This window comes from Phyllobates terribilis, unplaced genomic scaffold, assembly GCF_046119375.1.
Source record: "Phyllobates terribilis strain yellow unplaced genomic scaffold, ASM4611937v1 Scaffold_2__4_contigs__length_985480577, whole genome shotgun sequence".
NCBI classification, from domain to species: domain Eukaryota; kingdom Metazoa; phylum Chordata; class Amphibia; order Anura; family Dendrobatidae; genus Phyllobates; species Phyllobates terribilis.
The window spans coordinates 131211983-131356161 of record NW_027362762.1 but is presented as its reverse complement, the minus strand read 5'-3'; the positions used below and the strand labels follow the sequence as shown (position 1 = coordinate 131356161).

At 44.7% G+C, this 144179-nt stretch overlaps 1 protein-coding gene across 2 annotated transcripts; it reads left to right on the top strand.

Annotated features, from left to right (window-relative positions):
* The first annotated feature begins 61573 nt into the window (after nucleotides 1-61573).
* On the top strand, nucleotides 61574-127063 carry FAM124A (family with sequence similarity 124 member A). 2 transcript variants are annotated; one of them, XM_073662652.1, is made up of 4 exons: nucleotides 61574-61916; nucleotides 80004-80035; nucleotides 115445-116181; nucleotides 126238-127063. In XM_073662652.1, the coding sequence occupies exons 1-4, from the start codon at nucleotides 61639-61641 to the stop codon at nucleotides 126991-126993; spliced, it is 1803 nt and encodes a 600-aa protein (XP_073518753.1). In that variant the 5' UTR covers nucleotides 61574-61638; the 3' UTR covers nucleotides 126994-127063. The 2 variants fall into 2 exon arrangements, with proteins under 2 accessions (XP_073518753.1, XP_073518751.1); XM_073662650.1 differs by having other exon boundaries at nucleotides 61577-61916; nucleotides 126235-127063.
* The last annotated feature ends 17116 nt before the right edge of the window (nucleotides 127064-144179 follow it).

Sequence of the window (144179 nt, the reverse complement as noted above, 5' to 3'; positions counted from 1 at the left end):
AGATGCTGCGGGGCCGCTGTCTGCCTGTCAGGGGCCGCTGTCTGCCTGTCAGAGTCAGATGCGTGGCTGGCAGGGACCGCTGTCTGCCTGTCAGGAGCCAGTGCGTGGCTGGCAGGGGCTGTTGTCTGCCTGTCAGGGGGCACTTTCTGCCTGTCGGGGGCCGGTGCGTGGCTGGCATTGGCCGCTGTCTGTCTGTCAGGGGCCCAGTACGTGGCTTGCAGGGGCCGCTGTCTGCCTGTCAGGGGACAGTGCGTGGCTGGCAGAGCGGCGTGGCAGAGAGGCGCATGTGGTTTTCCGGTGGCTGCGACCATCTTCCTGAAGCTGTGATCTACAGAAATATGGCCACCCGAGCTCACAGTCTGCTCATGCGCCAGCCATTTTCCTGTAGATTACAGCTTCAGGAAGGTGGCCGCGGCCACCGCAAAGCCGCACACGCCGCTCTGCCTCATCACCTCACCGCAGACAGGCAGATACCAGAGAATCTCACCTCTTCTTCTTCTACTGCCACCACCGCCGGGTTCTGAAGGGATTGGAGGTGTCCCGGGTGTGTCAGAAGTGACAGACAGTCGCCCTGCAGTTGGTTGCAGGAGATCTCTACGTTTGGCATTGAAGACACCTTTTTAGAGGCTGTCTCTGTAGGACCCAGTGGCTACCTTCCTCTGGCTAATTAACACTCTGGCCTGAGTGTATAAATACCTGCTGTCTGCTGAGGGGAGGTGCCAGCGATACTCACATTACCCTTTGTGAAGGCTCTGAGCAGGTGCATAACTTCATCCTGTCTGGAGCTATGAGGACGGGTGTTCATCTCTCTGAAGTCGACTAAAAGCTAAGCTATCTTCCCTTGTTTGTTCCCCCTTGTTGTCTTTAGTGGTCAGTGGGGATCGACTAGCGCTCATCCCCCTCCCTTAACTAGCCAGGGCCCAACGCCAGGGAAAGACAGGGCGAGGTTCGCGTGCGGCGATTGGTGAAGAGCCAATACAGGGATGTTAGTGGAGACAGGTTTATATTAGATCAGCTTAGGAGGTCTCCCCTTTCCCTAGAGTCTGGGCTCCCTTTCCCTCTTTCCTTTGTGTTGCACTAAGTCTTTCCCACACCTTGGGTGACAGGAGGGCCCTGCAATCCCGCTTCACCACTACCGCAACTATCTGATAAGTTAGGTTCAGACCATAAGAAGCACCCTCCATTTTCCCCCAAAATTTGGGGAGAAAAAAGTGCGTCTTATGGTCCGAAAAATATGGTATTCATCAGGTCACAGTTGTTACTGATCATAAAAATGTAGCTTATATTGTATCTGCTAAATATTTAACCCCTAGGCAGGCTAGGTGGTCCTTATTTTTTTCTAGAATCAATTTTTCCATGATGTTCAGGCCGGGGTCTAAGAATGTTAGGGCTAACGCTTTGTCACGCAGCCTTGATTCAGTTTCTCCTCCAGAACATCCCTCCTCCATTCTTCCTCAGGGTATAGTAATTTCTATGGTGTCCTCGGAATTGGAGGCTGAGATTCGCGAAGTCCAGTCGTTGGCTCCTTCCGCTACTCCTGGATCTAAATTATTTGTGCTCGTGTATCTAAGATTACGTCTGTTGCAGTAGTGTAGCTACTGGGGGACAAAGGGTGCGGCCGCCCAGGGCCCCGAGCTTTGAGGGGCCCATCTGGAGCTACGCTATATTTAACTGTATCAGCCAGCACAGATACAGTTAAACTCTGGGGCAGAGCAGGGAGACACGATCTCCCTGCACTGCTGCTGGGGGCCCCCCTCCACAAGTTCAAGAGTATCGGCATCTGCCGATACAGTTTAAGTTGATGGAGAAGGGAGCTTCAGCTGACGCTTCCACCCCCATCACTCATCCTCTACGCTGGGATGCGCGATGTTTAGAACTCAAGCTGCGGATATAGGATCAGCGGGGAACGAGGAAAAGAGGTCAATATTGTATTTTGTTATTTTTTTAGAACATTCTGGTGGCCATTAAACTGTATTGAGGACTATGAGGGGGAATTACACTATATGGGGGTGCATTATACTATATTGGGGGTGCATTATACTATATGGGAGTGCATTATACCATATGGGGGTGCATTATACTATATGGGGGTGCATTATACTGAATGGGCTATGGGGTACATTATACTGAATGGGCTATAAGGGTGCATTATACCATATGGGGGTACATTTTACTGTATGGGGGTGCATTATACTATATGGAGGTGCATTATGCTATATGGGGTGCATTATATTGAATGGGCTATGGGGTGCATTATACCACATGGGGGTGCATTATACTATATGGGGGTGCATTATACTATATAGGGGTGCATTATGCTATATAGGGTGCATTCTACTGAATGGGTTATGGGGGTGCATTATACTATATGGAGGTGCATTATACCATATGGGGGTACATTATACTGAATGGGCTATGGGAGTGCATTATACTATATAGGCGTGCATTATACTATATCAGGTGAATTATACTATATGGGGTGCATTATGCTATTTGGAGCTGCATTATACTGTATTGGATATGGGGCGCATTATACTTTATGGGGGTGCATTATACTGAATGGGCTATGGGGGTGCATTATACCATATGGGGGTGCATTATACCATATGAAAATGCATTATACTATATGGATGGAGGTGCATTATACTGAATGGGCTATGGGGGGTGTATTATACTATATGGGGGTGCATTATACTATATGGGGTGCATTATACTATATGGGATACATTATACTTTATTGGGTATGGGGTGCATTATACTTTATGAGGGTGAATTATACTGAATAGGGGTGCATTATACTATATATTATACTATATGGGGTGCATTATGCTATTTGGAGCTGCATTATACAGTATTGAATATGGGGTGCATTATACTTTATGGGGGTGCATTATACTGAATGGGCTATGGGGGTGCATTATACTTTATGGGGCTGCATTATACCATATGGGGGTGCATTATACCATATGAAGATGCATTATACTATATGGAGGTGCATTATACTGAATGGGCTATGGGGGTGCATTATACTATATGGGGTGCATTATACTATATGGGGTACATTATACTTTATTGGGTATGGGGTGCATTATACTTTATGGGGTGCATTATACTGAATTAGCTATGGGGGTACATTATACTATATGGGGGTGCATTATACTGAATGGGCTATGGGTGCATTATACTATATGGGATACATTATACTGTATGGGGGTGCATTATACTGTATGGGCTATGGGATACATTATACTATATTGTGATGCATTATACTGTATGAACTATAGGATCCATTATACTGTATGGGCTATGGGATGCATTATACTGTATGGACTATGGGATTCATTATACTGTATGGGCTATGGGATGCATTATACTGTATGGACTATGGGGGTGCATTACACTATATGGGGATGCATTATACTGTATGGACTATGGGGGTGCATTACACTATATGGGGGAGCATTATACTGCATGGACTATAGGAGGCCATTATACTATATGGGGGTCCATTATACTGTATGGGCTATGGGGTGCATTATACTATATGGGGGTGCATTATACTGTATGGGCGTGCATTGTACTGTATGGTCTACTGGGGTGCATTATACTGTATGGGCTATGGGGTGCATTATACTGTATGGTCTATGGGGGTGCATTATACTGTATGGGCTATGGGGATGCATTATGCTGTATGGACTATAGGGTGCATTATGCTGTATGGAGGACTATGGGGGCATTTAAACTATATGCAAGCAATTATCCAGTGTGAAGGTTTGTGTGAGGTACATCATGCTGTGTGGGGGCCATTATACAGTTTGGAGAGGTATGTGGCAATCACATTGTATGTAGGCCCATTATACTGCATGGTAGGCTATGTGGGGGTCACACTTGGGGGATCATACTGTGTTGGGGGTCACAATACTTTTCCGGGGTAGTTGAGGGGTGGGGTACAATAGGGCTATTATACTTTACAGATGCAATGAAAGGGGAATATAGGGCTCCAGTAGGTGGAAAATTAGAGGGTGCACAGTACCACACAGCAGGTGCAGTAATAGGTGTCCCTATTACTGCAGCAGCGGCTCAGCATTGGGGTATCAGTAGGATGAGGAGGTTGTGGAGGTTGGGGATAAATGGAGACGGTTCCTGAAATGTGAGAAGACTAATGTGACTTTGTTGTAATTTCTGCAGACGAGTCCTGGCCGCAAGAAGTTGCCATGTCTGTCTTGGCCAGATGGAAAAGACGGGAAAAGTGAACAACTCCATCAGAAGGAACATCATCTGTAAGTTACCATCTATAACTGTACTGTGATCTCTTATATGTTCTGCAACTCTGGTATCTACCACTATATGTCACCATATGGCGGTTATATCAGTGTTGGGCTTTGTATAGAGATTTCTTTTAGTAACATCGTGGTCATCTGCTGAGGTTCTCCTACATCCACTATTAGGCCATGGCCTCACTATCAGTATTTGGTCAGTATTCGGTCAGTATTTTTTCTCAGGAGTGGGAGCCAAAACCAGGTGAGGAACAATCAGAGAAAAGGTATAATGGAAACAAGTGCACAAATTCTGCATTTATCACCCACTCCTGGATTTGGCTCCCACTTCTGAGAAAAAATACTGACCGAATACTGACCAAATACTGATAGTGGGGCCGTGGCCTTTGAGTGCGCCACCATAGCTGTAATCAGGGTTATCTGGTTAGGGGCCCACACAGAAGTTCCGCCACCCCTGAACCAAACCCCTAGCTATGCCTCTGGTCTGTTGCAAGAGTTTCACGACTCCATCTTGAGTGGTCACCCCAGGGTCACTGCTACGCAGAAAGCTGTATGTACACTCTTTTGGTGGCCATCCATGTTTAACAACATTAAAGGTTTTGCATCCACTTGTGAGGTTTGCACACGCGCTAAAGTTTGTCATAACCAGCCGGCCGGGGAATTGGCTACATTGCCTATTCATGAAAGACTCATTTGTCCATGGATTTCATTACTGATTGGCCTCTGTCTAGTGGTAAAACCGTTATTTGGGTGGTGGTTGACCGATTCAGTAAACAAGCTCAATTTGTTCTGCTATCGGGGTCACCTAATGCGTAGACACTTTCCAAGTTATTTAGCAATCATGTGGTGAGATTGCATGGCATTCCTTTGAACATTGTATCCAATAGAGGGGTGCATTTTTTTCCAAATTCTGGAGAGAAATTTGTAAGAAATTGGGGATTGACCTATCGTTTTCCTCTGCTTACCATCCTGAAACCAACGGTCAAACAAAGAGGACAAATCAGTTGTTGGAGCAAATTCTAACATGTTTCGTTGTGGCTCAGCAGCAGGACTGGTCCTCATTCTCACCTCTTGCTGGGTTCGCCTTTAACAGTTTGCTTAACCAGTCTACTAGAACCTCGCCGTTTTTTTTGTCATTATGGTTTTCGTCCTCATTTTGGTGAGTTCTCAATGATGAGTTCTGGTTGTCCTGAAATAGAGGTTACTTACCATACAAAAACTTGGGGATGTCTGGAGGGAGATTCAGAAGAATATTGGGGTGGCTCAGCGTCACCAGAAACAGAAGATTTCTGATAATGTATGGGTATCTTACAAAAATATTAAATTGAAAGTGCCATCAGCGAAGTTGGGTCCTAAGTTTATTGGTGCATATAAGATTTTGCATGTAGTTAACCCGGTGGCTTTCAGATTAAAATTCCCTCCATCTTTTCGCATTCCAAATGTATTCCATAAATCACTGCTAAAAGAGTTTGTCCTTCCTTCAGCCTCCGCCGATTTCTGTCAATGACAGTTTGGAGTTTGAAGTGCAAGAGATTGTTAAGTATCGGAAAGTCCGTAATTCCCTCCACTACCTCATTCATTGGAGAGGCTACAGACAGGAGGATAGATTTTGGGTCCCTGCTCGAGCTGTAAACGCCGATCGTCTGGTCAGGGCCTTTCATCGCAGATTTCCTGGGAAACCTGGGAGTCCGGTGGCCTCCCTAGAAGAGGGGGTACTGTCATAATTCCTCCGCTCAGTGAGTGATTGCTATGCTGTCCTATGGAATCTGAGTCATGCCGAGTTGTCAGTGTTTTGATTGAAAGCTCGGCTGTCCAATCTTATGATGGACATGCCGAGCTGTCGATGGTTTGATTGACAGCTTGGCTGTCCAATCTGAGACCGGGAGTGAGACTTTCTCCAGGTGTTCTGAAGATTGCCCAAGCTATTTAACTGAGCTGTCTGCCCCTGATCCCTCCCAGACGTAGTTTGTGCTTCCTGGGGAGTGGCTCACATTTTTATTGCGAATCCATTAAAAACAAGTAAATCCGGATACCATATTAAAAACCTTTTCTGGAACACACAGGTACACTGATTGTATTCAATGGTGGTGTGCACATGTCACGTTTTTCCCACGGACCGTGTTTCCGTGTGAAAAATCTGCAGATATGTCCTTTTTTTCCGGCAGCATGGAGTAAATGCTCGCTACACACTGATGACATCCGTGTGACATCTGTGTGACACGTCCCGGAATGAAAAGCTCCGCTGGCAGGGAAAAAAAAAGCAGTAAAGTTACTGCTATTCCCAGGCGCCAGATGATGACTACAACTATCATCATTCTCAACTGGGCGCACTGCGGTTGTAGTCAGCACCTGCCGTCTGGGAATAGCGATAACTACAACTGACTACAACTATTATCATCCTCCCGCCGTCTCACTGCGATCAGTGAGACCAGGCGACGCTGATGATAGGTGTAGTCAGCGCAATAAATAAATAAAATGGTGTGTGGTCTCCCCTATATTTTAAAACCAGCACAGATAAAGCAGATAGCTGTGGGCTTCTATTATCAGGCTGGGACATTACATGATTATTGACCCATCCCTAAACAAAAAATAGAAGCTTGCAGCCGCCCCAGAATTGGCACATCACATTAGATGAGCCAATTCTGTAGCTTTACCTGGCTCATCCCAATTGCCCTGGTGCAGTGGCAGTTGGGGTAATATATGGGTTTGATAACAGCTGTGATTTGTCAACAATCACAGCTGCCATCAAGCCCCCTGGTGAGTAATGGAGAGGTGTTAGTCAGACCCACCCATTACTAACTCCGTAGTGAAAAGAAATAAACACACACACAGATACAGTGCCTACAAGTAGTATTCAACCCCCTGCAGATTTAGCTGGTTTGATAAGATGCAAATAAGTTAGAGCCTTCAAACTGCAAACGAGAGTAGGTTTTATGAACAGAAGCATAAATCTTACAAACCAAAAAGTTATGTTGCTCAGTTGAATTTTAGTAAATTTTAAACATAAAAGTGTGGGTCAATTATTATACAACCCCTATGTTTAATATTTTGTGGAATAACCCTTGTTTGCAATTACAGCTAATAGTCGTCTTTTATAAGACCTGATCAGGCCGGCACAGGTCTGTGGAGTTATCTTGGCTCACTCCTCCATGCAGATCTTCTCCAAGTTATCTAGGTTCTTTCGGTGTCTCATGTGGACTTTATTCTTGAGCTCCTTCCACAAGTTTTCAATTGGGTTAAGGTCAGGAGACTGACTAGGCCACTCCAACACCTTGACTTTTTCCCTATTGAACCAGGCCTTGGTTTTCTTGGCTGTGTGCTTTGGGTCGTTGTCTTGTTGGAAGATGAAATTACGACCCATCTTAAGATCCTTGATGGAGGAGCGGAGGTTCTTGGCCAAAATCTCCAGGTAGGCCGTGCTATCCATCTTCCCATGGATGCGGACCAGATGGCCAGGCCCCTTGGCAGAGAAACAGCCCCACAGCATGATGCTGCCACCACCATGCTTGACTGTAGGGATGGTATTCTTGGGGTCGTATGCAGTGCCATCCAGTCTCCAAACGTCACGTGTGTGGTTGGCACCAAAGATCTCGATCTTGGTCTCATCAGACCATAGAACCTTGAACCAGTCTGTCTCAGAGTCCTCCAAGTGATCATGAGCAAACTGTAGACGAGCCTTGACATGACGCTTTGAAAGTAAAGGTACCTTACGGGCTCGTCTGGAACGGAGACCATTGCGGTGGAGTACGTTACTTATGGTATTGACTGAAACCAATGTCCCCACTGCCATGAGATCTTCCCGGAGCTCCTTCCTTGTTGTCCTTGGGTTAGCCTTGACTCTTCGGACAAGCCTGGCCTCGGCGCGAGAGGACACTTTCAAAGGCTGTCCTGGCCGTGGAAGGCTAACAGTAGTTCCATAAGCCTTCCACTTACGGATGATGCTCCCAACAGTGGAGACAGGTAGGCCCAACTCCTTGGAAAGGGTTTTGTACCCCTTGCCAGCCTTGTGACCCTCCACGATCTTGTCTCTGATGGCCTTGGAATGCTCTAATGTCTTTCCCATGTTGACCATGTCTGAGTGCTGTTCACAAGTTTGGGGAGGGTCTTAAATAGTCAGAAAAGGCTGGCAAAAGATATCTTTAATCCACACATGTGAAGCTCATTATTCTTGGTGCCTGATCTACTTCTTAATACTTTAGGGGGACCAAACAGAATTCTTGTGGTTTGAGGGGTTGAATAATAAATGACACTCTGAATTAACTTTTTAAGTTTTAAAAAAAAAAACAAAAAAAAAAACAAAAACAAAATTTGCTGCAGTGCATTTCCCACTTCCAGGCTGATCTACAGTACAAATGTCACAATGCCAAGTTAATTCCGCATGTGTCAACCAGCTAAATCTGCAGGGGGTTGAATACTACTTGTAGGCACTGTAAGTCCTTTAATTGTAAAAAACAGTTCTCACGCTGAGAGCGGTGACGTCAGTAAGGTTAAAGTAATTCAAAGCTGGCGGATCACACAGAGGTTACCGCGAGAATCGGCTGCAATCTGTTGTAACCTTAATGATGTCACCGCTCGTCCCTGCAGCCGGGTTCTCATGTTACTCTCAGTGTGTTCCAGCGGCTATGGTGAGCGGTCACGTTACTGATGTCACAGGTCACCACAGCCTCCAGATGTAGCAGAGTTGAGGATCGCAGTGGGACCTCATTATTATGGATTTACGGCTGACCCTTGTGGATTAATTTTATTTTTTGTTATAAATGGGTAAAAGAGGGTAATTGCCAGGAAGTGCTTTTTCTCTATGTGTGTTTATTTCTTTTCATTAAGGGGTTAGTAATGGGAGTGTCTGATAGAGACCTCTCAATTACTAACCCCTGGGCTTGAGGTCAGCAGACATTACACAGCTGATATCAACCCCAAACCCATTACCCGAGGGTAATTGGTAAGAGCCGAGGCTAAGCACCAGAACTGGTGCAGCTAACGGGTGCACCATTTCTGGGGGTGGCTGAGGGCTAGTATTATTAGTCTGGGAAGAGGCCAATATCCATGTCCCCTTCCCAGCCTATTAATCTCAGCCCACAGCTGTCTGCTTAGCCTTTGCTGGTTGTTAAAATTAGGGGGGATTCCACATCATTTTTTTTAGGGGCCCCCCTTTCCAGTAAAGGCTACGCAGACAGCTGTGAGACGTTACTAATAGGTTGAGAAGGGGCCAAGGATATTGGCCCCTTCCCAGAATAATAACCCCAGCTCACAGTGGTCTGCATTCCTTTAGCTGGTTATTAAAAATGAAGGGTGACCCCACACCATTTTTTAAATGTATTTATTTATTTTTGTGCTAAATACAAGTACAGAAAACTACACACACACTGCACTGATTATATATCACACTGACATATTTCTGTCTATCTATCCATCCTCTATCTTTGCACATCTAACACCTAAACATCTGTCATTTCTATTCTGCATTCTATTCCAGTACGTGTCACACTGATGGTGAACACGGACGGCACATGGATGTTGTACACGGACATGGACCACGGATCCCACTGGTACTGTTTTTTCAAGTACCAGAAACATCAGGATATGTAAAGGAGACCTAAGTCATAGGATGAGGAAAGAATTGTGAGACTCGTGTTTTAAATATCAAACTACCAATCACAGGGGTCATGACATAATAACCTATCAGGAATTGATACACATGAGAACTCGCCGAAAATAACTAACACACAAAAAAATAATACAAAACAGATATCAAATAAACATGTAAAATAACCATTAAAAAAAGAATAAATCATTTTTAGAATTCATGCCATGAGGATATTTGGTAATTAGTTTAAGAATCCAAAAGGCTTCACGTAAAGCTAGGTGCTTTTGCCAATTTCCCCCCTGAGAGGGCTCGGCACTTTTTCAATTGCAAAAAAAAGCAAAAGTGAGAAATATCACTTCTATGTTCAGTGACAAAATCCTGCAGTGTCTTTCATATATAAAAACGTTTCCCCTGCAGTGAAGATCTGTTTTCAAAGGTAGAATATTGTCAAATACAATATTACAGAATTAAGACACCCTCCAAATAATGATTAGAAATAATAGATCCTCATTAGCCTTCTCTTTCCTTTAACCCCACCACGGCATATGACGTATATTTACGTCATATGTCATCATGTTCCTGACTTTGATGCAGGCTCTGACGCTGAGCCCGCATCTTTCCCCGCACATGACAGCTAATTTAATCAGATGTCATGTGACTTTAACAGCCGGAGTTAATATGCGCCGGCTAGACCCCCGTGCCTGTCATTCCGATACTCCTGTGAACGACTGGTTCGTGGCCGGCGTTCATAGGAGATCGTGATTTTCTGCTATGTGTAGCACAGGCGATCGGACGATCACAGATTCAAGTTTCTTAAGGGGACTATTGAATAAAATAAAAAGTGAAAAATATTTTTTTTAAAAAATAACTCAGCTCAGGGCACAAAAAATAAAGCATCACCCAGCCCCAGAGGCCGAAAAATGGAAATGCAAAATGGCGACAAAGGTAAAAACTTTTTTCCTTTAGCTCCTGGTACCTGCTTCCATTTAATCTCCTAACTTCTGAAAGAGGAGCTACTATCAGTAGATGAACAATTGCTTAACCCCTTCTCAAACGATGAAGTATATTTACATCATAGGCTGTCTCCCTGCCTTTGATGTGTCCTCACACACTGAGCCCGCATCTTTCCCCTCACTTCATGGTTGATTTATTCTGCCATCAAGTACCTCTAACAGCAGCGGGTGAATCCAAGATCCACGCGCAGCTGTTAACCAGGTAAATGCCGCTTCCGATCACTGACAGCGGCATTTAACAAGCACAGACAGGAAGCGCGCCATTGATCCTGCCCATTGGCGCGCCCGTCACGTGATTGCAGGGCACCGATGGGTTGTCATGACAGTCGGGGGTCTGCTGAAGACCCCTGTACCTGTCATGATCCTCTTGTGAATGCCAGCCTGTGGCCGGTGTTCATAGGAGATAGTGATTTTTGCTATTCATTGCACAGGCAGTTGGACGATAGCAGCTTCAAGTCTCCTAAGGGGACTATTAAATACAGTAAAAAATTTAAAAAAAGTTTTAAAAAAATTAAACAATAAAAAAAACACAAGTTCAAATCACACCCCTTTGCTCCATTCAAAATAACATGAGAAAATGCCAAATATATGTATCAGAAATGTCCAATCTGTCAAAGTATAAATTAAATGAATCTGATCAGTAAATGGGGTAATGAAATGAAAAAAAATATCAAAATGCCAGAATTATGTTTTCTTAATTGTCACAACATTGCAATAAAACGCAATAAAAGGCGATCAAAACATTGCATCTACCCCAAAATGTCAGCTCAGGGTGCAAAAAGAAGCCCTCACACATCCCCAAATTCCGAAAAATGAGAACGTCTCGGACAATGGCGGCAAAACCAAAAATTATTTTTTAACAAATTTCTGATTTTCTTTTCACCACTTAAATAAAAATAAACTATACATGTTTGGTATCTGCGTACTCGTACTGACGTGGGGAATCATATTGGCAGGTCATTGTTACCATATAGTTAACATGGTAAATAACAGTTGCACTATTTTTGCAATTTCACCGCACTTCAAATTTTCTTTCCCATTTTCCAGTACACTGTATGGTAAAATCAATGGTGCCATTCAAAAGGACAACTCGTTCTGAAAAAAACAAGCCCCATACTGATATATTGATGGAAAAATAAAAAAGTTATGGCTCTTGGAAGAAGGGGAGGAAAAAACTAAAAATGGTGAAGGGGTTAAACATATCACATATTTAGTAGCACTAATAAAAAAACACTGTGCTTTCCCATACAGGGGTTATTTATGTTTTAATAAATAATGCTAAACATAGTGCTGAAAAGCCATCGTGGACCTGTAATCTCAAGATACAGACTGACCGCTTCACCATTCATCCCGGAGAACGTGTCTTTTTCTAATTCTTTTTAATCCCTATTAAATTCAATCTGATAATTTAATTGATAGGATTTGGATTAGTGCACAGTACATCACTGTAGATATCCTTACACCTCGCTACATCTTTTACATCATAAACACCACAAAACATTTATTTATGAATTGATTGTACTCATTCCTAAAGAGTTGTTCTACTTACTGCCATAAGAAGGCAAGTCACTATGAGAACGAGAAGAGAAAGTATTCCAATTGTGAGGTAAGGCATGATAAAAGAGTATAATTATAAAAAGAGAAAAGAATCCACTACGTCTGGGTGAAAGGTTACTGCAACCAACATAGAAGTAAGATTCTTTACTGTTAGAGCAGTGAGACTAGGAAATTCTTGGGAGGCTGTCCAGGTTATTTCATTGAAAAAGTTCAAAAATGGTCTTGATGCCTTTATTAAGTGTACTAATATTGTAAGGTATAAAGAATGGAACAGATTGGTAGAAATGTGTTGTTGATCCAGAGATTTCTTCTGAAGTAGAGAAGAATTTTTCCATTCTTAGAAAAAAATGGTCCTTTGTCTTCCCCTGAATCAGAACAGTGAGATAATGGGTTGTAGACCTTTCTGCCAGAGGTTCCCTTGGTGGGACTGTGTTCTCATGCAATAATTGATGTGTAATATAACAGGGCACCGACATTGGAGTGGACTTTCATATGATTGGCAACACTTGTTGGTCCAACTTCTAAACGCATTGAGAATAAACCACTTGGTCAATCCTGTAAAACGTCTTCTGGATTCTTGAATTACATCAGCAGCGCAGAATACTACTGCTATCCTCCCACTACTTGCTTTATATAGCAGGATCTCCCAATCAGACTGCAGCAGCTGTCAATTCTTGTGGGTTTAACAGCCACAAAAGGTGAGCAGTTTCCCCTTTACCTATGCAAATGTGTCCATCAGATAAGATCCTGTGTTCCCTTGTTTCTCTTTGCCTCCACTACATTACATACACATATACACAGATTTAGTGGGAAAAAAACTTCATGGGAGGCTTCTTTAATGCCTCAGTATGGAACAGTATAGTCTGATGCGCTATTATATATAGCAGGAAAGTAGTAACCCAGATGTATTCCAGCTTGGAAGAGTAAAAAAGGACATGGTCTTTTGACCTCTATCTGGTGAATCTGAGCCAATGGAACTTCTTAACACAGATTCCAAGTGTACACGTATGCGGCAAACAGTGTATAAAGAGTGAAAGTCTGAAATTGTCAGCAGAACAATGAGGAATTAAGAGTGGAGTTACCAAGAGTCGCTAGAAGTTAGAGGAGTTGTCCACTACTTTAACCCTATACCATGTGTGTTAACAGCTCTAGAAAAGCACTTTTTGCTATGCTGCTATTACCTAAGATGCTTCTATCTTGCTATGGGACATGGGATTCACTGTTTGCATACAATGTGCTTGATGGGAGACAAGTCCAGAGACGCTGCAGGGCATGGTAGCACATTTAGGCCATGCAGGCTGCTCACAGTAGCACGAGCAACACGAAACCTGGCATTGTCATGTTGTAAAACTGCTCCTCAGACACTTTGGAGAAATGTCCGTAACACAAGTTCCATGACGAAATTAATGTAACATTGAGCTGTTAGTACACCTGAAATGAAGACTAGAGGGGTTCACTATTGTAGATTATACCACCCTATACCATAATCCTGGAATAAGGAACGGTGCAGTCCATGTACAATCTGTTTTTTTACAGCATCAGTTATTAATCATTTACAGCACCATTTACAGTTTCCTATGTTACAGAATTGGAATGGATTCATACAAATCGGATTCAATGTTGTGGCTCAGTGCGGCATCTGATTTTTTTTCATGAGCCCATAGACATGAATGGGTGAGTCTCATCCAATTTATGGAAGAAACTAGTGCGTGCTGAGATTTTTTTCACACGCAGATTTGGTCAGTGAAAAAAAATCACTCATCTGCATTGCTCCATTGAATAATGACGCGCCCCCTGGGCCGTGGGGTACTCGGTGCCGGGCCGGTCGTTGCTAGGGGAGATGTCACAGTGGCGCTGACACGGTCCGTGACCCAGGGCGGTCAATAAAAGGGGTTTTAAAGAAAAGGATTATAGTTTTTCTGTTGAATGTTTGTGACGCCACGTGTGGTATGCGGCTATATGGAGCCGCCGATGCGGAGCAGGTCCTCTGGAGCTGATGTTAATGCAGCAGAGTTGGTTCAGCTCTCCACAGGTAGAGCTAAGCTCCAGGGTGGTGCGGTGATGGTAGATGATGAAGTAACTGTGGTTGTGCAATGTGGTGCAGGGGATGATGGCGCAGCAATGATTCACAGAGACAGTGGGGTACAGTCTTCAGGGTTTTTACTCACGATTCTCACGTTGCTCCTGGTTACAACTGTAGTTCATAACCACCCACGTCGTCCGGTGTTTACTCAGCAAGCCCTCAGGCAATTCCAGAGTACTTAGCGGGACCCCGTTCTGTGTGTTCCTTCTGGCCGTCTCCCTGCTCTGGCTCTCACCCTACTGCCCTGCACCTCGCAAACAGTGTCCCAAGCCGGTAACCGCAGATCTTGGGGGGCAACCTGAAGTTCCCTGGATCTTGTGTGGCTACCTTTTTGGCGATTAATTGCGGCTGTGGCAACTACACCCTGAAAATATAGAAGCCTCCGGTTTCTAGTTGAATATTGCAATTCTCACTAGTTAGGAGCCGGTCTCCTTCCACTCCTGGTAGATTCGGGCGTACGGGTGGCCTCCAGCACGGCCCATACCCCCAGGATCCTCTCTTTCCTTCTGGAGCCTTCCTTCTTGCTCCTCTCCTCTTCAGTCTGACCTCCTGGGCCTCTCTCACTCAGGCCCGCTCCTCCCTGAGCAGAGCTCATGCAGAGCTACCGCTCCCACTCCTTCTCCTCAGCCAAAAAACCTTCACTTCCAAGATGGTTCCCCCTTTTATATCCTCCTTCTGACTATGCTCCCCTAAACTACGTCCTCCACCCACACCCACTACATAGTTCCACCCTCCAGCTAGGGACCAGGGACTGTGCTCTCCCTTAGGAGCAATCTCGCCCTGCCCCTACTGAAGTGGAATGTGTTGGATGCAGGTGTTTGGGTCCCGGGCAGTACTCCATCCTTACCTGAGAGAGAGATACCACACCTCTGGGTGAGATGCAGTACCTCTGTGGTGACTGAACCCTCAGGGGCGCCACAATAACATTGGTCCGAGTGCTGTCCGTTTTTTTTTAGCACTCAGACCGAAAATACAGTCATGCTTTTGACGCGCCCCCTGGGCCATGAGGTACTCGGTGCCGGGCCAGTCGTTGCTAGGGGAGATGTCACAGTGGCGGTGACCTGGTCCGTGACCCAGGGCGGTCAATCAAAAGGGGAATATTTACAGGGGATTTAAAGTTCTTGTATAGAGTTTGTGACGCCACCTGTGGTATGAGGCTATATGGAGCCGCCGCTGTGGTGCAGAACCTCTGGAGCCGATGTTAGTGCAGCAGAGTTGGTTCAGCTCTCCACAGGCAGAGCTTAGGTCCAGGGCAGTGTAGATGTTAAAGATGTTGCAGTGTAGTGCAGGGGGTGATAGCGCAGCAATAATTTCACAGAGATAGTGGGGTGCAGTCTTCAGGGTTTACTCACAGTTGATAAGTTCCTCAGGTTACACTTTCCGGATTGCGACCTCCCATGTCACGCTGCTGTTATGATCTGCTACAAGCACTAAGGAAAGACAGGAGATCTGTCCCTACAATAGAACTAAACTGGATCCCTACGATGCAACGGGGAACCTGATCCTGCAATCAGACCCGCTAAAGTCCTCAGCTAGTCTGTACGAAGACCTATAGATGCAAGGGAGGGATCCCTACAAGAACTAGGGACTGGGATAAAGTTGGACACCTCCTAGCAGAAATTGTAGCAGTAAAAGACAAACACACAACATAGAACATAGAGGTCTGAAGACCTAGCAAAACTAACAGAGAAAGGTAACAGAGCACCAAGCTAGCTCAAGAGTAGAAATTACAATGAAGTCCAGCAAGGCCAGGAGGGCGGAGCTGGACCAAACAGGCAAAAAAAGCCACGTGACCAGCAAACTAGAAAAAAAACAACAGGAGAGTTCTAACAGTACACCCTCTTCTAAGAGGATCCTCTGGATCCCCTAGGCCCAGGCTTATCAGGAAACCTCTTGTGAAACGCTCTGACAAGTCTGGAAGCAGAAACATCATCCGCCCTCACCCATGAGTTATCCTCGGGTCCGAAACCCTTCCAATAGACGAGATACTGCAAACTCCCTCCATACCGTCTGAATTTAGGATGCGGGAAATTTCATATTCCCCGTCCTCCACCACCGGAGGAACAGTGGCAGATGCGTCACCAACCGACACATCAGCTCTTTTCAACAGAGAAACATGAAACACCGGATTAATCTTCCAGGAGGTAGGAACCTCCAACCTAACAGCAGATTGGTTAACTATCTGAAGCACCTTAAAGGGCCCTACAAACTTGGGACCCAATTTTTTAGAAGGAATCCTCAATCGCAGATTCTTAGAGGGCAACCAAACCATGACACCAATAGCAAACGAAACCTCTTGCCGTTTCCTATCAAAGTACCTCTTAGATTTTTTGTTAGCCTCCTGAAGATTATCACGCACATCCGTCCAAACTCTCTCCAAATCACCGGAAAAACTCTCCTCCTCAGGCACAGCCGATACCAATTTGGAGAATGAGCCAAAAGACGGATGTCTCCCAGAACAACAAAAAAAAGGCGAACACTCAGCAGAAGAGGATGTATGGTTGTTAAGAGCAAATTCAGCAAGTGGCAGAAACTCAGACCACCCCTCTTGATTGTCTGCCACAAAGCAACGCAAGAGGATAGGGCACAGCTACAGGAGGATTTAGATAAATTGGGGAGTTGGGCCAAAAAATGGCAAATGGGGTTCAATGCCGATAAATGTAAGGTCATGCACATGGGAAAGAAAAACAGCAGTCACCCATACATATTAAATGGGAAACCGTTGGGGAAATCTGACATGGAGAAGGACCTGGGCGTCTTGGTTAATAGCAAATTAAATTGGAGTGCCCAGTGTCAGGCAGCAGCTGCGAAGGCAAATAGAGTCATGGCATGCATCAGAAGAGGAATAGGGGCATATGATAAGAACATTGTTCTTCCTCTGTATAAAGCGCTGGTAAGGCCGCACTTAGAATATTGTGCACAGTTCTGGGCTCCGGTGCTCAGGAAAGACATATTGGAGCTAGAGAGGGTACAAAGGAGGGCGACTAAGGTAATAAAGGGAATGGAGGGACTAGAATACCCAGACAGGTTGTCAAAATTAGGCCTATTTACGTTGGAAAAGAGAAGGCTTAGGGGAGACCTCATAAACATGTATAAATACATCAGGGGGCAGTACAGAGATCTCTCCCATGACCTGTTTATACCAAGGATGGTGACAAAGACGAGGGGGCACACTATGCGTCTGGAGGAAAGGAGGTTCCTGCACCAGCATAGAAGGGGATTCTTTACGGTCAGAGCCGTGAGACTCTGGAACTCTCTGGAAGAGGAAGTGGTGATGTCCAACTCACTTAATGAGTTCAAGAGAGGCCTGGACGCCTTTCTTGAGAACAATAAAATTACATCTTATGCTTAGTTAATTAATCCAGGGATTTAATCTGACTGCCAGATTGGTGTCGGGAAGTGAATTTTTCCTCAATGATGTAAATTGGCCTATACCGCATGTTTGTTTTTTTTGCCTTCCCCTGGATCAACGCTGCGGAATAGCTGCAGTGCACAAGAAATAAGCTGAACTAGATGGACGCTTGTCTTTTTTCGGCCTTATAAACTATGTAACTATGTAACTATGTAACTGCTCAACATCCTGGTTCTTTCTTTCTGTCTGGCCATTAGACTCAGGATGATATCCGGATGAAAACGACAAATGAACTCCCAACCTGTCACAAAAGGCACGCCAAAAACGAGCCACGAACTGAGGTCCCCTATCAGAAACAATGTCAGTAGGAACGCCATGTAGTCTGACAATTTCCTTGACAAAGGCCTTAGCGAGTGTCTTAGCGCAAGGCAGTTTTATGAAGGGAACCAAGTGACACATCTTGCTAAAATGGTCCACGACCACCCAGATGACCATGAAACCTTCAGAGGGGGGAAGGTCAGTAATAAAGTCCATAGCCAGATGTGTCCAAGGTGCACTAGGAACCTCCAGAGGGCAAAGCAACCCCGCAGCAGGAGCATGCGAAGACTTAGATCTAGCACACACAGTACATTGACGCACCCACTTAATGACTTCCTTCTGCCATCCAGGCCACCAAAAACTGCGACCCACAAGTCTCTTGGTCTCAGAAATTCCTGGATGACCAGCCAACCGAGACTCATGACACTCAACAAACAAATCTCTCCTAAAGGTCCTAGGCACAAACAACCTCCCATGGGGAGTGTTAGATGGGGCATTCTCCTGAGCTTTAAGAATCTCATCCTCCAAAACGGAGTCCAAAGCAGCAATCACAACACCTTCTTGTAAAATGCTCTCCTCCTCCTCAGCACTGACCATGGGAGAAAAGCTGCGAGACAAAGCATCCGCTTTAACATTCTTGGTACCTGGGATGTAAGTAACGGAAAAATTAAACCGCGAGAAAAAAAAGTGCCCACCTAGCCTGACGGGCATTCAAGCGCTTGGCAGCATCAAGATAGATCAGATTTTTATGATCAGTGAAAACCTGAATGGGAAATTCAGCACCTTCCAAGAGATGACGCCAGTGTTCAAATGCGAGTTTAATAGCCAGCAATTCCCGATTACCAATATCGTAATTAATTTCAGTCTCAGAAAATTTTTTTGAAAAAAAGGCACAGGGATGTACTCCATCCTTTCTTTCCTGAGACAACACTGCACCGACCCCCACAGAAGAAGCATCAACCTCAACCAAAAACGGCTTAGTCACATCAGGCTGCATAAGGATGGGAGCAGAGGTGAACCTCTCCTTTAGAAACACAAAAGCTTCAATGGCCTCAGAAGTCCACTGAACCGCATTAGCACCTTTCCTGGTGAGATCGGTCAGCGGTTTGACAATAATAGAATTTTTTTTTATGAATTTTCTGTAATAATTGGCGAAACCCAAAAACCTCTGTATCGATTTCAAACCAATAGGCCTAGGCCATTCCTGCACAGCTTGAACTTTAACCGGGTCCATCTCAAAACCTTCACTGGAGATAATGTAACCCAAAAAACTAATTCTCTGTACAGCGAACTCACATTTCTCCAGCTTAGCAAAAAGCAAATTGTCCATTAATAACTGTAAAACCTCACGTATGCTCCGCCAATGAGACTCCAGATCAGGCGAATAAATCAGAATGTCATCCAAATACACAACTACATTTTTGCCGATCAAAGGTCTAAGGATGTCATTAATAAGATTCTGAAAAAATGCTGGAGCATTGGTAAGACCAAAAGGCATAACCAGATTCTCAAAATGACCCACAGGAGTGTTAAAAGCAGTCTTCCATTCATCACCCTCCTTCATGCGCAACAAATTGTATGCCCCCCGGAGATCAATTTTAGAGAACCACTTGGCCCCCACTAACTGGTTAAACAAATCAGGAATCAATGGCAGTGGGTAAGGATTGCGTACAGTAATTTTATTAATCTCACGAAAGTCCAGACAAGGACGTAAACCGCCATCTTTTTTTTTTACAAAAAAAAATCCAACAGCCACAGGAGACTTGGAAGGCCTAATGTGACCGGCGGCCAAGCTTGTCTGTATGTATTCCTCCAAAGCCTTTCTCTCAGGAATAGTAAGATTAAATAAACGACTTTTAGGAAGAGTCGCTCCAGGGACAAATTCAATGGTACAATCATAGTCTCTATGGGGAGGCAAAATTTGTGACTCCTCCTCAGAAAAAACTCTCCAAAAATCCTGAATAGGTACAGGTAATTCCCCTTTTTCCACCCTAACAGTACGTCCGTTACAACACTTGTCATAACATTTAGGTCTCCAGGACTTAATTTCATTGGTAGACCAATCCAGTACAGAATTGTGCAATTTTAACCAGGGCAACCCCAAAATTACTGAAGAAGGCAAATTATTTAATACTACCAAATCAAAATTCTCTTGATGAATACCATTAATAGTGAGGGGAAATTCACAGACCTTGTGAGTAACACTCTTCAAGGGAGAGCCATCAACAGAAACCACAGCAATAGGGGATGACAAAGGTTTAGGTTTTAATTTAAGTTTTTCCAAGAATCCCCCATCAATCACATTCAGAGTAGAACCACAATCCACAAATACCCGAAATTCAATTAATTCTTCCTGAGCAGCGGTAGTAGCAGATAGGAATACTCCCTTAAAATTGAAACAGGCTATACGTGCATGACTGACCATTTTTTTTTCTTTGTTCATACGAAGCACACAGTTCTTAATGAAATGACCAGAATTTCCGCAATAGAAGCACAAACCTCCGGAAAGCCTGTGGTCTTTTTCCTGAGAGCGGGGTGCCATCGCCCCAATCTCCATCGGCTCTCCTTTGTCAGCACAGACCCTCTCAAGACTCGGAGCTGACATGGCAGAGGATTTACTCTCATTAACCCTTGCACGCAGTCTCCTGTCCACCCGTATAGCTAATTGCATTGCCTCCTGCAAGTTTCCAGGTGTGGGATAAGCAATCAGCAAATCCTTAACCCTTTCACCTAGCCCTGCAAGAAACAAACTTTTGAAAGCTGAATCGTTCCACACCACCTGGACAGACCACCGACGGAAGTGAGAACAATATTTTTCCACATTACCTGATCCCTGCCTCAGATGTCTCAATTCAGACTCAGCAGATGAGACACGATCAGGATCATCGTACAACAAACCCAAAGCAGAAAAAAAACTATCCACTGATCTAAAGCACGGATCACTAGGTTGGAGAGAAAAGGCCCATCCCTGAGGATCTTTGCGCAAAAGTGACATTATGAACCCTATGCGCTGTGATTCATAAAATAAACAATAAACAAGCATTTTTAAAAGAAAAAAAATCTTGTTGTTCACCAAAAAATAGATCAGGCAGACGTACCTTTGGCTCCACAAAATGTGCTCCAGAACAGCTACTCATGTGTTGTTGGAGCTCGGCCACCTCCAGAGAGAGTCCCTGCAAGCGTTGAGCCAAATCTTGAACCGAGACGATAATGGAAACTGGAGGTCTTTCCTTAGAGAAATTTTTTTTGGGGCTGGACTTACTGTTATGATCTGCTACAAGCACTAAGGAAAGACAGGAGATCTGTCCCTACAATAGAACTAAACTGGATCCCTACGATGTAACGGGGAACCTGATCCTGCGATCAGACCCGCTAAAGTCCTCAGCTAGTCTGTACGAAGACCTATAGATGCAAGGGAGGGATCCCTACAAGAACTAAGGACTGGGATAAAGTTGGACACCTCCTAGCAGAAATTGTAGCAGTAAAAGACAAACACACAACATAGAACATAGAGGTCTGAAGACCTAGCAAAACTAACAGAGAAAGGTAACAGAGCACCAAGCTAGCTCAAGAGTAGAAATTACAATGAAGTCCAGCAAGGCCAGGAGGGCGGAGCTGGACCAAACAGGCAAAAAAGGCCACGTGACCAGCAAACTAGAAAAAAACCAACAGGAGAGTTCTAGCAGCTGCGTTTACCAGGCAGGGGTTCAGCAAACTCCCAGGTGTTTCAAGAGTGCCTGACAAGACCCCGTTCTATATGCCCTTCTCAGCCGCCTTCCTGCGCTGGCCCTCACCCTTCTTGCCCTGCGCCTCGCCAAACAATGTCCCAAGCCGGTTTACTCGGATCTTTCTGGGCAACCTGGAGTTCCCTGGATCCTATGTGGTTATCTTTTTGGCGACTTGAGTGCGGATGTGGCAACTGCACCCTGAAAGTACAGAAGCCTCTGGTTTCCAGTTGAACTTTGTAATTCTCACTAGTTAGGGGCCGGTCCCCTTTGTGGCTCAATCCCTCCACCGCCTGGCAGATTCGGGCATACGGGTGGCCTCCAGCACTGCCTGTAACCCTGGGATCCCTTCTTCGTTCCTGGAGCCCTTCTCCTGCTCCTCTACTCCTCAGTCTGTCCTGGGCCTCTCTCTAGGCCCTCCTCCTGAGCAGAGCTCCTGCAGAGCTCCCACTCCCTCTACTTCTCCTCACAGACTCCACACACTGACTGCTCACTCTAGAATGTTCCACCTTCTTTTTATACCACTTCTTTCAATGATCCCCTGATTTACTTCCTCCACCCACACCCACTACATGGTTCCCTCTACATTGGTTCCCCCCACTCCAGCCAGGGACAGGGCTCAGCAGAGAAGCGACGCATCTTGCCCCTCCTGCTGGTCTGGAGTAGTGTAGTGTTGGATGCAGGTGTTAGGGTCCCGGGCAGCACTCTATCCTTACCTGAGAGTGAGATACCACACCTCTGTGTGAAATGCAGTATCTCTGTGGCGACTGAACCCGCAGGGGCGCCACATACCCCCTTGGTAAAACACAGCACGTCCGCGGGCTGGAACAGAGTAAAACACAAAATATTTTAAAGACATGCAATTTTAGAATGCATTCACATAGAAGATCATAAACAAACTTTTCTTCCCTTTATGGGAGGCACACTTTCTTAAACGTTACTGGTTTCTATTAGCATATCAAACATTATAAAAGCATTTTCAATAACATTCTTCTTCACATATAAAACATTTTTCACATAAAACATTCTCAACAGGTTACAGCGTGATCTGTAACCAGGTGTCCATTCCACTAAACAAGGTGCAATCTGTGCAGCATGAGGGGCCCGTCCGAAAACCCTCAACGTAGGCACTGGGCGTGGCTGCAGGGCATAGGTGATCTAGGTGTTGGACCACGTCTTCGGCCACGCCAAACGGGTTTTTGTTCTGAGGTCTGTCTGGTTGTATAAAACGAATAAGGGGCACCTTAAGAAGCGCAACTATTTACAATGGAAAGTTTTTAGCTGCTCACCATCCACGAGCTAAATGTCTCTATTAGTGTTGAGCCACCCACGTAGTGTTCGGGTTCGGTTCGGTTCGTCGAACACCGGGATGTTCGAGGAACTGTTCGTCGAACTGTTCGTCGAACACCTTAGAACACGGTCGAACACCGTTAAAACCAATGGCAGGCAAACAAAAACACATAGGAACACATAGAAAACACCTTCAAAGGTGTCCAAAAGCTGACAAACTGCTCAGAAGACGCTTTCTTTAAAAAAGCCGGCCGGCAATTCAGCAGCGGCATACACCGGTACCCGACAATTTAGACATGAAGGAATAGAGCATCACACATAGATTAGATAGATAGAACATGTCAGTCACATATATATGAAGTACAGTGACAGTGTTGCTTACTGTACTTGTCATTTAGTGTAAAGGATTTATTAAAAAATATAATAGTGTTTTCGTGCACCGTCTCTTTAAAAAAGCCGGCCGGCAATTCAGCATCTGTACCCGACAATTTAGAATAGAAGGAATAGAGAATCACACATAGATTAGATAGATAGAAACATGTCAGTCACATATATATGAAGTACTGTGACAGTGTTGCTTACTGTACTTGTCATTTACTGCAAAGGATTTATTAAAAAAAATAATAGTGTTTTCATGCACCGTCTCTTTAAAAAAGCCGGCTGGCAATTCAGCATCTGTACCCGACAATTTAGAATAGAAGGAATAGAGAATCACACATAGATTAGATAGATAGAAACATGTCAGCCACATATATACGAAGTACAGTGACAGTGTTGCTTACTGTACTTGTCATTTAGTGTAAAGGATTTATTAAAAAATATAATAGTGTTTTCGTGCACCGTCTCTTTAAAAAAGCCGGTCGGCAATTCAGCAGCGGTACCCGACAATTTATAACAGACAGAATAGAGCTTCACACATAGATTAGATAGATAGAAACATGTCAGTCACATATATATGAAGTACTGTGACAGTGTTGCTTACTGTACTTGTCATTTACTGCAAAGGATTTATTAAAAAAAATAATAGTGTTTTCATGCACCATCTCTTTAAAAAAAGCCGGCCGGCAATTCAGCATCTGTACCCGACAATTTATAACAGACAGAATAGAGCTTCACACATAGATTAGATAGATAGAAACATGTCAGTCACATATATAATAAGTACAGTGACAGTGTTGGTTACTGTACTTGTCATTTAGTATTAAAATAAAGGATTTATTATTAAAAAAAATTGGCGTGGTGTTCCCCGTAATTTTAGTCTCTAGCGGAGGTTAAGCAGACAGCTGGGGCAGATGTTTGAAGCCTGGGAAGGGGGTAATATCCACGGAGCTTCCCAGGCTACTAATATCATCCCCCAGCTGAATACCTAGCCTTTACTAGCTATTAAAATGGAGGACCCCCCCCAAAAAAATGACGTGGGGTCCCCCCTAATTTAATAGCTAGCAAAGGCTAGGCAGACAGCTGGGGGCTGATATTAATAGCCCAGGAAGGGAGCCATGAATATTGGCCCCCTCCCAGGCTAGAAACACCAGCCGTCAGCCGCCCCAGAAATGGCGCATCCATAGGATGCGCCAATTCTGGCACTTAGCCTCGCTCTTCCACGCTGCCCTGTAGCGGTGGCAGTGGGTAATAGGGCTGGGGTTGATGTCAGCTTATAATGCCAGCTGACATCAAGCCCAGGTTAGTAATGGAGAGGCGTCTATAAGACACCCCCATTACTAACCCCATAGTCAAAGTTAAAAGAAAACACAAACACCCAGAATAAAGTCCTTTAATTGAAATAAAGACACATTCCTTTATTGTTCTAAATTAAACCATACTTACCGTCACGCCCATTCCAGCTGAAGCCAACGATCTCCTGTAATAAAAGAAAAATAATAAAGCAACCTCATCCTTACCTTTCCATGGTTCCCAGGACAGCTTCAGCTCTGCTACATCGAGATGACAGGCTGGACCGCAGCAGAACGCTGCCATCCAGCCTGTCATCCCGCAGACACTGAGAAGCGCAGGCATGCTTGCGCTCCTCAGTGTCTGACTGTGACGGCATCCAGATGAGCCGACAATGAACTCGGCTCACCTCATGTACGTCACTGACAGCGTGGGAAAATTCTCCTGCACTCCGCGCTTCAGCGTGAGAATTTTCCCACGCTGTCAGTGACGTGCATGAGGTGAGCCGAGTTCATTGGACATGACCTCGGCTCATCTGGATGCCGTCACAGCCAGACACTGAGTAGCGCAAGCAAGCCTGCGCTTCTCAGTGTCTGCGGGATGACAGGCTGGATGGCAGCGTTCTGCTGCGGTCCAGCCTGTCATCTCGATGTAGCAGAGCTGAAGCTGTCGTGGGATCCATGGGAAGGTAAGGATAAGGTTGGTTTATTATTTTTCTTTTATTGCAGGAGATCGTTGGCTTCAGCTGGAATGGGCGTGATGGTAAGTATGGTTTAATTTAGAACAATAAAGAATTGTGTGTTTATTTCAATTAAAGGACTTTTTTCTGGGTGTTTGTGTTTTTTTTAAATACTTTACTAGAAATTCATGGTGGTCATGTCTAATATTGGCGTGACCCCATGAATTTCGGGCTTAGGGCCAGCTGATAATGCCAAGCTGGCCTTAACCCCTTTATTACCCAGTGAGCCACCGCACCAGGGCCCTGGATGAGTTGGGTACAGCGCCAGAAGATGGTGCTTCTATGAACGCGCCATTTTCCGGGGCGGCTGCGGACTGCAATTTGCAGCGGGTGGGGCCCAGAAAGCTTGGGCCTCCCTGCGCTGCAGATTCCAGCCCCCAGCTGCCTAGTTGTACCTGGCTGGACACAAAAATAGGGCGAAGCTCCACGCATTTTTTTTTTAAATTCATGAAATTCATGGAATAATTAAGAAAAAAAGGGCTTCCCTATATTGTTGTGTCCGGCTAGGTACAAATAGGCAGCTGGTGGTTGGGAGCAGCCCGTTCCTGCCTGCTGTACCTGACTGGACACAAATATAGGGCGAAGCCCCACATCAATTTTTTTTTCATTATTTCATGAATTTCCTGAAATAATTAAAAAAAAATTGACGTGGGGCTTCGCACTATATTTGTGTCCAGCCAGGTACAGCAGGCAGGGACGGGCTGCCCCCAACCACCAGCTGCCTATTTGTACCTGGTTGGACACAACAATATAGGGAAGCCCTTTTTTTCTTAATTATTCCATGAATTTCATGAAATAATTAAAAAAAAAAATGCGTGGGGCTTCGCCCTATTTTTGTGCCCAGCCAGGTACAACTAGGCAGCTGGGAGCTGGAATCCGCAGCGCAGGGAGGCCCAAGCTTTCTGGGCCCCACCCCCTGCAAATTGCAGTCCGCAGCCGCCCCAGAAAATGGCGCGTTCATAGAAGCGCCATCTTCTGGCGCTGTACTCAACTCATCCAGGGCCCTGGTGCGGTGGCTCACTGGGTAATAAAGGGGTTAAGGCCAGCTTGGCATTATCAGCTGGCCCTAAGCCCGAAATTCATGGGGTCACGCCAATATTAGACATGACCACCATGAATTTCTAGTAAAGTATTTAAAAAAACACAACACCCAGAATAAAGTCCTTTAATTGAAATAAACACACAATTCTTTATTGTTCTAAATTAAACCATACTTACCGTCACGCCCATTCCAGCTGAAGCCAATGTCTTCTGCAATAAAAGTAAAATAATTAAGCAACCTCATCCTTACCTTTCCATGGTTCCCACGACAGCTTCAGCTCTGCTACATCGAGATGACAGGCTGGACCGCAGCAGAACGCGTCCATCCAGCCTGTCATCCCGCGGACACTCAGAAGCGCAGGCATGCTTGCGCTCCTCAGTGTCTCGCTGTGACGGCATAAAGATGAGACGAGTTCATGTTCAATGAACTCGGCTCACCTCATGCACGTCACTGACAGCGTGGGAAAATTCTCCTGCACTCAGCGCTTCAGCGTGAAAATTCTCCCACGCTGTCAGTGACGTACATGAGGTCAGCTGAGTTCATTGGACATGAATGAGCTCACCTCATGCACGTCACTGACAGCGTGGGAAAATTCTCACGCTGAAGCGCTGAGTGCAGGAGAATTTTCCCACGCTGTCAGTGACGTGCATGAGGTGAGCTCATTCATGTCCAATGATCTCAGCTCACCTCATGCACGTCACTGACAGCGTGGGAAAATTCTCCTGCACTCAGCGCTACAGCGTGAGAATTCTCCCACGCTGTCAGTGACGTGCATGAGGTGAGCTCATTCATGTCCAATGAACTCAGCTGACCTCATGCACGTCACTGACAGCGTGGGAGAATTCTCACGCTGAAGTGCTGAGTGCAGGAGAATTCTCCCACGCTGTCAGTGACGTGCATGAGGTGCGCCGAGTTCATTGGACATGAACTCGTCTCATCTTTATGCCGTCACAGCCAGACACTGCAGAGCGCAAGCATGCCTGCGCTTCTCAGTGTCTGCGGGATGACAGGCTGGATGGCAGCGTTCTGCTGCGGTCCAGCCTGTTATCTCGATGTAGCAGAGCTGAAGCTGTCGTGGGAACCATGGAAAGGTAAGGATGAGGTTGCTTTATTATTTTTCTTTTATTGCAGGAGATCGTTGGCTTCAGCTGGAATGGGCGTGACGGTAAGTATGGTTTCATTTAGAACAATAAAGGAATGTGTCTTTATTTCAATTAAAGGACTTTATTCTGGGTGTTTGTGTTTTCTTTTAACTTTGACTATGGGGTTAGTAATGGGGGTGTCTTATAGACGCCTCTCCATTACTAACCTGGGCTTGATGTCAGCTGGCATTATAAGCTGACATCAACCCCAACCCTATTACCCCCTGCCACCGCACCAGGGCAGCGTGGAAGAGCGAGGCTAAGTGCCAGAATTGGCGCATCCTATGGATGCGCCATTTCTGGGGCGGCTGACGGCTGGTGTTTCTAGCCTGGGAGGGGGCCAATATTCATGGCTCCCTTCCTGGGCTATTAATATCAGCCCCCAGCTGTCTGCCTAGCCTTTGCTAGCTATTAAATTAGGGGGGACCCCACGTCATTTTATTTGGGGGGGTCCTCCATTTTAATAGCTAGTAAAGGCTAGGTATTCAGCTGGGGGCTGATATTAGTAGCCTGAGAAGCTCCGTGGGTATTACTCCCTTCCCAGGCTTCAAACATCTGCCCCAGCTGTCTGCTTAACCTCCGCTAGAGACTAAAGTTACGGGGAACCCCACGCCAATTTTTTTTAATAATAAATCCTTTATTTTAATACTAAATGACAAGTACAGTAACCAACACTGTCACTGTACTTATTATATATGTGACTGACATGTTTCTATCTATCTAATCTATGTGTGAAGCTCTGTTCTGTCTGTTATAAATTGTCGGGTACAGATGCTGAATTGCCGGCCGGCTTTTTTAAAGAGACGGTGCATGAAAACACTATTATTTTTTTTAATAAATCCTTTGCAGTAAATGACAAGTACAGTAAGCAACACTGTCACAGTACTTCATATATATGTGACTGACATGTTACTATCTACCTAATCTATGTGTGATTCTCTATTCTTTCTGTTATAAATTGTCGGGTACAGATGCTGAATTGCCGGCCGGCTTTTTTAAAGAGACGGTGCATGAAAACACTATTATTTTTTTTAATAAATCCTTTGCAGTAAATGACAAGTACAGTAAGCAACACTGTCACAGTACTTCATATATATGTGACTGACATGTTTCTATCTATCTAATCTTTGTGTGAAGCTCTATTCTGTCTGTTATAAATTGTCGGGTACCGCTGCTGAATTGCCGGCCGGCTTTTTTAAAGAGACGGTGCACGAAAACACTATTATATTTTTTAATAAATCCTTTACACTAAATGACAAGTACAGTAAGCAACACTGTCACTGTACTTCGTATATATGTGGCTGACATGTTTCTATCTATCTAATCTATGTTTGATTCTCTATTCCTTCTATTCTAAATTGTCGGGTACAGATGCTGAATTGCCAGCCGGCTTTTTTAAAGAGACGGTGCATGAAAACACTATTATTTTTTTTGATAAATCCTTTACACTAAATGACAAGTACAGTAAGCAACACTGTCGCTGTGCTTCTTATATGTGTGACTGACATGTTTCTATCTATCTAATCTATGTGTGAAGCTCTATTCTTTCGGTTCTAAATTGTCGGGTACCGGTGTATGCCGCTGCTGAATTGCCGGCTTTTCATGTTTCACTGTGAGCACTGTTCCCATCGATTTGGGCAATCACTGTAATGCCACAACCACCATGGCTGTGGCATTACAGTGAGTGGCAGACAATCCCTGCATGATTGGTGCTCTAAATAGCGCCAGACATGCAGGACACGCTTTTGGTGCACGAACAGTTATCGAACATAACCTCGAACAGCCGAATTTTTTGCAAATCGTTCGGGTTCGTCGAACAACTCGAACACCACCCAAAACAGCTCGAATTTGAGATTGGCGAACAGTTCTAGTCGAACACCGCTCATCTCTAGTCTCTATACCCTTACCGGGTAACTGGATAAACACACTCCTTCAACTTTTGTTAACTTTTCAAACTCACAATGCTTTTTCTGTACCCTCTCGGGTAACTATATACAGTACTTTTTAAATAAGCAGTTCAATAGTGATACTCCCTCCGGGGAAGCACCTGTCCACAATAGGCTGGCCCAGCCGGGTCAGCTCTAGATGGCGAGGGTACACTCTCCTCCACCACCCTGTGGACGTTCAGGGCATACCAGCCCCTCTCACCTCTATGCCTGGTGTAGGTGACGTGATCACCAGGGTATAGATTCCGATCCGGATGTCCTTCCTTTAGGTGGGACTCCACATCCCTCCTGTTAACAAAGAGATCCGTCTCGACCTGTGGATCCCGGATGAAACCCCATCCTCCATCCAGGTTGAACTTCACCACGGGACTGTGTGCGGCTTCCTTGTTTTTGCGGGCCCGGGCCTTCTCCTCCATATTCCAGGCCTCTATCCTCTCCCAGCGCTCCCGCCGGATGCGCCGCTCTTTCTCCAACTGTTCGAGCTCCCTTTTACAGTGCTCCACCCGGCGTGCAGCTTCTGCTCTAGTCTCCCGGGGAAATCCCATGAGGACTCCCCCAGGGTTCTCCCACAGGAACTAGTCCTCTTCACTCCTGGAGATGACTGAGGGCTCAGGAGCGGGTAACAGTGGGAGGCTATGGTCCTCCACCTCTGCGGACCAGTTCCAGGGCAGGCGCCCGTGCACCCACTCAGGTGCCGGGGGAGGTGGTTCCTGCAAGGGGCCTAGGAGCACGCCGGCGTCACTGGTGCCCAAGGTTAACGGTTCCGGGCCCATGAGTAGGTCTAGGGCATGCGCGCTCAGAGACGGAGGATACTGAAGGGGGGCTAGGAGCGGACCTGCGTCGGTAGCGCCCGGGGTTGACGGTTCCGGCAGGGGGCCCAGGAGCAGGTCAGCGCTTTCAGCGCCCGGGACAGGGAGACTCCTCTTACCTGCTCCCGCGGCCGCTCCTGTGCTGCACTCTGCCTCCTGGCGCTGGTCCGGCTCCGTCAAGGCTGGGGCGCTGCCTGTTAATTGCAGCGCTGGCTGCTGCCTGTTCGCCATTCTCTCCATCAGCTCTTTTTTCCAGCTGGCGATGGCAGCCTGCTGGGCCCTCTCCATCCGCCGGCTTAGGTCTTCCATCCCGACGTAGAGAAACTCCGAATCCTCCCAGGACAGCTTGGAGACCATCTCTTCCAAGGTGAGGGGTGTCTCAGGCTGCTGTAGGCCGCTGGCAGGAATTCCTGTCTCACCTCCCTCCATCTGGTCTGCCGGGTGCGGTCTGTCTAGACTGCTTGAGACCACACCCCGTCTCCCACTTTTCTTCTTTTTTCCTCTCCCCTTTCTGGGACGGTCCCATGGCTGCTTGCTGTCGGCCACACCTGGGGGCAGCTCCCCCACCTTGATGGACACATCTACGTACATGGTTACTGCTGCTTGGGGCGTGCTCCGCTTTTGGCGCCATTCTGGGACCTGGCCCACGATGGGAGGTTCTATGCTGTCCTTTATAACGCACATAATGGCGCCCGTTCCTCTGGGGCGGGCGCCACATTCAGTATAGAACACAGTCTCTAGGCACACAATACCCGGTGATAACGGGTGGGTTCATATCCTGTTCGTGACGCCAAAGATGACGCGCCCCCTGGGCCATGGGGTACTCGGTGCCGGGCCGGTCGTTGCTAGGGGAGATGTCACATTGGCGATGATTCGGTCCGTGACCCAGGGCGGTCAATCAAAAGGGGAATATTTACAGGGGATTTAAAGTTCTTGTATAGAGTTCGTGACGCCACCTGTGGTATGCGGCTATATGGAGCCTCCGCTGCGGTGCAGAACCTCTCGAGCCGATGTTAGTGCAGCAGAGTTGGTTGAGCTCTCCAAAGGCAGAGCTTAGCTCCAGGGCAGTGTAGATGTTAAAGATGTTGCGGTGTAGTGCAGGGGGTGATGGCGCAGCAATAATTTCACAGAGACAGTGGGGTGCAGTCTTCAGGGTTTACTCACAGTTGATAAGTTCCTCAGGTTACACTTTCCGGATTGTGACCTCCCACGTCGCGATGCGTTTACCAGGCAGGGGTTCAGCAAACTCCCAGGTGTTTCAAGAGTGCCTGACAAGACCCCGTTCTATATGCCCTTCTCAGCCGTCTTCCTGCGCTGGTCCTCACCCTTCTTGCCCTGCGCTTCGCCAAACAATGTCCCAAGCCGGTTTCCTCTGATCTTTCTGGGCAACTTGGAGTTCCCTGGATCCTATGTGGTTACCTTTTTGGCGACTTGAGTGCGGATGTGGCAACTGCACCCTGAAAGTACAGAAGCCTCCGGTTTCTAGTTGAATATTGCAATTCTCACTAGTTAGGGGCCGGTCTCCTTCCACTTCTGGTAGATTCGGGCGTACGGGTGGCTTCCAGCACGGCCCGTACACCTAGGATCCTCTCTTTCCTTCTGGAGCCTTCCTTCTTGCTCCTCTCCTCTTCAGTCTGACCTCCTGGGCCTCTCTCACTCAGGCCCGCTCCTCCCTGAGCAGAGCTCGTGCAGAGCTCCTGCTCCCACTCCTTCTCCTCAGACAAAATACCTCCACTTCCAAGATGGTTCCCCCTTTTATATCCTCCTTCTGACTGTGCTCCCCTAAACTACGTCCTCCACCCACACCCACTACATAGTTCCACCCTCCAGCTAGGGACAAGGGACTGTGCTCTCCCTTAGGAGCAATCTCGCCCTGCCCCTACTGAAGTGGAATGTGTTGGATGCAGGTGTTTGGGTCCAGGGCAGTACTCCATCCTTACCTGAGAGTGAGATACCACACCTCTGGGTGAGATGCAGCACCTCTGTGGCGACTGAACCCGCAGGGGCGCCACACTTTTGTCTCCTGAAGGACCCCAGGGCTTACTATGTATTTCTATGACAAAAAGCTACCCAGTTGACTTCTGTTGGCAAAAGAGGACACCTTAACAATAAATATTGTCGCGTTTGTTGGCATTTTATCGGTCACCTTTTGTCACCTATTGCATTTTTATTGCAGTGAGTTTCATCTGTCACAAAACTGCTTGTGCCGCCTACATAGAATTACTATGTGCATCACATATTCACGGCTGAGAAGCTGCTTATCCCATTCCCCAGGCTTCCTCCTACTGCGATGTAGTCCCCATTGTGCAGTTATGATGATTACACATGCAGGTATTTCTTCAGTAGCTCAGATGTTGCACCCCCTCCTCCACAATGAATTCCTATATAATTGCTTCTCAATATACTTATACTGTCTCTAGGTCCAGTTTTATTGATTCCTGGAATTCCTTATTTCTGGAAAAGTCATTATTTTTCACTGTTGTATAACAGCAAAATATTTTAGGTTTTACAACTGAATTTTTTTGTTTAGTCTTATAAGTGATCACCTACTGACTTACTTCATGGACAAGTTTAACATGATTGTAATATGCTTAGATATTTTTTTTACAAAGGATGGATTTCAGTACTGGAGGTTAGATATTTCTTTTAAGTCCAAGGTCACATTAGTGTATTTCATGGACCATATATGGACACAGTGTCTCGTTTGGTGGCTGGTATCCTGGTCTGAACGTACAACCTTATATGTGTCTATGATGCTGAAAGTTTGGTTCGGGAGACGTGCGATCAATTCACGCATTTCATTTTGTATACTGAAATACACTGTGAACCCAGCCTCACCCAGCATCAGAGAAGCAGTAGATCCTGATTTTCAAGGAGGTGTCAAAGTGGTATTCCCATCTAGTAGGTGCTGATCTAACCATTGGGACCTGCATCTACAGGTGCATCTCACAAAATTAGAATATCAACAAAAAGTTTATTTATTTCAGTTCTTCAATACAAAAAGTGAAACTCATATATTATATAGAGTCATTACAAACAGAGTGATCTATTTCAAGTGTTTATCTCTGTTATTGTTGATGATTATGGCTTACAGCCAATGAAAACACATTTTAATTTTGTGAGATGCACCTGTATCTCTGAACTGAGGCCTTGACACTGGTAGTGGAAAAATGGTTTTAATTCCCATTCATTTGTGTGGGATCACCTCTGCACTAACAGCAGCACATAACAGGAGTCTGTTCTCAAGAAAGATGAAGGCCACATTGGTGGGACCTTCATCTACAATATATGTATGGCATACCCGCTAACATAAATGTTTGAGATGGGAATTCCCTTTAAGGTTTTGTTCCCACAATTATAGTTTTTAATGCTGCATCTTTTCTGCATCTATTAGTTAAATTATGTTGATTGCATTTTTTTATTTAATTTTTGAGTGTGTTTCTTTACATGTTTTAATTGTGTTGTTGATGCTTTTTTTTTCTCATTTTGCTGTGTCATGTTTTAAATAAAGTAGCTTTGTTTTTGATACCTGATGTTAACAAAACTTTAGTGATATAGTCATGAGTGATTTACGTGCATATGCATTTTTTGCATGCGGATTTTCCACATGTTATGCAATTGTATGTTGAAAATTGCACATAAAACTTAAATTGACATTGACAATAATTGAATACAGCTGCTTCTGGTTGTACTAGATGTACTTTATCGCTGCCTTATGCTATGTGCACACGAAGCATTCTTACTGCGTTTCCGTGGCGGTTTATCCGCCGCGTAAACGCTTGTTAATAGGTATGCCAGATATAGCAATTGTAATCCTGATGTGCTGTGCACATGATGCGGAAATTTTCGCTCAGGATTACTATTGCGGTAAAAACCGCAGCATGACCATGCAATGGTATTTTTTACACGCTGCGGTCCTGAAAGACGCGACGCATGTCAGTATCCGTGGGTGATCCACAGCCTCTGATGCACGCATAGTGGACATGGGATTTCTAGAGATCCCATCCACGATACTGTAACATCTGGACGCTGCGGGTTTGACGCTGTATAAACACGCAGCATCAAACCTGCAGCGGCTCCTGACCGTGGCCACGTACCCAAACTCACCCGCAGCATGTCAATTTCTGTACCAGACACGCTAGTCTCCGCTGCAGATTTTGACTGATTGAAGTGTCATTATATGCGGTGGATTCACATGTACTGACAACAAAAGTGCAGCATTAGAACACAAAAATACGCTGCATCCAAAGCGCTGCTGAGTGCTGACCGGGGGGATGTAGTGGCTAACGAAACAGCTGTGAGCTGCTAATAATGACCAGGGACCATGTTTGTAAATGGCACCTTCCTAGGCTAAAAATAGCAGCTCACATCTGCTGCATAAATTACATGAATGGAAATACTAATGAGATTGGGCGAATGGGATTAGCTGACACCTAGCTGACACTTAGCTCTTTTGTTTAGTGATGAGAAGTTGTCAATTAAACCCTTTCATCACCAAACCTAATTAAAGTAAAATAAAGAGTTAAATAAACAGACAGACACAGAGCAAACACTTTATTTGAAATACAACAGACACATTTTTTAATAATTGAAATTAACCAATATACTCACCCCAGTTCTGCCGGCAATCCAAGGGTTTAAGCAATGTCCCAACAAATAATTTATTTAGCTCCAAAAAGCATTCATTGATGTACAAAAACGCTTCAAAAAACGCATCAAAAAACGCGTCAAAACCACACGTTTTTTCCGAAGTGTTTTTCCTGCCAAGGAGATGCAGAAACGCTCAGGAAATTTCTGCTTCAAATCCTGACCGTGCACACATAGCCTTACTGCACTGATAGCTATCAGCATGGGCACCATCAGGGCATTACTGCCTTTACTGGTGTACGGGGCCTGGTGAGCAGAAGCAGAGAGGGGGGCCCGGACTGGGTGAGGCATGCTGCGTAGCCTGCGCTCAGACACCACAGCCGAGCCACTGTGTAAACAGCCTGTTAGACTGCGAGACACACTGGGGCCCGGGGTAATTACTTTGGGTTATTAAGCCCCAGGGCCCCAGTCACTCACAGCTGCAGCTACTTACATTGCGTGGCTGTGGCAGAGGGGGCCAGCCACAACTAATGAGGTGAACGCGTCCACCCACTCGCCCATCCGACTTCCCATTCCCCCATCCCATTCACCCACCCGCTACTCTTCTTGTGACCTCTACCTGCAGTGTGAAGTTGGAGGCTGTCTCTGTCTGCTGACTGCCTGCGAACTACTAAATACTACTAAGTCCAACCCTACTAACTGCTGCCTGTCTGCCTACCTGCCTGCATCTATTAGTTAAATTATGTTGATTGCATTTTTTTATTTAATTTTTGAGTGTGTTTCTTTACATGTTTTAATTGTGTTGTTGATGCTTTTTTTTTCTCATTTTGCTGTGTCATGTTTTAAATAAAGCAGCTTTGTTTTTGATACCTGATGTTAACACAACTTTAGTGATATAGTCATGAGTGATTTACGTGCATATGCATTTTTTACATGCGGATTTTCCACATCTTATGCAATTGTATGTTGAAAATTGCACATAAAACTTAAATTGACATTGACAATAATTGAATACAGCTGCTTCTGGTTGTACTAGATGTAGTTTATCGCTGCCTTATGCTATGTGCACACAAAGCATTCTTACTGCGTTTCCGTGGCGGTTTATCCGCCGCGTAAACGCTTGTTAATAGGTATGCCAGCTATAGCAATGGTAATCCTGATGTGCTGTGCACATGATGCGGAAATTTTCGCTCAGGATTACTATTGCGGTAAAAACCGCAGCATGACCATTGTGTGGGCGTTCCTGCCACAAAGTTACGCCTATTGACTTGAATTGAACCACAGCAAATCTGCAGGTATAATATTTATACCTGGGGATTTGCTGCGCTTCAATTAAAGGCAATAGCTGCGAATTTGCAGCGGAAATGCGGTGCGGGTGGTACCCGGGTCGGGAGAGCAGGACTACTACTCCTCTCATCCAACCGCCACTCCCGCTGATAACTTCAAGAGTGGGTCGGCTGGGGGGAGCAGTAGCAGTAGTCTGCTCTGCCAAGCCGGCGTGGCCGCGGTAGTAAGAAAAGAAAAAAAAAAGTAAAAATTATAAAAAAAACACTATACTCACCTGTGCGGCGCCCTCCCGGTGTCCTCCTGGTCCTGGTCCCTGGTGATGTTCTCCTCCTGGCGGAGGGAGGGTGATCGCTCAAGTGACCTCTCCGTGGGAACATTCTGAAGAATGTTCCCATGGTGGTGAGCTCACCGGGGCTGATCAGCTGATCTTCAGCTGATGAACCCCAGTGACCTCCTGCAGCAGCATGTATACTGGCAGGAGTGATTTTACACCCCTGTCAGTGTACATTGCTGTCTTCTACAGCAGTGACATCTGTAATTGCTGATGTCACTGCTGTAGAAGTGACACGAATCGCTGAGGGACAATCGTTGGCGTAATCGTAGCCTGCATCGTGATGGCAGACAGGTGAGGGATATGGTTGTTTGTTTTTTTACTTCTTTTTCAGAAGATCGAGGGTTTTGCAGACAGAGTACAATAAAAAAAAAATTTAATTGTGTATTTTTTATTTCATTAAAATACTTTATTCTGGCCGTGTCTTTTATTGAAAAGGCGGCGATAACTTTACTACGTAGTTAGTCATGGGGGCATCTTATAGACGCCCTCCATTACTAACCTGGGCTTCACATCAGCCATCAATACAAGGCTGACATGAACCCCAACCCCATTACCCCACTCGCCACCGCTACAGGATAGTGGGAAGAGCGGAGGCTAAGTGCCAGATTTGGCGCATCTTATGGATGCGCCATTTCTGGGACTGCTGAGAGGTGATATTAATAGCCGCGGAGGGGGCTAGTATTCATGGCCCCTTCCCTGGCTATTAATATCAGCCCACAGCTGTCTAGTTTAGCCTTTTCTGGTTAGATTTTATAGGGGGACCCCACGTCAATTTTTTTCTGGGGTCCGCCTGTAATCTAGCCAGTAAAGACTAAAAAACAGCTGTGGGCTGATATTAATAGCCAGGGAACATTTTTGGCTAATGGCCCCTTCCCCGGCTACTAATAACAGCCCCTAGAGGTCAGCTTTCGCTCTGCTGGTTATAAAACTGACTCGGGAGCCCACACCATTTTTTTTTTTCAATTTTAGGCTCTGTGCCCACGATCCGGACGTAGCAGCGCTTTGGACGCATATTTTTGCTGCGTCCAAAACGTTGCATTCTTTTAAACGCAGGTAAATCCACATGTGTTCACTGAACCATGCAGATTTATCACATTCTATACATTCTAGTGGTCAAATTTCTGTTGCAGAGACTAGCGACTCCACAGTGGTATTTTTTACATGCTGCGGTCCTGAAAGACGCGCCGCATGTCAGTATCTGTGTGTGATCCACAGCCTCTGATGCACGCATAGTGGACATGGGATTTCTAGAGATCCCATCCACGATACTGTAACATCTGGACGCTGCGGGTTTGATGCTGTATAAACACGCAGCATCAAACCTGCAGCGGCTCCTGACCGTGGCCACGTACCCAAACTCACCCGCAGCATGTCAATTTCTGTACCAGACACGCTAGTCTCCGCTGCAGATTTTGACTGATTGAAGTGTCATTATATGCGGTGGATTCACATGTACTGACAACAAAAGTGCAGCATTAGAACACAAAAATACGCTGCATCCAAAGCGCTGCTGAGTGCTGATCGGGGGGATGTAGTGGCTAACGAAACAGCTGTGAGCAGTTAATAATGACCAGGGACCATGTTTGTAAATGGCACCTTCCTAGGCTAAAAATAGCAGCTCACATCTGCTGCATAAATTACATGAATGGAAATACTAATGAGATTGGGCGAATGGGATTAGCTGACACCTAGCTGACACTTAGCTCTTTTGTTTAGTGATGAGAAGTTGTCAATTAAACCCTTTCATCACCAAACCTAATTAAAGTAAAATAAAGAGTTAAATAAACAGACAGACACAGAGCAAACACTTTATTTGAAATACAACAGACACATTTTTTAATAATTTAAATTAACCAATATACTCACCCCAGTTCTGCCGGCAATCCAAGGGTTTAAGCAATGTCCCAACAAATAACTTTATTTAGCTCCAAAAAGCATTCATTGATGTACAAAAACGCTTCAAAAAACGCATCAAAAAAACGCGTCAAAACCACACGTTTTTTCCGTAGTGTTTTTCCTGCCAAGGAGATGCAGAAACGCTCAGGAAATTTCTGCTTCAAATCCTGACCGTGCACACATAGCCTTACTGCACTGATACAGTGGTGGCCAAAAGTATTGGCACCCCTGCAATTCTGTCAGATAATACTCAGTTTCTTCCTGAAAATGATTGCAATCACAAATTCTTTGGTATAATTATCTTCATTTAATTTGCTTGCAAGGAAAAAACACAAAAGAGAATGAAGCAAAAATCAAATCATTGATCATTTCACACAAAACTCCAAAAATGGGCCAGACAAAAGTATTGGCACAACCTTTAGCCAAACTAACTGCGAACAACCGCTTCCGGTAACTATCAATGAGTTTCTTACAATGCTCTGCTGGAATTGTAGACCATTCTTCTTTGGCAAACTGCTCCAGGTCCCTGATATTTGAAGGGTGCCTTCTCCAAACTGCCATTTTGAGATCTCTCCACAGGTGTTCTATGGGATTCAGGTCTGGACTCATTGCTGGCCACCTTAGAAGTCTCCAGTGCTTTCTCTCAAACCATTTTATAGTGCTTTTGGAAGTGTGTTTTGGGTCATTGTCCTGCTGGAAGACCCATGACCTCTGAGGGAGACCCAGCTTTCTCACACTGGGCCCTACATTATGCTGCAAAATTTGTTGGTAGTCTTCAGACTTCATAATGCCATGCACACGGTCAAGCAGTCCAGTGCCAGAGGCAGCAAAGCAACCCCAAAACATCAGGGAACCTCCGCCATGTTTGACTGTAGGGACCGTGTTCTTTTATTTGAATGCCTCTTTTTTTTCCTGTACACTCTATGTTGATGCTTTTTCCCAAAAAGCTCTACTTTTGTCTCATCTGACCAGAGAACATTCTTCCAAAACATTTTAGGCTTTCTCAGGTAAGTTTTGGCAAACTCCAGCCTGGCTTTTTTATGTCTCGGGTAAGAAGTGGGGTCTTCCTCGGTATCCTACCATACAGTCCCTTTTCATTCAGACGCCGACTGATAGTACGGGTTGACACTGTTGTACCCTCGGACTGCAGGGCAGTTTGAACTTGTTTGGATATTAGTTGAGGTTCTTTATCCACCATCCGCACAATCTTGCGTTGAAATCTCTCGTCAATTTTTCTTTTCCGTCCACATCTAGGGAGGTTAGCCACAGTGCCATGGGCTTTAAACTTCTTGATGACACTGCACACGGAAGACACAGGAACATTCAGGTCTTTGGAGATGGACTTGTAGCCTTGAGATTGCTCATGCTTCCTCACAATTTGGTTTCTCAAGTCCTCAGACAGTTCTTTGGTCTTCTTTCTTTTCTCCATGCTCAATGTGGTACACACAAGGACACAGGACAGAGGTTGAGTCAACTTTAATCCATGTTAACTGGCTGCAAGTGTGATTTAGTTATTGCCAACACCTGTTAGGTGCCACAGGTAAGTTACAGGTGCTGTTAATTACACGAATTAGAGAGCATCACATGATTTTTCAAACAGTGCCAATACTTTTGTCCTCCCTCTTTTTAAGGTTTGGTGTGGAATTATATCCAATTTGGCTTTAGGACAATTCTTTTTGTGTTTTTTGATTGAAAACAAATTAAATGAAGATAATAATACCAAAGAATTTGTGATTGCAATCATTTTCTGGAAGAAACTGAGTATTATCTGACAGAATTGCAGGGTTGCCAATACTTTTGGCCACCACTGTAGCGATCAGCATGGGCACCATCAGGGCATTACTGCCTTTACTGGTGTACGGGGCCCGGTGAGCAGAAGCAGAGAGGGGGGCCCGGACTGGGTGAGGCATGCTGCGTAGCCTGCGCTCAGACACCACAGCCGAGCCACTGTGTAAACGGCCTGTTAGACTGCGAGACACACTGGGGCCCGGGGTAATTACTTTGGGTTATTAAGCCCCAGGGCCTCAGTCACTCACAGCTGCAGCTACTTACATTGCGTGGCTGTGGCAGAGGGGGCCAGCCACAACTAATGAGGTGAACGCGTCCACCCACTCGCCCATCCAACTTCCCATTCACCCACCCGCTACTCTTCTTGTGACCTCTACCTGCAGTGTGAAGTTGGAGGCAGTCTCTGTCTGCTGACTGCCTGCAAACTACTAAATACTACTAAGTCCAACCCTACTAACTGCTGCCTGTCTGCCTACCTGCCTGCAATAAACCTGTCTTAAAGGTGATATTCTAGTAACCTAATACTTATCCCCTATACACAACATATGGGATAATTATAAGGGCCAGTTCTTCAAGCAGAAGTTTGGCGCAGGCAGTCATGCCAATATCCTGCTGAATATCCACGGTGGCCGCTTCCTTCATGCCCATTCATCTCTATGGAAGACAGCGATGAGGATTGCGGAACAGCAGGTTTTAGCCGTAGCTGTGCCGAGAAAGGACCAAAATTTTGCTTTAAAATATGCCGTGAGAGCTGGCCCTTACAATCAAGTGGCTGCACGAATGCCCAATCAGCTGCTCCGCTCATTTCAGGGGAGACTGTGGAAGGTGCGAGGGGTGGAGGCGGAGCTGGGCTGGAACCTGGGCAGAGTCTTTAGGGCCCGAAAATTTTGCCAGTATGGGGCCCTGAAATTCCTGGTGGCAGCCCTGTCTATCAGAGAAGGTTTGGTTAATCAGTCACAAGCAATACAGTGTCATAAAGCTCAAAAATTCCATCGATGTTGAACGGCCGTATTAAATATGCTCAGTATCATTCTGTACAAGGCATTGATGCTAGAAAACCAAAGTAATAACTTACATATATAAACACTACTGTATATTAAAAAGTGGCAGAACTATGTTTTACATAATCTAGAAACATTTTAAAGTTGTAGGTTTAGATACAAAATCTTATAATATCAAGGGAAGCAATAAAAATGCAGAACAGCAAAAAAGAAAAGCAAAACTCAATTATGCAAAAAGAAGAAAGAACAAGGAACCTTCAACGTAGGAGTCTACACTCTAAATAATTAATGAAAACAGACTAAGTATAGTATGAGAACATTTAGGTTTTTACTTGAACACTCATATGAGTACAACAGATGGCTAATGAAGAAGCCAGACTGTTGCCCAAGTCATTAAAGTGAAATTATGCATTAAAAGGGAATCGCGCACCCTGCTCATTTCACACAGATTATTTCACTTAGGCTCAGTTTACATCATATTTCATCTTTACTTTAGGCAAAGTATGAAGAAAATGTCAATGTATGTGCTGAACATAAATCCTTGCATCCATTGCCCATACATGTTATATGTATACATTCTATAAAAGTATAATCTGTGGATTTTTTTTCTATGAAAAGCATTAGCATCTGTCCAATTATATAATATTGACATATAGTACATTCAACATGCATACTGCACATTGTGTGAACATAGCTTCAATGGGTGTCCTAAAGTAAATACATCTTAATAACTGTATAATTGTAAGTCAAGCTACTTTATCGTATGCTTAATGTTTGGGATACAATTGTATACCGACTACTATGCTATGGCAACGATTCATCAAGACTGCCAGTATTAATGAAGGATGCGCTGAAGTAAGATGTACCAAATTCACAGCAAGAGAGCCCCCCACAGCATGAAGGTCCACACAGACCCTAACACAGCATGATGGCCCCTCACAACTCCTCAATGTGGTCTGTTGCTATTAGCGGTATTACGCTGTGTATTGCTGGACTCAGCTGAAATTGGGTAACCCACTGTGGGGTGTTTTTCCTTGTGAAAATAACACTTTTAGCCACTAATATGAATTTTTTAACTTTTTTTTTATAATTTTTTTTTTATTTAATGCAAAATTACGTAAAGATGCCTGCGTGTATAAAATGTGGAGTGGCATTTTGACAATGTATCAGGTGTCTACTTTAAGAAAATATATAGGTGTGGGGTTTTATCAACCATTTATTTTGTTATTTAGATTTTATTTGTACATATGAAAAGTGTGAAAATTGTCCTAGCTAACAGTGGTGCAAAATGGTGAAAAGCCCCTGGCAGAGAAAGGGTTAAAACTCTGCATTGTACCATCCTTCTGTTATTCCTCTTGCAAATGTATAACTTATATATAGTCATGGCCGAAAGTGTTGGCACCCTTGAAATTGTTCCAGAATAGGAAGCATTTCTGCCAGAAAATTAATGCAATTAGACATGTTTTGTTATACACATGTTTATTTCCTTTGTGTGTATTGGAAAAACACGAAAAAAAACTGTGGAAAAAAAGGCAAGTTGGACATAATTTCACACAAAACTTCAAAAAATGGGCTGGACAAAAATAGTTGGCACCTTTCCAAAATTGTGGGTAATAACTTTCTTTCAAGCAATTGAAGATCATTAAAAATAAGGCAACATAAAATAAGTAACAGGTGTGGGCGATATGAAAATCACACCTATAACCTTATAAAAAAGGAGGAGTTGACTCAATCTTTGCATTGTGTGTCTCTGTGTACCACACTAGGCAAGGAGAACAGAAAGAGGAGGATAGAACTGTCTGAGGACTTAAGAACCAAAATTGTTGAAAAATATCAACAATTTCAAGTTTACAAATCCATCTCCAGAGATCTTAATGTTCCTTTGTACACTGTGCACAATATAATCAAGAAGTTTACAATCCATAGCACTGTAATCTCCCTAGATGTGGATGGCAGACAAAAATTTAAGAAAAGTTGCAACGCAGGATAGTTCAGATGGTGGATAAGCAACCCCAATCAAGTTCCAAAGAGATTCAAGCTGTCCTGCAGGTTCAGGGTGCATCAGTGTCAGCGCAAACTATCCTTTGACTTTTGAATGAAGTGAAACGCTATGGCAGGAGACCCAGGGGGAACTCACTGCTGGCACAGAGACATTAAAAAGCTACACTGCAGTTTGCCAAAATGTACGTGCGCGAGCCACAATCCTTCTGGAAAAGCATGTTGTGGACAGATGAGACCAAGATGAAGCTTTTTGGTAAAGCACATCATTTTACTGTTTACTGAAAACTAAATGAGGTCTGCAAAGAAAAGATCACAATATCTACAGTCAAATATGGTGGAGATTCAAAGATGTTTTGGGGTTGTTTTGCAATGACCCCAAACATAGTTCAAGAAGCACCCAGAAATGGATGGAAACAAAGCGCTAGAGAATTCTGAAGTGGCCAGCAATGAGTCTGGATCTAAATCCCATTAACACCTTTGGAGAGATCTTAAAATTGCTGTTGGGAGAAGGCATTCCTCAAATATGAGAGATCTGGAGCAGTTTGGAAAAGAAGAGTGGTCCAAAATTCCAGCTGAGAGGTGTAGGAAGCTTGTTGATGGTTATAGGAAGCGATTAATTGCAATTATTTATTCTAAAGGGCGTGCAACCAAATATTAAGATGAGGCTGCCAACAATTTTGTCCAGACCATTTTTGGGGTTTTCTGTTAAATTATGTCTAATTCACCTTTTTGTCTGTTTTTTTTGTGTTGTTCCAATACACACGAAGGAAATGAACATGTGTATAACAAAACATGTGCAATCGCAATGTTTTTCTGGGAGAAATACTTCATTTTCTGGAACAATTTCAAGGGTGCTAAAACTTCTGACCATGACTGTACATCCTGGAGGAATAACAGGGGACAACATAATGCATAACTGTAAGAAAAGATGCTCCGGTATTGTAAATCTATGGGGAATACAAGTGTTTTCAACACAGAAATGTCAGAAAATAGGTCTTTCTTAACCTTCATTTTCAGAAAACAAGGAAAATCTTTTAATGCACTGTATTTTTTTAATTACTTGCTTTTTATTATATTTGTATTTGCAACAGGTTGATCTTTGATGGAAGCTTTGACTCACGTTTTGCTCATGTGAATGTCCATGTGTCATGCTAATTGATTAAGTGTCTTAAGCTAGGGAAAATCCAAAGGCCGTGCTTTCAGTCTCAATCCAATTTTCTACATTAAGCGTAGTAAAAGCTTTTTGAAAACCCTGATAAAATATCATAAAAACTGAGACTAAAATGTTTGTTTTAAATATTTAATTCTAAGAAATATTTATTAAGGAAAATAAGAATACAATTATAATATTGAAACTTCCTATGTAAGACCAATGTAAAAAATCTTGAAAGTACTGTACTAGATGGTGTACAGAGAGGGATCCGACACCATGTTATATTACAGGGATGTCAAACTCAAATACACAGAGGGCCAAAATTTAAACAATTCGACAAAGTCACGGGCCAACCTTGATATTAAAAACATGTCTACAATTGAGAAAGTTTTTCCTTATTATTCTTTACAGAATAATGGCCCCACATAGTCCTCCACACAGATTAATGAACCCCACATAGTCCTCCATACAGTATAACGGCCCCACATATTCCTCCATACAGTATAATGGGCCCAACATAGTCCTCCATACAGTATAATGGACCCCACATTGTCCTCCATACAGTATAATGGGCCCCACATAGTGCTCCATACAGTATAATGGGCCCCACATAGTACTCCATACAGTATAATGGCCCCACATAGTCCTCCATACAGAATAATGGGCCGCACATAGTACTCCATACAGTATAATGGCCCCATATTGCCCTGCATACAGTATAATGGGCCCACATAGTGCTCCATACAGTATAATGGGCCCCACATAGTCCTCCATACAGAATAATGGCCCCACATTAAGCAAAAATTAAAATACATCTACCCTGGTCCCTCGCTGCTCTGGTCAGGATGCCAATATAGTGGAAGGTGCAATGGACGTGAGGGGCTGTGCCAGCTTCACGGGTCAAATATTATCATCCTGCGAGCCAAATTTGGCCCACGGGCCAGAGTTTGTCACGTGTGTCATATTACTAATATACTACAGGATGCAGCAGCCCCCATGATATGGGCAGAAGCAGCACAGGTGGAAAATACTAATGAAACAACCACTCACCTACCATTCATGGAGGGGGTGGTCGCCATTAGAAATGTACATGGATAAGGTTTGTATAGGGCACCAGTTACACAGATGTAGAGCACAGTGTCTGGTTTACACCCTATTGGTTATGCCCATACTATAAGATCTGACGGGCTGCCACCCCACAGGGACAGGCACCCCAATTTCTCCCAGTCAACACTAAAGGGCCTGGCTGCACCCTGTACCCTGTAGAATCTTCTAAAAAAAACTCTTCAAAAACAATAGGCGAACATAGCGTTAAAGGTGTTGGCTAAAATGCTTGCTCACCTTATTAGGTTGTGCATTAGGCACAACACTATTGCACCACATCTCGGTATGTTTGGTGGATGCTGCCATATCCAGGTCCCATTTAATGCAAATGCCAACTTCGCTGGAGTGTCATTCCAATAGTACGGCATTGGCATCCAAAGGAACCCGCTGAAGATGTTGGATGCCTCTGTGGATGTGTAGCACCCCGAGGGCTCGGCTGCTACAGGGGTATTGCACCTCAAACCAGAGGTGTGATATTCCACTCCCGGGTAAGGATGGAGTGTGGACCAGGACTCAGTAAGCTGCATGCACCACACACACCCCATTTCCGAGGGACAGCTCAACGGTGCTCCCACTAGACAGAAGTGCAGGCACGACAGCATCTGTTCCTGGCTGGAGTGGGGAGGGGGAGGAAAACCCAGTGGTGTAGGAGCAGATAGGGGTGGGTCTCTGGGCATAGGTAGGAGCCCATTGGTTGCTAGTCACCTGGGCTCGGGTGTTAGAAGGAGGTATATAAGGTGGGCACCATCTTAGGACAGTAGTCAGTGCAGTGCAGAGAAGAAGCTAAGAGTGAGAGGAGAAGACAGGAAGCAGAGCCCCTGCATGGGCTCTGCTCCGCAGGCAGGCCTTGTCAGGAGGCTGGAGCCTGAGAGAGAGAGAAAGGAGAATGAACAGAAAGGACAGTAAGAAAGGAAGCAAGGAACAGGAACACAGAGAAAGGCCCAGAGACACGAGGACAGAAGGAACCCCATATGCCCAGGAGGTACAGGGTGAAGGGTTGGCAGAGCAGGGTACCGGAACCCAAATTGGTGGAGGCGACTAATCCTCAGCCAAAACCGGAGGTTGTGACCACATCTTGGTGCGACCCCTCACTACATCCACCAGGAAAGCATACCACATAGGGTCAGGGAAACCGGAGAGAGGTTTCGCCGACAGAAGGCCCGAGGATGCTGGACAAAGGTGGGTCACTGGTGGGGATGGCCAGAGAAAGGAAAGGAAGGGAGTCCTGTGCCACGCTCTGGAATTGCCTGGGAGTTGGTCGAGCCCCTTGCCTGGTGGACGCAGCACGGCTTGGGCAGTCACCGCCGGTACCGAGGTGACTAGGACCAGTAAAGAACTGTGAGTAAAGCATTGGAAACTGCAACCACACGTCTCTGTGTTTCATCGCCGCACCAGCACCATTAGTACTGGGACGCTCACACCATCACTACCATCATCTACTCCAGCTGCCCTGAGGCAATACTTCTCCCGTGGGGAGTTATCCCATTCTTGGCTGCGCATATAACATCAGCCTCAGTTATTACAACACAAATAGACTACCACTGGTTTGACAACCCTGGGCACGGACCGGGTCAGCGCCACGGAGACTACAACCCCCAGCGATCCGGCTCCGGGTATCCCCCTGCACAGCACAGGCCCAGGGGGCGCGTCAACTTTGGCGTAGTCGGCAGGATCGAGACCAACCCGCCACAAACTGGTATTGCGTGCCTGAAGAAAATTGTACATGTACCTGGAAAAGAAGTCTCCCTCCATTTCCCGCCGTCTGGAGTCGTTTCCCGCCATCTGGAGCCGATTCCCGCCATCAGACGCCATCTTGGACCGTTTCCCGCCATCGGACGCCATCTTGGGTCATTTCCCGCTGTCTTCCCGCCATCCGCAGTCATTTTCCCGCCATCGGGCGCCATCTTCGGGACGCCGCGTGGGAAGAAGAGGGGCGTGGACGCCGAAAGCGCGTGAGATCTGAAGCTCCGCCCCACGCACCGACGCTGCGTAAGGTCCTGGAAGGGAGAGGGAGCTACGCTGACGTCACAGGAGCGCGACGCAAGGTCCTCAACCCCGACGATCGACTGCGGAGCCGCGGCCTACGGAGGAAGATCAACGCAAGGTAGGCCACGGTCCACCAGGGGGGAGGAGGACACCAGGAACGGAGAGCAAGATGGCGGACCGGCAGCAGACCAAGCTGCCCAGCATCGGCAGTGCCCCAGCCGTCGCGGGCCCCGACCAGCGGCAGGAGAAGACGCGTGATGCAGGAGCGGTCACGGGAGCAGGTAAGAGGAGTCTCCCTGTCCCGGACGCTGCCAGCGTCAGCCTGCTCCCGGGCCCCCTGGTGGAGCCGCCGATCCCGGGCGCTGCAAACACCGACCTGCTCCAGACCCCGCAACAAGCCCTGCTGCCGAGCCCTCCAGCCCTGGTCACTGCCGCCACCTGCCCGCGCCCAGGCCCAAAGTCGCACCCTCTGACCCCGGGCATCATTAACAGCGACCTTCTCCAGGCCCGGTCGCAAGGCCTGCTACACAAGGGCGCAAAGGGACTGTATGCCCTCCATGTCCACCATCTAACAGAGGAGGAACTGCGGTACCGCCCAGACATGGACTACCCTAAGGGCCCGGACGGGTCTGAAGAGTACAGGAAGGAAGCATCAGGAGGACACCGTTACCAGTGAACGGTAAATGGAACTGTATATAGTTACCCGTAAGGGTATAGAAACTGTTACTGAGTGGAGTGTGGTCCCCGTTGGGACTGATATAGAACTGTGTAGAAGTTACCCCCTATATCCCTTATCTGGCTGGGGACTGAGAACAGCCATCCCTTTTTCCTAATCTGGCTGGGGACTGAGAGCAGCCATTCCCCTAAGAAGAAAGAACACCTGGTCGTGAAAAAGTGAAAAAAAAAACACTTTTTCATTTTTACGAATCAATTTGTGAAGCACCTGGGGGTTCCAAGTGCTCACTATGCATCTAGATAGGTGCCTTGGGGGGTCTAGTTTCCAAAATGGGGTCACTTGTGGGGGAGCTCCAATATTTGGGCACACAGGGACTCTCCAAATGCAACATGGTGTCCGCTAACAAATTGAATGGAAAATCAGCTCAAATTGTTAGCGGACACCATGTTGCATTTGGAGAGCCCCTGTGTGCCCAAACCTTGGAGCTCCCCCACAAGTGACCCCATTTTGGAAACTAGACCCCCCAAGGCACCTATCTAGATGCATAGTGAGCACTTGGTACCCCCAGGTGCTTCACAAATTGATTTGTAAAAATGAAAAAGTGGAAAAAAAAATACTTTTCCATTTTTACTAATCAATTTGTGAAGCACCTAGGGGTTCCAAATGCTCACTATGCATCTAGATAGGTGCCTTGGGGGGTCTAGTTTCCAAAATGGGGTCACTTGTGGGGGAGCTCCAATGTTTAGACACACAGGGGCTCTCCAAATGCAACATGGTGTCCCCTAACAAATTGGAACCATGTCGCGTTTGGAGAGCCCCTATTTGTCTAAACATTGGAGCTCCCCCACAAGTGACCCCATTTTGGAAACTAGACCCCCCAAGGCACCTATCTAGATGCATAGTGAGCACTTGGAACCCCCAGGTGCTTCACAAATTGATTCGTAAAAATGAAAAAGTGAAAAAAAAACACTTTTTCATTTTTATGGATCAATTTGTGAAGCACCTGGGGGTTCCAAGTGCTTACTATGCATCTAGATAGGTGAGTTGGGTGGTCTAGTTTCCAAAATGGGGTCACTTGTGGGGGAGCTCCAATGTTTAGACACACAGGAGCTCTCCAAACGCGACATGGTTCCAATTTGTTAGGGGACACCATGTTGCGTTTGGAGAGCCTCTGTGTGTCTAAACATTGGAGCTCACCCACAAGTGACCCCATTTTGGAAACTAGACCCCCCAGGGAACTTATATAGATGTGTGGTGAGCCCATTGAACCCTCAGGTGCTTTACAGAAAATCATAATGTTGACTTGTGAAAATAAAAAAAAAACATTTTTTCCACAAAAATGCAAAAAAAAATATTTTCACAAGGGTACCAGGAGAAATTGCACCCCATAAGTTGTTGTGCAATTTCTCCTGAGTACGCATATACCCCATGTGTTGGAAAAAACTACTGTTTGGGCGCATGTAAGGGCTCGGAAGGGAAGGAGTGACGCTTTTGAACGCAGACTTTGATGGAATGGTCTGCGGGCGTCATGTCATGTTCTCAGAGCCCCTGATGTGCCTAAACAGTGAAATGCCTAACAAGTGCCCCCTTTTTGGAAGTTAGTTGATTTTTGAATTTTGTAATGTAGTGTTGTACATCAGTTGTGTAGGACAATCTGACGAACACTACACAACTGACGTATGACAACCTGACGAACACTACGTCAGCTGTGTAGTGTTCGTCAGGTTGTCATACGTCAGAAATTAATTCAATAGTCCATCGAGGTATGGTACCTTTTGAAGCAGTCTTTCATACACAGGCCAGGTTTGTCAGGGCAGGTGTCACATTGATAAATGGTGTCCTTGCGTATTCCACTTTTATAACACACTCGGCACCTCTTTTGTGACTTTCCTTTTTTTCCGCTGTGAGGGATCTGCCCTGGGAAATGCTGGCCTGGTACAATTCTCGGTCCTTCAATTCCAGAAGTACTGGGGCCCACTCTGTCACCGCTGCCAAATATCAGGGCCTTGATAACTGTTTCCTGAAACTGAAGATACGACGCAGAAGTCTGGCCTGCACATTGTGACAGAAGGAAAGCATTGTGCATTGCCATCTGTACAATGTGCATGGCCAGTTTCTTGTACCACACTCTGGACTTTCTCAAAGCACTGTATGGCTGGAGGACTTGATCAGAGAGATCAACTCCCCCCATGTACTTGTTGTACCCCACTACACAGTCTGGTTTGACGACCTGTGTAGTGGAACCTCGTACAGTGCTGAGTGTGCTGCCATCACCATGTATGGTGGTCAAGAAAAGGACATCCCTTTTGTCCTTGTACTTGACCATCAACAGGTGGTTGCTACATTGGGCTCTGCTCTCACCCCTTCTGAGCAGCTGCCCAATTAGTGTCTTTGGGAGGCCTTTCTGAATTTTGCGGACAGTACCGCAGGCTGCGGTACGTCGCGCAGAGAGGTACTGGAAGAGCGGGATACTTGTATAAAAGATATCCACGTTGAGGTGATAACCTTTATCAAGCAGTGGGTGCACCAAGTCCCACACAATTTTCCCACTCACTCCCAGAACAGGGGGGCATTCAGGGGGTTCAATCCGGGAGTCCTTCCCTTCATAAACTCTAAACTTGTGAGTGTAACCTGAGGTACTCTCACAAAGTTTATACAGCTTGATCCCGTACCTTGCCCTCTTACTGGGCAGGTACTGCAGGAATCCAAGCCGCCCCTTTAAAGAAATTAAGGACTCATCCACACAGATGTCCCTTTGGGGCACGTACACTTCACCAAACTTGTTGTTGAAGTGTTCGATGACAGGCCGAACTTTGAAAAGACGATCAAAGTTCGGGTCATCGCGTGCAGGACACCTTGCATTATCTTGGTAATGCAAGAACTTGTAGATGGCCTGAAAGCGTGTCCGGGGCATGACCATTCGGAACACTGGAGTGTTATACAAAACGTCAACACTCCAGTATTGCCGAAGCTCGGGCTTCTTCAAGATCCCCATAAGAAGGACCAGGCCCCAAAACTTCATCATTTCTACTGCGTCTACAGGAGACCAGTTAGAAAATGATGAAGAGGGGTTTTGTTCTAAAAATTGATGAGCATACAAATTAGTTTGGCCCACCAGGAGGTTTATAAAATCCTCAGAGAAAAAGACTTTGAAAAAGTCTATTTCTGTGAGGCCGGTGGTGTCAAACTTGATTCCTGATTCCGCTACGAAATCAGGAATCAGCGGCTCATAATTTTCGGGGGGCGAAGTCCATATAAGCTCAGTAGTGGGGGGCGCTGGAACATCTCTCCTGCGACGACGGCGGGGCGGGCCAGCAGAACCTGAGGAAGAGGAGGAAGAAGAGAAGGAGGAAGACGACGAGGAGTCGGAAAAATAAAGAAATGTGGGATCCTCACCCTCACTGTCAGTGTCGGAGGCAAGAATAGCGTATGCCTCCTCCGCTGAATACTGAGTTTGGGATGAGCAGGACATTGTTTGTTATGTATGTGGTGCGTGTGTGTCAATACTTTATTGAGAGTGTGTGTGTGTCAGTACTTTATTTAGAGTGTGTGGAAAAAGGAAATACTGTATGTGGTGCAAACAGCGAGCACGAGTGTGGATTGGTGAACTATGCCACCGATCAATACTCGGCGGCTGCTGGATGTGCGCACAAATGTGTGGGGAGTGGGAAGAGGGGAATTGGGTTGGATGAGGGGAGATCAGAGATTACTTACCAAAGTCCTCTCTGTTCTTCTTTCAGGACCGGGAGCCCGGAGCAGGAGCCCGGCGCTGGTGACCGGGAGCCCGGAGCAGGAGACCGGAGCAGGAGACCGGGAGCCCGGAGCAGGAGACCGGGAGCCCGGAGCAGGAGACCGGAGCAGGAGACCAGAAGCCCAGAGCAGGAGACCGGGAGCCTGGAGCAGGAGACCGGGAGCCCGGATCAGGAGACCGGGAGCCTGGATCAGGAGACCGAGAGCCCGGAGCAGGAGCCCGGAAGCCCGGAGCAGGAGACTGGGAGCCCGGAGCAGGAGCCCGGAGCAGGAGACCGGAAGCCCGGAGCAGGAGACCGGTAGCCCGGAGCAGGAGACCGGAGCAGGAGACCAGAAGCCCGGAGCAGGAGACCGGGAGCCCGGAGCAGGAGACCGGGAGCCCGGATCAGGAGACCGGGAGCCCGGAGCAGGAGCCCGGAGCAGGAGCCCGGAAGCCCGGAGCAGGAGACCGGGAGCCCGGAGCAGGAGCCCGGGAGCCCGGAGCAGGAGACCGGGAGCTCGGAGCAGGAGACCGGGAGCCCGGAGGAGGAGAACGGGAACCCGGAGCAGGAGACCAGGAGCCCGGAGCAGGAGACCAGGAACCCGGAGCAGGAGACCAGGAGCCCGGAGCAGGAGACCGGTACTGGAGCTGGAGATCAGAAGCAAAAGAATTAACAGGGACACTGGGGTGAGGCGGATTGGGGTGGGAAGGGGGTTAAAAAGGCAGGGGAGTGGGAAGAGGGGTAAAAAGACAGGGGAGTTGGAAGAGAGGGATTAGGGTGGATGAGGGTAGATCAGAGATGGACTTACCAAAGGGTCAGCAGGACTGGAACAGAAGACCCAGAGCAGGAGCCCGAGAGCCCGGAGCAGGAGCCCAGGAGCCCGGAGCAGGAGCCCGGAGCAGGAGACCAGGAGCCCGGAGCAGGAGACCGGTACTGGAGCTGCAGATCAGAAGCAAAAGAATTAACAGGGACACTGGGGTGAGGCGGATTGGGGTGGGAAGGGGGGTAAAAAGACAGGGGAGTGGGAAGAGGGGTAAAAAGACAGGGGAGTGGGAAGAGGGGGATTGGGGTGGATGAGGGTAGATCAGAGATGGACTTACCAAAGGGTCAGCAGGACTGGAACAGAAGACCCAGAGCAGGAGACCGGGAGCCCGGAGCAGGAGACCGGGAGCCCGGAGCAGGAGACCAGGAACCCGGAGCAGGAGACCAGGAGCCCGGAGCAGGAGACCGGTACTGGAGCTGGAGATCAGAAGCAAAAGAATTAACAGGGACACTGGGGTGAGGCGGATTGGGGTGGGAAGGGGGGTAAAAAGACAGGGGAGTGGGAAGAGGGGTAAAAAGACAGGGGAGTGGGAAGAGGGGGATTGGGGTGGATGAGGGGAGATCAGAGATGGACTTACCAAAGGGTCAGCAGGACTGGAACAGAAGACCCAGAGCAGGAGACCGGGAGCCCGGAGCAGGAGACCGGGAGCCCGGCGCTGGTGACCAGGAGCCCGAAGCTGGTGACCGGGAGCCCGGCGCAGGAGCCCGGAGCAGGAGCCCAGGAGCCCGGTGCTGGAGACCAGGAGCCCGGCGCTGGTGACCAGGAGTCCGAAGCTGGTGACCGGGAGCCCGGCGCAGGAGCCCGGAGCAGGAGCCCGGAGCAGGAGACCGGGAGCCAGGAGCAGGAGACCAGGAGCCCGGCGCTGGTGACCAGGAGCCCGAAACAGGAGCCCGGGAGCCCAGAGCAGGAGCCCGGGAGCCCGGAGCAGGAGACCAGGAGCCCAGTGCAGGAGACCAGGAGCCCGGAGCAGGAGACCGGTACTGGAGCTGGAGATCAGAACCAAAAGAATTAACAGGGACACTGGGGTGAGGCGGATTGGGGTGGAAAGGGGGGTAAAAAGACAGGGAAGTGGGAAGAGGGGGATTGGGGTGGATGAGGGGAGATCAGAGATGGACTTACCAAAGGGTCAGCAGGACTGGAACAGAAGACCCAGAGCAGGAGACCGGGAGCCCGGCGCTGGTGACCAGGAGCCCGGCGCTGGTGACCAGGAGCCCGGCGCTGGTGACCGGGAGCGGAGCTGGAAACTCGGACCAGAGCTGGAGACCGCTGCAGGACGCAGAAAAAAAGGTAAGGGGGGGTAAAAAGAGGGGGGAGGGGGGATTGGGGTGGATGAGGGGAGAACAGACTTACCAAAGTCTTCTCTGCAGGATCAGCAGCAGGCTCTGGAGCAGGAATCACAGCAGGTCAGGAGCAGAAGATCCAGGAGCTGGAGCAGAAGATCCAGGATGCTGGAACAGAAGATCCAGGAGCAGTGGCAGCAGCAGCAGCGACTGGAACAGTGAGAAGATGGTCTTGTGGTGTCACAGAATATTCTGTGGCACTACAAGGCCCAGCACAGACACATCAGATGTGATCGCTCTGTAGAAATCCTCACCAAGTGTGAGGGTCTGCAGGGCGGTCACAGGGTGATGATGGGGTGGTGACAGGTGGAGGTAATCTGATTGGAGCAATCATCGCTCCAATCAGAGTACCTGAATACAGGTGACCAGGCGGTCACAGGGAGGTGTCACCTCTCTGTGACCCCCTGTGGTGCATGTTGTGCCCCAGCCATCTGATTGGTGACACTGATTGCACCAATCAGACATGGCTGGAGCAGAGCACGCACCACAGGGGGTCACAGAGAGGTGACACTTCCCTGTGACCGCCGGTCACCTGTATTCAGGTACTCTGATTGGAGCGATCGATGTCATCATCGATCGCTCCAATCACAGTAGTCTGGGGGCTTGAATCACATTACAGGGGGTCATGGGGCGGTGACAGGCAGGTCACAAGCCGGTTACCGTACCATGACTGCCCTGTCACCGCGCGGTCGCGCTGCGATCGGTGCGATCGATGTGATCGGCGATCGCACCGATCATAGCAGTCTGGGGCCAGGGCTGGGGTGTCCTAGCAACAGCCTAGGATCGGTGCTCTTAGGAGCACCGATCCTAGGCTGCAGATCACTGATTCCGGCAATAACATTGCCGGAAACAGTGAGAAATGCTGTGATTGGCTGTTCAGATTTGAACAGCCAATCACAGCGATCGCTGGTGCGGGGGGGGCGGCGACAGCCCCCGGGATGATGACTCCATCTACCAAGAGGTAGGATGGCACGGTAACTTTAATGCTGTCTGGCTCTTAAGTCCCAGGGCACAGACGCGTATTAGTACGTCAGATGTTGTTAAGGGGTTAAAGGGGTTTTCCCACGAATGAAAGTTGATTTTAATCAATAGATCTTGGAATTATAATAAGTTTCACAATTGGATGTGTTTAAATAAAATGTTCCTGTGCTGAGATAATCTTATAAATGTTCCCCTGCTGTGTACTGTGTAATGGCTGTGTCTGACCGTGCAGGAACATGGTCTGATCATACCACAGCTCCTGGGCAGAGAAGGAAGCAAAAGAGTATACAGACATTACAGCAGGGGATCACAGCTGATTCTTTCTGTGAGGTAAAACATTTCACTGTCTGTTATTAAACAATGTTTTATCTCAAAGAAAGAATCAATCAGCTGTGATCCCGTGCTGTAATGTCTGTAGACTCTTTTGCTTCCTCCCCTGTCCAGGAGATGTGGTATGATCAGACCATGTTCCTGCACGGTCAGTCACAGACATTGATTAAAATGAACTTTTGTTCGTGGTAAAACCCCATTAAGGTACAACATCTTAGCTACTAAAGATGATAAATAACATTTTTAGTAATCAACAAAATTCAAACATCTACTTACCGTATGTACTATGAAAAAAACAAATAATTATTTGGCACAAGAATCACATATGTCCTTATGGTGCCAATTGCACATAAATTTCTTGCAATTATCACATTTATTTTTTTGATCATTAGATCTCACAATGACATCGACCTTTGACAGGACATGGGCTACTTCCTGAACAAGAATACTCGATGTCATCATTGAGTCATATTTTCAGGAAACGTGGCAATGTGGAAATTTCTGCTCTCATACTTTTGTGAGCCCTTACATATTCTGTCCACAAAAGGGGCGCCTGAGTTAGTAAGCTATCGAAACATACAGTTAGGCACCTTCCATACTTGCAGAAATATGATGAAAACAAACTCGCTTGGGGACCAAAGGACCCACGCAACTAATTAAAGGCTAAAAGGGGTTGTCCAGTGAAAGCAAGTTATAATTATCTGTCTAAAGCACAGGTGATGCTTGAACCGCTCAGCAGAAAGGGGACTGGCACTGCATAAGGCTCTTCCTGGTAATGACTGGCACCAGATAAGGGACCTCCTGGTAATGACTGGCACCAGATAAGGCACCTTCTGGCAATAACTGGCACCAGGTAAGGCACCTCCTGGTAATGACTGACACCAGGTAAGGCACCTCCTGGTAATGAATGGCACCAGGTAAGGCTCCTTCTAGTAATAACTGGCACCAGGTAAGACACCTCCTGGTAATGACTGACACCAGGTAAGGCACCTCCTGGTAATGAATGGCACCAGGTAAGGCCCCTCCTGGTAATGACTGGCACCAGGTAAGGCTCCCGCAAGTAATGAGTGTCACAGGTAAGACTCCTCCTGGTAATGAATGGCACCAGGTAAGGCACCTGCTGGTAATGACTGGCACCAGGTAAAACTCCTCCTGGTAATGAATGGCACAGGTAAGGCTCCTCCTGGTAATGACTGGCACTAGGTTAGGCTCCTCCTGGTAATGACTGGCACCAGGTAAGGCACCTTCTGGCAATGAATGGAACCAGGTAATGCACCTCCTGGTAATGAATTGTACCAGGTAAGCCACCTCCTGGTAATGACTGGCACCAGGAAAGGCAACCCTGGTAATGAATGGCTCCACCTAAGGCTCCTCCTAGTAGTGAATGGCACCAGGTAAGGCTCCTCTTGGTAATGACTGGCACCAGGTAAGTCACCTCCTGGTAATGAATAGTACCAGGTGAGGCACCTCCTGGTAATGAATAACCCCCATTTAAGACTCCTCCTGATAACTGGCACCAGGTAAGGCACCTCCTGGTAATGAATGGCACCAGGTAAAGCACCTCCTAGTAATGAATGGTACCAGGTGAGGCTCCTCCTGGTAATGACTGGCACCAGGTAAGGCACCTCCTGCTAATGAATGGCACCAGGTAAGGCTCCTCCTGGTAATGAATGGCACCAGGTAAGGCACCTCCTGGTAATGAATGGCACCAGGTAAGGCACCTCCTGGTAATGAGTGGCACCAGGTGAGGCTCCTCCTGGTAATGACTAGCACCTGGTGAGGCTCCTCCTGGTAATGACTGATACCAGGTGAGGCTCCTCCTGGTAATGAATTGTACCAGGTGAGGCTCCTCCTGGTAATGACTGGCACCAGGTAAGGCACCTCCTGATAATGAACGGCACCAGGTAAGACACCTCCTGGCAATGACTGGCAACAGGTAAGGCTCATCCTGGCAATGACTAGCACCAGGTAAGTCTTCACCTGGTAATGAATGGCACCAGGTAAGGCATCTCCTGGCAAGTACTGGCAACAGCTAAGGCTCCTCCTGGCACCAGGTAAAGCTTCTCCTGGTAATGACTGGCAACAGGTAAGGGTCATCCTGGAAATAACTAGCACCAGGTAAGGCTCCTCCTGGTAATGAATGGCACCAGGTAAGGCACCTCCTGGTAATGAATGGCACCAGGTAAGGCACCTCCTGGTAATGAATGGCACCAGGTAAGGCTCCTCCTGGTAATGACTGACACCAGGTAAGGCTCCTGCAGGTAATGAGTGTCACAGGTAAGACTCCTCCTGGTAATGAATGGCACCAGGTAAGGCACCTCCTGGTAATGACTGGCACCAGGTAAGACTCCTCCTGGTAATGAATGGCACAGGTAAGGCTCCTCCTGGTAATGAATGGCACTAGGTTAGGCTCCTCCTGGTAATGACTGGCAACAGGTAAGGCACCTTCTGGCAATGAATGGAACCAGGTAATGCACCTCCTGGTAATGAATTGTACCAGGTAAGCCACCTCCTGGTAATGACTGGCACCAGGAAAGGCACCACCTGGTAATGAATGGCTCCAGCTAAGGCACCTCCTGGTAGTGAATGGCACCAGGTAAGGCTCCTCCTGGTAATGACTGGCACCAGGTAAGTCACCTCCTGGTAATGAATAGTACCAGGTGAGGCACCTCCTGGTAATGAATGGCACCAAGTAAGACTCCTCCTGGTAATGGATAGCAACAGGGGAGGCTCCTCCTGGTAATGAATGGTACCAGGTGAGGCTCCTCTTGGTGGTGAATGGCACCAAGTAAGGCTCCTCCTGGTAATGAATGGCACCAAGTAAGGCTCCTCCTGGTAATGAATGGCACCAAGTAAGGCTCCTCCTGGTAATGAATGGCACCAGGTAAGGCATCTCCTGGCAAGTACTGGCAACAGCTAAGGCTCCTCCTGGCACCAGGTAAAGCTTCTCCTGGTAATGACTGGCAACAGGTAAGGTTCATCCTGGCAATGACTAGCACCAGGTAAGGCTCCTCCTGGTAATGAATGGCACCAGGTAAGGCACCTCCTGGTAATGAATGGCACCAGGTAAGGCACCTCCTGGTAATGAATGGCACCAGGTAAGGCTCCTCCTGGTAATGACTGACACCAGGTAAGGCTCCTGCAGGTAATGAGTGTCACAGGTAAGACTCCTCCTGGTAATGAATGGCACCAGGTAAGGCACCTCCTGGTAATGACTGGCACCAGGTAAGACTCCTCCTGGTAATGAATGGCACAGGTAAGGCTCCTCCTGGTAATGAATGGCACTAGGTTAGGCTCCTCCTGGTAATGACTGGCACCAGGTAAGGCACCTTATGGCAATGAATGGAACCAGGTAATGCACCTCCGGGTAATGAATTGTACCAGGTAAGCCACCTCCTGGTAATGACTGGCACCAGGAAAGGCACCACCTGGTAATGAATGGCTTCAGCTAAGGCACCTCCTGGTAGTGAATGGCACCAGGTAAGGCTCCTCCTGGTAATGACTGGCACAAGGTAAGTCACCTCCTGGTAATGAATAGTACCAGGTGAGGCACCTCCTGGTAATGAATGGCACCAGGTAAGACTCCTCCTGGTAATGGATAGCAACAGGTGAGGCTCCTCCTGGTGGTGAATGGCACCAAGTAAGGCTCCTCCTGGTAATGAATGGCACCAAGTAAGGCTCCTCCTGGTAATGAATGGCACCAAGTAAGGCTCCTCCTGGTAATGAATGGCACCAAGTAAGGCTCCTCCTGATAATGAATGGCACCAGGTAAGACACCTCCTGGCAATGACTGCCAACACGTAAGGCTCATCCTCGCAATGACTGGCACCAGGTAAGTCTTCTCCTGGCAATGAATGGCACCAGGTAAGGCATCTCCTGGCAAGTACTGGAAACAGGTAAGGCTCCTCCTGGCACCAGGTAAAGCTTCTCCTGGTAATGACTGGCAACAGGAAAGGCTCATCCTGGCAATGACTAGCACCAGGTAAGGCTTCTCCTGGTAATGAATGGCACCAGGTAAGGCACCTCCTGGTAATGAGTGGCAACAGGTAAGGCTCCTCCTGGCACCAGGTAAAGCTTCTCCTGGTAATGACAGGCAACAGGTAAGGCACCTCCTGGTAATGAATGGCACCAGGTAAGGCTACTCCTGGTAATGACTGGCACCAGGTAAGGCTCCTCCTGGTAATGACTGGCACTAGGTAAGGCTTCTCCTGGCAAGTACTGGCAACAGCTAAGGCTCCTCCTGGCACCAGGTAAAGCTTCTCCTGGTAATGACTGGCAACAGGTAAGGTTCATCCTGGCAATGACTAGCACCAGGTAAGGCTCCTCCTGGTAATGAATGGCACCAGGTAAGTCACCTCCTGGTAATGAATGGCACCAGGTAAGGCATCTCCTGGCAAGTACTGGCAACAGCTAAGGCTCCTCCTGGCACCAGGTAAAGCTTCTCCTGGTAATGACTGGCAACAGGTAAGGTTCATCCTGGCAATGACTAGCACCAGGTAAGGCTCCTCCTGGTAATGAATGGCACCAGGTAAGTCACCTCCTGGTAATGAATAGTACCAGGTGAGGCACCTCCTGGTAATGAATGGCACCAGGTAAGACTCCTCCTGGTAATGGATAGCAACAGGGGAGGCTCCTCCTGGTAATGAATGGTACCAGGTGAGGCTCCTCCTGGTAATGAATGGCACCAAGTAAGGCTCCTCCTGGTAATGAATGGCACCAAGTAAGGCTCCTCCTGGTAATGAATGGCACCAAGTAAGGCTCCTCCTGATAATGAATGGCACCAGGTAAGGCATCTCCTGGCAAGTACTGGCAACAGCTAAGGCTCCTCCTGGCACCAGGTAAAGCTTCTCCTGGTAATGACTGGCAACAGGTAAGGTTCATCCTGGCAATGACTAGCACCAGGTAAGGCTCCTCCTGGTAATGAATGGCAAGAGGTAAGGCTCCACCTGGTAATGGATGGCACCAGGTAGGGCACCTCCTGGTAATGACTGGCACCAGGTAAGGCTCCTCCTGGTAATGACTGGCACCAGGTAAGGCTCCTCCTGGTAATGACTGGCACCAGGTAAGGCTTCTCCTGGTAATGACTGGCACCAGGTAAGGCTCCACCTGGTAATGACTGGCACCAGGTAAGGCTCCTCCTGGTAATGACTGGCACCAGGTAAGGCTCCCCCTGGTAATGACTGGCACCAGGTAAGGCACCTCCTGGCAATGATTGGCACCAAGTAAGGCTCCTCCTGGTAATGACTGGCACCAGGTAAGGCTTCTCCTGGTAATGAGTGGCACCAGGTAAGGCTCCTCCTGGTAATGACTGGCACCAGGTAAGGCTCCTCCTGGTAATGACTGGCACCAGGTAAGGCTCCTCCTGGTAATGAATGGCACCAGGTAAGGCTCCTCCTGGTAATGACTAGCACCAGGTAAGGCTCCCCCTGGTAATGACTGGCACCAGGTAAGGCACCTCCTGGCAATGATTGGCACCAAGTAAGGCTCCTCCTGGTAATGACTGGCACCAGGTAAGGCTTCTCCTGGTAATGACTGGCACCAGGTAAGGCTCCTTCTGGCAATGACTGGCAAGAGGTAAGGCACCACCTGGTAATGAATGGCACCAGGTAGGGCACCTATTGGTAATAACTGGGAACAGGTAAGGCTCCTCCTGGTAATGACTGGCACCAGGTAAGTCAAGTCCTGGTAATGACTGGGACTAGGTATGGCTTCTCCTGGTAATGACTGGCACCGGGTAAGGCTTCTCCTGGTAAAGACTGGCACCGGGTAAGGCTCCTCCTGGTAATGACTGGCTCCAGGTAAGGCTCCTCCTGGTAATGACTGGCACCAGGTAAGGCTCCTCCTGGTAATGACTGGCACCAGGTAAGTCTCACCAGGCACGTTAAGTTATTCCTGCAGTGAGCTTGTGACACCCTGTGACTGGTGTAGACCTGTGTCCGTTCACAGCACACAAGTTCCTCACAAGAGCCTCACCAGTTCACAGGGTCACTTCATCACAAGCACCTCTGTGAGAGTCACGCCCCGACAACCCCCCCTGACTGGGGATATAGTGGTAGCTGCTGCTGATGACAGAGGATGGAGACAGGCGAGCTCATTCACTGGCCGATACAAAGGATGGGGGAGGCGGGGCTGCGGGTTGCGAGGGGCGGCTGCATCCTGGAGAAGGAGAAGAAAGGAGAGAAGGTCGGAAGGCGGAGAGACCCGGGCAGGAGAGACTCTTGGGGCTCAGCCGGGGAGGTCACTGGAGAGACGGTCCCTGTACGGCAGCGGCACAGCAGCCATGGCTCCCTGATCCCCGACATGGAGAAGACTGCAGAGGATGACTGCGAGGACTCGGGAGCGGAGACCGGCGGGTACGTGCTGTGGGACCCCCACGTCTGTGCACTGTGGGGGCATGGAGCCCAGTGATAGGCAGGTGTCATCTGTGGAGAGGGTGTGCAGCACATGGGGCTGACATACAGATGTACGGGGCAGATATACATATATATATACAGTATGTATCCTGTGTGCAAAGGTGTGCATCCCGTGATGTGTGTGTGTGTATATATATATCCTGTGTGCAACGTGATGTATATTTATCATATATACGTAAGCCATAATCATCAACATTGACAGAAATAAACACTGTAAATAGATCACTCTGTTTGTAATGACTCAATGCAATATAGGAGTTTCCCTTTTTGTATTGAAGAACTTAAATAAATTAACTTTTTAATGATATTCTAATTTAGTGAGATGCATCTGTGTATATATAACATATCACACATGGACCAGGACCAGGCCATTATATATATTACACATGGACCACCCTATAATATACAAGTGCTTCTCACTAAATTAGAATATCATCAAAAAGTTAATTTATTTCAGTTCTTCAATACAAACAGTGAAACTCATATAGTATATAGAGTCATTACAGAGTGATCTATTTCAAGTGTTTATTTCTGTTAATGTTGATGATTATGGCTTACAGCCAATGAAAACACAAAAGTCATTATCTCAGTAAATTAGAATAATTAACAAAAAACACCTGCAAAGGCTTCCTAAGTGTTTAAAAGGTCGCTTAGACTGTTTCAGTAGGCTCCACAATCATGGGGAAGACTGCTGACTTGACAGATGTCCAGAAGGCAGTCATTGACACACTCCACAAGGAGGGTAAGCCACAAAAGGTCATTGCTAATGAAACTGGCTGTTCATAGAGTGCTGTATCCAAGCATAGTAATGGAAAGTTGAGTGGAAGGAAAAAGTGTGGTAGAAAAAGGTGCACAAGCAACCGGGATAACCGCAGCCTTGAAAGGATTGTTAAGAAAAGGCCATTCAAACATTTGGGGGATATTCACAAGGAGTGGACTGCTACTGGAGTCATTGCTTCAAGAGCCACCACACACAGACGTATCCAGAACATGGGCTACAAGTGTCGCATTCCTTGTGTCAAGCCACTCATGACCAATAGACAACGCCAGAAGCATCTTACCTGGGCCAAGGAGAAAAAGACCTGGACTGTTGCTGAGTGGTTCAAGGTGTTGTTTTCAGATGAAAGTAAATTTTGCATTTCATTTGGAACTCAAGCTCCCAGAGTCTGGAGGAAGAGTGGAGAGGCCACAATCCAAGCTGCTGGAGGTCTAGTGTGAAGTTTCCACAATCAGTGATGGTTTGGGGAGCCATGTCATCTACTGGTGTAGGTCCACTGTGTTTTATCAAGACCAAAGTCAGCGCAGCCATCTACCAGGAAATTTTAGCGCACTTCATGCTTCCCTTTGCTGACAAGCTTTTTGGAGATGGAAATTTCATTCTCCAGCAGGACTTGCCACCTGTCCACACTGCCAAAAGTACCAATACCTGGTTTACAAACAGAAGTATCACTGTGCTTGATTGGCCAGCAAACTTGCGTGACCTTTACCCCATAGAGAATCTATGGGGTATTGTCAAGAGGAAGATGAGAGACACCAGACCCAACAATGCAGACGAGCTAAGCAACCTGCTAGTATGGATAAAAATGTAGATTTATTGTCTACGCGTTTCAGAGTCCACCGACTCCTTCCTCAGGACAACCATACATAGGTCATGTATGGTTGTCCTGAGGAAGGAGTCGGTGGGCTCTGAAACGCGTAGACAATAAACTTACATTTTTATCCGTACTAATGGTTTGTCGTGACTTCAAAGAGCGCAGAAACAACTTCCTTTCCCAGCATCTATCTCTGACATATCCATAGGAAGCTGCAGCATTTGGAGTCCAGGCTTTATAGGTGTTGTGTCCCACACAACCCTACTAGGTGAGCAGTTTTTAATACTTCTGTAACATTTATTAATTGGATAAGACCCTATTGCGCTCTTGTATTTTTCCATATCAAAGCAATCTGGGCTTCCATAACACTTCAGCAGTGCCACAGGCTGATCTCTTCCATGCCACGCCGCATTGATGCAAAAGGAGCCTGACCAAGTATTGAGAGCATTTGCTGAACATACATTTCAGTAGGCCAACATTTCGGATTTAAAAAACATATTTCAAGCTGTTGTTATAAAGTATTCTAATTTACTGAGATAATGACGTCCGTGTTTTCATTGGCTGTAAGTCATAATGATCAACATTAACAGAGATAAACACTTGAAATAGATCACTCTGTCTGTAATGACTCTATATAATATAGGAGTTTCACTTTTTATATTGAAGAACTGAAATAAATTAACTTTTTGATGATATTCTAATTTAGTGAGATGCACTTGTATATTACACATGGACCAGGCAGGGTGCTGCGGCCCTGGCTACATGTGCAGGACACATTTATTATTGTCCCTTTTTGCATTTTCACTAGATTACTAATACTTTAAGTAGGTGCACCGTGCACTTCTCTGTGCCCTCTCACACAGACCACCAAACACAAAGCCAAGAGCACATGGTTCAGGTAGTGCAAGATTTTCAGATTTAGGGAGTTGTCCTGCTGTCCCAGTAGGTTGGGGGGTCTGCCCTACTTTAACTGTGTGTCATCAGGATTCTGTTACAGCTGAATATTATTTATTTAATATGCTGTGGTTATACAGCGCCATTAATTCCACAGCACTGTACAGACATCATCGCTGTCCCCATTGGGGCTCACAATCTAGATTCCCTATCAGTATGTCTTTGGAGTGTGGTAGGAAACCAGAGAACCCGGAGGAAACCCACACAAATATGGTGAGAACATACAAACTCCTTGCAGATGTTGTCCTTAGTGGGATTTGAATCCAGGACCCCAGCGCTTCAAGGCTACAGTGCTAATCACTGAGCCACCGTACAATGGCGGATCAAAGAGTTATCAGATTCCTACTCCTTGATCAGTCTTGGTAGAGACCTGCAAGGATCTTTTTGTCACGTGACTGGTACCAAAGACAGCTAAGCAGTGAAGCAGGACTCACAGGCAAGTGAGAGGCTTGTGTGTGGGGGGAGTGATACTGCGGGCACCATACCGAGTGGTATCAACGCTGGGGACATCATTACATGGTGGGGCATCATACTTTGTGTGAGTGGGACTGTAGGTAGAATTATACTGTGTGTGGTTGCCTGTTGCTTTTATAGTGTGTGGGGGGCTATAGAGGGCATCATACTGAGGGCATCCTAGTGTGTGTGGACGGGCTGTAAGGACATCATAGTGTTTGGGTGGGACTGTAGAGGGCATATTACTATGTGGGATGCTGTAGTGGCATTGTAGTATGTGGGAGGCATCATACTGCAGCATCTGCAAGGAGTTTCTATGTTCTCCCCTTGTTTGCGTGGCACATATAAAGGACTTTGTGAGGTTATGGTACTGGCTAAGCATAAAACTAAAATTACTGTACATATCGGTATATGTCCCTTTTTCTTATCTTTCAAAGTTGGGAGTTTTGATGTCATCATTACAGGTAGCAGCCATGTTTCTGCCTAAACCACCCTTTATTGTCCTGAATTGGTGGTCAGCAGAAAGGGGAGCATCTCACCACCGCAGTGCCCCCATATATAAGCCTCTCATGTACAGGACACCTCCTTGTTTTGTGTAAAGGACGTTTGTTACATTTCTTGCTATTGATGCTGTCAGTGGTTACACAAACATCAGGAATGTTTATAAAAGCTTCCTCTGACATTTATCTGTGTGGTCTCACTGGGAAGGAAAAGCAATGTAGAGTATATCAAAGTGATGGATGGATACTGTAGATATATGGATAGTAATTAATATATATATAGTAAGGATAAGCTATGTAGAGTGTATCTATATATATAATTGTCTTATCCCGTCTGTCTGTCTTTCTATCTGTCTTTCTGTCTGTCTGTCTGTCCAGGAAATCCCGGGTCGCTCATTGGTCCGGCCGCTGTCTGTCCAGGAAATCCCGCATCGCTCATTGGTCCGGCCGCGGCCAATCAGCGACGCGGGATTTCAGAAAAAAGATGGCCGTTAGCGGCTCATCTGCCGGACGGAGGTCAGCGGCGATGCAGCCGGGAGATGAGCGGCGCAAGCAGCAGAAGTACCCCGACCTGCGGCGCCGCTGACCTCCATGCGGCTAACGTCGGGAGATCAGCGGCTAGGACCGCTGATCTCCCGACGACAAGTGTGAACGGAGGACCGGGGAGCGGCGCCGCCGGTCGGGATGCTTCTGCTGCGAGCAGCCGCTCATCTCCCAGCTGCTCGCAGCGGAAGTACCCGCACAAGCAGCGCCACTCCCCGCTCCTCACTAATACGACGCTGATTGGTCGCAGCCGCCGGACGCGACCAATCAGCGAGATTGACGCCAAATTTAAACACTGCTCTGCTGATTGGTCGCGGCCGCCAGCAGTGACCAATCAGCGAGATTGGCGTAAGATTTAAACAACGCTCTGCTGATTGGTCGCGGCCTTCCGGCGGCCGTGACCAATCAGCGAGGTTGGCGCCAAATTTAAACACCGCTCTGCTGATTGGTCAAGGCCGCCGGCAGTGACCAATCAGCGATTTTGGCTCCAAATTTAAACACCGCTCTGCTGAAAAATACAGAAAATAGTTGCCGCTAAAGATGTTTCTACAAACTATAGATTTATGGGGTGTACTTAATTTTTCTTATGCTGTTTCTACATGTAGGCCTAGTTTTTGGTAAATAAATAACGACCCGGTGTAATTTATTATGTGTTGTTGTTCATCTGAGCTTACATTTACCTAAGTTGAAGACCTTCTAAGGACCAGATTTTTCTTTATTAATGACTTGATTTTTCAAACTGTTTTTCTCATGACTGTAGGTGATATATTTATTGTCTAGTAGTGTGATAGTAATTAGGCTGGATATAGATGTATATATTATTACATTATTATCAATACCATCAGCTCCACCCTTATAACATGTAGAAGTGCTCCTGCATAGAGCTTTTATATGGTGCTTTGTATACAGATACTTTATTTCCGTGTGCACGCGCTCTCTATATAAGATACAGTATATATTCTGCGTAGTCTTCTGTGTAAATCGTACAATGCCTGCTGCGCCAGTTACATGTCACAGCTCTGCCAGCTGCTCCTAAAATCTGTGATCTGCCGATCTGCTGGCTTTTTGGTTGGCTTCATTGCTGCTTATCTGCCACCATTGAAGTCATTAATATTTGTGTCATCAGTACCGTCTGGTCATGCTCGGAGACATGTCCCGCCCGCTGAAGCCCCCATGTGCCAGCAGTAAAGAATGTGGCACTGTATTCGCCTGTGAGATCTTTTTGTGGTGGCAGAAAGGGAGCTAAGTGCCAGGATCGAGCACCCCGTCCTGATGTCAGCCTCTGGGGTGGACGGTTGATGATGCATTATTTATATCACAGCTCTCTTGTATTGTTTATGAGGAGTGATGTATTCTTCCGGATTAATAGAAGTCAGCAATGTTAATCCCTCTCCACCTGTAGCACGCAGAATCACTAGGGAAACCACAGGGAATTAGCGCCGCTCACAGGAGCCAAAGCATTCAGCTCAGTGCTGACTTTCCCTGGTGGCTGTACATGTAATGAAGGTGTGACGTTTGCTGCTCAGTTTAGTACATATTACACTTTGTGGGCATTAGGAGCATTGAGTGTTAATGCTTCTTCTTCTGGTCGTCCTTGGGAATCCTAACCTAAAAAATTCCATTGATCGCTAAAGGGGTGCATACACTTTTTACCCAACGTATGTTTTCTTATATAGCAATTCATGTTATTTTATTCTCTTGTATGTTATATTTATTAGTTTGTTCATTTAGATTTTTGAGGTTAACAAAAACTTTTCAATTGCCATAAAAATGTTTTTTTTTTTACCTGATTTTAATCCCGCTTTCCTCTTGAATCTGCCATTGTTTGTTTTTCGTCTCTGCACCTGATGAGATATGGCCCCCTCTTCCCTATGTATAAATCTAGTCTTTTTATCCAACTTGGTGAAGAGTTGACGACCACGCCTACTTGGTTATAAAGATTAGATTTACTGTATATACCGGGAAGAGAGGGCCATATCTCAGGAATGGAGAGGCGCAGGAACAGATTCAGAAGAACATAAATACAAATTTATGGCATGCGACAGGCCCTCTTTAAGGAACCCTTTAAGGAACTTAACGGGTTTTCAGTAGTTGCCTAGCAGCAGGAATTGTTCTAAAATAATGTGTCATTACTTACCTCTGCCATCCTTTCTCCACTCCAGCACCACCTCTCCAGTGATCGTCACTTGTCCCGCAGCAACGACGTCACATCCATCTTTTACTTGACAGCTGTTGCCTCAGTGGTCACGTGTTGTACATAGAAATGTCACTGAGGCCAGTACATAAACTTTTATGACCCTGAATTTAATTTCCAAAACCACTGACCGAGATGCCAGTAGGTTGCACCCCACCACACCCCCAAGCCGATCCGGGCCGTTTAACAACTACTGATTGACTACATACCAACTATATGTAGTCAATATTTATATATACCTTATATTGGAACATTTCCGACCTTAAGGCCAAAATCCCAGAACAATCCCTTTCATGCCACAAAAGGTCACTGTAATCAAATCAACTCCTATATCAAATAGAGTATATTTAAGGAAAAATGGAATAAGGATTTGTCAGTTATCAAACGCTTATGACGAGTTTGCTCCAAAAGATGTAAAATGATTCAATAAACAAAAAATACTATTAAAATATTAGAAGCATTTTCCATGTTCTCTCTAAGTGATCAATTTCCATAGCGCTGCTGAATATATTGGCGCTATATAACCAAGCAAAATAAATCATAAATATAGTATAGAGTACAGTTCTTTTGTCCCTCACCCCTATGGCTGCTGGTCAGAGACATCTCTGATGTATCTAGTCCATTGGACAGCACTTTGGGCCTCTTCCATGCCACATATAGCTTGACAACAAAGAAACATGGGTAATAAGACTGCCAATGACCTCCCCAAACATCCTGCCAGCGTCATATTCTGGCATGACTTGGACCCAGTGTCGGACTGGGACATCAAGGGCCCACAAGTAACCAAATCCAGGGCCCCACTTTTCAGCTACATGCAAATGTGACATTATCCTTAATCACAAATTTATATAACAATGGACTGGGTAAATTGCTACATGGATAAGATGCCTTTGTCTGTACATAGTGATTCAAGTATATTGTATTCCTCATATAAGAGGGTAGTTAGTGGCCCAGTCTTTTGCATAGGGGCCCACCGGAGGATTCCCCTGTTCTCCTGTGGGCCAGTCCAGGCCTGCTTGGACCATACTTCTTTTGTCAGCGAGGCTCCTAGATTATAACGTTTTGTATATTGTCACCAGCAAAAGACTTTATGAAACCTTTAACATGTAACGTTTTGGTCATCATATACATCGGATCGTATTTTTGGCTATGAGGGAACTGTAAAAGCATTTACAGCCCACTTATCCAACTCCCCTAAAACAGCCTTGTAAAGGGAGTCTACAGCGATGACTGTATGAATGCTTGCATGGTGTTTTGTGTACAGCCTGGAGGGTGCAGGATTTTATTACTACCCTGTGACATACATCTCCGTTATCTAGTGCAGAGACAGCGCCACAGCCTATAAATACTACTTAGTGGATTGTTTATTTATTGCACATAATGACTGGTAAGGGGCCACAAAGCCCCGTGATTGATAGCCCGTCCTGCCAGCGTCCAATCACAGGCGGCCATCAGACATAGAACACTCCGGGTACACAGTCAGGATAAACACTGGCGCATTCTTTTTCTATCACAGCCGTTAATGAACTAGTCAGTAGGTATGGAGGGAAGCAGGACCACCCTGGCCGGTGATGACAGTGTTTGGAGATTCCCATCAGGGGGGTTGTAAAGAGTGATAATGTGTTATCCCTCAGGGCAGATGTTATAGAACAAGTCTGACAATATCAGCCACAAGCAGTGAGCGCATGTTTCCACTCACAAAGTGAGGAGTAACATCAATTTTCTCCCGGGTGCTGCACTTTAAGTACTGCAGCCAGGAATTTCCTAACTCTAGTAACCTGCACATTAATCCCATATCCGCGGGTTTATTAATTTATTTTACTCACTTATACAGCGCCATTAATTCCACAGCGCTTTACAGACCTTATCGGCACTGTCCCCATTGGGACACACAATCTAGATTCCCTATCAGTATGTCTTTGGAGTGTGGGAGGAAACTGGAGAAGCCAAACGTGGGGAGAACATTCAAACTCCTGGCAGATGTTGTCATTGGTGGGATTTGAACCCAGGACCCAAGCGCTGCAGTGCTAACCACTGAGCCACCGTGCTGCCCCTTAAGGTTAACAGCGTTATCCCACCTGACGGGTTCTCTTTAAAGTCTTGCGATGTGCGGCCTCATGGATCACACATTTTTTTACAGCACATCCCAACATGCTCGATAGGATTGTGATTTGGGGAATTTGGAGGACATGCAACACCTTAATCTCTTTGTCATTTTCCCCAAACTATTCTTGAACAATTTATACTTAGTTTCTGTCAATGATTAGGTAAGGTGGTACATGAAACATTCACATAATTACCAGCAGAGCATTGCCCAGAGCATGACACTGACTCGGCTTTACTTCTTCCTATGCTAGTGCCATCTTCCATTGCATCCTGGTGCCATTTCTTTCTCTGGTAAGTGACACACCCTACCTTGGTCAACCACACAATAAATGTGTGATTCTTCCATTTCTCCATGATCCAGTTCTGATGCTCATGTGATCATTGTAGGGTCATTTGGCGGTGGGCAGCGGTCAGCATTGATACTAACTGGTCTGTGGCTGCAGCCCCGCGTATATCAACCTGCAATATCACGTTTTCCGACACCTTTCTGTATAGCCAGAAATAACTATTTATCAATTTGTCACTGGCCATCCTTCCTTGGACCACTGTTGGTAGATACTAACCACAGCATGCTGAATGCTCCCCACTAGACCTTCTTGAGGGCTCGCTCACATGTTTTATCAGATAACACTTGGGTTAATGGTATACCTAGGGGATGGTGCAGATCTGCGGTTTTTTCTCATTAATATATAGAAAGAGTCCAGCTCACCCTCAAAAGGAACTCCAACACTCCAGAGCAAGGAAACATGTAGTTAAGATGTAGTAGATAGCAAACAAGGCAAAATTCCAGCTTTACGGTGTGCAGAAAAATTTATTTCATAGAAAATTCAAGGGTTAAAATTCAGACATCAAATCTCATGTACAAAAATCCACAAAAAAATAATGTAGATCTACTCGATTTAGATGAGAACCATCCTCAATCATGCCGAATTGACTTGAGAAAAAAATCGCAACATGCTGCGAGTGCATCCGATGATCAGATGATACATACCCATACAAGGGTACCCATATGGGTGCATGTAAAGCAGCGGACTGCACTCGGATAACATCCGAGTGCAGTCCAATTTACGTGGACAAAGACAATGGAAAATGGACAATGGAGAAACTAAGTTCTCTGTCTTCTCTGCAACTTTTTATACGAATCTCTCATTCGAGTTTCACTGAGCCGAGTGTCATTACTATAATAGATCCGATCTATAGATATCCGATCCATAGATTGTGAGATCCAAATGGTGGTCTCTGCACGTAACCAAAATGATTGGTTGTCCATGTGGAAAATGGAAAGCACACGGATCCAATGTTGGCTTATGTGTTATTTTTTACACAGACATTGAAGAAAAAGATGAGTTGGGGTCACGTGAAGACCACTTAAACTGGCAAGTGGAGCTGAATCTGAACAGTGTGTATAAACTGCAGCGCTTGCCAAAATTTCCGTTAGGGCTGGACGACCCCTTTAACTAGAAGTGTTTATTCTGCTTTCTTCAAAAAGAGCTGTCTCTGCTATTTGTCTATGGTGAGGACAGTGTTTAGATTCAGAGCGGAGCGGAAGCATCCCAGGGCACTGCAGTGGCCAGAGAATATGCTGCCAGAGCAACCAAAGGACAACTATTCAGATACAGTCTTCTAGGTAATATCACTGATAGTTCTGAAGTTTCAGTTATAAAGAACTTCCACCATATTCTATATATTTTACATCTTTCATTGATAACTGAGCATGGATTATACTTGTAGAAAATCACAAATCAATCCTGAGTCTTATAGAACGTAGGTATTTGCATATTGGTTTTTGGTTATATACGTATGTTTATGTACGTCCGATACTAGAGATCATGCATAAGCATACAATATACATACATCCTGGTAAATAAAAGCGTGTAACATACCAACTTCCCCTCTACTATCGACATCAGTTCCAGATCAGTTCCGGAAACGTTTCAAACTAAATTTTAACCTATAGTGTTTTCGAGTACATACATGTTCCTTTATATCACATTGTAGACCCTCGAAAAAAGGGAGCCTGTCACCATTCATAATCATAGCTCATTTTAGAGGATAAATAGGTTCGCTCTGACTGTGTTTAATAGGTGCTCAGAAATAAGACGTAGTCTTCAAATAGATAGGAAAAATTTCGCTCAGATGATTGCAAATGAAGACAGTAGCTGTATTAAATTAAAGAGACCAACGTGAACACAGACTCGGCCAATGTTGCTGCCACAAAGGGCCTTTATCAAGGTATATCAGTGCAAGAAGTGGTCGCAGGGTCCTTGCGACTAGACCCTCACTGCTCAGGGCCCTCCGACCACTTCCTGCACAAATATACCTTGACAAAGGCCCTATTTGGCAAAAATGTTGGCTCAGTCTGTGTTCACATGGGTCTTTTTAATTTAATACAGCTCATTTTAGATGTCTGTAAGCAGCTACATTTTAACTCCAGTATTGCAACCACAAGACTGTCACCATAGTATTCCATAATTATCTAAGTCCTGTTCAGCAGAAGCACAGGGGATCCAGTTGTTAAGACCTTGTTATGGATTCCTAGGCAGTGTTCTCATATGTGTGGTAGCCTCTGCCATACCCAACTGAACATGATTGACTTACAGTGAGGTCTACAAGGGCTCCCTCTTGTTTTCTGACATTTCAATCATAATAATAGGACTGCATGTCATAAACTGTTTCTTAGGGTGCTGCAAAATATATTCTCATTCTCTCAAAATGACAAAAATGAACCTAGTAGCTTGGCCCCTGAGTGCCAATTTGGAGACATTATTCAGATGGCACAAACATGCCATAGGGTTTCTTATAGGTGGGAATCCTAAGGTACTGTAAACATTAAGACCCTGATTTGTCATGACCGGCTCCTTATGAATTTGGAGATAGAAGTACATTTCTATCATAATTTATGCCACTTTTGGGGTGTAAATTATGATGAACTTGTTGGGTGTCCTCAGTCATGCACCTTTAGGGTATGTGCACACGGTCAAGAATGGCTGCGGATTGGACGCAGCTCAGCTGCGCTGCGTGCAATCCGCAGCGGCCAGATGTTGGAACATAGTGGGTGGGATTTAAAGAAATCCCATGTCCACTATGCGTCTCTGTGCTAATGCGGATCACCCGCGGAGATGGACATGCGGCGCGTCTTCACAGACCGCAGCATGCCAATTTCTCTTGTAGAGACACTAGAAATTCTATCAGTGCAAAGTATAGGATGCGGTGAATCCGCATGGTTCAATGAACACTTGCAGATTCACCTGCGTGCAGCGATTTGGACGTAGCATAAAGTATGCTGCGTTCAAAGCGCTGCCAGAAAGGATCGTGTGCACATAGCCTTAGGGTAAGTTCCTCCTACTTTTTGGAAAGTTGAGGGGCTGGCAGAAACTAAAAACAAAAAGGAGCAAAAGATTTGTGTAACTTCTCCAGAACTTTGGCGAAAATTAAATCAGGGCAAATTTCAGTAGGACTATGTAAAAGGACCTCCCAACTCTCCCCCAATGTCATCTGTGGTACAGCTGACATTTAAATGAAGTTTTGAAAAAGTTTAAATTCTTTTGTTTTCAAGATAACTTTCTTCTCTGTCTACTAAAAACAGGAGTGCTCAGCTGAGCTGAGTGTTCAAGTGCATGGGGAAAGTTGGGAGCAGTTGCTGTTGATCGAACGGGCATTCATCCGACAGCTATCTTGTGTATGGCCAGCTTTAAGAGCTGTCCTGTGCTGGTAGCAAGTTTCCTTTAAATAATTTGTCAGCATTTCTCCCTGATTTGTTGGAATCTCTTTTCTGTACACATGACATCATAACGGAAAAAGATGTACGATTTACTTCTTTAACTTTCTGATTTGCACACTAATTGGATAACTAGTTTCCAGATGACAATTTCCGAGGCTGTATGCCGTGCGCAATATTATTTCACTCCCGAGCGACTTTTCCAGCCAGCAGATGATCTTCCTTAATTTCACGCAGTGCAGATCTGCTCTTTGTTCTAAACGTTTGTTATTTTAAACCATTACTGAGCATTGACCTTCCAGCCATCTGGTGCTAATTAATGGAGAAGTGGACATAAAGGACTCTCTCTTGCAAGATGCAATATGCTTGTATGGATGGACTGTAACATTTGGCTACTGCAGCAGACTAGAGTCTGTAACATATGAGAAATGTATCACCTTGAATAAGAGGTTACATGCTTTCCCGCTGGTTTACACCAATATCTGATAGACATAAGTTCAGAATTTTTATGTCTTGTTTTTGACACAATAAGTTTGTCGCTGTTTGCTTCGGACACTACTTCATTCATCTCTTCTGGCCGGCCATTTTTAATCTAGCCATTATTTGGCAACAATGCCTCATTAAAATGCGAAGCCCCTTAGTCCGCTTTCATTAGAAAATAGTCACAAGCTGCCACATGTCTTCAGCCGGTGAAACCTGAAGGCAGATTACCGGACCAAAATAGTGTCCGAATAATGAGGGAATTCTCTAAGACCAGCGCCAAAGAAGAACAAATAAGCCAATTAGTTTACATCTCTGGGCGCAGCGCATAGAGCTTCTAGGAAAACACATGGTAGATTTATTATCCACTAGCCAGTGATCTCATGCCGCTCAGAAATGGAGGGAGCTGCTTATTGTCTCAGACGACAGGTTTTTTTCTTCTTCTCTTGGTTCGGACAGTAAAAATATCATTTTACTTGTATGTGTAGATTTTTGTTACTTGACACTACACAACGTATGTATCTAATAAACAATGGGCTATGTTGATATAACATGTCATGGTGTGGCGGAGCCCACATCACTAATAAATCAGAAAACTAAACGATGTTTGGGGGGAAAAAAACACCTGTTAAATCCATTATGATGTAAAATGTCCGGCATCACGTGATATTATGTCAGGTTACAAGGATGTGTATGTAGCAAGGAGAGAAGTATTAAAATATAGCTTTTGATTCATAGTAGGATACGAATAAACCTTCAAGTCCTATTAAGAGATAGGGAAGCTATTTAGGGTACTGAATAACATTAGTAGCAGTCCTACACTTGAGTATTGCCCTTGTAAGGGTGGGAGCAAATGTATTGGGGATGACAGGGAGGTTTATCAAATGTACAGGTGCAGCTCACAAAATTATGTCTTCCCCATGATTGTGGAGCCTACTGAAACAGACTTTAGGGACGTTTTTAAACGCTTAGGAAGCCTTTTCAGGTGTTTTTTGTTAATTATTTTAATTTACTGAGATAATGACTTTTGTGTTTTCATTGGCTGTAAGCCATAATCATCAACATTAACAGAAATAAACACTTTAAATAGATCACTCTGTTTGTAATGACTCTATATAATATATGAGTTTCACTCTTTGTATTGAAGAACTGAAATAAATTAACTTTTTGATGATATTCTAATTTAGTGAGATGCACCTGTATATACCGTCATTGATGCAGTTGTTCGGCACTAGTCAACAAATCTGCAGTCATTCCATGTGACTGCAGACTTGTGAATACTCACATCTTGCTTACTGTGCACTGTGTGCATTCTCCTGTGCCGGGAGCGGGTGATCATGTGATTAGCATTCTTCCAGCCCCATCCTACTAGACGGTGTCTGGCCTGGCTCAATAAACTTGCATTTATCAAGTGTCACAATGGTCTTGGGACTATGGGCTCTAACGAGGTCCCTAGAACTAGGGGCTCCCTAGTCTATCCCTGTCCTCTCGGATTACTCCTGAAGGTGGAGACGCCGGGTTCACGTGCCTAGCTATGCTCCTATATCAACCCTTATCTGTCCCCTCCCACCCAGGGTAGTGGGATGCTGAAGTTTATAGGATAACACTAACTAGACAAACAAGGGAAGATGGACAGGGATACATGAAAATGCCAACCATAAAAATTCAAACACACCAAACAACAGAGTGGGACACAGGGGAGATAAAGGAAGGAGAAACCAAATAGGAGAGGATGAGGATGTGCACACAGACAAAACTCCAATCAACAATCTTCAGACAAATCTCCGAAATGCCAGCTCCTACCAAGGACTACACCACCAACTCCAGATCCAGGCAGTAAGAACTAACACTGGCAATCCCTAAGTGCCAGAGGAGAGCATATATAAAGGGGAGGGTCAAATACTAAACAGCTGAGTAAAACAGGTAGAAAAGCTCCAGCTTCAGCTGAACAAATTAACCCTTGAACTGCTAGCAAGGACAAAACCAGCACTGTTTAATAAGATGATGACGTACTTCTAACCAGTGCAGGAGTTAGTGAAACCAGACAACACGGTCTTCTGGCCCCTCTCTGTCGCAGTATTCCCGTGACATTAAGGCCGTGCACGTCTAGTTGGCATATGACCGCATATATACAAATCGCATATTTGCAGTCACTCGCCTTCCGTTCCGGCACCAGACAATACTCGCAGCTCTAGCGATGTGAGGATTCACAAGTCTGCAGCCTTCTGGTTTCTGGTTTGTCTGTAATCACTTAAAAAAAAATCACATGTTTTTTTATATAGAAGGGTAAGTTCCCGCATGGTTAATAATACACTGCAAATTTGGTACAAATTTCCAACAAAACCTGCTTATATTGTATATGATGTATGTGAATTCTGCTATGGATAGGTCTCTGATGTCATGATTTTCCATTGATGTTTTCTTCTGACGTGTGTGATTACGGTTTGGAAACCCAATTCACGAGCACTGGACTGTAATGAGCTACAAATTTTAAGAGCAGAATCTGCACCTAAAATCTGCTACAAATCAGTAATATCCAAGTGTGGCCAAATTAGATTTCTATACAGTATGCCAATTATTAGCAAGTTTCCTATACATTATTGGTGATATCCCACTTCTAAGCTGCAGTGCTGTATTGGAAGCATGATTGACGTGAAGCACCGTAGGAGACCATCGCAGTTTAACATCAAGGTTCCTTCAGCTTTAGTTCAATTTTCAAGTGCATTGCACAATATTTTTTGTTTTGCATGTATAAAAGTATCTGGAACTATTGAAACGTGAAGTGCTACAGTAAAGGTAGCGGCTGCCATTGTCCTGAGAAATGACGGCTTTAACACATGTTATACAATTCAACTAGAGATGACGACGGCTCTAAAAGTCTCTTCACAAGCCATTGTCCATATTGTAAACCTAAAACCGATGTGCCAACAGACATCTATTGAGAGTGAAGTACATTCACCAAAGTTACATTCCACCCAAGTGAAGTACAGTCATCACTAAGAAGTACAAAACCGGGATTATCGCGCTGCGAGTCTTGCTCTGAATATATTAAGGCTTACCAGTCGGTTTCAAGAACAAAGCTAAATATTGTCTATGTAGAGCTGCTATGCGTACGGAGAGAGATTTCTACACCACCTTTTGTGACTGGTAATGTTTTATGGTTTTGAAAAGGGGTTAGTGATAATGACTTTTTGGGTGGCACAGTCATACAGCTTTACCACCCTACATTACTTTGTGATAGGTTTCATTCTAACCAATGCATAATCTACAAGTGTATATGTATCACTAAACAGTCCAGGGAGGTCAAATGACTTCTCGTAAAGCTCAATTGTTATGACTAAGCATGTTGATGAGCTGATAAATCCATGGAGGATCGAGTTCGAGTTGAATTTCCTGATATTCGCAGTTTCATGCAAATTCAAACATTTTGAGATTTGATTCGCAGTTCAAAAAAACATTTAAAAAATCCCTGCACCATTTCAAACATTGCGGAAGCATCAAAGAGTGGGCTAATGTCATTTGTATGGCCACGTGGGCCTCTCAATAATGCCCTGCAGCTATGACATGTTACGGATTATCATCCCTTGTACAGTGGTGGTAAGTACTGGGGCCATCACAGATCAGCAGTTCCCACCAGAGAACAGTTTCTATGGCAGAGTCGTTTTCCATCTCCAGGGTCACTGAGTAAGTCTCACTCTTTTTTAGAGTGGAAGCTTTTAATGGATGGCGTGGTTATCTTTCACTCTCTCTTTCCTGTAGAGCGTAAGCTCTTATGATCAGCAGGGTCCTCTTTGTCTGTTCTGTAGACTGTAAGCTCTTATGGTCAGCAGGGTCATTTCTCTCTCTCTCTCTTCTGTAGAGTGTAAGCTCTTATGGTCAGCAGGGTTATCTTTCACTTTCTCTTCTGTAGAGCGTAAGCTCTTATCAGCAGAGTCCTCTTTTTCTCCCTCTTCTGTAGAATGTAAGCTGGGTCCCCTCTCTTTTTTTCTGTAAAGTGTAAGCCCTTTCTCTGTCTTCTCCTCTTTCTCTTCTGTAAAGTGTAAGCTCTTATGGCCAGCAGGGTCCACTCTCTGTTTTCTGTAGAGTAGAGTGTAAGCTCCTATGGCCAGCAGGGTCCAATCTCTATCTTCTGTAGAGTAGAGTGTAAGCTCTTATGGCCAGCAGGGTCCACTCTCTATCTTCTGTAAAGTAGAGTGTAAGCTCTTATGGCCAGCAGGGTCCACTCTCTCTCTGTCTTCTGTAGAGTAGAGTGTAAGCTCCTATGGCCAGCAGGGTCCACTCTCTCTCTGTCTTCTGTAAAGTAGAGTGTAAGCTCTTATGGCCAGCAGGGTCCACTCTCTCTCTGTCTTCTGTAGAGTAGAGTGTAAGCTCCTATGGCCAGCAGGGTCCACTCTCTCTCTGTCTTCTGTAGAGTGTAAGCTCTTATGGTCAGCAGGGTTCTCTTTCTCTCCTCTTCCCCATGTATATTTTCCAATTTCCAAGCAATCACAAGCTTTCCAGTATTAAGATTCACACAAATTTATTCGCCACTAATCAAACTTTCAGAAGATCTCTGCTTTTCACCTAGACCTTAGAACCTGTAAAAATAATTTCTGTAATGTGGCTATTGAATCACAGAGGGGACACCATAGCCAAAATCAAACCTAGTCCTCATTATAGTTCGAGTTTTGCCACCCAGAACAGATTTTTTTCCCTTCATCCCCTTTTTCTGCCAATTTCTGAACTACGGTATTGCTAAGATGAGGCTACCTGTGCGGCTGATCCATTGCACCTGCGTGCCATTTACCATGTGCTTCACCTCTTCACTTGCTGCGTGATTGTCTCCTACGTTGCAGATCAGCTACTTTATGTACGGTCATCTTAAAGCCCCATTCATTCATCTGATTTTTGTGTACATATTCAAAACCAGAGACATTTTTTATCTAATTTTGAGATTAACGTCACCCATTCAAGTGAATGGGTCTGCGGGAAAAAAGCAGATGCCATTCATGCTGTATCTGTGTCCTGTCTGTTTTTTACTCACCGGTTGCCTAGAAAATCTTGGGAAACTTTCATTAGTTTTTTTCTCATACAAAGTTAAAAACGGATGACACTCGGATGGTAAAAACGGACACAGAGCAAAAACAGAATCAGCACGTTGATTAAAAATGGTAGTTTGTTGGCATACAAGGAAAAAAAATAACGTGTGAATACAGTCTAACTGTGCATGCCTGTTAAAATGCCACTATTCTATGTCTCTGTTCAACATGCAAATAGTGAATATTCTTGATATTCACTGAAGTCAGGGTTCAATGTCAGGTACAATGTTAGATGACAATACCCAGTGCACGCCCTGCTCCAGGTGAGATCCACAGATATACATATTGCACTTATACCGGCTGCCACATGAAAACACAGATTTATGACATTTCTCTCCACTGACATTTTGTATGTGTGAGCCCCAATGAGCCTAGAGTATTCTGACCATGTTCTATCTTTACTTTGCAGGTCAGACTACAGCCGCATGTCCTCTACAAGTAGTAAGTATAATCGCACATTCTCCGGAATCTCCATCTATATAGTGGTTCTAAGATGAAACAGACATAATTAACAAAATATTTGGAAATAGGACTGGGAAACAATATGAATCATTGGACTTTTGGGGTTTTCCTATACATTAAATTCAGGCCACCCAGATCTGTAATACATACAGTACATAAGCTCTTGATTGTTTGTGTACATCCACCTTCTGGTATAGTGGAAGGTCATATATGAGATTGACCAATCTGTGTTAATATACTGCAATCATCATATTATATAGCACTGTGTACTTACAACTGCTCATTTTGTCTTTCTACCCAGTTAATTCTTCTCTTTTCTCTGCTCTATGTAGAAACAGGAGGTCTCTTGTCCCTGCATTTATCATTCCCCTCTTCAACTCCTGACCCAGCTGCTCCCTTCTCCCCCCTGCCAGGGACTTTTGCAGGGACTGGTGACTCATACAGGGAAAACAGAATTCCTGTTTTAACATAGAGCTTAGAAGGATTCAGCTAATCTGTTTTTAATCACGTGATGTCATAGACCTAATGGAAAAAGGAAGAATTATCTGGGTAGAAAGGCAAAATGAGCAATTGTAAGTGCACAGTGCTATATAATATGATGGTTGTAATATATTAAGAGGATACCCATTTTGATGGGAGGAGGAGTGCTTCTTTAAAGTCACAACACGGAGAACTGTAGCCACACTCATAAAATTGCCCTTATCGCTCCTGGTTGTGTGATCACCCCTGCATGGATAATCCTGAAGCATCAGTTTAAAGAACGTCATGGGAAAGCTGATAGTTCCATAATGTTACACTGTAGATGATGCCTCATAATCCCTATTTAGTATAAGTAGTAAAGCAGTTTGTGCTGTTTTCACTTAATAATTCCTAGAAATGTGTCACCCATAAGGATGGCGAAATCTACATAAGGAACACATTTAAGTAAAACCCCATTAATCTTAGACTTTTCTTATTTTCTTGCTTTTCTTGTAATGCTTTTATTCATGATCTTATTTGCAGCAATATGTTACAGCTTCCTTTTATCTTACAATGGATTTGCCTCAAACGTTGGTCTCTTTATTTGTATATCTTCTATATTTTTGATTGAAAAGAAGTAGAACCATCAGGTCATGTTATACTAAATGTCACGATCTCGCCACTCACTGTGTCCTAGGGACGCAGTAAGTGACAGCTCAACCGCCCTATAGATACCGGGGGCGTGCCAGGCTGTCAGTATTGTGAGTGACAGCTCAGCTGCCCTATAGTATGCAGGGGCTTGCTGGGCTGTCAGTATTGTGAGTGACAGCTTAGCCACCCTATAGTATATAGGGGAGTGCTGGGCTATCAGTATTGTTATAGGATTGACTATCAGTTCAATCAGGCCGGGCCTGTGGGGTTTCCTCCAAGTGTCACCCTTTCAGAATGATTGCCAGGCTATTTAGTTGGCTGGCAGTGGTCAGAACATTGCCAGTCGTAGCCTTGTTTGGTGGTGTGTGTGCTTTTAGCTCTGTGTTCTGTTATTTTGATCTTCGTTGCCTTTCCTCGGACTTTGCCTCTTTGGCTATTCGCTCGTATTGCCCCTTTTACCTTTGCCATAGTCTGACCTTCGTTTTCTGACCTCGGACTTTACCTTTGACTATTTGTTTGTCTTATCCCTTTGTCTCTGAAGTACTCTCCGGGCATTTGACCACGGACTCCTTGACTTCCATGCCTCACGGCTTGTCCGTGAGAAGTGACGTTTACAAGCGTTACGCTAAACATGCCAAACTTCCAGCTGCAGTGTAGGGGCTCTGTATATTGCTCTGGCCTTATTAGTAAAATTTGGAGAACATCAAACATCCTCCAATCGGTATCGTGAGCGCACTTTTGTGTATGAGCATTGTGAAGACACGGGGTCTTCCGTGGGCATAATACAACACAGGATGAGGGTAAAACAGTGTGGCAATACTTTATTGAACCACCAAACATATAGAACAGTCCCAGAAAATACCCAGATGGTGCAAAATTGCAGTCTCACCCTTCCACAGGCCCGCCGGGAATAGAGTGGCTGCGACTTTGGGACTTCCAGGGCCAACTACCTCAACCAGTGGCACCCCGCTTTGGGTGGACACCCACAGAGAGGAGGTAGCAGCAAGCTTAGGAAGCTGACAGTCTATTGAGGTACAAGGCCAGGAGTCACGAGGGTCCCACCCTGGCTTCTCTGAACATATCCATGGGACCAGGTGACCAGAGGGTCACAATCCTGGTTTCCCTAAACGTCTCCATAGGGTCAGTGATGGTCAATGGAGCAGATCTGTATCCTTCCAGCCAGGGCCGTGTTCCCTTAGGCTGGCATCCTGTAGAATCCAAATCTGTGTCCCTCTGGATGGAGCCATGCTACCAAGCTGCTGTCCTGAAAAGTCTCTCTGATTCTCTCTGCAGCACGATAAAAATCCCTTTTTATATTTTCATCTGTGGCTCAGGTCATCATTCACAGGTCAGATGGAAGGTGCAGGGCTCATGTCTCATTGTTTGAGCTTTTAATCAATTTGCTCAGTTTGTCCTCCTGTTTTGTCAGTCAACAAGCTGGCTGGCCTGGTTCAATATGTAATTAGCATATTAGTAAACATTATTGTTCTATTACCCTGAGTCACTGTCCTTCTTGAGCAGCCAAAGAAAAACACAAATTCAAAAGTCAACATAAACATAATAGTGTATTTCTCCTGGCCTAACGAATTTACACATCTGGATAATTAATTTTAGAAGCTGTGTATTCACAAGCATGCATTACATACCATAAATGAAGCGCCCCTTAAAGCAAACTATTCGTAAAAGATCTTGTGCCTGGAAGTTTTTTCGTTTTTACCAATCACTTAGAATAAGTTAAAAAAACGGAATACTTACCGAAACTTACCTATAACATCCTTCACTGCGCTCATTCTGACACTGACTGGGTCCCCCACAGTTATTACTTCCTGCTTCCTTCTTAAAACCCCAAAACAATGTCACTCAGCCCATCACTAACTGAAGTGGGTCCTCACTGTAGCTAGTGATTGGCATTTAATGTGTTTCCAGGAACAAGAAACGGTGAGAACTTGGAGCGAAGAATGTTTGGATGGTGGTTATTGCTTCATCTAAGTATTTTTAACTCATCCTGAGCCATTGTTAAACATTTTGACCTGCTGGACAATCCCTTTAAGCTTTGGCTTACAGTTCTTTGTTGTGCCTCTCAGTCCGAAGGGAGATTATCATGGGAACACTACAGCTGCTAGAGGATTAATCCTGATAACCGTATTATACAATGGAATTATATTTTAGTAGATCAGGATTATGCTCTTGATTGGGATGCCGGCCACGGTAGTCATGTATATAAGTCATGACTTCTACTAAAACAAGTTCTATGTCTATCCTGATCCGAATATTATTGGTGGTCACTTGTAGACATATATGCGGGTCTTTACTAAGATTGATTCTTCCCATTGTGAGACCTATGGACCAATATGACATTAGGAGTTGGGCTCTGGTAAAGAGGCTGATGATATCCATAATGATATATTGCACTAGTCCTGATCTGGCACACCCCAATAAGATTGAAAAGTTGGCAGATGAGGGGCGTGTTGGTACATGGGTAGCACTGCTGCAGCAAGGCATGTCCTCTGAAAGCCGGAGGAGTGTCAGCTCCAGTAAGGGGGGAAATAGGAGAACAGGGCAGGCCAGGCAGGTGCTGGTAGTGGGGGACTCAATTATTAGGGGAACAGATAGGGCAATCTGTCACAAAGACAGGGATTGTCGAACAGTGTGCTGCCTACCTGGCGCTCGAGTCCGGCACATCGCTGATCGGGTTGACAGATACTGGGAGGGGCTGGTGGGGACCCAGCGGTCATGGTGCACATTGGCACAAATGACAAAGTTAGAGATAGGTGGAAGGTCCTTAAAGATGATTTCAGGGAATTAGGCTGCAAGCTTAAAGCAAGGACCTCCAAGGTGGTATTCTCTGAAATACTACCTGTACCACGTGCCACGCCAGAGAGGCAATGGGAGATTAGGGAGATAAATAAGTGGCTCAGGAACTGGTGTAGGAAGGAGGCGTTTGGGTTCCTGGAAAACTGGGCCCACTTCTCAGTTGGCAACAGATTCTACGCTAGGGATGGGCTGCACCTCAATGGGGAGGGTGCAGCTGTGCTGGGGGAGAAAATGGCTAGAAGGTTGGAGGCGTGTTTAAACTAGGGATTGGGGGGGAGGGTATTCATTTTATAGGTGGGGAAGATAGTGCAGATAGTGACCTGGGCACAAATAAAGAAATTGGGGTGGGGTTAGAACAGTCAATATAGTAAGAAGGAATAGAGGTACAGAGAGATACATAAAATGCATGTGCACTAATTCCAGAAGCCTCACCAACAAAATGGAGGAATTAGAATTAATTTTGTTGGAAAATAATTATGACATGGTGGGGATATCTGAGACATGGCTGGATGAGAGCCATGACTGGGCAGTTAATTTACAGGGCTATAGTCTGTTCAGAAATGACCGTACAAACAAGCGAGGGGGGGGGTGTTTATATGTAAAATCATCCTTAAAACCCATCTTGCGGGAGAATATATGTGAATCTAATGAAAATGTAGAGTCCCTGTGGGTGGAGATAAGGGGAGGGAGAAAAAAATAATAAATTACTGATAGGGGTTTGTTATAAGTCTCCAAAAATAATGGAAGCTGCGGAGAATATCCTCGTAAAGCAAATAGATGAAGCAGCGACTCAAGGAGAAGTCATTATTATGGGGGACTTCAACTACCCTGAAATACATTGAGGAACAGAAACCTGTAGTTCAAGCAAAGGTTTTTGACAACTATGAGAGACAATTACCTTTCACAACTAGTTCAGGACCCAACAAGAAGGGGGGCACTGCTAGACCTAATATTAACCAACAGGCCAGACTGCATATCAAATATACGAGTTGGGGGTCACTTGGGTAATAGGGATCACAAAATAATATGTTTTAATGTATCCTTTAATAAGATGTGTAGTAGAGGGGTTACAAGGACACTAAACTTCAGAAAGGCAAATTTCCAACGGTTGAGAGATGATCTTAGTCCAATAAACTGGGACGATATCCTGAGACATAAAACTACACAAAGCAAATGGGAGACATTTATTAGCATCCTGAATAGGACCTGTGCACAATATATACCCTATGGAAATAAACATGCTAGAAATAGGAGGAAACCACTATGGCTAAATAGAGCGGTAAGGGGTGTAATAAGTGACAAAAAGAAAGCATTTAGAGAACTAAAGCAAGTAGGTAGTGATGAGGCATTAAATAAATACAGAAAATTAAATAAATTCTGTAAAAACCAAATCAAGGCAGCAAAGATTGAGACAGAGAGACTCATTGCCAGAGAAAGGAAAAATAATCCCAAAATACTGTTTAACTACATAAATAGTAAAAAACTAAAAAATGATAGTGTGGGCCCCCTTAAAAATAGTTTGGGTGAATTGGTGGATGAGGATTAGGAAAAAGCCAATATGCTAAATGATTTTTTTTTCAACCGTATTTACACAAGAAAATCGCATGACTGAAAACATGACAAAAATTCTCCATTAAATGTCACTTACTTAACCCAGCAGGAAGTACGGCGGCGTCTAAAAATCACTAAAGTTGACAAATCCCCGGGCCCGGATGGGATACACCCGCGAGTACTACAGGAATTAAGTAACGTCATAGATAGACCAATAGACCATTATTTTTAATCTTTAAAGATTCCATAATAACAGGGTCTGTACCACAGGACTGGCGTATAGCAAATGTGGTGCCAATATTCAAAAAGGGGACAAAAACCGAACTTGGAAATTATAGGCCAGTAAGCTTAACCTCTACTGTGGGTAGGAGGGTTTCCTAAGAGATGCTATACTAAAGTATCTGAAGAAGAATAACCTCATGACCCAATATCAACATGGGTTTACGAGGGACCGTTCCTGTCAAACTAATTTGATCAGCTTGAGGAGGCAAGTTCCGGACTGGACCAAGGAAATGCAGTGGATATTGTGTATATGGACTTTTCAAAAGCTTTTGATACGGTTCCACACAAAAGGTTGATACATAAAATGAGAACAATGGGGATAGGGGAAAATATATGTATGTGGGTTAAGAATTGGCTCAGTGATAGGAAACAAAGGGTGGTTATTAATGGAACACACTCAGACTGGGTCTCAGTTAAGAGTGGGGTACCACAGGGGTCAATATTGGGCCTGCTTCTTTTTAACATATTTATTAATGATCTTGTAGGGGACATACAGAGTAATATTTCAATATTTGAAGATGACACTAAACTCTGCAGCGTAATCAATACAGAGGAGGACAATTTTATATTACAGGAAGATCTATGTAAACTAGAAACTTGGGCTTATAAATGGCAAATGAGCTTTAACCGCTTCCAGACCGCCCACTGTACATAAACGTCGGCGCTGCCTAGGCTCTGTGCAGCGCCGACGTTTATGAACGGTTGGTGGTCCCGCAGCCCTCAGGACCCCCAGGGTCCTGCAAGTGCTGTGGTTGCGGTTCAGAGCGACAGCTCTGACAGGGGACATCATCGGAACCTGATTGGATCAGGTCCCAATGATGTTAACCCTTTGCTATCGTCTATATGCCGCGATCTATAGTGATCGCGGCATATAGAAGATAGTGAGAGGAGAGGGGGTCGTCCACTTACCTCTCCGACGGCCCCCTGATGTCTTCCAGGACCTGCCGTTGTTATGGCAGCCGGAGGTCACATGACCGCCTACGGATCTGCCATATATGGTGTCCTGCTAGGCTCAGCCTGCAGCTGAACTCTAGCAGGAGACACTGACTGTGAAACAGTCAGCAAAGCTCTCATGCAATGCAATACATGTCTATTGCATTGCATGAGAACAGTGATTAGAAAAATAAAAATTAATGTCCCATACAGGGACTAAGTAAAAATGTAAAAAAAAAAGTCAAAAAAAATTTTCAAACTGTTAAAAAAAATCACAAAATAAATAAAAATAAATAAATAAAATATTAAACCAATAAATCCATATATTTATGCAAAAACAAAAAAGTACACATATTTGGTATCGCCACGTCCGAAACAACCTGATCTATAAAACTGTCACACTAATTAACTCCTTCTGTGCACACCGTAATAAAATAAATAAAAAACGGAGCAAAAAACTATGCTTTTTCATCATATCGCCAAGCAAAAAGTGGAAAAAAATGCTATCAAAAAGCAAAATGGAAATAAAAATGGTACCGCTGAAAACGTCATCTTGTTCTGCAAAAAAAAAGCCACCATACAGCTCCATCAGCCGAAAAATAAAAAAGTTATAGCTCTCAGAATAAAGCGATGCAAAAAAAATATTTTTTCTATAAAATTGTTTTATTGTGTAAAAGCGCCAAAACATAAAAAAAAATACAGTAAGTGTAGTATCGCTGTAAATGTACTGACCCGAAGAATAATGCTGCCTTATCACTTTTACCACACGCAGAACGGCATAAAAAAAACCTCAAAAAAAGAATTCCTGAATTGTTGGTTTTTGTTAATTTTGCCTCCCAAAAAACGGAATAGAAAGCGATTAAAAAATGTCACGTACCCAAAAATGGTACCAATAAAAATGTCAACTCGTCCCGCAAGAAACAAGCTGTCACATGACTCTGTCGGCCGAAATATGGAAAAATTATAGCTCTCAAAATATGGCGATGCAAAAACTAGATTTTGCAAAAATAAGCGTCTTTTAGTGTGTGACAGCTGTCAGTCATAAAAACCCGATATAAATCTGGTATCTCTGTAATCGCACCGACCCGAAGAATAAAGTAATCTCATAACTTATACCGCACGAGGAACGGCGTAAAAAATAAATAAAACCAATTCTTCACCTGCTACTGATTTGTTTATTATGTCTCCCAAAGATCGCAGTATGGCTCGGCACAAATTTATCCTGCGCTCTGCGCTGAGCACTTACACCAGGGTTTCCGTGTAAATCTCTGAAATACATGATTCAGACAGACCCCATAACGGAAGATTCCCTGTAATGAGGCAGATATAGGCCACTGTGGATGCCGTCTGGCCTGTGATACCACGGTGTCAGTTTTTTAGGCGTGCATAAAAGTGCGGTTGGCCACAGTTTTGTGCACTTCTGAAAAAAAGGGCACCGCTAAACAGAGGCCAGACGGAGTCCAGAGTAACTCTGCTGCCCCATGACAGTGAATGGATCCCGCAGGGGTTTTATCTGAATTACATCACTTGGAAATTTAGATGGAAACCCCGATGTAAGTGCTCAGCCTAGAGCGCCGGATAAATGTTACGTAAAATGTTCCCAATAAAAGCTTCAACTCAGTCCTCTAAAAAAGCTAGTCCCCACTCAGGTCCGTCATCTGTTAAAAATATAAGGGACTTCCAAGTTACTGGTAGCAGAAAGGCTCTGGATAAGCGAAATGGCCCTTGCCCCCCAAAAGAAATTCAGAAAATTTTGTGCTCCCAAATCCAAATGCCTATTCTACAATAATTTGTTCTCCAATTGTCAAATAGCGCTCCATCCCTCCCAGATCTCGCCGTATGGCTGAGCGGTACGATACAGCCACATATGGGGTATTGCCACTTTTAGAAGAAATTGTGTGACACATTTCGGAACCATTTTTACCCATTGCCCTGTGTGAAAATGTAAAATCTGTTTTTAAAACATTTTTTGGTGGTAAAAATATAATTATGTTTTCTTCACTGCCCAATGGTATAAATTTAAAAATTAAAAAAAACTCACTACTTCCCTCGATGAATTCCTTGAGAGGTGTAGTTTACAAAATGGGGTCACTTGTGGGGGTTTCGGCATGTCAGCGACTCTTCAAATGTGACATGGTGTCTGCAACCTATCCCAGCCAACATAGCGCTCCTTTCTCTTCCGAACCCTGCCGTACACCAAAGCAGAGGTTTTCCCCCACATATAGGGTATCAGCGTACTCAGGAGAAATTGCACAACAAATTTCATGGTGCAATTTCTCCTGTTATCCTTATGATAATGCAAAATTAGGGGATGAAAAGCATTTTTTGTGGGAAAAATGTGAAAATTTTATTTTTACGGCTCAACATTATAAACTTCTGTGAAGCACCTGGGGGTGCAAGGTGCTCACCACACATCTAGATAAGTTCCCTAAGGGGTCTAGTTTCCAAAATCGTGTCACTTGTGGGGGGTTACCACTGTTTAGGCACATTGGGGGCTCCCCAAATGCGACATGGCGTCCGCTAATTATTCAAACAAATTTTACATTTAAAAAGTCAAATGGCGCTCCTTCCCTTCCGAACCCTGCAGTGTACCCAAATAGTGGTTTTCCCCCACATATTGGGTATCGGCATGCTCAGGAGAAATTGCACAGCAAATTTCATGGTGCAATTTCTCCTGTTACCCTTATGATAATGCAAAATTAGGGAATGAAAAACATTTTTTGTGGGAAAAATGTGAAAATTTTATTTTTACTTCTTAATATTATAAACTTCTGTGAAGCACCTGGGGGGTGCAAGGTGCTCACCACACATCTAGATAAGTTCCCTAAGGAGTCTAGTTTCCAAAATGGTGTCACTTGTGGGGGGTTTCCACTGTTTAGGCACATCAAGGGCTCCCCAAATGCAACATGGCGTCCGCTAATTATTCAAGCAAATTTTACATTCAAAAAGTCAAATGGCGCTCCTTCCCTTCCAAACCCTGCCGTGCGCCCAAACAGTGGTTTTCCTCCACATATGGGGTATCAGCGTGTTCAGGAGAAATTGCGCAACAAATTTCATGGTGCAATTTATCCTATTACCCTTATGATAATGCAAAATTAAGAAATTAAAAACATTTTTGTGGGAAAAATGTGAAAGTTTTATTTTTACAGCTCAATATTATAAACTTCTGTGAAGCACCTTGGGGTTCAAGGTGCTCACCACACATCTAGGTAAGTTCCCTAAGGGGTCTAGTTTCCAAAATGGTGTCACTTGTGGGGGGTTTCCACTGTTTAGGCACATCAGGAGCTCTCCAAACGCAACATGGCGTCTGCTAATTATTCAAACAAATTTTACATTCAAAAAGTCTAATGGCGCTACTTCCCTTCCGAACCCTGCAGTGCGCTCAAACAGTGGTTTTCCCTCACATATGGGGTATCAGCGTGCTCATGAGAAATTGCACTACAAATTGTGTATTCCATTTGTCCCTGTTACCCTTGTGAAAATAAAAAAATTGGGTCTAAAGTAACATTTTTGTGAAAAAAAGTTAAATGTTCATTGTTTTCTTCCACATTCCAAAAATTCCAGTGAAACACCTGAAGGGTTAATAAACTTCTTGAATGTGGTTTTGAGCACCTTGAGTGGTGCAGTTTTTAGAATGGTGTCACTTTTGGGTATTTTCTGTCATAAAGACCCCTCAAAGTCACTTCAAATCAGATGTGGTCCCTAAAAAAATGTTTTTGTAAATTTTGTTGGAAAAATGAGAAATCGCTGGTCAACTTTTAACCCTTATAGCTACCTAACGAAAAAAAATGTTGGTTCCAAAATTGTTCTGATGTAAAGTAGATATGTGGGAAATGTTATTTATTAACTATTTTGTGTGACATATCTCTCTGATTTAAAGGCATGAAAATTCAAAGTTTGAAAATTGCAAAATTTTCAAAATTTTCGCCAAATTTCCGATTTTTTCACAAATAAACGCAAGTGATATCGAAGAAATTTTACCACTATCATGAAGTACAATATGTCACGAAAAAACATTCTCAGAATCAGGGGAATCCGTTGAAGCGGAGTAATTACTTCATAAAGTGACAGTGGTCAGAATTGAAAAAATTGGCCTGGTCATGAAGGCAAAAACAGGCTCTGGCGCGAAGTGGTTAATGGGGATAAATGTAAGGTAATGCACTTGGGCAGAGGAAATAAAATGTATAATTATATGCTTAATTGTAAAACACTGGGAAAAACTGTAACTGAAAAAGACCTGGGTGTATTGGTGGACGACAAGCTCACGTTTGGTGGCCAGTGTCAGGCAGCTGCAGCAAAGTCAAATAAAATAATGGGATGCATTAAAAGAGGCATAGATACTCATGAAGAGAACATAATTTTACCTCTATACAAGTCACTAGTGCGACCACACAGAATACTGTGTACAGTTCTGGTCTCCGGTGTATAAGAAAGACCTAGCTGAACTAGAGCGGGTGCACAGAAGAGCGACCAAGGTTATTAGAGGACTGGGGGGTCTGCAATACCAAGACAGGTTATTACACTTGGGGTTATTTACTGTGGAAAAAAGAAGGCTTGGGGTGATCTTATTACTATGAGGGGACAGTACAAAGACCTTTCTACTGATCTTTTTACTCTGAGGCCTGAGACGGGGACAAGGGGGCATCTTCTACGTCTGGAGGAAAGAAGGTTTAATTATAATCACAGACACGGATTCTTTACTGTAAGAGCAGTGAGACTATGGAACTCTCAGCCGCATGATGTTGTAATGAGTGATTCACTGTTAAAATTTAAGAAGGGCCTGGATGCCTTTCTTGAAAAGTACAATATTACAGGTTATATATACTAGATTCCTCGATAGGGCGTTGATCCAGGGAACTAGTCTGATTGCCATATGGAGTCAGGAGGGATTTTTTTTCCCCAATGTGGAGCTTAGTGTTTGCCACATGGTTTTTTTTTTGCCTTCCTCTGGATCAACATGTTAGGCTATGGGTTGAACTAGATGGACTTAGTCTTCCTTCAACCTTAAAAACTATGTGACTAGGTTACTATGGTTTATGCCTGGATTGACTTGAATAGCTGTAATTATGGGACATGACTCTTACCGCAGACGGCTCCATTCAGTGAGCGCCCTACTCTGCTGACAGCTACATTTTATACAGTAGGAATTATCTTGGTGTTTCCGGATTAAGTCATTCGTCAGGACCAAATAGCTGTGCAGTTTTATCTACAAAAGCTTTGCTAGCATAAGACAAAAGAAGTTTTATCCCTGAAAAGAATCTACGCTGGTGACAATGCAAACAGAACGCACACAGAATATCTAGTGACCGGAGGGTTATTATTACTGACACTGATAGGACCGTGAGATTCTGAGTGTAAAAGAAATAAATGGAGACTCATGCCTCATATACATAAAGCAGGATCGGTTATGGGGTGGGATATATCAGGAAGTAAGTGAAAATCCCGTTCTATGTGTGGAAAAGTGTGCATATAAGATGAAATTCAGCAGAACCCGCAGACCAAGTGATGTGTAAGGGGAAGTCCAAACTCTCAAGCAACAGATGATGTTAGGGGACAGATGGATCGTTAGGATTTCAACACCCAATCTTTTTGATTGCAGGGAAGATAAACTGCTGCCAAAAGTGTCTGGCAGCGGCTTTTTCTCTCTCCCTATTGATAGCACATGAACGCTTGGCCGAGTTGAACGTTCATGTGTATGAAGGGGCTGGCAGAGATAGCTGTCAGTCAAATGAACAATTTATCCGACAGCTATCTCATGTGTATGGCCAGCTTAAAGGAATTCTGTCTGTAGGATCAACCTTCTTATGCTGTCTATATGGGCATGCAGGTGATAGGAAGCTGAATAAAGTGATACCTTGATATCTGCGATCCAGTTTCTTATTTCAGAGTAATCAACATTTTTCTTAAAATGTAAATTAACTGTTATGATCTATGGGCTAGACCATTGTGAGACATGTAGTCTCAGGATGGCAGACTGACAGTCATTGCATGTCTCATACTGGTAATGCCTCCTTCTATATAAAATCAGCTGTAGAAGCAGATTCTCAGGGAAATATATGTCCAGCCCATAGATTTTAACAACTAATTTAAATATGAAGAAAAATGTGGATTACTGTAGAATAAGACATCAGATCGCAGATATCAAGGTATCATTTTATTCACTTTCCTATGACCTACATCCCCATATAGACAACTTAGTAGGGTTGATCCCACTGAAAGATTGCCATTAAGGATTTGAGCAATTTTGAAAAGAGACAATTTGAGATGGCTAGATGATTGGGTCAGAGCATCAACAAAATAGCAGATCTAGAGTATTTCCAATATGCAGTGGTTAGTACCCCCTATTACAAGTGGTTCAAGAAAGCTCAACCAGTAAACTGGAACTCAAGACTAAGTGATCCTCATAGAAAGTGAAGAGCGCAAGTTGCTGAAAAAGTATTGTGCCAATGTTAACCAGTTACTACTGCCGAAAGGGCCTACAGTGGTCATGTGAGCATTAGCATAGGAGATATAGGAACTGAAGATTGTTGCCTGCCTGGTTCATTTATATATAAATCGGATGATAGGGTGTGTGAGTCATTTACCTTGTGCAAAGTATGTAACAAGATGTATTACGGGAAGAAAGCAAGTGAACAGAGACCATATGGTGTTCTGGGAAACATAAGGTCCAGGCATTATTGTTAATGTTACTTGGACATGTACAACCTACTTATACATACAAGTATACAAAGTGCACCCCTTCATCGCAGCGACTTTCTCTAACAGCAGTGGCGACTTTCATTTGGATAACGTACCAAACACACTGAAAAATATTTCACAAAAGGATTTGGGAACATGAGTGAGCATACACCTTTCAATATCTTGTGAAAAACCTTTCCAGAAAAGTAGAGTTTGTTCTGGCTCATAAAGAGTTTATCGCACATACAAAAATCCCTGTTCCATCAATACCCAGCAGCTCATGAACAATCTGTAGATTGTTCATAAGCTGCTGGGTATTGATGGAACAGGGATTCTACAGTCATCTTTAGCCTGGATCTCCTACCTCTCCTGTCCAGACTCAGCATTGTCGCATTATAATAATACATTGCAGAATGCCCTGGATGAATCAGCACCTGCTTCACTCAGAACGACCCGGCACAGATGATGGCAACCCTGGCACACACTGCAAACACGTTTTCTCCAGCATTGCTCAAAGTGTACTGCGTGTCAGTGGAGAAAATCGCGTTCAGCAGAAGACTTCATCCACTAAAATTTCATGCTCAACACTTATAACTCTGTTCTCCATCTGGCCAAACAAGTCTACTTCACCACCCTCATCATGTCACTATCCAACAATCCAAAACAATTCTTCAAAACTTTCCTGAGACCTAAAATATAGGCCCCGGTCACCATCCTCAACACTGATGATCTGGCCACTTATTTCCTATACAAAATCAACCATATCCATCAGGACATTTTTGCACAATCCCCTCAGAGCCTGAATCCCAGTCCATCCCACACCTCAAGTTCATGTTCCACCTCCGAGCCTGTCACAGAAGAATAGGTTGCCAGGCTCCTTACTTGTTCTCTCCCTACAACTTGCACCTGTGACCCTATTCTCTCACATCTCCCCCAGTCTCTCTCCCCAGTTGTCACTACCTACGTAACTAAAATATTTAACCTCTCTCTTTCCTCCGGTATCTTTCTCTTTTCATTCAAACACGCTGTCACAACCCCTTTACTTAAAAAAACATCCCTCGACCAGAATTTCACTGCTAACTACAAACCTGACTCTAATCTCCCCTTCATTTCTATTCTTCTGGAACGCTTGGTCCACTCTCGGCTAATCCGATATCTCTCAGATCACTTCCTTTTTGAGCCTTTACAATCTGGCTTACGCTCTTTACACTCTTCAGAAACTGCTCTCACTAAAGTCTCTAATGACCTACTAACAGCGAAATCTAAAGGCCACTACTCCCTGCTGATTCTCCTGGATCTCTCTGCCTCATTCAACACTGTGCATCACCAGCTCCTCCTCACTTGCTCCTCAAGGACACCATTTTTTCTTGGTTCTCCTCCTATAGTTCTTTTTTTTAAATCAGATATTTTTTATTAAAATATTTTTCAACATTACATATAAACAACAGTGAGACATCACCAAACTGGTAGTGCCTCTCAAAACCCACCCATTCCCCTTCCCCCCACCCATTACAACCCCAAGAACCATATGACAAGAGCAAATTTTGTTATTACAGACTGTGTATTATCATATAACTTATTTGACCGTTAAAGCATTGATAAATTGATCCAAGGATATATAGCATAGCCTCCGACAATCAGCAATTAGTTATACAGAATATGGGAGACCACAACATTTCAATCTCAAGTGATATTTAAATTAGACATGACATAATGACCATGAAACATGCTCCATTTACCCCAGATTTTGTCAAATTTACGTATAGCCTTCCGTTTTTTGTACACTCCCTCTTGTAATCTTAATAAAAGACGCATTCTATCCAGGAATTCTTGGAACCTGAGAGGGGAGGGATCCAGCCAATGTGCGGCTATAAGCTTTCTGACCTGCTATAGAGTCCTCTTAATGGCTATTATTTCATCCTCTTCACATCCTATTATTTCCACATGGCCTAATACACATACTTTAGAATGTAGGGGTAAATTACACTCAAACACAATATTAATATATTGCACACACTCATTCCAAAATACAGCGACCCTCCTACACATCCACATCATATTCATAAGATCTGCTCCTTCCTCTCCACATTTCGGACACATACTGTCATTCCTTACCCCAATGCGCTGTAGAAATTTGGGGGTTCTATATACTCTAATAAATACAGCTGTGAGAGTCTATGTGCTTCACATGTAGATATGTCGGAACACTCTCCACCACATCTTCCCACTCCTCTGAGGATATAGTACCAATGTCACATTCCCACCTCTCCTTGACATTTAAGGGTCTGTCCCACTGAAATTGCTGCATAAGTATCCCGTAAATTCTGGATATCATTCCCTTCCCACCTCTATGGCATAGTAGCGTATTAAACAGTATATGATGTTGGATTTTACTCTGCATATGTCGTGGCTGTACAAACCATGCATGCCTCAATTGGAGATAAAAGTAGAAACTGGTTTGTTTGACACAATATTCGTCTTTTATCTGTTGGAACGATTTAAGTATTTCCCCCTCTAATATTTGCGCCACATTAGTTATTCCCAATTTTTCCCATATTCCGAATCCTTTCAATTTATGGATCTCTGGAAGGCCCGCATTATGCCACAACGGAGTAAACGGTGTAAAGCCTTTTATTCCCAACAACAGTTTGATTTTCTGCCACGTTTTCCCCATAAGTGTTAGGGTCGGGAGGTGTCGCCTAGCATCCCACCCCGAGATTCCTGTTTCTAAAAAGGAGATAATCGGCAGATTGTGTGAAAGTAGGCGTATCAGTTTATCCAGGTTCCCCTGAACCAACCCAAGCTGTTGAGTCTGAGAGGCCAGAAAGTATATCCATGGATTAGGTGCGGCTAGTCCCCTCTGATCTTTGGGCCTTTGAAGTGCATTCAAACTAATTCTGGCCACCCCTTTTTTCCAGATCAGCTCCCGAAACAATGCCTGAAACTTATAAAATATTCTCATGGGGATCCAAACAGGTGAATTATGAAGGATATATAATAATTGGGGCATTAACACCATTTTAATTAGATTAGTTCGACCTACCACTGATAAGGGAAGTTTACTCCAAGTATTGGCCTTTTGTTGAAACCTGGCAAGCAGCCCAAGTAAATTTAAAGGAATATAATCTCCGATAGATGCAGTCACTCTAACTCCGAGATATTTGAATTCCCGCACAACCTTCAAGCTGGTACTCCCTACCTTCGTATTCTGAGACAAACCATCAACCGGCATAAAGACTGATTTGTCCCAATTCATCCGCAAGCCAGAATAATCTCCAAACTCCGTTATTAGATTCATAGCCGCCATCAGAGATTGCTCTGTGTCACCCAGAAACAACAGAAGCTCGTCAGCATATAAGGCCACCCGCTCCTCCAGTGTTTTGTAGCAGAACCCCTGTATTTCGCTGCTGGAACGAAGCTTAACAGCCAACGGCTCCATAGCCAGGGCGAATAGTAGGGGGGACAACGGGCAGCCTTGACGCGTGCCTCTGCCCATTTCAATGTTACCAGAAAGATTGCCATTAATTCTAATCCGAGCTACCGGATTGCTATATAGAAGTTGCACCCAGGCTCGAAATTCAGCACCAAATCCCATCTTTCTCAAAACAGCCCATAAGTACTCCCACTCGACACTATCAAAAGCCTTAGCGGCATCAAGCGATAGCACTGCCCTACCACCCACATTGTGTGGCTGCATTTTTAGGTTAAGGAAAAGCCGACGCAAATTAATTGCCGTTGACTTGGCTGGTATAAATCCAGTCTGGTCTTCTGCAATCAGGTGCGTAATAACCGCCCCCAATCTGGTAGCCAGGATCTTAGCTAGAATTTTTACATCTACCGAGAGTAAGGATATTGGCCTATATGATTCAGGGTTTAGGGCATCCTTTCCAGGTTTAAGCAAAAGAACTATGTTAGCCTCCCTCATTGAAGTCGGCAAGGTCCCCCTCTTCCTCCTATAGTTCTGACAGCTCCTTCTCCTGACATTACCCCTAACTTAATACAAAATAACAGGGATTGTCTGTCTGCTGTCTCTAACATCATGTCCTCCCTCTATCTGAAACTGAATCTCTCCAAAACTGAACTTCTCGTGTTTCCTCCATTTAGTAGCCGACTTATACCCGATATTGCAATTCCCTTGGATGGTTCAACCATAACTCCCAAGCTGCCCGCTCTCTATTTTGGGGTTATATTTGACACAAAACTTTCCTTTATTCTCTATATCCAATCGCTCACTCACTCATGTTACCTACATTTTAAAAACATCTCTATAATCTGACCTTATCTCCCCTTTGAAACTGCAAAAACTCTTGCTCTTATTAATTCTCATCTGGACTACTACAACTCTTTCCTGGTCGGTCTCCCTCTAACCAAGCTTTCTCCCCTCCAATCCATCCTGAATGCGACAACCAGGTTTGTATTTCTGTCTAGCCTCTACACCGATGCCTCTACCCTGTGCCAGTCATTGCACTGGTTGCCCATCTGCTACAGAATACAATACAAACTTATCTCTCTCACTCACAAGGCCCTCCACACTCCTGCACCAACCCATTATCACTCCACAACTGAGCTAAAACTAACATCCTCCATAATCTGAACCTCCTACTTCCGTCTCCAAGATTTCTCTCGTGCTGTGCCAATTTTCTGGAATACACTACCTCGGACGACCTAATACTTAGCCCCCACGTTTTTAAATGTGCTTTATGAACACATCACTTTAGACAGGCCTATTACCTCAATTTACCAACCTAACTCTCCCCTATTCCCTCTTTCTAAATCTTACTCAGAACCTGGTCCCTCCTATTCATCCGTGTCCACATCCTCCTTACACCCAATAGCACTTGGCAAATGTACCTAGTCAGATACTGGCTGGTGACTGGATCATGCTGCTTCTTTAAAATGCCCTATTTATAATCATAATGGCTGGACAATACATGACAAGCACTTTCAACCTATTGTGTCCCCCTGTTTCCTTATAGAGTGTAAGCTTGTGAACAGCAGGACCCTCACTTCTCCTGCAACTGTTGAAATGTGTTACTTTATAATGTCTTTATTGTTTATTCATGTCACCGCTTATTGTAAAGTGCTGCGCAATTTGTTGACGCTATGTAAGTAAACTTATTATTATTATACAGATCCCAACTCTTTATTTATGCCCATAGTTTTTGAATGGGAAGTTCAACAAGCTTCTGTAAGATTTGATGGTAAATTGTCCATATACTTTACTTTTGGCCATATACAATAATAATTATTGGCTTCTTAATATAACACCATTCTTCCCGACTGTCATTTTGATGGCAGAAAAGTTTTGCATGCTTGGTTCTTCTTCAGATATGATTCAGTGACCGTAACTTCACACAGAGTCTTTAAAGGGGTTGTCTTTTTTCTTAGTTATGAACTTTCTAAAAACAATAATAAAGAACAACATGTCATTAGGGAAACATCCAATAACATGCTTTTTAGTCTTCTGACCGCTGCAACCAATTACAGGCTTCAGGGTTCATTATAAGATCTTCCACTTAGTTTATGCCTCCTGTATGGTTGGATATCCTCTTTTTTTATATATATATTTTTCTATGTCCGCATTTCATTTGTATTTATTGATGTTGAATAAATAAAACTATTTTCATGTTTACGAATATGGTTTCCATGCGTTGTTGATATATTTTGGTGTGCGCTGCTTTTTATAGGCAAAAGCTTAGCTAATTTTTCTTCCATGTGTCTCCTAGTGTGTAGCTGCACCCTTATATGATATTGTTGGTTGTCTCATTTCTTACTTTTCTTGTTGGGCACATGCCTTGGATACAGTAAAGCTATAGTGGCGGCTCAGTTTCCTCCTGAGATATGAGGACTTCCTGTTTTGGGCTTGTATGGGAGATTTCTGTACGATAGAGAGGAAAGAGATCAGCAAAAATGGCTTTTTCCTCAGGAATCTTGTTTTGTTTCTACATAGCAGTGCATGTAATATTTATAGAAAATAACTAATCATGGAACAGATGACAAGTCTAAGCACAGGGGTTACATACTGTTGACCACTACTAGTTGACACCCTAAAGTAAATTACCCCACACAATATGCCACCGCAGTTCCCATTTTACGCAAACATCTACAGTATGATGCACCCACACTGACCCCCCAGGAGCAGCAGGGTGGCTCAGTGGTTAGCACTGCAGCCTTGCAGATCCCACCAAGGACAACATCTGCAAGGAGTTTGTATGTTCTCCCTGTGTTTGTGTGGGTTTTCTCCCACACTCCAAAGACATACTGATAGGGAATGTAGATTGTGAGCCCCAATGGGGACAGTGCGATAATGTCAGTAAATGTCTGATTTGTAAAGCGCTGTGGAATATGTTGGCTCAATATAAATAAAAAGATTATTATTATTATAATGCCTTCACAGTCACCCACCCACAGTATGATACCCCACATATCCACTCCACACAGTATGAAGTCCCCTCAGTACATCCCTGAACACAATATAATGGTCCCCACAGCCCCCATCACAGTATGATGCTCCCCACAGCCCCCATCACAGTATGATGCTCCCCAAAGTCCACTGAACAGTATGATGGTCTCAAAGTATGATGTTCCCACAGTCCGCAGTTAATATGATACCCCTATAGTATAATAGTACCTACAACTTCCCACACAGAATGATGCCACCACAGAACCCTCAATAAGTAATGACTGACATAATAAAAAAATACCACTGTCCCGTCACTCGCTCTCTTGGCATGCTACCCTGGTCTGTGCATGGTGTACTGAGACTCCACGGAGCAGGCGTGATGTAGTGATGTCATTGTTCCATCATTGTATCCTGTATCCTGACGATACCGTTGAAATAAAAATGTCCAGCAGAAGAAGGTCGGTAGCGGTGGTGCCCCCGGCTCACGGGCACCATAGCAGTCTCCTTGTCTGTCACTTTTGGCGGGGCGCCCATGCTCGAGGGCATGCCTCCTGTGATTTTCCCACCATAGTCCAGCACCATAAGATTTACACTTTTATGCAGCAGATGTTTTGCAGAAATGTGTGTAATTTTCCCATTCGTCTGGATTATGCTTGCAACAATCCTATACGTGCTACAAAAAGAAAGTACATTGGATATTTTTGTTGCAGAAACTTTTGTAACAAATGTGCTGTGTGTGAACGCACCCTGAGCAAAAGTGATAGCGCCATGCCCTGGTTTCAAGTCTTTTCAGGGTGCCACAAAGAAGAACCGAATCTCCACTGCATCCAAAATCGCTGTGAGCCAAAGAAATACTGAGTGACCATCAATTAGCTGTGCAAATACAATTAATTGACGGCTGTAGAGGGTCACATGTTACAGTAAATGAACACTTTGTGAACTTGTGAACAGTAAATATATCTTCTCGCGGTCTGACACAGTGGAAAAAAGACAAGCGAGGGGACTGTTTCAGTCAGTTTGAACAATGAACTTTTAACAATGGCGTGCTCTCTAAATGGGCACATTCCCTTTGCCAGCGGGTGCAGCATGGCATTAATCATGCGTTTTTCTATAACACTGCTGCACATTGCACAGATAAGAGACAGCGTTCTGTGGCCTCAGGAAATTAGTCACTTTCCCACAGAGCTGGAGAACATCATGTTTTCCCTTTGCTCTGTCTTCATCGTTTGGCCGTGTATTCTCACTGGTGGGGGATCGGACAGTTGTTCTCTTTCCGTACGTCTTTATCATTACTTCTAAATCAATTCAGCAGTGATTCGCCGTAATACAAGATGTCTGTTGGAAATGATTACGGCCGTCACCTTTACAACTAATTATTTTTAATTTCTGCAAAAAAATTAAGCAACTTTGCAATTAGTTTTCCATAAAGTATAACTACACTTTTATACATTTTCTATACGTTGCAGCCCTTTAAATGCCTTATATAATGTAGACGGTACAGGTCATGAGATCCTCACCTACCCATAAACCAATGTGCACTAGCGCTAAGCTCCTGACCGTTGCTGTAGGGGCGCCATAGGAATTTAGTGGGTCTGTACTTTGCTGTGGGTGCTCTCATTCTGCATCTGAGCACTTCAGCACAGTGGTTTGGGTGATTGTGGGGGGTCTAAGGACCCCAACCAGTCTAGAAGGCTTAAAAAAGGTTCCAAATTATTAAAAAATATAGAAGGTTTGTAAAACTTTAACATCTGTCCTATTGTTTTGTGTCTACAGGTCAGAGGCAAATGTTTTCATCTCCGTAATAGCAGAAAACTAACCAACTTTATGTCGACTGATCCTTTAAAAATTCCACTTCTGTTTGTCCCCTTCTTTATCCTACTGTAGCATATATTTCAGGGGGGAACACAGAGAAAACGGCACCATTGCAAGAACAGTATATGGGCCCTTTGCAGTCCAATAGTTCATCTTAATGCAACCCTTTTTGTGCTTGTGCCCGATCTGCTTGCTGCTGTGGAGGTAGACTTGGACCCCCTTACCTCATGGGCCCTTATGCGATTGCACACTTGCACCGCTGGTATGTCCACCCTTGATACATTAGGAGGAATTGGGGACAGATGGAGGAGAGTATGACTTCAGGACCAGACGTCATCATGGGAACACGTAAGTCTCCTTTATGGGTGAAAAAGGAGACTATTTGTAACGGTGCTACAATTTGTATTTTAGGTGCAATAAAGCAATGGCTCCATAGGCAGAGATATTCTTTAAAGGGGTTGTTACGCTTTCAGTCTTCAGCGGCCAACCTCTCCTGCTTTTGTGAGCTCTTGATGATTGACAGTTCGGACCAGTGGCTCAAAGTACAGCTGCCCCGAATTGTGCACTTGAAGTGACCACGGGCAAGGCCGCGCATTGGTATCTATGATCTGGCCCAGCAAGATCCCCACACACAGACGCCATCTTGATAACCGTATCTTTACTCGTATACATTTTTAACACAGCAAAGAAAAACAATAAATGACAACCGTAAACATGCACAGTAATAACGTGTACTGATAAGCTGACCCTCACTGTCCCTACTCACACGTTACCAGTCCTATAGTCCAGAAGGATGTGTCCCCCGTCGCAGGTCTGTCTGTCTTTGCAGGAGGGCGTCCCAGCCGGAAAAAAAAACAGGAACAGCAGAATTCGCGGAAAGAAAGGAAGGGATACTTCGGCCTCTCGCCAGAGGTCCCGCTTACAGTCTCTCTGATCCAGATAGAAGCTCTGGTGGGTCCCATTATGTAGTCCACACTCCAGTAGCAGGGAGTGTAACAGCTGAATCCTTCAGCAGTGCAGAAGCTGGGGAAGGCTCCGAGGATATGGTGTTAGATAGAAGAAATCACGTTGAGAGTCTCTCCTGTGCCACACACGAGGGCCTGCACACCGTCCTGGCTCTTTTCACAGACCACAGCAGACTCTTCGCGCACTTTTTCCTGCTTCCCACTTTGGTCACGTGACTCTCTAGGGCGGGACACAGGAGGCTCAGTCTTTTTCTCCGTCATCACACCCTGCGCAGGTGCAACCTCTGGCCACAAGGTGGCAACATCATCCTGTGTAATCACTTCTGTAACAGGCTCTATATCAATTATCACAGAACAGCCAGAGCCGGCCAGCTCACTACACGCCCCCCCACTCAAAGGTTGGCAGTCCCTGCCAACGACCGGCTCCAGGGCGGCGATGGCTGTGGATGTGACAGGGGGCGGCTGGGAAGAGGGCCACACATATTGGTCTCTGTAGGACTGTCCTGGAGGTACCCCTGCAGTGGTCCTCGTTGTCCGCCTAACGGGTTGGATCCCCTCTCTCCTATCAGTCACCCCACTCTCTTTCCCAGTCGACATGTCAGTAGAGGAGGTAATCGGTTCAAGTGCGTCAGTCGGACGGACAGGGGTAGGCATGCATTCAGTCTCTACATCCCCGGGGTCAGTGTCTCCGACATTATTAGTGATATCCATCTCTCTAGGTATCACAGTAGGGGAGTCAAGCTGGGAACGGCAGGGGCGCAACATATTACGGTGCAAAGTTCGGATGCTGCCGCTGTCTTCGCCCTGTACTCGATAGACGGGGCCACCGGGGTACGGCTGTCCAATTACTCGATAGACTTCGGTCTCCCACTTGGGCCGGAGTTTCCCTTGTGGCTTCTTTATTCGGACTAGGACCAGTTGACCTACATTCAGTGGGTCTTCTTGTACCAGAAGTGGGTCAGCGTGCACTTGATCCTGAATTTGTCGGCCTACTAGCCGGTAGACAGTCTCCATTCTCTGGCGGTGTGTTTGTAGCCAGGAAGGATAGGTACCACAGGTATCTTCTTTGGAGCTAGACAGTTGCAACTCATGGATGTCTTTGCCTGGACGGCCAAAGAGAAGGGTGTATGGGGTGTATCCGGTGACGGAATGGACCTGATTATTATAGGCCCACAGCAGTTCCGAGAGGAATCGAGGCCAGTCGGGCTTATTGTCTTCAGCCAAAGTCCGGATCAGTTGTAAGAGGGTCCGGTTAAAGCGTTCACACGCGCCATTCCCTTGTGGATGGTAAGGGGTGGTCCTGGACTTCTTGATTCCATACATCCGTTGGAGTTCTTCAATGACTCGCCCTTCGAAACAAGCCCCCTGATCAGAGTGTAGCCGCTCCGGACACCCGTAGACCCGAACGAATTGCTGACAGATAGCCTGTGCAGCTGATTCAGCAGTCTGATCCTTGGTAGCAACAGCGACAGCGAATTTCGTGAAGTGGTCTACCATCACCAGACAGTACTGGTAGCCACTATTCGCCGTTCCGATCAACAGATAGTCCACCATCAACAGTTCGAGGGGCCTTGACGTCTTAATAGTCTGGACGGGGGCACGCTGCTCCGCGGACTTGTGGAATTCACAGGTACGGCATGCTAGACAGACGTTTTCAACCAACTTATGGAGCCCCGGACAAAAAATGAACTGCTGGGTCCACCGGAGGGTCTTGTCTATGCCAAAGTGGCCGTTCCTCCTGTGAGCTTCGCCCACCATCTCATGGGCCAACTGCACCGGGACGACAATCTGCCAACACTCCTCCAGCATATGGGATAAAAGGGCCCTGCGACACAGGACTCCATCTTTCACGATCAGCCAATCCCACTAGGCAAGCAGAGCCAAGGCTCCGGTCGATAGTCGGGCTCTCACTTCGGAGGGCGGTTTCTCTTGTTTATTCACATACTGTTTCAGTAAGACGTGCTCGGGATCTCGATCTTGAAGCTTGGCCCATTCTTGCTGGGACAGGGGAGATCCCACTACGGCTTCAATCCCTCCTACCGCATACAGGCGGCTATCTTCTATTTGCTTTGCGAGCCGGGCAAAATCAGGCATCTCATCTTCCTCCAACTCTTCATCCCGGTCCCCCACTGGCGGGGATGATGTCACTCTAGACAGGCTGTCAGCATTCTGATTCTCGTTCCCCGCTCTGTATTTAATTTTGTACTGGAATCTAGAGAACCTGGCCATCCAGCGCTGTTCCATTGCCCCTAGTTTGGCATTCTCTAGGTGGGCAAGAGGATTGTTGTCCGTCATGACCAGCACCTCCGCTCCTGTCAGATAGCCGGCAAATTTCTCCGTCATAGCCCAAGTCAGAGCCAAGAGTTCCAAGCGGAAGGAGCTGTAGTTGACGGGATTCTTTTCGGTGTCACGGAGAGACCTACTGGCATAGGCTATCACGCGTTCTTTATTATCTTGAACTTGAGAGAGGACCGCCCCTAGACCTTGAAGGCTGGCGTCGGTGTGCAACTGAAACGGTAATGTGTAGTCTGCATATGCCAGAACAGGGGGTGATGTTAGAGCAGCCTTAAGTGCCTGAAAGGATTTTTCTCGGTCAGGCCCCCAACTGATGCGTCGTCCTCTGGGGCTGTTCGCGGTCCCTCGGAGAACCTCATGCAGTGGTTCAGCAAGCCGAGCAAAGTCCTTGACAATCCGACGGTAGTAGCCTGCTAGCCCCAGAAAAGCCCGGACTTCTTTGACGGTAGTTGGCTGCGGCCACTCTTGAGCGGCTGCTATCTTCTCCGGAGAGGGCTGAACGCCTTCGGCCAAGATCCGGTGACCCAAGTAGTCGATTTCCTGCTGGAACAGACGGCACTTGCTGGGCTTCAACTTCAAGCCGTGTCGCCTCAAGCGCTGGAACACTTGGCCAAGCTTGTGAAGATGATCTTCAAAGGTGGCGGAGTATACCACGATGTCGTCAAGGTATATCAGCGTAAACTCAAAGTTGAAGTCCCCCAGACAGCGTTCCATTAGTCTCTGAAAGGTCCCCGGTGCGTTATTCAAGCCGAACGGCATCCGGTCGAACTCATACAGGCCCATGGGAAGGATGAAGGCGGTCTTTTCCCTGTCCTTCTCACTCATTGGAACCTGCCAATATCCACTGGCCAGGTCTAGGAATGAAAAATATTTGGCCTTCTTCAGGGCGGTCAGTGACTCTTCGATCCGAGGAAGTGGATATGAGTCCCGGATAGTGCAAGCGTTCAGCCTACGGTAGTCCACGCAAAACCTTAGGGAACCATCTTTCTTTTTGACTATCACCACGGGTGCAGCCCACGGGCTCTGGCTTTCACGTACCACTCTGGCGTGTAGCATAGATTCTAACAGGCTTTTCACCTCCTGGTATTGCTGAGGTGGTATCTGCCGGTACCTCTCGCGGATAGGGGGGGTATCGCCCGTGGGTATCTCGTGCTGGATACTGGTGGTACACCCGAAGTCTGTGTCATGCTTTGCAAAGGAGTCTTGGTGTTCCCGCAGGAGTTCCTCCACTTGAGACACTTCTTGTTTGGTGTACTGAGACGTGTCTAGCTGCACTTTTTCCCGTAGTTTTCGCCCAATGTCTTCATCGTCTACTTGAGCGTTTATGGCTGAGATGGTTACCGTCCAGTCGCCTTCTGTAGACGGGGTGAATTCTAGGGGCCCAATGGGATTCACTTCCGTGGGTAGAGCATATACCCGGGCAAGTTGAGTGCCGGCTTCAAGGGCTAGGCCTACGTCTGCGGTGTTGTTTAGCCTGACAGGGACTCTCCCGTTCCTCACGACGGCTAGAGTGCGAGCAACTAGTGGGTTTAGCTTACCTCCAATTGGGGTCCTCGGCTCGATCAACACTTCAACCCCCTCAAGTTGTCGGTGGGTGTTAAGGGGTAAGGAAATGACTGTCTCTTTTTCAGCGGGCAAAGTAATCCGGGTACGGCGTGGCACCGTAATGGCGGCTAGGGGTAGTTGTTCCTCTGCCATCTGTTGAAGTCCAACGGTCCGGATTACGCGCTGGAACGCCAGACGAGTCGGCTTATGTTTGGTGACTTTCTGCCAGTATTTGGGTCCTTTTCTTGTCAACAGCATAAGATCCAGGTCCTTCAAGATGTTCATTCCAACTATCACTGGGGTCTCGGAGCCGAAACCTTCCTTGACGATGACGATCCCTCGTTTTCCTAAGTCCTGTCCGCAGGCCTTTGTGTCCATCCAAGCAACTCCGGTCACTGGAATGGGTAGATTATTAGCCGCAATAATCTTAATGGAGGTGTCTGGGTCACGAGCAGTTCTTGGTTCGAGGTAATTTTCGTAAAACTGTTCAGAGATCGTGGTCACTTGTGACCCGGTGTCCATCAGTCCCTGTACGGCAATTCCTTCCAGGACAACTTCAAGTGTCGAGCTATTCGCGGCAAGAGCACTTCGCCATCGGCTCTGTTTTTCCACACCCCTCTCCTTGGCCTCCCCTGCTGCGCGAGCCTCAGCTGCAGGGGTGTCTAGTTTAACGGCGGCCATTGTGGTGAGGCCCGGCGTGGTAGCTCTGCTTGTGGATATGGCTGGGGTTCCATTCGCTGGTCTGATCGAAATTCCCTTCGCTGGGGTGATTGAGGGTTTGTTCGTTGGTGCGACGGAGGTTGTTGCGGAGGGAAGTGTTGAGGACAACGATTTGCCCTATGGCGAGGATCACCGCATGACCAACACTGTCCCACGGGACGACTAGGCTGTCTTCGCTGGTCTCCCTGTCGGTCTAATGTTAACTGTAATATCTGTCTCTGTAAGTCTGCTACCATCTGTTTCAGGTCTTCCGTGTCACTGTTCGGATTTTTAATGTCAGATATGGATCTGCACGCAGCACCTTGAATCCCCATATCCATGACGGGTCCCCTTGAACATTCTATGGCTTCCTGTTTGACTTCAGCAAAAGAGCCGGCATCATCCGGATCAAGTCCTGTAACGTGCGGTTAAGATACTGGTCTCTCAGTCCTATTACAAATTGGTCTCTCAGTACCAGGTCACGAGGAGCCATACCAGCTAGTTGCTCCCCTTTTCCACAGGTTTGTTCAAGGAGTACCTGAAGGGCGTTCGCATATTGGGGAATATCCTCCCATTCAAGCTGCGTCCGTCTAAAGAACATGTGTCGCAGTGTTCCCTGGTATGTGGTCGGCCCATAGGTGTTCTCCAGCACCTGCACCAAATCATCTACTGTACGCTGGCCCCTGACGGTCTCCAGTCTGACTGTCGTCCATGCCTCCCCCTCTAGCGTCAGTACCGCCATTTCTGCCAAGGTCTTAGGGTCAATATTATACATTTCCCCCAGTATCCGGACTTGTTCCGCCCACTCTGGTACAGGGTAGTTTCGTCCGCCAAATTTCCTGACCTGATTCACAATAGACACCGGCGGGGCTTTCTGACTGTACACATGGCCTGGGTGGGAATCCTGTTGGTCACAGATCCTGCCGACTACGCCAGATGAAGTGACCGCGGGCAAGGCCGCGCATTGGTATCTATGATCTGGCCCAGCAAGATCCCCACACACAGACTCCATCTTGATAACCGTATCTTTACTCGTATACATTTTTAACACAGCAAAGAAAAACAATAAATGACAACCGTAAATATGCACAGTAATAACGTGTACTGTTAAGCTGACCCTCACTGTCCCTACTCACACGTTACCAGTCCTTTACTCCAGAAGGATGTGTCCCCCGTCGCAGGCCTGTCTGTCTTTGCAGGAGGCCGTCCCAGCCGGAAAAAAAAACAGGAACAGCAGAATTCGCGGAAAGAAAGGAAGGGATACTTCGGCCTCTTGCCAGAGGTCCCGCTTACAGTCTCTCTGATCCGGATAGAAGCTCTGGTGGGTCCCCTTATGTAGTCCACACTCCAGTAGCAGGGAGTGTAACAGCTGAATCCTTCAGCAGTGCAGAAGCTGGGGAAGGCTCCCAGGATATGGTGTTAGATAGAAGAAATCCCGTTGAGAGTCTCTCCTGCGCCACACACGAGGGCCTGCACACCGTCCTGGCTCTTTTCACAGACCACAGCAGACTCTTCGCGCACTTTTTCCTGCTTCCCACTTTGGTCACGTGACTCTCTAGGGCGGGACACAGGAGGCTCAGTCTTTTTCTCTGTCATCACACCCTGCGCAGGTGCAACCTCTGGCCACAAGGTGGCAACATCATCCTGTGTAATCACTTCTGTAACAGGCTCTATATCAATTATCACAGAACAGCCAGAGCCGGCCAGCTCACTACACACTCTCGAATGCTGCCAAAAGATGCAATTTTGCTTCTGCAGCATTGGAGGAGCACACAGACACTGAAGTTGGCCGATCCAGCTTCAGAGCAGCATTTGCAAGCTCTAGAAGTCCTTGCTTAGGAAACCGGCCACCGCTGCTAGATTTCGGAGGTGGACAATAATTTAGGCAATGAGCACAATACAATAGAATTAAAAATCCCTCCGTTCTAAAGAACTGACAGGATATTTAATAAGAAGGAAATTGCAAAGTTGCTTGTTTTTACAATCACTGTTCAATTTTACCCATTTAAGAAGATTGAGACAATCCCTACGGCTGAGGGTGTACTCACTTTACAAGTTTATTCAGTGGCACACAAAGTCGATTAGCAACATGCTTGTTTGTACTGCAGCTGTACAGCCATGTGTGAGATGATGGAGAATAGTTGCTTAGCGTAGATGACCTTTGGTAGAGGTGCTTGGGACATTTTACACATGTATTGTGGTTTCATAGGGTACATTTATAATGTACACCTGTCTATCTTATGGAACAAAATTAAAGACTAGAGGAAAATACCGAGCCTTGGGCACTACTGGTTGACGAAGTCCAGGTGAAATAAAAAGTTTATCCAACAGGATATAGAATAAGTGAATATTCTGTTGTGAAAAAGTCACTCAAAGGTTAAAAACAACAAAAATGCATGGTGACAGCTGGCCCTGTGCTGAACCGCTGTCAGTCAGTGCCGGGGGTATGGTTACAGCAGCCACTCTCTATACACAGAGCAGTGACTGAACCTGTACCAACACAGTCCCCGTGACTGATACCGAAATGCTGCTGGAAGGAATCAAGAATATTTTCTCCTGGCAGCGGGGCTCAAAGTGCGGGCGCTAGGTCGGTTCAGAACGTGCAGCCTAACCCCATATCTGCAATTTAATAGCATTTTTTCATGTGACATGTTCTCTTTAAAGTCTGGAGGAAAATACTGAGCTTTGGACGCTACTGTTTGAGGCAGTCTGGATGGAAAGACCAGGATGCAGAGTAATTGAATATTATTGCTAAAAAGTTACTCAAAAGTAAAAAACAACAAAAAGGCATGAAATGGGCGATGAAGAGTCCATGCAGTACACTTAAATGACAGACCGATGAGTTCACCATGCCTTTTTGTTGTTTTTTACCTTTAAGTAACTTGTTCGCCACCCCATGATTAAAACCCAAATGCTGCCGGGAGGAATAAAGTTAATTTCCTCCAGGCAGCGGGGCTCAAAGTACAGGCGCCGGGCAGATTCAGAATGCTGTTAACCTGCTGATTAACCCCATATCTGCAGATTAATAGCATTTTTTCACGTGACAGGTTCCCTTTGATTTAAAGGGGTATTCCCATTTCCAAGATCCCCGTATATATAATAATAATAATATTAGCAAATACCTCTAATTAGAAATGTAGTATAGTTTTCTGATTCGCTATGTCTCTTTCCTCATATACAGGCATTGCAGGACCTTAGGCATCCATGGTTACGACCATTAGCAACTAGCTGTCTGATATCAGTGGTTGTAACCATGGATGCCTAAGGTCCTGCACATGAGGAAAGAGACATAGCGAATCAGAAAAACTCCATTTCTAATTGGAGGTATTTTCTAATATTATTATTACATCTGCTATATATTGGGATAGGATCTTGGAGATGAGAATACCCCTTTAAGTATTTTGCGTGGATGCCCAAACATCACAAGCTCCTGAGTGGCTGATGCAGCTTATTCCTCAAGCACTCGGATCTACACCATATGCTGACCCCCAGTGTTGTACCTGCCCAGTGTTGTGCCTGCTCCCTGCCCAACCTCCGAAGGTGAGCAGTTCTGCATTGGGTTTCCACTAGCCTGGGGTTACAAGCCCATCTTGAAGTTATTTCGCTAGCAGGCTCCGTGTTTTCTCCCTTTTTCTTTTCAGCCCATATCTTATGGTCTCACGCTACAAGGTTTCTACTGTACAATGGTAGTTCTGGGCTAATTTAATAAAGTAATGTAAGGGATCGATGTATTATGTTGAATTTTTAGTGTTTTAATGGAACTCTCGACCCTAGCATAGAAATCATCATTGGTCAGCCGTGGATGGGCTGCTAAGAAATGTTTAGGGATAAACAATCTCAATTATTTGTCTACAAAGAGTTTGCATGTGCAGATATTTCTCGCATGTAAAAGAAAGATTAACAAGTGCTGATCAGCATTCTATATTATTGATCTTCGAGAATTACGGACAAATATAAATTTTTACTATGCACAGTATTGCAGTAGTTAGAGCAGCTCTTTGTGCTTCAGAGCTGCATTTTCTTTAGGGACAAAGGAAAGCTGCAACAACCATGTTTTGTAATATTGGAGCTAAGGTTTGTTGATCGCGCTTTCACAAAGCTTTCATATATGTAATCACTGATTCCTCCATACATATGAACTCCCACATGACAGTCCACATTTGCTAATAGAACTGTGGTTTGTTTTGGTTTATTTTTTTAATTTATATTAAAAAAGGGCAATTGGCTAAAGCAGCTCACCTAGAGGCAAATATCTACAATATCCATTGGACAAATATCTAAAAATATGCTGGAATATTTCACATAATACATTTCAAATTTTGCAGGTGAAAAGTAATTTCACATTTGCTCTTAATGAAAGCCAGAAGTGTATTCTTCCTCTCCTCTGTTTGCATCTGTGTCTATTGTAACAAAGCTCTCTGCCAAATAAACTGCTGGTCTGATGCATTTTTCATCGCTGTGGACCATCGTTACCAAATCCTATTTCAGTCTACATCATGCAAATCCTATTGAATAACTAAATCATCCCCCAGTGTGCTGCTTGGCAGCTTTTGTGTTATATCACGAATATAGCTGAGTTCTCGAGTTATAAAACAGATGTTTCTAGTCTACACCATTCCTAGTCCAAACCTAAGAGTTACTTTTGGTCAGCACTCTAAGGGAACGTTATTGAAAAGCCATTTAAAGGCTGCGACAACGGATGGATGTATCCTCAGGAAGTCAAGGGAGGCTTCATTCTTTGATGTTACAAGAAGTATTCCATCAATCTTTTTACTGGTTCCCATCTACGGCATTAATCAAAGAGACGGAAGCACTGTTAGTGACTCTGCTCTTGTCCCATACTTCATTTCTGACATCGTTGTTTGGAATACATGCTTGAATTTTTTGTGGGTACTGAAAAATGTAAGACTTTTTAATTAATTTTTATTTTACTGTGACTATGCAGAAAGCAAAAAAAATATCCTAATTGACAAGCTACAATTGCATACAATCTAAGCAAAAAAAATCTCTGGATCTAATAAAGAGATCATTTTACAATCTATGGCAGTCCTCATGCTATTTGGTTCTTAAAAAGTTATTCTCATCTCAGCCTTTTTTGGATAAAGGAGCATTGACAATGATAGATTATCATGAAGGAGTGTTCTTAGGAACTTGCAATAGATGAGTTCTGTGCACCGCTCTGTTGTCTGTGCACTGCTCTGTTGGTGCAACATTCCACAAGTTTGTAGCAATACAGAGAAATCCAGGATCCAGGGCTCCAGACATCCTCCTTTTGGTTTATTAGTATGGAAAAATCACAACGTTTTGGCCTCCTTTTAATTAATTCACTATGATTAACTCACTATAAATAGAACCCTATCTATTCTTGTTGTCTGTGCATATCTCTCTTTTTCTATGGCTTGATAAAGGCCCTGCACGTTGTGATTTTTCTGTACTAATAAAGTTACCAAAAGAAGGACATCTAGTACTCTGGTTCCTGGATTTCTCTGAGTGTCCCTAGGGACGTTTGTTTCACGATAATCCTGCAGTCTGGACAGGCTGCCAATCACCCGATGAACGAGAAAAATGCTTGTGCATTGGGTGAAATAATTTTTAAGCAGGCTTAAAAAGCATCTTACTCGGTGGTACAACGTAATGTGCAAACAGGACTCGTGCTGCCAAGAACAATGGTAGTGTGCTGTCCCGCCATCTACATCAGAGCTTACAAATATCACTAGGACATACATATAATGTCTTAATTGTATTATTGTGCTTGTTAAACTATTTGTTGTCCTCTGCTGCCATCTACTGACCATTGTTATTATATGTTCTTATATATTGATGATGTAATCTCCCATCATGCTTCTCTCTCTCTGTAACTCCTCCTATCTTTTTCCTCATATCCTTTGTTTTTGGTCAGTGCCATCTTGGCAGAGCTGGAGAGAGGATACTCCTGTTACCTGTATTCTCCAACCTCCATATTCTATCTCATCCCTTCATCTACATCATCTTCATTTGTCAAGATACTCCGAATAAACGACCTAAAAGTTTGTCTACTGCATCTTTCTTCCTGGATCATCCATGTGCAGCTGGTCAGGCTAAAGAGGAGGGGATAGCGAGTAGTTCTATCTGCCATTGCTTGTACAGAGATCCGTGCTCACATCCCTCAGTTACATCTCAACTACATATAGCGGTGGCAGAATAGGCAGTCTATTCCCACGGAATGATCTACTACACATCGTTCAGTGCTCAGCATTTAGCTCGGTTTTCCTGTTTACATAGTCTTTTATATGGCAGCTGATCAGTGAAAATTTACCGATTGGTGGTCATTTAGTGGTGCCGGTTGGTCTGCATAAGTGATCCCTAAGACAGGAATAACTCCATCTGATTTGATGTCAGATATTGAGAAAAACATGCATGTGTCTTTTTATATAGTGTATGTAAACTTCTGGCTTCAACTGTACATGAACTGAGATTAGGATCATACCTCAAATGAATTATTGAATATTTGTGTTGTGCCAATTGATAAATCATCAGTTAATCAGCATGAAATGCTATGAAACCAGTGAGAACAACCAGCAATTGGGAACTTTTTTCAAGTATACAATATATTTTTCAACCAGGGTGTCCTAAACTAAATTAAATGATTACTGACCTGTCTAAACCTGCCAGGAAAACACCCGATGAGCAAGCCAAATGTTCTTTTGTTGGGTACGATGATTCTTAGGCCAGTAGCACCTCGTCCTTGGTAAACTCGGGATCTGCTTCCACTAACATGATGTTCTGTGTACATAGAATGATCTTATGAATGACCTTATTAATAATTAGTCTGTAGGCACAGAAGTGCGTCGGTAGGTCTAAACAGGCTATTAGATGACCGCCAATCATCAGTTGTTTAACGGTTGTAGACAGCAAGTCTAAACCCAACTTTTTGGTAAAACTATGGAAAGAAAATCGTAAACACGGGCTCTCCCTTGGTTAGTAGTAATATAGCTACAGAGCTGTAGGTGTATGTATTATGTGCAAGTATGCATAGCGATGTGGTGCTGACTCCTGCTCAGATGCCCGCACTAGTCCGTAAACAGTAGCGGAAAATATAGGAAAAAGAGGAGCAACACTGGCACTGTGTGTGTTATAAAACCACTTTTATTACTAGTCACTGATAAAACCAGAGTAAAAAACGATGGCGTAACAAACAATAAAAGACATAGCTGAACTAAAGCGTTTTCGAGGGCTTTCATTTCCAAGATTGAATTCAGTTTTAATGTGTATGAGCCCCTTAAAGTGTATCCTCACCCTGCGGATGAAGAAGTCAAGACAATGTGTTATGGTTAACAGATTTGAAAGATTTCTCATTATCAATGAATTTGTCTAGATCCATTGTACATGACATGAATAACCCGGCTCTGTGCCTCAATCACATCTCTCCCAAAAAGCAGAGAAGTCACTTAATTGCAGGTGGGATAATAAAATCTAAGAGGATCTTCTGTGGCTTGCTGAAGTGTACAGTACTCTACTTAACAAGCTGATTAGCCATGCCGTGTCTTTCTCTTGGCACAAGCTTCAGCTTTTCCACCGCTCAACAAAAGCAGATTTTCTCTGCTGTCTATGTAACTCTAGCTCCTAATGATGGCTTTGTACAGTTCTCTGGTGGTCTTCTGAAGCTATTTGTTTTACAATTTTAGCCCGATGACACCATCAGATGTTCCCCCCAGAATACTAATGCTGGTGACAGATCTGACAAAGCTCCCGATTCTGTCCCTCTTCTGACTTTTAATTAGTTCATCACTGATTTCAGCAAGAGACAAGCGAGTGGGATCGTGGAACGAGAGTACCTTGTCTGCAAAAACGCACCTTTATCTTGAGACATTTCAATCTTCTGAGGACACCAGACAGAGCTGATATTTCTACAGCTAATTAAATTTTTTAATAGATGTGTTTGGCAAGTTTGGAATATGTGTTGAGGGTATATTGTATAGTTGTATTCCGGGATAGAGCTAGATGTTCTTCTCACCAATGACAAAAATTCAGTTTGATTCCAAAAAATAATGTATACAGATAACTATAAGTTGTTGTGTGCATGGATTCGTGGTTCAATGACGCATTTGTCAGTCTGTCCGACACTGCAACTGTCTTGGGGGTCATGATCTCCCTCACCATGAATAGTGAATCTCCTTCTACTTTTGAAACACTGTCGTATTATTACTTGTTAGCTTCAGCTAAAATTTCATGACTGGTTTTCTAAATATCTATAATGTTTTTTAAAAGTGTGTATGACATGAAACAGATCATATAATGCATATTATACATCTTTCTCACTAGGTGAGCTCTCCGTAGATGATGTCCAAGACCCATTCCTTGTCAGCATCCATATCATTGCTGATCCTGGGGAATCCAGATGTCTCCAAGGAGCTATTGACAAAATCCTAGCATGGATCCACCCTGATCTGCAGTTGTTCCGTGTCTCGGAAAGAAGGACTTCTAAGAAAAAGAAGCTGAAGCAAACCTTTACCTCTCAACCTGCTCTTGCAGTCATTTTGTTTCTGCAAGAAGAATATGGAGAAGATCAGATCTTACATGTTCATGAATGCTTCCAAAAACCTCCTTGGCAATTCCATCATACAGAACGTGTACATGGAAAATTTCTCCCTTATATGCCATGTAATCAAGACTTTTTCACCTTGGCAAATGGAACTCCTCTATGGGCCATCAGACAGGTGCATTATGGGAAGGAAATTATCCGCTTTACTATATATTGCAGTTACGAGAATTTTTCGGATATGATGAAAATGTATGAACTCGTACTGAAAAAATCTGTGTGGAAGAAAAAAGCTGATTTTTGTGTGTTTCCAATTTACTCCAATATGGATATAGACATAGAATTTTCTTTAAAGAGGCTTCTCAAGGGTCAAACACCTGTTCCCTTGGATTCATCTTTACTAGAGTTCAGAGTGAAAGACTTTGGACAGCTAGTTCCTCTCTTGCCCAACCAGTGCAGCCCCATCAGTGAAGGCAGATGGCAGACACAAGATCATGATGGCAATAAAATACTGTTACAGGTTAGTATTGGATCATTTCACATGGTCCTGGCTTGGAATTTGGTGACATCCATAATAATCAGCTTGGGACTTACACCTATATAAGACTTAAGGTGGCCATACACATCAGATAGAAGTAGGTTAATGGTTTGACAGCTGTTAAACAATCATTCGGCCCACACAGATATTTGCATTTTACTCCCAAATTGCATGTCACTGTCGTTCAACTTAGCTACGCAATAACATTTTGGCAATGCTGTCTATTTTATATAAACAAAGTGCATAGAAACCTGTAATAGCTCAAATCATGATGACAATCGTATATGACATTGGCTGTATACCTTCCATAAAAATATGCCCAATGTACAATTGTTTAGTCACAGGACTGCAAATCTAACTGGCTACACGACAAACATTTCCAATATAGCTGAAGGTCAGATGAATCAATCGGTTTCATCCATGTTGGCCAACATTTACCAAAAGTGTCTGTGGAAATTTTACTTGGTTCTTACAATCAGATCGAATGCATCTAAAGCCAGTTTCATACATTCAACATCCATGGCTTGATTACAGATCATGATGTCTGAACCAGTAGCAGGTCTCCTGTCCCGAACTCAACAGTCTCATAACCATACATGTGACTGCTGATTACGGATCAGGAGGTGTTACCGGCCAACACATGGAGATCCACACTTTGACCATGGATGTCGGGCACGTGAAACCGGACTAACTCTAATCCCTTATAGCACTACCAAATTATAATGTGTGCAGTAGGGTATATTGTAGACATATTTCGCTCATAGCCACTCTATAAAATTCGATAAACCCACCTGTTGAATATATTATACGGAAAATAATTTATCCATTGAACACTTTTTTATGATGTCTGGTATAAAAATTATCCTCTAGGTCTAGAGGATATCTGAAATGTGCTAAATATTTTGACAGCCTACTGCATGGAAAAAGAAGGATTTTTTTTCTAGTAAGCACACAAGTCATATCGTGTGAGTGAGTATTGGGAGGTTTTATAGACTGCTAAAGAATATATCCATCCAAATCTAAACAATTTTAAGGAGGTGGATGGAGGTTTTGTAGAAAGACCTACAATACACTGCAAACTTAATACACACTGAAGTTCTCAATTTTTTGCCAATGGTTATACATTTTTGGTTATACTTACCCAATGACATTATCCTCGGACTTCTTCTCTGATCTCACTTAGGCTGGAGTTACACTAGCATTTAAAAAATTGGTCCGATGTTGATCCAGAAAAGTAGGACGATTGACATGCGAGTGTCATGCGAGTTCATAGATAGATAAAATAGATAGAATGTATAGAAATCCTGTAGACGTATAATTTCACAAGCACCCTACATATAATAAATTTGCACCTTTCATGTGGCACTAAACGGTGCTTAGCCTTAGTAAACCTATTAAATAAATAAATAAATAAATAAATAATTTAAAAAAATGACATGGGGTCCCCCCTTTTTTTCGCAACCAGCCAAGGTAAAGCAGTCAGCTGTGGGCTTATATCAGCAGGCTGGGAAGGTCCCTGGCTATTGGACTCTTCCCAGCCCAAAAATACAAGCCCTCAACCGCCCCAGATTTGGCGCATCACAGATTACCCTAGTGCGGTGGCAATTGGGGTAATAGTTTATGGGGTTGATGTCAGCTTTGTAATGTCAGCTGGCATCAAGCCCCGGGGTCAGTAATGGAGAGGTGTCTATCAGACACTCCCATCACTAACCCAGTAATTAAAAAGAAAAACACACACACAGAAAAAATTGTTTATTTTAAAAACACTCCCCCACACCTCGTTCACAAATGTAATAAAAATAAAAAAAACACACGAAGATCCGAAGTAGCCCTGGCAATTCCGAAGTAGTCCAGAAATGGGAACCTGAAAGGCATAAAAAGAGAGAATTAAAGGGAACCTGTCACGTCCTAGCTACTATCTACACTGCCCCCATAGCGTTGTTAGTGATGCAATGTGCATCACTAACAAGCTTTTTTCATTAAAATCGGTGGTAGTATAATGATTTTATAACCTTATATACACTTTGTCCTACCTGCTCGTATTCAGTCATACGGGGGTGATCCTCACATTCAGTCAGGGGGGGGCCGCATTCAGTCATTATACTACCAACGATTTTAATGAAAAAAGCTTGTTAGTGATGCACATTGCATCACTAACAATGCTATGGGGCAGTGTAGATAGTAGCTAGGACGTGACAGGTTCCCTTTAAATAAATAAAAGAAAACAAACAATCCCTCATTCACCAATTTATTGTTTAAAAAAAAATCCCGCAGCTCCGATGTAATCCATTGCGATCCCACGATGTCCGGCGATTCTGCACAGCAACCTATATAACCTACACTTCATAGGTCACTCCCGGTCATGTCTCACACTCAATGACGTCAGTAACGTCATCGCGCGTGAGACATGACCGAGAGGCTGAAATTCTTGCCCATTCTTCCTTGCAAAACAGCTCGAGCTCAGTGAGGTTGGTTGGAGAGTGTTTGTGAACAGCAGATTTCAGCTCTTTCCACAGATTCTCGATTGGATTCAGGTCTGCACTTTGACTTGGCCATTCTAACACCTGGATACGTTTATTTTTGAACCATTCCATTGTAGATTTTGCTTTATGTTTGGGATCATTGTCTTGTTTGAAGATAAATCTCCGTCCCAGTCTCAGGTCTTTTGCAGACTCCAACAGGTTTTCTTCCAGAATGGTACTGTATTTGGCTCCGTCCATCTTCCCATCAATTTTAACCATCTTCCCTGTCCCTGCTGAAGAAAAGCAGGCCCAAACCATGATGCTGCCACCACCATGTTTGACACTGGGGATGGTGTTTTGAGGGTGATGAGCTGTGTTGCTTTTACGCCAAACATATCGTTTTGCATTGTTGCCAAAAAGTTTGATTTTGGTTTCATCTGACCAGAGCACCTTATTCCTCATGTTTGGTGTGTCTCCCAGGTGGCTTGTGGCAAACTTCAAACGAGACTTTTTATGGATATCTTTGAGAAATGACTTTCTTCTTGCCGCTCTTCCATAAAGGCCAGATTTGTGCTGTGTACGACTGAATGGACAGACTCTCCCACCTCAGCTGTAGATCTCTGCAGTTCATCCAGAGTGATCATGGGCCTTTTGGCTGCATCTCTGATCAGTCTTCTCCTTGTTCTAGATGAAAGTTTAGAGGGACGGCCGGGTCTTGGTAGATTTGCAGTGGTCTGATACTTCTTCCATTTCAATATGATCGCTTGCACAGTGCTCCTTGAGATGTTTAAAACTTGGGAAATCTTTTTGTATCCAAATCCGGCTTTAAACTTCGCCACAACAGTATCTCGGACCTGCCTGGTGTGTTCCTTGGTCTTCATGATGCTCTCTGCACTTGAAACAGAACCCTGAGACTATCACAGAGCAGGTGCATTTATACGGAGACTTGATTACACACAGGTGGATTCTATTTATCATTACCAGTCATTTAGGACAACATTGGATCATTCAGAGATCCTCACTGAACTTCTGGAGTGAGTTTGCTGCACTGAAAGTAAAGGGGCCGAATAATATTGCACGCCCCACTTTTCAGTTTTTAATCTTTTAAAAAAGTCTAAAATATCCAATAAATTTCGTTCCACTTCACAATTGTGTCCCACTTGTTGTTGATTCTTCCCCAAAAAATTAGAATTTTATATCTTTATGTTTGAAGCCAGAAATGTGGCAAAAGGTAGAAAAGTTCAAGGGGGCCAAATACTTTCACAAGGCACTGTACATGACATCTCTCTATCTATTCTATAACTCTATTCTAACTATCTATTCTACATATCTATTCTGTTCTGAAGGATCGGGCTGTGAATTTACTGTACTTGGCTGATAAAATATTGGGTTTCCTTAGAGATGCGTGCGTCAAAATTGCACGTCACATGCATGGTTTGTGTGGCGTGCGCTTTTTTTCTCGCACCTATTGAATTGCATTGGCAAGTGCGATCTGATTCTCGCAGACAATTGCAGCACACTGTGATTTTTTTTTTCAGTCCGATTAGCTAAAGAAAAACTGGCAGATGAGCATTGACTCATTTACTAACATTGGTCAGAGTGCAATGCAATGTTTTCTCATGTTTCTCCTTCCGATTTATACGTTCGTGTGAGCAAGCCCTTGTAGTTATCCCTAGCTCCTGGTGCCTGCTTCCATTGAATCTCCTAACATCTTAAAAAGGAGCTACTATCAGAAAATGAACTATTGCTTAACCCCTTCTCGGACAATGACGTATATTTACGTCATAGGCCGTTGCCCTGCCTTTGATGTGCTCTTACACGCTGAGCCCGGCATCTTTCCCTGCACTTCATGGCTGTTTTATTCAGCCATCAAGTAACTCTAACAGACAGCAGTTAATCAGGTAGTTAACACAGACAGGAAGCCCGCCATTGATCCTGGCCTGTGGCCGGCGTTCATAGGAGATCATGATTTTTGCTATACATGGCACAGGCAGTTGGATGATCGCAGCTTCAAGTTTCCTAAGGGGACTATTAAATACAGTAAAAAAAAAAAAGTTTTAAAAAATATTAAAATAATAAAAAAACACAAGTTCAAATCACCCCCCTTTTGCTCCATTAAAAATAAAATAAAAAAAATACCAAATATGTGTATCTATCTAATCTATCAAAGTATAAAATAAAGTAATCGGATCAGTAAACGGGTAATGAGAAAAATAATCAAAACACCAGAATTATGTTTTTTTAATCGCCGCAACATTGCAATAAAATGCAATAAAAGGCAATCAAAACATCGCATCTATTCCTAAATGGTATGAGTAAAAACGTCAGCTCAGGGCGCAAAAAATAAGCCCTCACACAGCCCCACATTCTGAAAAATGAGAACATTACCTGTCTCAGAAAATGGCGGCAAAACCAAAAATAATTTTTTAACAAATTTTGAATTTTTTTTCACCATATATTGAACATGGTAAATAAAAAAAACAGTGTGCAATTGCACTTTATTTGCAATTTCACCACACTTGGAATTTTTTCCCCCTTTTTCCAGTACACTATGTGGCAGAATGAATGGTGTCATTCAAAAGTACAATTCGTTCCGCAAAAAGCAAGCCCTCATGTGGCTTTATGGCTGGAAAAATAAAAATATAATGGCTCTTGGAAGAAGGAGAGGAAAAAATGAAAAATGGAAAACCACCCTAGGGTGACGGCGTTAAATCAAGTTTTTGTGAAACATGTATTCTTTAAAAAAAGTTTTATATCATTGCATACCATGATTTATTAAACAACAAGATTAGTAAACTTGGAATTTTCACACTGACCCACTGGGACATTTTTAAACTCATACTACATGCCCTTTCAGAAACCGTTTTCAGCAGGCTCCTTATCATCACAGGCAGGATGACAAAGATTAGTAACACCTCTATACACAGCTGATAACATAGGATCCACCGTTCACAATATACGTCACACCTGACCCTGCTCACCCTCCTTTCAGAATTACCTTTGCACTCGCTCATTAGATGCTTATAGGGTCGGGGGTCTAATAACTACAGGGTCCGGGTCTGTTCATTGCTGGTAATATATACTGTATGCGGACTAACAGAAAAATTGCCTAAAATCACACTTTTATTATTTACATTAAAAACACTTGACTTAGGCTGTGTGCCCGCTAAGCGTTTTTCAAGCGTTTTTGCTGCGGAATTTCTGCAGCGAAAACGCTTAAAAAACGCTTGTTAATACGTGCCCCATGGTCCCCAATGATAATCCGCATGTGCTGTGCACATGCTGCGGAAATTTCCGCTGCGGATTATCATTGCGGAAAAATACACAGCATGTCCATTAATTTTGTGGACACGCAGCGTAATCGCCGCCATTGACTTGCATTGAACCGCGTGACATCTGCATCACTGCATCTGCACATGCGGATATCACACGGTTCAATGTGCAGATGGTACCCAGGTCTGGAGAAGAGGAGACTCTCATCCAGACCTGGGTACCATGGTACCTGTAAAAAAAAGAATTTAAAATAAAAAATAAAGATTATACTTACAGTACCTTCCGATGTCCTCCCGGTGTTTTCTCAGCTGCGTCTGGTCTGCTGTATGGGTCGCGGTGTTGTGAAGGACCTGCCATGACGTCATTGAGTCATGTGACCTGACACATGACTCAATGACGTCACCGCAGGTGCTTCACAACACCGCAAGCCGCCCAAGACACCGGACGGAGCAGAGAAAACACTGGGAGGACATCGGAAGGTAAGTATAATCTTTATTTTTTATTTTTTACCATTCTTAGTCTTTTTTTTTTAACTAACTTGGTCACACTACTATAAATCCATGCCGGTTGCATGGATTTATATAGTGTGACCAAGTTGTCAAGCACTTTTCAAGTGATGCTAAAATCGCTTGGAAAAGCGCTTGATAACCCGCATGCAGAAATGCATTCAAAAACGCTTGACAAACACTTCTACCTGGCAGGAAAAAAACATGTAAAATCCGCATGTGTTTTTCCTGCCAGGGAGAAGCGGAAAAAATATGCAGCATTTCTGCATCGTGGGCATATAGCATCAACCACAATCAAAAACCATTGATACACATGTATATATTTTCAGGGAAGGCAGCTATAACCTAGGGAGTCCAAGTACTGTAAGGGTATAAGTGCAGATATATTCCTACTATGTCCCTATAGATCCCTAGATGAAAACCCTGCCTGACCGCAGAGGTTGGCACCCTCAAGATAAACAATGCAAAAATGGCGCCCCCACTCAACATTGTCTAACCCTAAATGGACCGATAATTCCCTGAAAATAAATATGCAGGTACCTCTGCGGTCAGGCAGGGTTATCACCTTGGCATTTATTGGGTCATAGCAGGAATATCTCTGCACTTATACCCCTACGGCACCTAGATTCACTAATCTATACTTGCTTTTTGGCTGAAAATATATACCTGTGTATCAATGGTTTTTGTTTTTAGTTAAGTCAAGTGTTTTTTTATTTAAATAATAATAATGTAAATGTGGATTTCCTGAAATAAAAGGAAGTTAGAGTCTAAACATGCCCCAGTGCCCGGCGTGGAAATTACAAGATTTTTCATTTTTTATTTTCCTTTCAAATGAAACATGACAAGAAGTAAAGTAAAAAAAACAACAACACATAAATGAAATAGCAGAATAGGGAGAAGTGTAGAGAATTTAATAATAAAGCTAAATGAGTTGTCCACTACTATTAATAATTGGCCAATGTATTTTTATGTTGAAAAGAAGTTTCTTTGTAAATACCTTGCGCTGCTGTTTCTGCCTGTGAGCAGACCTATAGCTGGCCGCTCACACGACCCCCGGCTTTTTCTTCCGCTGATGTCACGTCAAGTGAGGCATGACATCAGTGACGCGGTCCCCGCGGTGGATGTTGGGCTGTGGGCAGGGTTACCTCACGTGTCACACCCAGCATCCATCGCACGCTTTCCCAATGAATGGGAAGAGGGAAGTGCGCTGTGGATACTGAGTGTGACGCAAGGGGGAACCCCGCCCACAGCCCATCACTCACCATGGAACGCAGAAGAGAGAGACCCTCGGCGCTATCCGGAACATGGCGTGACATCAGCGGATGTCAGATCCGGCTGCAGCCGGGGGTCACGTGATGCCTGTGAGCGGCCAGTGATAGCGCCACTCACAGGCAGTAACTGCAAAGCAAGGTATTTACTAGGAAACTTCTTTTCAACATAAAAATACATTGGCCAGTTATTAATAGTAGTGGATAACCTCTTTAATTAAAAAAGTGACTATGGCTTAAAGATAGGTATTTATAAGGGGTTCATAGGTATCGGACCACCCCTCTAACATGTCTTTCGATCCTGTGATTTTCATAATTCTATGACTTTTTTTACTTGGTGTTGCAATTTCAATGTTGAGGAGTATATACAGCAGGTGAAATAAGTATTGAACACATCACCAATTTTAGGTGCTGTTGACATGAAATTCTCACCAGATGTCCTGGGACAGCTCATAAAGTCCCATTGCTTCCATTACCCCCTATATGCTGATGACACTCACATCTCCCTCTTTGGCCCAGACGTCATACCTCTGCTGTCTAGAGCCCCAGAGTGTCTATCAGCCATATACTCCTTCTTCTCCTCTCACTTTCTAAAACTCAATGTGGACAAAACTGTACTCATCATTTTCGTCCATCTCACCTAACCCCCTACCCAATATATCTATCATGCTTTCTGCAGTTCCGGAAGTCTGCTGCCTCGGAGTAACCCTCTACTCTGTCCTGTCCTTTAAACTGCACATCTAAGCTCTTGCCACCTCTTGCTGCCTCAAACTCAAAAATATTTCCAGAATCCGTCCTTTCCTCGACCCTAAATCTACTAAAATGTTTGCGCTGGCCCTCATCATCTTCCGCCTCGACTACTGCAATATCCTCCTCTGTGGCCTACCTGCTAACACTCTCGCACCTTTCCAGTCCTTAACTCTGCTGCCTGACTAATCCACCTCTCTCCACGCTACTCCTCTGCTTCTCCCCTCTGTAAATCACTTCATTGGCTTCCATTTCCCAAACGTATCCAGTTCAAACTACTAACACTGACCTACAAAGCCATCCATAACCTTTCTTCTCCATACATCTCTGAACTAATCTCCCGATATCTTCCCTCACATAGTCTCTGGTCCTCCCAAGACCTCCTTCTCTCCTCCACACTTACTCGTTCCTCACCCAATCACCTCCTAGACTTCTCCCGAATATCCCCCATCCTCTGGAATTCTGCCTCAACACATCCGATTACACTTGAATCCTTCAGATGTAACCTGAAAACCCATCTCTTCAAGAAAGCTTACAATCTGCAATGACCCCGCTGCCTCCTTACCAACACCGGAGCTGCCACCTCACCGCCACCGGAGCTGCTGCAACCCCTTACCCTACTGTCTCCTTCCCCATTATCCTGTAAACTGTAATCCGACAAGGGCAGGGCACTCTCCTTTCTGTATCAGTCTGTCATTGTTAGTTTGTTGACTTTATTTTACATTTTTATTTTGTTTGTAACCCCTTCTCTTGCACAGCACCATGGAATCAATGCTGCTCTAAAAATAAATAATAATAATGTTGTTACCGACATCCTCTGAGAATTTCATGTCAATAGCACCTTTAGAAATATATTTACTTAGAAAATTGGTGACGTGTTCAATACTTATTTCACCCGCTGTATATATATCATACGGTACAAAAGTTTTAAGCGGGTGTGGAAAAATGCTGCAAAGTAAGAATTTTTCTCAATTCTCAAAATGCTAAGTGAATGAACAAAGGAGAAATCTAAATAAAATGGATCTTTGCTGTGACTGCCCTGTGCCTTCAGAACAGCATCAAAGCATCAATTCTTCTAGGTACGCGTACACACAGTTTTTGAAGTATGGGATGCACAATTTTGAGAAGAGAAAGCCTGGTATGCAGGTTACAGCATCTGATCACACAGAAAACAAATGTATTAATTTCTTATATTAATTTATATCAACGCTGCTCATCTTGATGCAACTAAAAACAGATATCTGTTAACATAGTGACTGAAAAATACATAAAAGAGTGGCAAGCAATGTAGATAGATAGAAAGATATAGATAATAGCAGTTACTGCATCTGTAGTACGCTCTGATTTTGATGCACAGCACCATCTGCTGGAAAATTTCTGCTATGACACTAAATGTAGTAAAAGCATTTACCAAAAAAAAGCACATTGATGCCTGCAGAAAGTAAATATAAAAAAATGATATTCCCTGAAATTCTTTGTAATGAGAACTGCATTGTTAACCAGACACAGCTCCATGCAGCCTCTGGTGGCTGCAACTGGGAACTGCAGCTCTCTGCTACTTAATACCATACAAAAGGAATATAGACGATTGTGTATGTTTTTCTGAAATAGCCCTGATGGGTGCAGCAATTGTTATAATCTGTACACAAGGTTCTGCAATATCAGTGGTATATACTGGCATATACTAGATATTATCTTGTTAGTAAAATCTGATGACTAGCGCACAGATCTGGGCATTTGTAAATAACAAAATCACTAAAAATTGCTGTTTTCTTGTAGCAGGTTCATCGCTTGACCAGAAAGTCAATCTGGAAACATCAAAGGTATTTATCCCGAAAATCCTCCGGGACGGCGGCATTTATAAGCATGATTCCTCACACTCATAAAAACAAATATGACAAAACCCCGACGCACACAAACAACGTAAATGCTCCAGGCCTTCGAACATCTGATCAAAATGTCCCTAAAATCCCTGTGGATGTTACCCCAAGTTCTAAAAGCATCGCTCAGTGGTTTCAGAGAAGTAAGTCCTTGGTATGTCTACCAACATTGAACTCTTTCCCATCATGCGAGTCTTTCCCGTTCAGTGAGCCACCTCTTTTTTTTGAGAATGACCCTCATTCATCTGTATGGCGGAGCAGCCCAAGGATCAACATTGATGAACTAGAGGGGGCACAGGAGACCGACGTGGACACAGGAATGAAGCTTTCCTGCTCAGACCTGTCCGTTGTGTCGGCCTATTCCCCCCTAGATGGACTCTCTAGTGACTTAGAAGCTTCCATCCCTTCACCAGAAGACTCCAACCATGAGAAACCATCTTCAAGGAACAAGCTCCATGAGCTTTCATATGAGTCATTCAATTCAGTGTCTGAAAGATCTTCCTGTTCTTTGGTTTCTTCAGCGTTCCCCAATGTTTCAGGCTGCAATTCCCTGACAGAATCCCAGAAAGACATGGAAAGCCATTACCAGAATAACATGGAAGTCACCAAACCTCCAGTGGAGGCCCAGACCTTCGAAGAGGAAGAATTTTATATCTAATATTTGGCGGGATCCCCCTTTGACCGATGTGTATTTTTCTAATAAAATGCCACATTATGGGATAAGACAATTGCCTCAAAGTCTTGTTTTTTTTCCTTGTGTGTTTATAGTAACAAGAGACATTTATATTTAGTAGTTTAATTGGGATTGTCCACTCTTATCTGTTAGAAAGTTCCATTAACAATATGCAGATCATAAAGTGGTACCCCCAACAATCATCTGTGATCTGTAGCAGTGAGTGTACAGTTTCCCTACAGCGCCGCCACAGGGGAAATTAAGCATTACACAGGGCTCATTGAAATCAATGGGTTGTCTGTGTAAAGCAGAACAGGACAGGTCCTCCAGAGCTCACCACTAAGGACAAAAGAAGAGGATTGTATATCCTCTGTCATTATTGGACACTATTTGGACAACCCATTCTTAAATACTATATTCCCCAGTGTAAAATAAAATTACAGTTACATCCCGCACCGGAGCCGTTCTTGCGATGTTGGCATTGGGTCTCCCAGGTCATTATTATGCCACATGAGCACTGCAGTCAATCAGCAGACACTAATGTTCTGCTGTACTCACTTCCTGTAGGAAGTGCGAGAACTGCAGCCCATTAGCGAAATGCCGATTGGCTGCAGCGCTCACGTAGCATAACAGTGTCACTTGAGCCTCGGAAGACCCGGTGCCGGCATTGCTGGATTGTTGTTGGGGGGGAGGTGATGAGTATCTTTTATTTTAAATTTACACTGGAGAATATAGTATTTAAAAAGGGGTTGTCCTAGTAGTGGACAACCCCTTTAAGAACCTTCAAATAGGATATATGATAATGGGTTTTCTAAACTAGGCAACAGATGGGTGAACCTTTCAGGTTATATTAGGGAGTTGCTTATATAAAGTGGTTTCTTAATATTATGTGATTATTGGAATTGCCACCTATATTTTTGGTTGTGACCCCATAAAAACATTCAGGGCTGCTTGTAAATTTCAGATTATTTCTTCTTTTATTGAAGGGCTATTTACACCTAGCAGACTTTAGATGTCTGTCCATCTTCTGAATCTGAAGCTTTCTTAACCCGATACCAGTTTTATTCGCTTTGCATGTTATTATTGGGTCACCCCTGCCAATAAAGGGAGTGTTTTTCTAATACAATAACGTGATATTTTGTAGCTGCTGTGATGATATCCTATATATTATAGTTTGTTTGTTTTTTTTAAATATAAATGACTTTTTTAAAGAACAATATTTTTATGATGTGACATTTGCTCCAAAATTAAATTATTCTCATGATTTTTTCACCGTGCTGCTAAGAGCACAGAGAACAATGGACATTTTGTGCCTTATTGAGTTGTCATAACCGTACAGATTAAGTAAAATGAAGATAAATGAATAACCTGTGTCCTGACTGATCTCAGAATAAATATTTGGGCATTTTTTCCTCAATTCTGAGTCTGGTTTAAATCATGAATATGTATTTCTGGTTTTATGCACATTACACGGAAGCCAGCCATATGATTGTCTGTATGCATTATCAATGTGATGTCATTTTTTGTCCAGAATCTCACCCTTACCTCCATTTCTCTGAAAAGCACAACAGGGGTGCAATCCATCCCTTTTCTGTGAGGCTATTAATTCTAAGCATAGGGCCGGGTTCACACAAGCGTATAAAAAAAAACGACCATTTCTCATCCAGGAGAGTGAGATGACTTTTTTCTCACTTTCCATCCGTATACAATCCATTTATTCACTAAGCAGCTATTAATCTTTTACAGGACCATTTACAGTTTCCCATATTACAGAACTACAATGCAACCATAAAAATCGGATGCAATAATGATGGTCCGTACGGCATCTGTTTTTTTTTCTCGCACCCAACCAATTTCGGAGTCAAATCGCAGCATTCCGAATACAACTGAGAAAAGATACACAGATCGGCACTGCCTCATTGAATAACATTGGTCCGAGTGCAGTCTTTTTTTAGCGATTTAAAAGGTCGTGTGAGCGAACCCTAAAGGAGTTGTCAGGGGGAGAGTAATATTAGAATTGGCAATATTAGAATTCTCCTTCAGATATGTAAAAACAAATACACTGCTCAAAAAAATAAAGGGAATGAGTGAAATATTCTCATTGAATACTTTGTTCTGTACAAAGTTAAATGTGCTGACAACAAAATCACACAAAAATCATCAATGGAAATCAAATTTATTAACCAATGGAGGCCTGGAGTTGGAGTCACCCCGAAAATTAAAGTGGAAAAACACACTACAGGCTGATCCAACTTTGATGTAAAGTCCTTAAAACAAGTCAAAATGAGGCTCAGTATTGTTTGTGGCCTCCACGTGCCTCTTTATGACCTCCCTACAACGCCTAGCCGTGCTCCTGATGAGGTTGCGGATGGTCTCCTGTGGGATCTCCTCCCAGACATGGACTAAAGCATCCGCCAACTCCTGGACAGTCTGTGGTGCAATGTGACGTTGGTGGATGGAGCGAGACATGATGTCCCAGAAGTGCTCAATCGAATTCAGGTCTGGGGAACGGGTGGGCCAGTCCATAGCTTCAATGCCTTCATCTTGCAGGAACTGCTGACACAATCCAGCCACATGAGGTCTGGCATTGTACTGCATTAGGAGAAACCCAGGGCCAACCGCACCAGCATATGGTCTCACAAGGGGTCTGAGGATCTCATCTCAGTAGCTAATGGCAGTAAGGCTACCTCTGGCGAGCACATGGAGGGCTGTGTGGCCCTCCAAAGAAATGCCACCCCACACCATTACTGACCCACTGCCAAACCGGTCATGCTGAAGGATGTTGCAGGCTGCAGATCGCTCACCACGGTGTCTCCAGACTCTGTCACTTCTGTCACATGTGCTCAGTGTGAACCTGCTTTCATCTGTGAAGAACATAGGGCGCCAGTGGCGACTTTTCCAATCCTGGTGTTCTGTGGCAAATGCCAAGCGTCCTGCACAGTGTTGGGCTGTGAGCACAACCCCCATCTGTGAACGTCAGGTTCTCATACCACCCTCATGGAGTCGGTTTCTAACCGTTTGTGCAGACACATGCACATTTGTGGCCTGCTGGAGGTCATTTTGCAGGGCTCTGGCAGTGCTCCTCCTGTTCTTCCTTGCACAAAGGCGGAGGTAGCGGTCCTGCTGCTGGGTTGTTGTCCTCCTACGGCCCCCTCCACGTCTCCTGGTGTACTGGCCTGTCTCCTGGTTAGCGCCTCCAGCCTCTGGACACTACGCTGACAGACACAGCAAACCTTCTTGCCACAGCTCACATTGATGTGCCATCCTGGATGAGCTGCATTACCTGAGCAACTTCTGTGGGTTGTAGAGTCCGTCTCATGCTACCATGAGTGTGAAAACACAACCAACATTCAAAAGTGAACAAAACATCAGCCAGAAAGCATTGGTACTGAGATGTGGTCTGTGGTCCCCACCTGCAGAACCACTCCTTTATTGAGTGTGTCTTGATAATTGCCAATAATTTCCATCTATTGTCTATTCTATTTGCACAACAGCTTGTGAAATTGCTTGTCAGTCAGTGTTGCTTCCTAAGTGGACAGTTTGATTTCACAGAAGTTTGATTTACTTGGAGTTATATTCTGTTGTTTAAGTGTTCCCTTTATTTTTTGAGCAGTGTATAATGTGGTATCTTTTTTTTGTTTTCTATCTTTCTGGTGATTCAGTGTTCTTGCTGTGCGCTGTTTTTGTACATCACTTTGGTATTTCAATTTTCGAGGGTGCTACTACACTATGCAGCGTTTACATTTCCTACAGTGCAGTACAATGTCTTCTCAATCCAGCTCAGTATCCGGCCCTCGACAGCGCCTGGTAAGCTGTAAACACTTCCGCTACACCTCCTTCCACCATCTTTACCCTTCTAATACACCTTTCTAGCACTAAAGCCTCGCAATAAAAGGCAAATGTGCTGCGTAATTATAGCAACTAGTCGGAGCTAGGCCAATTGTACATGATAATTAATGATGTCCTCTACATTGGGTGAGTGAATTTTCAGAAAGGAATCATCTTCAGTGGATGACTAAATAAACACTGACGGCTGCAACGGGTGACCCATGACCTACACCAAGGCGAAATACATTATAAAGTATACTTTATTTAAATATACAAATAAGAAAAAGAGAGGGGATACCATTCTCCAGTCTAGCAGATTATGTATTGGAGGTTCTGGAGTAATGATCCCATCTGGTGCATGGACGCTCCTGGACCACAAAGAATTGGTAATAAATACAAAAAGTTGATAAAACTCCAGCACCTCGAGTTACAGTATTCAATCATGGTTAAAACCACTTATACCTACAGTCATGATCAAAAGTGTTGGCACCCTTGAAATTGTTCCAGAAAATTAAGTATTTCTCCCAGAAAATTTTTACATTAAACATGTTTTGTTATACACATATTTATTTCCTTTGTGTGTATTGGAACAGCACAAAAAACAGAGAAAAAAGTCAACTTGGACATAATTTGACACAAAACCCCAAAAATGGGCTAAATTGTTGGCACCCTCATCTTAATATTTGGTTGCACACTCTTTGGAATAAATAACTGCAATTCATCGCTTCCTATAACCATCAACAAGCTTCTTACACCTCTCAACTGGAATTTTGGACCACTCTTCTTTTGCAAACTGCTCCAGGTCTCTCATATTTGAAGGGTGCCTTCTCCCAACAGACATAAAAAAGCTCGACTGCAGTTTACCAAAATGTACGCGAGTAAGCCGAAATATTTCTGGGAAAGCGTCTTCTAGACAGATGAGACCAAGATAGAGCTGTTTGGTAAAGCACATCATTCTACTGTTTACTGAAAACAGAATGAGGACTAAAAAGAAAAGAACACAGTACTTACAGTCAAATATGGTGGAGGTTCAAAGATGTTTTAGGGTTGTTTTGCTGCCTCTGGTACTGGGTGCCTTGACTGTGTGTAAGGCACCATGAAATCTGAAGATTAACAAAGGATTTTGGGTCGCAATGTAGCGGACAGTGTCAGATACAGTTGAAACCAGAAGTTTACATACACATATAAAAAGACACATATGCATGTTTTTCTCAATATCTGACATGAAATCAGAATAAACCTTTCCCGCTTTAGGTCAATTAGGATTACCATAATGTTTAATACTTGCCAAATGCCAGAATAATGAGAGAGAATGTTTTAAGGCATTTTTATTACTTACTGCTTGTTACTTACTGCCGCCTGCAGAGCAGGCTGTCAATCAAAGTGCTGGAGAGGGATTACAGCTCGCTCACAGTGTAGTGAATGGTGACTAACAGCCCCTTCCACCACCCTTACAAGTGGAAGGGAGCGGCTGCAGGGAGAATAAATCTTAATTTTCTTCCTGTGGCCGCAGTAAGGCAGCCAGATATGATTACCTGCAAATTACCCTTACTCTATATCTGCAGATAAATAGTGTTTCTGGACGTAACTGGTTCTGTTTAATTCTCTTTAGCTTCTGTCTTCAGTAAGGAAGCCAGATATAATGTCTGCAGCTGCTGTAAATGGCTTTTGTGGCGGTGACAGCAGGTTCCTTTTAATATAAAGATATCCTTACACTTGTCAATGTGCTCTTTCATTGAGCCTCCATCCTGATGACCATAGGAAAGAACACAGGAAGGATACTGGGCCTCTGATAATAGTGGAGATGTCAGCTACACATGCTCCAAATTGATTGATAGAGATCCCTATATATATCCTTATACCGCTTCTTGGTATAGAGCAATGTTCCAATTGAAAAGCTTCTAGTGCAGGTTACCAATGGAGCATGCCTTCATGTTTTTTTGCCAAATTTGGACAGAATCTAACAGAAAAAAAGTGTATGAAAGGCCTTGTTGACTTCCGTAACGCAGCGTAATTGCCGCCATTGACTTGCATTGAAACGCTTGATATCCGCATCACTACATGTGCACACGCGGATATGAAGTGATTCAATGTGCGGATGGTACCCGAGTTTGGAGAAGAGGAGACTCTCATCCAGACCTGGGTACCATGGTACCTGTAAAAAAAAGAATTTAAAATAAAAAATAAAGATTATACTTACCTTCCGATGGCCCCTGGCCTCCTCAGCGATGCGTGCGGTGTGTTGGGCGGCTCGCGGTGTTGTGAGGACCTGGCATGATGTCATTGAGTCATGTGACAGGTCACGCGATCGCTGACGTCGGCGGTCGCGTGACCTGTCACATGACTCAATGACGTCATCGCAGGTCCTTCACACCACCGCGAGACACCGGGGAGACCGTACGCATTGAAGAAGGAGACCGCGGGCCATCGGAAGGTAAGTATAATCTTTATTTTTTATTTTTCACCATTCTTATTCTTTTTTTTTAACTATTACTTGGTCACACTATATAAATCCATGCCGGTTGCATAGATTTATATAGTGTGACCAAGTTGTCAAGCACTTTTCCAAGTGATGCTAAAATCTCTTGGAAATGTGCTTGATAACCCACATGCCGAAATGCATGCAAAAACGCTTGACAAATGCTTCTACCTGGCAGGAAAAACGCATGCAAAATCCGCATGCGTTTTTCCTGCCAGGGAGAAGCTGAAAAAATATGCAACATTTCTGCATCGTGGGCACATAGCCTGAGGGTTGTGAAGTAGGTCTGTTTAGCAGAGGTGAGTGCTGATTTGAATGCCAGTGTTGCTTGTTTGAATGCAGTGAAGTAATCTTGAGAATGTGTTTTCTTCCAACGCCGCTCTACAACCCTGGACGCTTGTCAAAACTGTTTAGTGAGGTTGTTGTGCCAGGGTTGCCTGTTGACTCCTCGCGCTCTGCCATGCATAAGAGGGGCGACTGAGTCAATAGCTGATTTGAGAGTGGCATTGTAGAAAGCAGTGGTGCTGTCTGTGTCATGAAGTGAAGATATGAATGTCAGTGGTAGAATAGAGTCAGAGAGTTTGTGGGTGTCTAGATGTGCAAGGTTTCTGCAGGAGTGTGCTAGTTGCTGGACATGGGTGACAGGTGAGGAGGACAGGGATGAGAAAGTAAGTAGATGGTGATCAGATAGGGGTAGGGGGGAGGTTGTGAGGTTAGATAGGGAGCAGAGTCGGGTGAAGATGAGGTATCGTGTGTGTCTGTCTATGTGGGTGGCTGAGGAAGACCACTGAGTAAGTCCCAAGGATGAAGTAAGCGACAGGAATTTGGATGCTGCTGACTGGCGAGTGTCAGTGGGGATGTTGAAACCGCCCATGATGATTGTGGGAATGTCAGCAGAGAGACAGTAAAGAAGCCAGGTGGAAAATTGGGTGTATGATACCCGATTAGCAAAAGAAATATCAGAAAAATATAAATTCTTTACAAATAATGTATGCAGAACACAAAGGTACGTAATATGGACAAACATTTGGGCACCAACACATTACAACTAGTGATGAGCGAGCATACTCGCAAGTACTCCCCTCCCTGCATGTTTGGTGCTCTTTAGAGTGCCAATCAACATGCAGGGATTGCTTGCCACTCATTGTAATGCCACAGCCACGAAACGCGTAGTAATCGTAGCTTTTAGAAATAAACTACAAGATTGTTAAATATATACAATCTCTCGTCAAATTTCTTCACCACGGAGGAGGGCGGTTTTTACTCCTGGCACCAACTTCATTCTTTTACAGACAACATATTTATCTTAACAAATAATCCTTCTGAGGACTAATCCATCTGCAGAGATATCAGGCAGGCAGTGTATATAGGCAGGCAGTGTATATAGTAGACTGCAGTACATATAGCACAAGAGGCTCCATTCCAATTCTGCCTTCTGCTGCTGTTAGATATTTCTAGACCCAGATATTTCCTGACCCAGGTCTCAGGGGCCAGGAATACTTTTTTTGGATCTTAACCCCTTAATAACATCTGACGTACTAATACGCGTCTGTGCCCTGGGACTTAAGAGCCAGACCCGTATTAGTACGTCATCGCGATCGCGCCCGCACACAGGCTGTGCGGGCGCGATCGCCGCCGGGTGTCAGCTGATTGTCACAGCTGACACCCGGTACTATGTGCAGGGAGCGGTCACGCACCGCTCCCAGCACATTAACCCCCGCGATGCTGCGATCGAAGTCGATCGAAGTCGATCGCGGCATTGCGGGGGCAAGGGGAGGTGATCGGCGATACTCACCTCCTCTTCCGGCTTCCAGCGCAGTCTGCAAAGGCTTCCCGGGTGTTGCCATGACGACCCGATGTCGTCATGACAACATCCGGGTCACCAGAGAGCAGGAAGATTGCTTGGACATGCGCAGTGCATCTCCAAGCAATCTTCACACTGTGCATTTCTGACAGCTTGCATGGCATAGGGATGGTGCTCCATTCCTGTGCCATGCAGGCGATCAGAAAAAAAAAGTGAAAGTCCCAGAGTGGGACAAAGTAATAAAGTGTATAAACTGTGTGAAAGTGGAAAAAAAAAAAAAAAAAAATGTGCAAAAATATTATAAAAAAATAAAAAAAATAATACACCAAAAATAAAAATATAATGTACCCATCAATAAATATTATTATAAAAAAAATAAAAAAAAAACAATAAAAGTACACATATTTGGTATCGCCGCGTCCGGAACAACCTGACCTATAAAACTGTCCCACTAGTTAACCCCTTCAGTGAACACGGTAAAAAAAAAAAAAAAAAAAACAAGCAAAAAACAATGCTTTATCACCATACCGCCAAACAAAAAGTGGAATAACACGCGATCAAAAAGACGCATATAAATAAAAATGATACCGCTGAAAACGTCATCTCGTCCCGCAAAAAACAAGCCGCCATATAGCTCCATCAGCCGAAAAATAAAAAAGTTATAGCTCTCAGAATAAAGCGATACTAAAAAATATTTTTTTCTATAAAATAGCTTTTATTGTGTATAAGCGCCAAAACATAGAAAAATGATACAAATGTGGTACCGCTGTAAACGTACTGACCCGAAGAGTAAAGCTGCCTCATCAATTTTACCACACGCGGAACAGAATAAAAAAAAAAAAAAAAAAAAAACAATTCCTGAATTGTTGGTTTTTGTTTATTCTGCCTCCCAAAAATCGGAATAGAAAGCGATCAAAAAATGTCACGTGCCTGAAAATGGCACCAATAACAACGTCAAGTCATCCAGCAAAAAACGAGCCGTCACATGACTGTCTGCCAAAATCTGGAAAAATTATAGCTCTCAAAATATGGCGATGCAAAAACTAGATTTTACAAAAAATGCGTCTTTTAGTGTGTGACAGCTGTCAGTCATAAAAACCCCATATGATTCTGGCATTGCTGTAATCACACCGACCCGAAGAATAAAGTCGTCTAATCACTTATACCGCACAAGGAACGGCGTCAAAAATAAACTCTTGAGTTAGGATTGGGCTAGGGTTAGGGCTGGGTTTGGGGCTAGGGCTGTGCTGGGGCTAGGGTTGTGCTGGGGCTAGGGTTGTGCTGGGGCTAGGGTTGTGCTGGGGCTAGGGTTGTGCTGGGGCTAGGGCTGGGGTTGGGATTTTTTTCAAAAGTAAGAAAAAAAGATGACGATATGGCGACTAGTGTTGAGAGCAAGTGCTCGCTACTTGAGTTTGCATCGGGTGCTCTGGTATGCATTTAGTATCGTGGGTATTTGAGTGACATGCTCGAGTCTCTGCCCCATATGCTTCGCGGCCAAAAAACTTTATGGGGATTGCCTGCCATGCACGAGCGATCCCCGCATGTTTTTTTTTGGGTGTCTAATAACCGTGAAACATGCGGAGCAGGGACTCGAGCATGTCACTCGAGCACACGCTGTACATGGTGCATACCTGAGTACCCGATGCAAACTCAAGTAGCGAGCACTTGCGCTCAAGAATAATGAAAACTTATTCAATATGATGACCTAATGTAAACAAATAATGTGCCGTACCTCTGGGTTCAAAATGTTCACTATACACCTTAATAAAATCTTTGAGGGGTATAGTTTCCAAAATGGGGACACTTGTGGGGGAGCTCCACTGTTTAGGCACATCACGGGCTCTCCAAACGCGACATGGTGTCCGCTAACAAATTGAATGGAAAATCGGCTCAAATTGTTAGCGGACGCCATGTTGCGTTTGGAGAGCCCCTGTGTGTCCAAACATTGGAGCTCCCCCACAAGTGACCCCATTTTGGAAACTAGACCCCCCAAGGCACCTATCTAGATGCATAGTGAGCACTTAGAACCCCCAGGTGCTTCACAAATTGATTCGTAAAAATGAAAAAGTGAAAATAAAACACTTTTTCATTTTTATGAATCAATTTGTGAAGCACCTGGGGTTCCAAGTGCTCACTATGAATCTAGATAGGTGCCTTGGGGGGTCTAGTTTCCAAAATGGGGTCACTTGTGGGGGAGCTCCAATGTTTGGGCACACAGGGACTCTCTAAATGCAACATGGTATCCGCTAACAAATTGAATGGAAAATCGGCTCAAATTGTTAGCGGACACCACATTGCGTTTGGAGAGCCCCTCTGTGCCCAAACTTTGGAGCTCCCCCACAAGTGACCCCATTTTGGAAACTAGACCCCCCAAGGCACCTTTCTAGATGCATAGTGAGCACTTGGAACCCCCAGGTGCTTCACAAATTGATTCGTAAAAATGAAAAAGTGAAAAAAAAAACACTTTTTCATTTTTATGAATCAATTTGTGAAGCACCTGGGTTTCCAAGTGCTCACTATGAATCTAGATAGGTGCCTTGGGGGGTCTAGTTTCCAAAATGGGGTCACTTGTGGGGGAGCTCCAATGTTTGGGCACACAGGGACTCTCTAAATGCAACATGGTATCCGCTAACAAATTGAATGGAAAATCGGCTCAAATTGTTAGCGGACACCACATTGCGTTTGGAGAGCCCCTCTGTGCCCAAACTTTGGAGCTCCCCCACAAGTGACCCCATTTTGGAAACTAGACCCCCCAAGGCACCTTTCTAGATGCATAGTGAGCACTTGGAACCCCCAGGTGCTTCACAAATTGATTCGTAAAAATGAAAAAGTGAAAAAAAAAACACTTTTTCATTTTTATGAATCAATTTGTGAAGAACCTGGGGTTCCAAGTGCTCACTATGAATCTAGATAGGTGCCTTGGGGGGTCTAGTTTCCAAAATGGGGTCACTTGTGGGGGAGCTCCAATGTTTGGGCACACAGGGACTCTCCAAATGCAACATGATATCCGCTAACAAATTGTCGGCTCAAATTGTTAGCGGATATCATGTTGCATTTGGAGAGTCCCTGTGTGCCCAAACATTGGAGCTCCTCCACAAGTGACCCCATTTTGGAAACTAGACCCCCCAAGGCACCTATCTAGATGCATAGTGAGCACTTGGAACCCCTAGGTGCTTCACAAATTAATTCGTAAAAATGAAAAAGTGTTTTTTTTTTTCACTTTTTCATTATTACGAATCAATTTGTGAAGCACCTGGGGGTTCCAAGTGCTCACTATGCATCTAGAAAGGTGCCTTGGGGGGTCTAGTTTCCAAAATGGGGTCACTTGTGGGGGAGCTCCAAAGTTTGGGCACAGAGAAGCTCTCCAAACGCAATGTGGTGTCCGCTAACAATTTGAGCCGATTTTCCATTCAATTTGTTAGCGGATACCATGTTGCATTTAGAGAGTCCCTGTGTGCCCAAACATTGGAGCTCTCCCACAAGTGACCCCATTTTGGAAACTAGACCCCCCAAGGCACCTATCTAGATGCATAGTGAGCAGTTGGAACCCCCAGGTGCTTCACAAATTGATTCATAAAAATGAAAAAGTGTTTTTTTTTTCACTTTTTCATTGTTACGAATCAATTTGTGAAGCACCTGGGGGTTCCAAGTGCTCACTATGCATCTAGATAGGTGCCTTGGGGGGTCTAGTTTCCAAAATGGGGTCACTTGTGGGGGAGCTCCAATGTTTGGGCACACAGCAGCTCTCCAAACGCAACATGGTGTCGCTAACAATTTGAGCCAATTTTGCGTTAAATTTGTTAGCGGACACCATGTTGCATTTAGAGAGCCGCTGTGTGCCCAAATATTGGAGCTCCCCCACAAGTGACCCCATTTTGGAAACTAGACCACCCAAGGCACCTATCTAGATGCATAGTGAGCACTTGGAACCCTCAGGTGCTTCACAAATTGATTCATACAAATGAAAAAGTGTTTTTTTTTTCACTTTTTCATTGTTACGAATCAATTTGTGAAGCACCTGGGGGTTCCAAGTGCTCACTATGCATCTAGATAGGTGCCTTGGGGGGTCTAGTTTCCAAAATGGGGTCACTTGTGGGGGAGCTCCAATGTTTGGGCACACAGGGACTCTCTAAATGCAACATGGTGTCCTCTAACAAATTTAACGGAAAATCGGCTCAAATTGTTAGCGACACCATGTTGCGTTTGGAGAGCCGCTGTGTGCCCAAACATTGGAGCTCCCCCACAAGTGACCCCATTTTGGAAACTAGACCCCCCAAGGCACCTATCTAGATGCATTGTGAGCACTTGGAACACTCAGGTGCTTCACAAATTGATTTATAAAAATGAAAAAGTGTTTTTTTTTTCACTTTTTCATTGTTACGAATCAATTTGTGAAGCACCTGGGGGTTCCAAGTGCTCACTATGCATCTAGAAAGGTGCCTTGGGGGGTCTAGTTTCCAAAATGGGGTCACTTGTGGGGAAGCTCCAAAGTTTGGGCACACATGGGCTCTCCAAACACAACATGGCGTCCGCTAATTATTCAAGCAAATTTTACAATCAAAAAGTCAAATAGCGCTCCTTCCCTTCCGAGCCCTGCCGTGCGCCCAAACAGTATTTTTTCCCCAAATATTGGGTATCTGCGTGCCCAGGGGAAATTGCACAACAAATTTTGGGGTCCATTTTTTCTTGTTACCCCTGTGAAAATAAAAAAAATTGGGTCTAAATTAACATTTTTGTGAAAAAAGTTAAATGTTCATTTTTTTCTTCCACATTCAAAAAATTCCTGTGAAGCACCTGAAGGGTTAATAAAGTTCTTGAATGTGGTTTTGAGCACCTTGAGGGGTGCAGTTTTTAGAATGGTGTCACTTTTGGGTATTTTCTGTCATAAAGACCTCTCAAAGTGACTTCAAATGTGATGTGGTCCCTAAAAAAATGGTTTTGTAAATTTTGTTGGAAAAATGAGAAATCGCTGGTCAACTTTTAACCCTTATAGCTCCCTAACAAAAAAAAATTTTGGTTCCAAAATTGTGCTGATGTAAAGTAGACATGTGGGAAATGTTATTTATTAACTCTTTTGTGTGACATATCGCTCTGATTTCAGGGCTTAAAAATTCAAATTTTGAAAATTGCAAAATTTTCAAAATTTTCGCCAAATTTCCGTTTTTTTCACAAATAAACGCAAGTGATATCGAAGAAATTTTTCCACAATCATGAAGTACAATATGTCACGAAAAAACAATCTCAGAATCAGGGGGATCCGTTGAAGCGTTCGAGAGTAATTACCTCATAAAGTGACAGTGGTCAGAATTGTAAAAATTGGCCCGGTCATTAACGTGCAAACCACCCGCGGGGCTTAAGGGGTTAATCCTCATTATTTGCTTAAAAAGCAATCCAGAGAACACAGTTTTTCTGCGCCATTTGCTTGTTGGCACTGCAGAATACAGCCAGGTCATTTCTATATTACAGCACTAAAAATCCAGCTATATAAAACTGTGTTTTCTCCGTCACACGGATCACATATATGTAGCGCCCCGAGGGTTCGGTCGCTACAGAGGTATTGCATCTCACCCAGAGGTGTGATATCTCACTTCTAGGTAAGGATGGAGTGTGGCTCAGGACCCTAACACCCACATGCACTACACCACATTTCCGGGGGACAGGGCGACAATTCTAACAAGAGTGAGCACAACTGCCCCTGTCCCTGGCTGGAATGGGGGGAGGGAACACCTAGAAAGGGGGAACCCGGTAGTGTGTGGGTGGGGAGAGTAGATTCTGGGTGCACTGAAAAGTAGGAGTATATAAGGTAGGCACCATCTTGAAGTTAGGGAGAGAGCAGAGAGAGAAGGAGACTGGGAGCAGGGGCTCTGTACGGGCTCTGCTCCGCAGGCGGGCCAAGTCTCAAGGCATGGGCCTGGAGGAGAGGAAAAGGTGAGGAGAGGAACGGAGGAGGCTCCAGGAGTGGAGTGAAGGGACCCCAGGGGTACGGACCGGCAAGTCGCCACCGTACGCCCGCCGCTACCAGAGTAGGGGGGTCAGGCCAAGAAAGGGAACCGGATCCCTCATCTAGTGGAGGAGAGCAACTACCCTCAGCTAGTAACCGGAGGCCGTGACATTGCAAGTGTTACGGCCCCTCACTACACCCGTTAGGAAGGCACCATATAGGGCCCAGGGAAACGGAACATACGTTTTCCCGTCAAGACCCGAGGCAGCTGGACAGAAACGTGGTCAATTGTGGGGTACGACGGGCCAGAGAGAGGACACACGAAGGGGGTCCTGAAAAGCATTCCAAAGGTACCTGGGAGTTGGCCGAGCCCCTTACCTGGTGAGCACAGTACTACGTGGGCAGCCATCACCTGCAGAAGTGGCTTGGAGTGTAAAACTGTGAGTAAAGAACCTGGACTGCATCACTGGACTCTGAGTCATTACTGTTGCTCCCGCGCATCATCACCCCCACCATCTGCACTCACTGCCCTGAGGCTATACTCCTCCCGTGGGGAGTTATACTACCCTCTGCTGCGCACACAACATCAGCCTCAGCGGTCTGCCACGCAGCTGCGGTTCTCAGTGACCGCAATCCACGGGTGGCGTAGTCGGACATTTAAACATTAAAAACCAAATAAACAGATCCGCCACTGGTTTGAACACCCTGAGCCACGGGACCGGGTCGCCGCCACGGAGACTACAACCCCTAGCATTACACAGAGACCCGGCTCCGGGTATTCCCCCACACACGGCCCAGGGGGCATGTCATATACGTTTTCAGAAAATACTGCCATTTTTGGCCTCCATTCAAATTTTTTTTCATTGTGTCAGCGAAGTTTTTGACACCGGTTTGCTGTTCAAAATAGTTAACTACAGGCCAGGTATTTAAAACTGTGTTTTCTCCGTCACACGGATCACATATACGTTTTCAGAAAATACTGACATTTCAGTAAAAATTTGTTTCAGTGTGTCAGTGAGGTAATTGACACCAGTTTGCTGTTCCAAATAGTTACCTACAGGCCAGGCCATCACACAGATCACATATAAGTTTGCTCCTAATTCAGTCATTTGTAGTGAGCGTAGAAGATATTGTCTTCCATTTAAAATGGGCAAGGCATGTGTCAAGGGATGGGGAACTGGACTTGATGGTGATGGTGCATGCAGAGGCCGAGGACAAGGCCGTGGGCAAGCTGAAATTGTGCCACAACAAACACCCACATCTTCTTGCCCGACCTTCCTGTCCCAATTCCTAGGGGACCGCAGCACACCACTATTGAACCCAGAGCAGTGTCAAAAGGGTGTTGGTTGGATAGCGGATAATGCTTCCAGTCACTTAGCCACCACCACCACCCTGTCTTCCACACGGTCAAGTCTCAGTAGCCGTGAGTCTGCCGACCGCCGGGGAAGCCGCCTGTAAAATGCTCGAGTTTCCCATAGACTTACATTGGGCTCGTTACTTGGGTCGAGCACCCGAGTATTCCAATGTGCTCGACCTGCGCATCGAGTACCCGAGCATTTTAGTGCTCGCCCATCACTAATTACAACTACAGGAGCTTTTATGACATCCTATAGTAAATCCATAGGCATTAATATGGAGTCGGTCCCATCGAGCTACAACACCTTCCACTCGTCTGGGAAGACTTTCTACAAGATTTTGAAGTTATCTGTGGAAATTTTTACCCATTCATCCAGACCAGTATTTGTGAGGTCAGACACTGATGTGGAAGAGAGGGCATGGATCATAATCTCTGTTCTGGTTTATCCCAAATGTGTTGGTTGGGGTTGAGGTCGGAGCTCTGTGCGGCATGTTTTTTCATACCAAACTTCCCGCAATCATGTCTTTTTGGACCTTGTTTTGTGCACTGGGGCACTGTCTCACTGGAACAGAAAAGGTCCTTCTTCAAACTGTTCCCACAAATTTGGAGACAGAATTGTCCAAAATGTCCTGGAATGCTGAAGCCTTAAGATTTTTGCCGAGACCTGAAAAACAACTCCATAGTATCATTCCTCCTCCACCAAAACTTACTGTTTGCACAATGCAGTCAGGAAGGTTAGGTTCTCCTGGCATTTGCCAAACCCAGATTCATCCATCAGACAGCCAGACAGAGAAGTGAGATTCATCACTTGACAGAACATAATGTTTTATCTAAAGGTGTGTGAAATTTGTCAAACACCGTGCGACACTTTGATAAATTTGGAGCAAATAAACCACAGCCACAAGCAAAACTGATTTGAAAGGGAACTTGTCACCAGAAAAAAACGCTATTAACCTGCACCCTTACTTAGCCGAATGTTGAGGGAAAAAAAATAAACTTTATTCTCCCCTGGCAGCATTCTGGTGACGGGGGCGGCGCCGACTCTGGTTTAGTCACCACTCTGAGTATGGAGAGTGACAGATGTAACCGTGCCCCCGGCAGTGACTGAAACTTGTTCTGCATTGGGGCCGGCTTTCAGTCAGTGTGGGGGGAGTGGTTACAGCCGCCACTCTGTATACTCAGAGCGGTGACTGAACCCGCCCCGGCGCCACCCCCGTGACTGGAACCGTAACACTGCGGGGGGGGAATAAAGTTAATTTTCTCCCCGCAGCGTTCATCTACGTGCAGGTACCGGGCAGGTTAGTAACGCTATTAACCTGCAGATTAACCCCATATCTACAGATTAATAGCGTTTTTTCTGGTGACAGGTTCCCTTTAACAATTCCCGTCATGATGAAAACCCCATTATTTACCTTGTCTATTCTCATTAACTGGTGACAGCAGGAACTACACTCTGAATCCTGCTAATTGCTTGATTACGATGTACACATTTATGTATCACACCATTGAATGTTCTACTGACACAATGATAATTTAGCTTTATATAAAATATGTAAACGATCAGTTTGCACCATACCACACATCGATCCATGTGTATCTGCTCTGCTGCCATCTACATTGATTAAATACAAAAATACCTGTTTTTCACCACCGGGGGCGCTGCAGACTAGTCTTTGGTAATTCAGGTTTCTAAAGCGCAGTGGTAATTATACTTCCCCGGAGTGACGCTGTCATGACATATTCTCTTTCACATTAATGTCGA

Coding starts and splice junctions, on each gene's coding strand:
- FAM124A (XM_073662650.1), top strand. CDS start 61,639: ATGGAGACAGGCGAGCTCATTCACTGGCCGATACAAAGGATGGGGGAG. Junction 80,036..115,444: donor CCGCATGTCCTCTACAAGTA/GTAAGTATAATC, acceptor CTTTCTCACTAG/GTGAGCTCTCCGTAGATGAT. Junction 116,182..126,234: donor GCAATAAAATACTGTTACAG/GTTAGTATTGGA, acceptor GTTTTCTTGTAG/CAGGTTCATCGCTTGACCAG.